We start from the raw sequence: 126,196 nt of genomic DNA on the forward strand, positions 1-126,196 counted from the left end.
TGTATGTTTATACTGTCTATATCAGATGTATTGTTGTATGTTTATACTGTCTATATCAGTCTATATGATGTATTGTTGTATGTTTATACTGTCTATATCAGATGTATTGTTGTATGTTTATTTTTATACTGTCTATATCAGATTTATTGTTGTATGTTTATACTGTCTATATCAGATGTATTGTTGTATGTTTATACTGTCTATATCAGATGTATTGTTGTATGTTTATACTGTCTATATCAGATGTATTGTTGTATGTTAATACTGTCTATGTCAGATGTATTGTTGTATGTTTATACTGTCTATATCAGATGTATTGTTGTATACCTGTCTATATCAGATGTATTGTTGTATTTTTATTCTTACCGTGTCTATATCAGATGTATTGTTGTATGTTTATACTGTATATATCAGATGTATTGTTGTATGTTTATACTGACTATATCAGATGTATTGTTGTATGTTTATACTGTCTATATCAGATGTATTGTTGTATGTTTATACTGTCTATATCAGATGTATTGTTGTATGTTTATACTGTCTATATCAGATGTATTGTTGTATGTATGTTTATACTGTCTATATCAGATGTATTGTTGTATGTTTATACTGTCTATATCAGATGTATTGTTGTATGTTTATACTGACTATATCAGATGTTTTGTTGTATGTTTATACTGTCTATATCAGATGTATTGTTGTATGTTTATACTGTCTATATCAGATGTATTGTTGTATGTTTATACTGTCTATATCAGATGTATTGTTGTATGTTTATACTGTCTATATCAGATGTATTGTTGTATGTTTATACTGTCTATATCAGATGTATTGTTGTATGTTTATACTGTCTATATCAGATGTATTGTTGTATGTTTATACTGTCTATATCAGATGTATTGTTGTATGTTTATACTGTTTATACTGTATATCAGATGTATTGTTGTATGTTTATACTGTCTATATCAGATGTATTGTTGTATGTTTATACTGTCTATTGTGTCTATATCAGATGTATTGTTGTATGTACTGTCTATATCAGATGTATTGTTGTATGTTTATACTGTCTATATCAGATGTATTGTTGTATGTTTATACTGTCTATATCAGATGTATTGTTGTATGTTTATACTTACCATGTCTATATCAGATGTATTGTTGTATGTTTATACTGTCTATATCAGATGTATTGTTGTATGTTTATACTTACAATGTCTATATCAGATGTATTGTTGTATGTTTATACTGTCTATATCAGATGTATTGTTGTATGTTTATACTGTGTATATCAGATGTATTGTTGTATGTTTATACTGTCTATATCAGATGTATTGTTGTATGTTTATACTGTCTATATCAGATGTATTGTTGTATGTTTATACTGTGTATATCAGATGTATTGTTGTATGTTTATACTATATCAGATGTATTGTTGTATGTTTATACATGTCTATATCAGATGTATTGTTGTATGTTTATACTGTCTATATCAGATGTATTGTTGTATGTTTATACTTACCATGTCTATATCAGATGTATTGTTGTATGTTTATACTGTCTATATCAGATGTATTGTTGTATGTTTATACTGTCTATATCAGATGTATTGTTGTATGTTTATACTTACCGTGTCTATATCAGATGTATTGTTTTATGTTTATACTTACCATATCTATATCAGATATATTGTTGTATGTTTATACAGTCTATATCAGATGTATTGTTGTATACAGTCTATATCAGATGTATTGTTGTATGTTGCTATTTACCATGTCTATATCAGATGTATTGTTGTATGTTAATACTGTCTATATCAGATGTATATGTTGTCTATATATGTATTGTTGTATTTACCATGTCTATATCAGATGTATTGTTGTATGTTTATACTGTCTATATCAGATGTATTGTTGTATGTTTATACTGTCTATATCAGATGTATTGTTGTATGTTTATACTGTCTATATCAGATGTATTGTTGTATGTTTATACTGTCTATATCAGATGTATTGTTGTATGTTTATACTGTCTATATCAGATGTATTGTTGTATGTCTATTCAGATGTATACTGTCTATATCAGATGTATTGTTGTATGTTTATACTGTCTATATCAGATGTATTGTTGTATGTTTATACTGTCTATATCAGATGTATTGTTGTATGTTTATACTGTCTATATCAGATGTATTGTTGTATGTTTATACTGTCTATATCAGATGTATTGTTGTATGTGTTATATCAGATGTATTGTTGTATGTTTATACTGTCTATATCAGATGTATTGTTGTATGTTTATACTTATATCAGATGTATTGTTGTATGTTTATACTGTCTATATCAGATGTATTGTTGTATGTTTATACTATATCAGATGTATTGTTGTATGTTTATATCTATATCAGATGTATTGTTGTATGTTTATATATGTCTATATCAGATGTATTGTTGTATGTTTATACTATATCCATGTCTATATCAGATGTATTGTTGTATGTTTATACTGTCTATATCAGATGTATTGTTGTATGTTAATACTGTCTATATCAGATGTATTGTTGTATGTTTATACTGTCTATGTCAGATGTATTGTTGTATGTTTATACTTACCATGTCTATATCAGATGTATTGTTGTATGTTTATACTGTCTATATCAGATGTATTGTTGTATGTTGTCTATACAGATGTATTGTTGTATTACCATGTCTATATCAGATGTATTGTTGTATGTTTATACTGTCTATATCAGATGTATTGTTGTATGTTTATACTTACCATGTCTATATCAGATGTATTGTTGTATGTTTATACTGTCTATATCAGATGTATTGTTGTATGTTTATTATATCAGATGTATTGTTGTATGTTTATACTTATGTCTATATCAGATGTATTGTTGTATGTTTATACTGTCTATATCAGATGTATTGTTGTATGTTTATACTTACCATGTCTATATCAGATGTATTGTTGTATGTTTATACTGTCTATATCAGATGTATTGTTGTATGTTTATACTTACCATGTCTATATCAGATGTATTGTTGTATGTTTATACTGTCTATATCAGATGTATTGTTGTATGTTTATACTGTGTATATCAGATGTATTGTTGTATGTTTATACTTACCATGTCTATATCAGATGTATTGTTGTATGTTTATACTGTCTATATCAGATGTATTGTTGTATGTTTATACTTACCATGTCTATATCAGATGTATTGTTGGATGTTTATACTGTCTATATCAGATGTATTGTTGTATGTTTATACTTACCATGTCTATCTGACTTCATAAAAGTCCGCTTTTTATACGTGTATTATTTGTTGAAAAATCATAACCAAACTCTCAATTTCAAAAACAACTTCTGTTTTCAGACAATCAAGAAATCGAGAACTCAACTGCCAGCTGAGAAATGACTCTAACAATCTTGAAGTAGCCTCCATAAAGAAAAAGTATCTGATTCACCCATACATTCTTGCAACAACACTTTTAGTACTACATACCATTTATTCTTTGAATGCATTAGATAGAGTAGTTTCCAAATAATACTTCATTAAAATATCACACATTCCTTTCGATGGTTGTGAAAACTGCAGTATTTTACTACATTTTTTTATTCATACAGATTTAAATAACATAAAAATGTAAACTTATTAATGACATTAATACTATAATATATATATATATAATACATGTTTGTAATTAATGTACACGTTAGTGTGCTTATGTATGTGAATGTATGTGTAGGTATGTGATGGTGGTGGTGTATATGTATGCAAGTGTAAACTGTATTTACTATAAGTGTTTGCAATTAATTTAGATGTAAATGTATACATGAACAATTACAGTATATATACATTTTTTATCTTTATCGCACTGATGTCCGTAACGTATATGATATTTTTTACCAAAAAGTATTAATAGTAAGTAAATACAATCAGTTATTTAATATTGCTTTGTGATCTAAACTCTTTTCAAGCGTGATTTTATCTTAATGACCATCATAACATTGCTTAACAATGGAGAATGTGGTCAGGAATTCACAGTGAAACTATTATCTATATGAAATATTGTGGGGCAGATCCTGTCGTATGAATTTCATTGATTTCATCAGTGAATGGCGTGTGATAATACAATGGACGTGTGTAGATGTTGGGGGTAATTTAATAACGTTTCATCAAATGTTTATTCATTAAACATTCAAGTCTCGTTTTTATCATTAAAGTCTTGTTCTTATTCATTCACTCTGCATTTAAGTTTACCTTTACCAATGGTTATTGTATAATATAAAAAGGAAACTGTTGAAGCTAAGTTCCACTTTTGTTATATGTGATGTGTTATATTATGTTAATGTTTGGAATCATTGTGCATGTTAATGTTTTAGGAAAGGATTTGTCTGTTGACAAACCCTTTTTTCGTTATGTCAATAAAATATGCTGGTGTAACTTGAAAAAGAATGTAAGAATGTGTTAGGTCTTCCCGTCATTATTGTTTAGATGATTTGAAAGTTTGTATTAGTACTTTAAATAGACCAAATTGACTGAGAAGAAATAAATATAAATTTAAAGAATTTCGACTAAACACCTAAAACAACATCGACCACCAAACATTTATCAGCAGTCACAAATAACATAATAAAAGGAAGGGAGACAACTGATACTGTTACTGCCATTTCTGATTTTGCAGGACATTTTGGTCTATGTTTAATAAAATCTTTCTTAATTATTTGAATTATTTAGACATATCCCAAACGATTATATTTGTTCGGGTGTTATTTGGAGATTTCAATATATTCATGTGTAGGAGCAAATCAAATTTCTGATGAATATAGTGGATGTGTTGGTCGTATGTGTAGCTACAATACATTTTGTAGATAAACCAGATATATAGATTAAGGCATCTTGTTTTCGAATTTAATGAATGAAGCTATAGGGTTTGTGTGAAATAATTGTATTCAAACAATACAAGTGCCAATCGATGCAAAGTATAAATTAGATAGTCTAGCATTTAAATAGTTAATTGTTAAACATCCTCAACGACTATTTCTGGGACTCGTCGGTGGTGTGTAAGGCCTAAATGAAATGTGAAATCTAGGAGGCGACTGAGTCATTCTGATGTCTTGGAATTGTAATTGCATTTTTGATACTCAACAGCATGTATATTTCATGGATTCAACATATTGGAAATATGATTATCCTTTGCTTAAATTTATTGTTTTCGGAAGAATGCAAGATTTATCTCCCCTTATCCATCTCCATTAAGATCGATTTCGCCGTTATTGCCTATTTCGCCACATTTTTCTTGATGATTTGGTCAAGAAATTAAAAACAAAAAAATATTTTTGGAACATGTTTTATTGTATGTATTTCCTGATCAATTCCCAAAGTTACATTTTTGTCTGAAAATCATCTATACTAAAATGGAAACAGTAACTATTTTATCTGATGTATTCAAAAGTAAAACCTGTGCCATTGTCTTTCTGTATGACCAAGCCACGTATCCAAGATGAAGTTTTACGTCTCACGAGAGGTTATTGGCATATATTTGACTGTCAATGTGTACACAATGCTGTGACTGTTCATGTTTAGTTTTTTTGCAGTCTCATTATTGTCTTGTAATAAATATATGCTATGTAAATGATACTCCCATTGATTTCAGTAAACGTTCATTATAATCAAACATCGCATCCGCGTACCCGAAACTTGCTGCACGACTAATAAACCACAAACCGTCCTTGCCTTGCATATTCAAAAGTTTCCAAAGAGTAGCATTCGACATGGCATAGGAATCAAACCTTTCACTTTCCCAACGCTGAAATAATTTAATGGTATCTGCAACAGATGTGTTGGAGCTTGGATTGATTAGATTGTATTCCATTTCTTCGATATGTGAATGCATTTCTTCCGCCAGGAGGGTTCGGTTGCTAGTTTCGGATTCCTGTAAACAAACGGTGTACTTGTAGTCTGGGTTTACGTTTGGTCCTTTACCCTGAATATTATCTAGGCATGAATGAGTTTTGAAGCCTTCGTAGTTATTAAACGCGAACTGCTCATGGAGACGTTCGCCGCGTGTTGTCACATTCGTCCTCAGTAGGTTGTAGGTATCAAATGATGACTGCAGTGAACCAAGTACATCAATAAGTTCATTACGAGGTTGTGTAAGAAAGGGGATGAACTCATACGGTTCTACAGCAATAAAAATATGATCGAATTTACGTTTAAAGTATCCCTTGGAACATTTCTTTTTCTTGCTAGATGCCTTCACATATTCTTTCTTGTAGTAAAGGTGATAATAACCGCCAGGGTGCCTCTCAATTTCATTAGTTTCATGGTCCAGTTTAATGTCTAAACCCATCATTTTGGCAATATCTTCAGTTATGAATTGGCTTCCCTTCTTGAAAACACTGGCTATTGGTTTACCACTTCCTAGCTTGTTTGACAGTACAGTTGCCATTCTCCGATTGATAAACATACAACCATACAAAGACGGCATTTCAGCAATGTCACCTGCACCAATTGCGGTCGCCATGACCTGAAATATTGACTTTAATGCTTCAACCTTATTGGCAACCAAGAACTGAAGGAATGTCTTTTTATAACGTTTCAAGGCTGAGTCAAGTGGACGACGCATAAGATGACCATTGTAATTGCCAAAATTTGCATAGAGTGCCTCCTTGTACTTTGTCAGAAGTACTTGATAATACTTAACGACATTCTCAGACGTTACACCGGCCGTTGGACTGACTTCTTTTGCCACCTTTAACAGGTAGTCCATGAATGACAGCTTAGCTGAAAAGAATAAATAAAAACAGTTTACTAATCCAAGAATCATTTTAGTACATGACGTGACGTAACGTTACCAATGACCATACATCTCTAACAATATCAACAAAAAAACACGACATGCAACACACACATCCCAACATTAAATATGTATTAATTATAATAGTCTGCATTATTTTGTGCTTGTTGTCCTATATGCATGGCTAATATACCCCTGACTATAAGTTAGGGAGAGTAATTTCGGTATGAAAAATTTAATTAAAACTGATTTTTCCTTTTGTAAATGTAAACCATTTCATACTCCTTTCAGTGCCTCTGTATGTGTTTGGCGCTGTATGTCACCAAGTGATACACCGAATTTAACGATAGGGGGGAGATGTATCTTCAACAAGAAGTTACAGAAAGGCTTTCGGTGTCAACTGAAATGAACTCAATTGAGCATGTATGGATGGAACTTACTCAGAAAAAATCCATGCATTGGTTTCAAAGATTAATATGAATAAGCACCTTTAATACAAATTAAAGTAAGGTCAAAAGAATCAAGGTATAATTCTAACTGCTTCGTATAGCTGTTTCGTCAATTGAGTATTATTGGGAAAGAAATGTCACAATCTTGATGGGATGTGCACTATGTCCATTAAATAATCTGGTAAATTTCAATTTGATAATAATTTCATAAATTAATCGGGTAATTTTAGAAGAACGTCATTTAAAAATCAGTAATGTATCGATCATTCATTGTTAGATACGATCAGCAAAGATCTATTTTCCGACAGCGTGAATGCGCCAACGTCGTTAACAGGTCGCTTTATCGATACCAATTCTCAATGCGATATGAATATCAATCAGTTGTATGATGTTCATAGTTTTCAACGGGACAGCAGACAAATGTAGTCACAAATGACCACCAGGTAATATCCGGTCTTGTGATCCTGTTATCAAATTGTCCATTTATGACTTCTGCTCTGGGATTATTGCTTTGTTTCTAAGGGCATTCATCACCAGGTCCTTCAGTTACCGACACCAACTGATATTATCATAATCAAAATACAATTATTACATATTGTTTGTTGTTTATTTTCCGCATTTATCTCCCCGTCAATAACACGTGTCATCATAAGGCTGGTCTTCTTGTAGTAGTTGGTAACAAACCCACTGATAACATGCGGTAGGTCCGTCGCGTTCCACACAGAACAAGTGAGGTCAAATGTGATGCCCAGTAAGTGATCTCTGCTACATGTAAATCTTCAGCTTTCTCGATCATCGTACCAGACACCTAGGACTTACACCTGAGGTCACAAAGTGCAAGTCGTCTCTACCCCCTTCTCCCGCTATAGATACGTATAGCAATGTAAAGGTCAGCGTATATCTACATATCGAGGGGTAAAGGTTTCCTAAATGAATTTCATGCACATCTTTCGGTGGTCTTAGGGTGATATGTCATACACTATATACTCGGGGCTTTAACTTTGAGACCATGTTAACCTGGCTCTATATCGATAATAGTTCAGACAGACAGACAAACGGACATACATACATACATACATACATACATACATACATACATACATACAGACTGACAGACAGAGGAATTTACTGACTTGTTTTGGAAACCCAGATCGAAGGGTTTTTCACTGGTGTGAGCTCCGTAGATTCAAATCGTTTATTTAATTTTGCTAAAATCCCTTCTTCGTCGTCGAAGACAAAAGTTTCTCCCAGTAGGAAGGTGTGTCCATTGAAATAGACAGAGAAACTTTCTCCCCCTAATCTGTGGCTTGATTCATATACATTGACGTCTGTGAAACCCGCATCCTTGAAGATAATTGAAAGATGAAAAAAACATGTCAAATCATACAAAAGATTTCGTCATGTCATTAGAATTTGATTTCAAAGTTGGTGAAACTAGTACAAAATTTGGACAAACAGATTTGCACAGAGATTATTCAAACGTACAAGACTTCCAACACGTGTTACCATACAGTAAGGTAACAAGTCAACGCTTAGTGCATGTGTATATATAATGCTTACTGTCGCGCAAGATACACACCTTAATATAGCATTTTTAGTACACGTTTAGAAAAAAGATATAGCCATATAATGAATTAAACTGTATCATACAACTGTTTTGTCCTTCAAGGACTTGTTAGATATGCCAAAGACAGAACATCTTATATCTGCAATGTAAGTGGCGACTGTGGATGTATATGTTGTCGGGATCAGTTTTAAATCCAGGTAAGAAGGTGCTGATATTCTAAATTATCCAAAGTTAAGTATTTCAACAATGGTCTATGGACTGCGTTTGTTTTTGACAAAATTGCCTAAGAAACATTTAAGGGACATTTATTTTACGTTATTTAGGATCTAATAGTTTCAATAATATGATAAGCAATTTTACCCACAAAATCAAATAAATAAATAAACTACAGCACCAACCGACACATCGTCTATACAAGACGACATGAACATACACAAGGGATATGTGGATTAGATAAACAAAATTATACACATGTCCAACGGCAACGGATTTCTGTTCTCTGAATTGGAGTCACACTTTTGCTTTCAACCTAGAGTGATTTGTCTCTGGAGATTACCTTTAAATGTATGCTGATATCCCTAAATTAAATGCCAAATTTTCTTACAAGGTAAAGCAAGTATAATACTTTTATTCACAGTGTTGATCATATATTGGTCAAAAAATGTTTTGTTCTGACAAAGATAAATAAAATTAGGCCTATGGCCACTACATTGAAATAAAAAGACACGATGAAACGAGTGATCATCTATTAGCAACTTACGAGTCTTAAAAACATAGGGAGGAAAGAATATTTATTCGTTCATAGAATTGCCCGTGGTCTTACAAATATCAAAGTGCAGCAAATTTAAACAAAAAATGATCAGCAGACAGTAAGATGAATTAGCAAGAATGTTTCATAAATTACGAAAAAGAAGACTTGCCAGCGGTTGCGGATTTTCGTATTTTTAGCCGGTTTTTCTCTGGAATGTTTATGTTACAAGTTTAAAACATAACAAATTAAAGATGGTGTCAATGCATTGATGATTAATTGATATGAGGATATGTTCTTTATGTTGATAATGTTGGTATACTGCCCTAAACCTTATTCCGGTTACTGATATTGTTTCCCTGTACAGATGTTTCTATATTTTTTCCACATGAGTTACTATTACATTAAGCAGTATAAGTTAATTATGTTGTGTTATTTCAATATTTTCATTATTTCAAATAGCAATATGGTCAAAAAAATCAACATGAGGTCCATAAGGCCTGTATCGCTCATCTTGATATTAACGCCCAGCAAAGGTATGCATGCTTATATGTTGTATATCTCAAGTATTTCCAAAGTACAGCTCCTTCAATTAGCCTCTTTGGTAAGGCAAGACAAGTGGTTAAATTATTATATCATATCTATCTTTCTCTTTTGATGCCCACTAAGAGTTTCAAAGGTATCACCCAAAACTGAAGTGCAAAGGGTTGGGGACCACACCTATGGGATAGTCATTACATCAGGAATGTGTTAATCTCCTTTTGCCCAGATATGCTATATATGATTATGAGGTTGATATCTCACCTCTTCCAAAGTTACAACACCTTATTGTACCGCTTCCTGTTTTCCCTAAGGGGCCAAGACCCACTGTTCATGCAACACTCTCCTTCACCCAAACATGCTTATGACCAAATTTGGACAAAATTCAAGCATTTCTGGAAGAGCAGTAGGATTTTAAAGAATATGCTTAATTCCTAATATTGGGCCCCTCCCCGCCCGCTCCAAGGGGACGATATACACCGTGTTTACAAAATTATTCCCTTCACTCAAGCATCCTTCAGGCAATATTTGGACAAAAGTCGGGCATTCCTTTGGAGTAGGATTTTGATGGAATTTTTCCCCTTTCGGGCCCTGCACGTAGGTCTCACATCATTAATAAAAAAAATGACCGCTTTCCCCAAGGATGCTTATAACCAAATTTGGTCAAAATCACCCATCAGGCGTCCATGACTAGGAGTGATTTGAATAAACAATTGAAAGACGGACAGATGGACTAGGGATGCCGTGCCATGGCATTAAAACACACACAAGAGTGAATACAGGTTTAGAATATTCTGTTGTCAAACACTGAATCAAACTGTATCATACAACTAGGATTCGTCGGTAATAGCAACAATGAAAAAAGACAAAAAACAAAAACAAAAAGAAACCAAATACAAAAAAAACAAAAAAAGAGGTGCTCTGACCTCATAATGCATGGAATCCCATTATTCTTGATACAATGTATATACTGTAGTATATACTGTATAATTTGTTGCGTTTTGAGTCCGCAAAATATAGTTCTATTTGTATATTAATATACTTTGTATCACTAGCTGTTCGTGTAATGAAGAGCAGAAGATATTTGTCTATATACTCACGGTAAGAAGAAGGGCTAAATGGATACCCTGTGCTGTTCCACCAACAACAGCGATCCGTGAGTTCTTCTCGGGTGCCCTACTGCTCAAATCAGGATACGCCCACTCTAGATAAGGCGCTGTAACGATAATTATCGCAGTGTTTTAATGATCACATGAGATTCATAATGAGCAAACCTATATCTTGCATTGAAATGTTGACATCATGCTTGAACATTATATTTCTATGGTAACCGGCGTGACACTAGACGGCAATATTGTCGTCCAGTATGGTAGACGTCATTTTATATGCATGTTCATTTTATTGTAGTCGTGTCATAATTGCTTCCGGTCATATTCATATTCTACACTGATACCTTGGAGTTTATATGCGAAAGAACCGCTTCCTTCATAGATGAATAATAATAAGATTATTTCTTCTGTTGTCACATAGCAGCATAATGAAGTAGGGTACAGCAGATGATCTTTATTCCTGATGAATCAATCATTGTTCTTTGTTAGTTATTATTGGTGAACGGAAATATAGGGCGTCGCTAGGTGTAAAGGAAGTCGCAGATCGTCTCTTGTAAGTCTCACTGACCTTGTATATTCCCGTAGATCAACAGAGACTAAACAAATAATTTATGATGAAGCATTGTGAAAAGGTGTATTGGCAATATTGATCGTGTTTTTTCGAAATAACCGAAACTTTGTTATTCACGAAAAAAGAAGGGGGGGGGGAGGAATAAAAAGAGGAAAAAGAAATCAATTCTATCTGTTATCTCTTAATTCTTAGAAGTAACTAAATGTATTATACGCTGTTTAAGAAAGGAAATGTATATAGATAATATCACTATTAATACAATAAGTGAAACATCCCTTCATTTTTTCATGTCATGAATAGATAAGACCGTTTTGCATATGGAATTATTTCTATTCTAACTTTGTGTGGTTACGTTTTTTTTTTCATCTTCCATAGACGAAGGAAATCGTTTGAAATAAACATGATGTAGTTAATATTTTCCTTAATTTATTTTTTCTCTTATAGTACTTACATTTGTTATCAAAGAGTTTGCGTCATCATGTATAGTAACTTATACCTCTTGAATCTTTGATATACATTGCACTTGTAACTAATATAAATTACCTTACATTCAGCCTCCTGGAATGTAAGGGAGGTAATATTTGATTACCATTGGCTGTGTCTTGAGTTATTCCTAATTATTTCATAATGAGACCTTAACATCCGACCAAAAACAGGAGTGAGCAGACATGTCAACACATTTTGTCATCCAATCGATAAATGACTGGAAGATATGGATCAATAAGACGACATTTGAAAAATATCCATGGGTTTCCAGAAGGTCCATCCAAAAACACAGCCGTTCCCAGCTGATATATATAATATACATACCTTCTGTGGTGGTAGTGGTTGTAGGTGTTGTAGTTGTAGGTAGAGTAGTGGTAGTTGTTGGTGGGTCAGTAGTTGTTTCTTCCGTCGTTGTTTCGGGGCTGTTGGTCGTGGTGGCAGCTAAGACCAATACCATCTGGAGTTAAAAAGTCTTATCAATACATGTTTGACGTTCACAAAAAAAAAAACCAAGAGAAATCTGAAGTCAAATCGAATTTTAAAAATGGATATACCAGCCATTCTAACGAACACCAAACATATTCAACTTCATATCGTTCAGGAAATTATAATGTTAGTTAGGACGATCATTAAGGTGACCACTAAACTGCCCCATAATCTTCATCAACCTGCATCACTAAACGGTCTGTTTTTACACCTATCTGACAGCTGTCGACATTTTTTCAAGTAAAATCGCAATGAAAGGAGCAAGTCAGGAAATTCGACTCAACTGCGACGTGTTAACACCATAGATAAGTGAAGACGACATGTAATTATTGTACTATTTCTATCTCAACGTTCTTAAAGTATTCTAATAGCTTTTAAATGAATCTATTAAGATCAGATGTGTCACTTAAATACTGACAAGATATTTCAATTGCATGAGCACTGATTTCATGAATGGGTCGAAAAATTCATTTTCATTAGCAAATTCTACTTCAGATAAAACATATGAATGCATAGCAACATGTTTGGGTTTTTCATGAACTGTTTTATTTCTAAATGAAAACTTGTGAAGCCAATTGCTAAATAATAATGTGTTTTTGATGTATCACTGGTATCGTATCGAAATATACGATATGGCTTATATCAAAGAAATATTAATAAAAATGTTGATTTATTCATATTTTCTAAATATTGCTAACGTACCAGTGTTCATCCAATATAGCTTTATCTTTTATCTTCGATTGATAGAAATAATATGGAAAGTATAGTTTTTAACTCGGATTTAAATGAAAATCATTATGTGACGTTAAATGTTATAAACGATACTTACACATTGTAAAATACACAGGGCAGGAAAACAACCTCCTACTGGGGAAGTCATGATGGAAAGTGACAATTGCCTTGGCGTTTACCTGTAGTTAATTAATCTTGGTCAGTCTTGCAAACAAAACATATACCTCTGCTTGACGCATGTCTATAACGAATATCTCATTAAAGATGTCAGGTATCGTGCGAGCAACATGAATTATAACAGCAAGATTGGTTAGATTGATAATTATAAAAAAATATCGCTTAGAATAAACCCATTACAATTAGGAAAGATATTTGCCTGTTTAAATCAATATAGTATTGTTTCGTCCTTAAACTGCAGAAAATCAATGTTTAAGATTAAACTTCCACTGAACGAAAGTGTATAACTTTCATATTTATACATTTTGAAGTTGACAGACCTTTATAGTTCTCTGTGAAATCTGCCTTAATTACCTGCTGCCAAATGTATTGTCAGCTTATTATATGGATTTTTAAATATCTTTTTTTTCATAACGACTCTTTGAAAACTGACGATGTATGTAGTTAGGAACAAAATGATATATGGATATAGGTCAGTGTTTATACCCAAAAAATAACTGTTCAGTTTCAAATCGTTTCTCTTAAATTCGTTGGTGTTTCTAAAAAGTAAAGCATACCGTCCTGAAAATAGTTAATGAGGTATCTGTTTTACATAAAATAATTAGTTTTCTTGAATTGCTAATAATACGCAAAACCATGAATTTCTTGTTTATGGACATGGTATATTAATTACTATGATAATTTTTGTAATAAGGGTTATAAACGTAGAAGCCGAACATACTGTGTTCTGTAGATTTGATTCATTAGATGCACATTTTATTTAACCCTTCTAATAAAATTAAAATAATATTTGAATTTTCTCTAGCGATATACTTTTCGCTTATTTGGAAATGTCAAATATTTTTGATGTCAAGTAAAGGGAAGGTATTACGTTAAGCATATCATATAGATTACGACCAAGACGACGGTATCAACATGTAAACAAACATTATTTTTTCTTCAATCCTTCACAAAATATAAAATACAATATGGGAAATTGGAGAGAAATACTCAATATTACACACCCCTCGAAGTAAATAATGTTGACGAAACTAGGACTTTGGTGATTCCTGTTTCACCCTTTATAAAAACATAGTTAGTATCAAAAGAATATCAGGTTCGAACAATGAGAGTAAGGGCAGCGACAATGAAATCACCATACATAGCAACTACATTTAAATATGTCGAATGTTATATTGAACGACCAAAAAACCTTGATCTTGTAGAAGGATATCATGATGACAATGATGACTATAGAATTTCACCAGTCATTTAGCAAATAAAACAGCCCTTATCTCAATACGTCCATACAACGAAATCAATCAGGACATCTTCCCATCAAGACATGTTGAATTATAACTTCAGTGCATTTTTGTAGATATCAACATGCCTTTCACAACCAAACATTAGTATTTATATACATATATATATATATTTGCGTTGTTTTCATTTGGCAATGTAACATAACTTAACTTGGATTGTCCAAGATATACTAAGTGTATGTCGTCAGTGAAGCAGAAGACGGTTGCCATTCCATAACACTTGTGTTTTTTTTTTTTTTTTTTTTTTTCTTCAGGTGATTCCGTGTGAATTTATATTTCGTTCTTATCTTGCTTTAGATTACCGAATTCGAGTTTGAATTGAGATTCGGTTGTGACGTCAGTATTTTAACTAATGTTCTATCAGAAAAGTTTGTTGCCATGTCTTCACGTCCAAAAGACAAATACACTGTAATTTGTATCTGTTTTTACTTTCTTATGTCGGTTTTAGGAAAATAAAAATGTTGTTTCGGACATTTTTGTTGAGATTTATTTTGGATGATTTTGGTGATAACTTAACCGTTAATTTTCTGGATAGCAACAGCGCTGCATCCTATGATGTTTATGATGTTTACATGTCACAGTTGATTCGATATTCATGGGCCTGTTCTCATTATCACGGTTGTCGTATGAGAAGTCGTCAACTGACGGAAAAACTTATAACACAGGGCTTCCAATGATGCAGGTTGATGGGAATTATAGGGAATTTTACGGTTGCCATAGTGATCTCAATAAGGAATATTGTATATCTTTGTGCGATACGAAGCTGGGCGTGTTTGATGCTCGCTAGTTTGCTTGTTGGTTCCGTTGTTGTAAACCTTGTTCTCATTTGAGGACGTGACATTCCTGACTTGGATTCAACAAGGTTTACGAGGCGGTTGTTGTCCTGCAAAGTCCCTGATTTCAGTGTAATGTTTTATTTTGTTTATATTTTGCCCTTTTTAATTGTTTTCTGTACGCAATGCAACACTTAAAACTTACGTCCTTTCAGGAATTACCTCCCCCTAGGCCTTTTGTTAAAAAAGACAGACGTGAATGTAGTTCCAGCTTGTCACACTTTTGACATATCTGATAGGCGTTGTCCTGGAGTGGCCTCATCATCTAGCATGGACACCGTCCTCAATTGACCCTGGCTATTTCTACGCTGAACAAACAAACAAACATTTACAAAACATGATACTTCCCTGTGGTTCGGTTACAGTGATTAGTCCACACTTCCAAAATGACGTCATTTTATAGCGCGAAATAGGACAACATTTTGAGGAATATGATAAATCTACAAAGTTTATGGCAAATATAAAGTTATTAGTAGATGTTAATACTGTCGTTCACCCACGTAGATCATTATATTAGCATAAGCGTGAGTGGCATTTCATGTTAGGGATGTGTATATATACATACCGAAATGACCACCTGTAACACACAGTTCCTAAAGTACCGACAACTATCGGTTTGTGACGTCATGGATATTACCCAATACTGAGACATTAGTCGTCAATTATACTATGAATTATAATATTTGACACGTAATGACGCGTGGATGCGTATTAAATATATATTTACATTTTAATGGCATGAAATGCGTCAATGTAAAAGATACTTCATGGTAAAATCAGTCATCATCAATATTTAACATTGGAATATAGACACTCATTTTACAAAATGCCCAACTACGTGTAAAACTGTATGACGAAATTTTTTTTTAAATAACAGCTGTCGTAGTTTAACCCATTCCCCTGTATGTTTGAAATTCTCGAACAAAATAAGGACAGATGTTGCTATAATATCAGGCTTCATTAAATGTCTGTTTTATAAATTGTCTTTAATGTCTTTAGTTGACTATTAATTATCTCGACGGGCGCTGTCTTGACACGTGTCCTTTAAATGTCCTTGTAGTGTCACCTAATTGTATCTACAATCTGCTGACGAGCTTGGTTGTAACTACGCTTTGGTTTGTGTGGTTACGACGTGAGGGCTTTATTATATATAAGTGACAGCTATTGTTTGGTTCCATTTGATTAATTCATCACAATATTCTAGAATTTTCATTTAAGAGTCACTTTATGTATAGTTCACAAAAATACATTTACATTAAAAAGGCAAACGTGTTCTTTCTTCTTTTTCTAGGAAACCTTTTAGCGTGTGGCTGATAAACGTATCTGCGTAGTTTTGTTAATATAGAATATGAAATTACACTCTGATATAATTAGTTACGTTGATATAACGAGAATCGAATAACACCACAGTAACGTTCTTATCGCGTTTACGATGGTAATGGGATACAGACTATTGTGAATTACGGCGATATGAAGCAGCAGGATAAAGAAATATCCTATGTTACGCTACATCCAGAATATCTAAACATCCCATTTTATTTACTATTCAGTCCGTAAATCGTTTGTTATTGGGTATGATAACTACGGTGCGCTAGGTTAGGCACATGTAGCTGTTAGGCGATACTGAAAAATATGGTTCAAAAAGGTTGCAAGATGTCCTGTCTACAGTTACCAATAATATTTGTCTAAATAGATTAAGGCTTTGCAGATGTATGTATAACAAACTTAATCTGCGAAAGTAATATAAACAGGTTTGAACTGGGACGGGGATTGTTACAAACCTCTGTCGTAAATCATATTAGTTCAAATAATATATAAAGCTGTGTGAATTTCAACCAATCAGACTTAAAGAAATGGCGGTCTTTTTGTTGACCCATAAACCAGACGTTTTAGCAGTAGCAGGCTTAATTGAGTCTTTCAGAAAACAAATTGAGTGCAGGAGGAATAGGGGGATATTATTAACACATGCACTACATGAAATCATAATGGCGTGTCAAAATAGATATTATCTTCTTAAAACAATAAACAAAACAAAAAATGAAACTACACGAATAGAACAGGACATGAAATGGGCAACCGTCCGTTTTGCAATTCTTTATTAATTTTGAGCTAATTGCTCATTAGTATACATACATTTACATTAAATACACATCAAACATGTAAGATATTCACAAGATACAGTATATAACAGGGCGTATATCATACCGAACGTATAGGGTTGTACCAACATATAGGTGTGGAACAACGTTAGTGTGGTACAGTATTAATATCATAAGTTTATTAGCCTTCTGAATTTGTTATCACTTTAAACTCTCTGAACTTGTAGGTATGTTTCTGGAGTAAAGGTGCGTTCATGTTTATATATATAAATGCCGTGATCTGATACTTAAAATATAATAGCGTTAAACATCAATGAAACCTGACACATAGATCTAGGATTGCTGCAGCATTTAAATTACTTGACCGTCTAATCTATTTCTGTCATTTTCCACTGTAAAACAAGATAGATCTCCTGGCTATTTTTCTCCGTTGTAATTTAGATTTCTAACTAGACTGATGCTATAAGCCTTGTTCATTTCTAACGGCATAGAAGTGGACCAAATCAATTTTTGAACGTCAATAGAAATAAGTCTATAAATAACTATTTGTTCATACTTTCAAATGTACCTCCAGATGTATTAGTAAATCCTGTCTTTAAATAACAAGACATTTATTGACTACGTCCATCGTATATATAAAAAAAGAACTGGAAATCAAAGACACGGCAGACTCTTCTACATCAGCTGTTTATCTCTACCTTTTCCTGCAACAAAACCGATATGAACAACTTTCCATCAAGTTTTATGATAAACGTGACGATTTCAGGTTCCATACCGTGAATTTTCCATTTCTGGATAGAAAGTATTTCTGCATCTCCAACCTATGGTATTTACACGTCACAGTTGATATTTAATTTATTTAGTTGATATATATTTAAAGCCTTGTTCCCATAATCACGATGTTTGTGCAAGATGTCAACTGACACAACTGACAACAATCACAAGGGTTCAAAAGATGCAGGTTGATGAAAATTAAGGGAAAGTTTTATGGTCGCCATAGTGATCTCACTCAGAGATTTACTCTTTCTTTGTGTGACATGAAGCTGGATATATATGATGCTCATTAATAGCCAATTGATTCTGTTCTCATTTGCTAACGTGACATTACTTATTTGGATTGACCAAGGTTTACATGCGGGTGTCGTCGATGAAGCAGAATACGCTTACTCTTCCGTAATGTCTGGTCTTATTTCCTTTGTACTTTTTTTCATGATTCTCCGTGTAAATCTTTCTTTTGTTCATAATTTGCCGTAGTTTAACGGAATTTGGATTTTAATTATGATTATGTTGCCATGTTGGTATTTTACAATACATAATCTTCTATAATAATGTTTTTGTCTACCTGGTCCATATTGCATAATGCATACGTTATTTGGATATTGGAATCTATAATAATGCACATGCATATATTCAGGATAAATTAGACAGAAGTTATCATTTTGTCATTGATATATATCCGCTTGTATGTTTAATTAAAGAATGATGTTATCTGTGTTGATATTCTATACCTAAACTGCATCTTCATACAATTAATCTTATTTGAATTATTTTGTAATTTTTAACAGACCTACATTAGTGAAATAGTTATTACTTTATTAAAAATCAATATATTTTGATCGCAATATAGAGGTTCAACAACAGAAACATACCAACCTGTAAACATAATTTAAATTAACATCAAATGAAATATGAACAAAATGAAGATTAACATAGATATTCCAGAAATAAGTACAAGGAAAATAAGGTGTTCTGGAAGCGTTAGCGTCCTCTGCTTCATCGCCGACAACCACAATGCAAATCGAGGACAACCCAAGCAAGTCAGATTCTTAAATCTAAAATGAAAACAACAGCATGCTAAATAACGAGTATCAAACACGTGCGACTGCATATTATAAAACGAAACAGAATATTCCTCAAGCAATTCATTATGAAGACCGTTAAATTTTCCCGGAATTTTCATCAGTCTGCATCTCTCGAAACTTTTGAGTGTTTTGGGGTTGTTAGTCAGCTGCCGACATTATGCACGAAATGAATAGTGAATAGGCTTTAGATTATGGGTACGTAAACACCATAGATTTGGGATCAAAGGATCGAAGTTAATTATATCAAGTTTTATATATAAAAACTGCATAACGATCCACTACATCATAGAAATAATTATATACATTTGCTTTAATCCCTGTCTGTTTTTCTTTGTGTGATTTTTCTTATGAAATTTAACAAACGGGTGTAAATATGCATACATATAAATGATATCTTAACATTCAATGACAATTCGCCCCGACAGTAAAGCTATAGAGCTATCTGCCCGATACCTTTACTAACGATCACTCTAACTGCTGTGTAAACCATTCATACAGCTTACAAAATGCGTTTTTTTTTTAAATAAGAATTGGTGACTTTTTAAGTGAAAATGAAATATGACAATAAAATTGTCAGCTAAAGCTCAAATGTGTCCACAACAATATTTGGATGATTTGTTTATCTAGGCCGCATTCAAAACCGAAATGACTTATTTGTGGGGTTAAAGAGGTTAGGGTAACTGTAAAGAACACAACGACCTGCGTGACTGGTTAAAAAATGAAGCATCTGTAAAGTTTGTAGGTCCTATGATCTGATTAGTTTAAGGTCTTAAGTAGATGATGTTTAAATGATTTCATCTCTTTGACCCTCGTATATACTGTATCTGTGATACCAGTAGCATGGTTTAATTCTATCGTTGTCACCGTCTAAGTCCCAGTGTGGTTAAAAAGATTCTACCAGAGTTATCTATCTTAGATCACTCACAACTTAAACATAAAAAACCCTATCTGTATTAATATATAAACGTAATGTTAACTGTGATAAGATGGACAATACAATAATGAATGTTCTACGGATTTGCTTCCTCAGATCTGACATAAAACGGTAAAGAGTCATCTCCTCAACCGACTCAAGTTACTTAAGGTTCAGAAGGTTATTAAAATTGAAATAACAGGTGTTATATATAAAACATAATGTAAAAACATAATGGTATGTATGTAAGACTAGAGAGAGGTCAATGCATGTGAACTATAAGGTACTCTCCTCCATCCTTGTCCTACGGCAATGCGGATTATATTGTACTTTGTAGACTAATGTGTAGGGAAATTTGACCTTTAGTCCATGAACCCTGTGATATAAAACAAAAAACTTATGTAAAACACATTAGACTTACGTTATCTGGAACACTCTGTTGGCCTGGGCGTGTTAAAGGTTAAAAATATATTGTTTTAAAGATATAATAAAACACAATACCGAAGTTTAAACTAGATCATAATTCAAATTTTGAAATATCAAAGTATGAACAATGACAAAAATTTTAAATAAAGAACTTTTTGTTGTGATTTCCCAAACTTCAACAATCTATCTACTGAGTACTGGGATAAATCAGGATCAAGTAATGTTGATTGACTGTGATAGCATTTACTGGCATTTGTACTAGGAGTAACACAACTACAGAGAATTGATACCTAAAAGTATCAGTTAACCTAGAGTGGTAATGATTAGCAAGGTCAAACGTAATAGATACAATTACGTTTGGTCGTTATGTCGATAAAAAAGATGAAAGGAATGAAATATTTCCCCAGAGTGTTCAACTCAGCGCAGGTCTTATGTGATTTTTCACTTTTATAGGGCGTGCTCTTATATAAAATGAAACACTTCTTGCTTTATCATTTTTTACCAAAGACAGAAAAAGGAGACAATTACGCTTTCTGCTAAAATACCACATTTTACTCTTATATTTTTCCAACTTAAGCCTTTTTTGCCTTGTTCTACATTTCGAGTAACTGCGCATCAAACTCCAAAACAAGCCGGCAGTACATCTACGCCAATACTGAAAGTAAGCCTGTTGTTACTTAAACAAGCATGTGTTAGTTTACCATTTGGGAAAATAAGTAGCGTTAATTTCTAGTTTTAGGATAAAAGCACAACCTATACATAAAGACGAAAATATATTAGCTTACTATTGAAGAAATGAGACATGTCTTATTTTCTAGTTTTCAAGGTATAAGCATAACCTATACCTAAAAACGAAAAATTCTATATATGTTAAATTTTTACTCCTTTCCTCCAAACAATTATCATTGTTTACCAGGCATATATATATATATATCTGGTATTTTTAACTTACTAACACTAAAATCTTAAATTGATATACAGAAGGTATGATATTACATTTCATAATTAAACAATGTTTTCATCTCGTCCAGACGTCCGCTAATAATCAGCTGTTGATTTCTTGATAATTTTCTTCAATAATAACTGAAATATTTGAATTACACAAAAACAATAATAATAGCAACAATTCTTTTTCAAAATGCAGGTCTGAAATTTCCTTCTTGCGTTCTTGAATCTACATATTGAATTGCAAAAACTCCTATGACTGTTAATGAAGGCTGTTTTCGGTTTTAAATATTAGATGTTCTATAGAAACATTAAAACTATACATTATAAGAGATCACATCTGCCTGACAAAATACGTGACATCCTGTTGCCATGAATAGATGTTCACTCCGTAATATAATACACAAGGTTACACATTTACAGATGTACATTAACCTTTTCAAAATATGGGTGAGCATGATTTCAGAAACGTTGCCATAAATCATCGCATACTCATACATATTTGAACAGGACTAAACATGATGATATTTAGCTTCTAATAACTTCCTGATTTCAAAGTTTAAAACGTTATTGATGTGTTTTATTGCAATTGGTATCATTTAAGAATTTGTACATGTACTGAACAGCCAAATAATCCGAAGAACAGCAGAATACTTGGATAGCGAAGACTTCGAAAAAAGTATTTCATTTAAGAGTTTAACACAAACGAAATGCAAACTCTATATCGTGAATATCTTCCAGAATCTCAAAACCGAAATAGCATGGCTACAAGTAATCTATCTAAATCGGCTTCATGCCAAAAATATGAAAACTATATATATTAATAATATACGTGTGTACAAGTGTATGGAACACTTAACAGGTCGTTAAAAATGAGATCAAAATAATATACAATTGCATGAGTAAACATTTTAATATTCAATTAGAAAAAAAATAAACTTGACGAAAGTATACAAAGGATTGTGAATTCTATTGTCAATTGTTATACTTTCCGTCTACACTTTGATCAACCCTATTTTTGGTATACATGGTCGTTCAAAAGAAATACAATTTTACTATATCTACGAAAAGAACCGTATATTGACTAGTTAGTTAAATATGACAACTTTTCTTCGGGGTCAGAAAATTTAAATGACGATAGATGTTGGAAGATATCGATATAATATTATGAAATATAATATTCTGCATTATAATGTTTCGAAATATAACACTCTAAAATATGATATATTATCGCCAAGGTTAATTGTTTACAATGCTTAGAAAGTCTAAAATCGCCTCTATGTCTAACGAATTCCTGATCGCGATGAACTCCTTCACGAAAAAAAGTAAGCTAACGTTCATAGTATATCCAATATATGTTGACACGCACGTGTAAACAACATTATAGAACCAAAATCCAAAATATTTTTTTTCTATCTTTCTTTTTACTATTACACCGAGTAATTAACGTAACGTCGTTATTTCATTGTGTGTAATGACGGTAGATATCAGGTAGACATGATGATTTCTAAGTCTACAGTTGCACATCTCTATCCTCGTGCGTTTTGCCAATCATGTCAAGTGTTTGAGTGCTAATGCTGTTTCCGTTCGTGAAGGTCTGTGTGGCACTGGTTGACCTGCTGAAGGCGCTACTAAAGGAACCGGAAGGCCGTAATCGGTGAGTCAGCTCCATACATGTATCTGTGAAAAATGTGAGAAGTACTGTTTAGAAATTTAAATGTTGAAGCACTGTTTAGATATTTAGATATAAAAGTACTGTTAGAAAATTAAAATGTGTAGGTACTGTTTAGAAAATTAAATGAACTAATATAACAATTTAATTTCCAGTTTCGTGTACTTTGCCAAGGTGGGCATTAAGTCATACCGTTTTTGTAACAAAGAATCTGGAAGGAACGACAACCGACAATATTTCTATTGCAAATGGCAAATTTAGGCAGAGCAACACAACAATATTCTACAATGTTCAATATTTACAATGTCAGGAAAAACAAGTATGGATATAACAACATTTTACATGGAAAAGTTGATGAAAGCAATTTATTAATCTGTTAATATTGTATGGCTACAGACTATCAATGTTGATGTTTGTCATCTACCATAACGGAATATCTAATCACTGAACATCATTTTGTCTGCTTTGTTGTTATATGAAGCAGTAGTCGACAGTAGTACAATTCTACGTATCTCAGTGAACTGCTACTAAATCATATGCAAAACTGACAATTTAAATAAACGACAAGAAGAAGAAAAAAGATTCAAGTCTAAATAAAGTTCAAATAATTACAAAATCTACTTATTGCACGTTCTGAGTTCCTTGAGTGTTCGCAGCGCCCTTGCTACCAAAGGTCACCCTGTCGACCAAACTCATCTAATAGAAAACAGCTTAATCAATGAGACATGTCAAATTTGTGTCTAATCCAAAGTTAATTCAACAGAAATATGAACTGGTAAAATATAGAATCTTTGTAAAGTGTAAAATAAGTTTATAAACTCAGTGTTGAATCTCGATTTCTACAATTCTCATGGACTCATTCCATTAAATACTAGCTTGGTTGTTATGGCGATGCTGCAAGATAGAAATACGCTAAATTGCATAGTTAAAAATGTCTGCATACTCTTTGCGGTCACAACAAAACCGACTTATACGAAAGTTGTCTAAAATTTGACGATTTAGATCCTCCAATACAAAAAGGAAATCAGCGGTAGAGATGGAGCTCGAAGAGGCGTAATACATCTAGATATATGTTACTTTAATAGGAAATAGATTTCTTTATTTCTTAAATTCCATTTGTGTGGTTGCGAATGCGTTTGTAAGACATATCTGTGGTAATAATGTTTGGAGATCCCGGAATTTCTCTCTGGGGCTTCCTCTGTAAATATCCCGAGGTATATAGAACCTACATACCATTGAGCAATGACAGAAGTATTGAATAGTGTCACTAGGCCAGAGTATAACATGATATTGGTTGTGTTGGTGATCGATGAATTGTTTTCTATATATTCTAGAATACATAAGCTCCCAGAGAGTGAGCAATACAATCGCCATTTCATCGTCCATTATAGCTCCCCTCCACGACCTATTCTGTCTGATAATTGACAAACAGAGGGACGTTCGTCCGTTTGAAATCCATCATGATGCCGGGCAGATATCACGAATGTCGTTACTGGTCAGTTATGGTCACTAACTGACCATCACGTGATCATCTTACAGACATTGAAGAATTGCTTATCTTGCCAGTGGACTCCGATATATTGATGTATGATTATCTCTAACGTTTTTGAAGTAAGGACTTTGTAAATACATCTAAATAGTGGCACGGTTCAAGATAATATATGTACGTGACGTTGTTCAAAAATTAAGAAACATATGAAAATCATGGCACTCAATGAAGTACCTGTTTTTTTTCGATGTAGACCTAACATCTAAACAGAGCATTGTTCAAAGATCACACCATTCTCTAACACTTACATATGAAATAGGGGAAAATGGATGCGTAAAAACAAAATTGAAAACCTTTGCTTCAGACCTTTAATAATTGTTTTAAGAGAAGCCATGATAGTTATATGACAACGTAATATATCTCATTAATGTAATGAATACGCTACCGTTGATTTCAGTGACCAATGTCAGCGTTCGTTCTCAGCTCGAAACATTCAAATTATATGTTTGATGTAGGTTAAGTACATAATGTATCTAGATCTGCCGTGCACCTTCTACTTTCCAGTTTTTCAAAAGGAATTCTATATAAATAAAAAGGTAAAAGATAACAAAGGTTAGGACTTTCTTAAATTTTCTACCATGATTTTAAAGGATTTAATTCTTGGGCACTTACAATTGCATGCAACAAGCGATAAAATGCTATATAATTAGAATGTTGTTTGTATTGAACCTTCCGTTCACTAACCAACATAAGCTGTTTATAAAGACCTCAGCAAGCCTCATTCTCTCATCCCAATTCCATCATTAAGATTTGACAACCCTTATCTAAACCTAACACAACTTGTCTATCAATCTTGAATTTTATTGAACTTTCGCCTAATACTATTTCTGTTCGCTTGAATACTGTTCTCGCATAAGATAAATCTCGACTGGTTTGATGTGATATGGAAGCGAGGGCTGAGTGTGTGGTGACGGATCGCTTTCTATAATCATTACCGATCCCAGACAGCAATGTATAGGTACCCTTTTAAACTCAGACAGACTGAACAATATGTATAGGTTCTCTTGGCCTATCGTTTGACCTTTATGACAAACATCGCATTCATATAACACATTACAGTGATACGTTCAAAAGCACAACACCTTTCTTTTTGAAAATTTGGAAAACTCTAGATACATTGGAGCCCCGTAATTTAACTATTTATAAACTGCAATTAAGCTGGTTCGTCCTTCTAGGACTCGTCAGTGATATTAATGGCCCAAATGTTGAAACCTAGGTTCGATTGAGGAGAATCGGAATCAGAGAAATCAAATGTCAAACATTAGACGGATATTTGTACGAAAATAAATCTACATATAAGAAGGCCCAGTACACCTGGATATTCTGAACCGATTCATTATTCATTTATATCAAAATCTGACTGGCAGGTTTGGCAAAAACTCAGAGATTAAATGCACCGGGAGGTTCTAACACCTGCATTTCAACCTAAACCGAATCGGTCTGTATTTAGTAGTTATAGTCTGTTCCTGTTTTACCTGGATGATACTCTCATACATATATAGATAAATCCACATATAGGCTCTTTTCTTCAATCTGAATAGCCTGGGTCCACTGACTATATAATCGTTAATCAATATTAAAATGCTATACAAATTTATGATATACCCTCAAAGTTGATTGAGAAGTTATAAAAAGTAAACACACTTTAGAACTTGAATAATTATCATTAATTGATACTGTAAATTAAATATTACAAAAACCAGAGACGCGCATAATCTCGATGTATGCAGGTACAATCTCAAACAGTACAGGTAAATAATCTGCCTGTATATCGGTAGTATATCTGTACACCTGTATATAGGTACTTTAATAGAACAGTACAGGTAAATAATCTACCTTTATATAGGTAGTATATCAGAACAGTACAGGTGAATAATCTACCTGTATATAGGTAGTATATCAATACAGTACAGGTAAATAATCTACCTGTATATAGGTAGTATATCAGAACAGTACAGGTAAATAATCTACCTGTAGCTAGGTACTATATCAGAACAGTACAAGTAAATAATCTACCTGTATGTAGGTACTATATCCGAACAGTACAGGTAAATAATATACATGTATACAGGTAGTATAGCAGAACAGTACAGGTAAATAATCTACCTTACGTTCGTAAGCAAAAATATGTAGAATTTCAGTTTTTTATTTTATGCATTGACTACTAAATGACATTTTCTGTAAATTTATGTTAAGCTTACACTTTCAGCAAATTCAGATTTCTATATTAGCTTCATGAATATTTAAGAGGCAGACATACATTCAAAGTTGGAAATTTACTTCTTCATTGTTTCATTTGTTCTAATCTATCTGTTAATGATGAGGTATTCTAACCTGCATCAGTTTTAAGAAAAATGTTTTGTTCGGTGCAGTTGATTTCTAAATGTATAGATTTATTCGTCATGTCAGATTTTTCTACTTCAAAACCCCCCAAAACTCAGCACATCTTTTAATCAAATACGCTGAATAATTTCCTTAAATCATGTCAACAGCCACTGCAATCTTGGTCAAATAACAAACCTCATTCAGGCGACTGTCTCTTTCACTGAAAGGAAAATGTGAGGGCCACTTTCCAAACAAGATAACTGAAGAGAATCCTTATTGGAACGGATGTCGTCTCGAGAAGACTGTTTCGGGAGATTGCATAGAAATTACATAATTACTTGAGAATTCCTTTGTCTGAGATTTACACCGTGGTCCAAGAATCTGTCCATTGATACCGTTTGAATCAGACGTGGGATTAGCTTACATCTATCAGCGAACTGTTGTGGCAGATGGACACGGCACCATCGCATTCATTTGAGAGCTTTAAACCAAAATATGAGTTTAGAATCAGTTATATGAAGGAACACTACTGTAGTGATACAGACGTCCTATCGGAAATAATATTTATTTATATATTTTTGTAATAAGCCATGGAAACCATTTATCACATTAAAAATATTTAGTCCTTCTTCAATTTCATGGGCTATATTTAGTCTAATTTAAATTGAATGGTGTTGTTTACAATTGTTGAGTTGGGCCTTGGCAAACTTTACATTTGAGGCTATTTATTTCCAAATCCAACATTGTCATCAACATTATGATGTACACTGGCATATTGTATGACATGGCAGCGTTTATATTGGAGAAATTGGAGCTTTATTTATTCTGTTGTGTGTGTATTTCTGGAATTGCTATCTCTTTTGAGTAAGTAAAGACTATAACACACACAGCAATGTGAAAACATTTCTATAACGAGCTCTGGGTAAGACGTTTTAGAATGTGTGATTTAAACAGCAGGATTCACAAAACGATCAACCAAGAAAAAACATAGATAATTATTTAAAACGTAAATCGACTTTACTTTAGTTTTTGACATATTATGCAGCTACGTAAAATCGATGATAATGCAATACCACTGGAAGTGAAATATCGACGGATTTTTTTTATCATTTATCTTTTTAGTATAATGGCAGTGTATTGAACTGTATGCTTTACTGTCCTTGGGCGTTGACAGTTCTAATGCGGACGAAATCGATTCGAAATGGTGGGTATGTCGTACATCTATTTGTAAGGATTAGATTATATTTAAAAAATAACACCAGTAAGAAATAGTTATCTGAACGACAAATAATTGTTTTGTAAATAGTGTTACGGTGTCAGTGAAATGTACAACATAGGCATAAGAGTACCTTAAGGTATCGAACAGAAACGGTACACAATATATAACAATTTATAGTGCACTATTCTTTGACAACGTTCATGTACACTTGTGTCGTAATAAGTTTAAAACCTGCCTACAAAATGCAGTCTGTGAGCACATATGAATAATTCATTTTGGTAATGAATATGATAAGAATTTTCTTATCCTTGGGATCGAAATTGTATTATCATATTTTTTGATCGGGGACTAGTTCCCATTTCAATCTTTGGTATTACCCAACTTGATTAAACCCATTCGAATCTACATTATCCCTGTGACGAATCCAATAATACACATCTTCTCGTTACGTAGTACACGCCCACCCACTGTGAAATGCACTGCTTCTGATTGCGTAGTACATGCCAAACCAATGTGTAATACACACCTTCTGATTGCGTAGTACACGCCCAATCATTGTGCAATACACACCTTCTGATTGCGTAGTACACGCCAAACCATTATGCAATACAAACCTTCTGATTGCGTAGCTGACTCTATCCGACATGTTGAGTAGTAGTTGTTTTGTATCTGTACAGGCATTACAGGTTTGGACGCCATGATAGACTGTCGGACATTCTGGTCCGGATGAAGTATGATGATTGATAGTTTGGAGGTAAACATACACACAAGCCCTACAGTGGCACTGAGACTAATGGAGAAACACATGGTGGCAATACGGATTTGGATATTGTCCGCTGTGCTGAAATAAATTGGCACAAAAGCCAACCAAATGATACAAGTCGTGTACATAGTAAGCCCTATGTACTTGGATTCATTGAAAGCCTCGGGAATATTTCTTGTCCAAATTGCATAAAATGTACAAACAATTATAAGAAATATAGGATACGTGAATCCAATCATATACCAGGATTCAACGGCGTCAAGACACACCAGTTGGTGGTCTTCCCTATTGGCATAGAAAGGTACTGCCTTTGGCGGTCGTAATAAGATCCACACAATCCCAACAGCGTTCTGAAATGCCACAAAAGCACCACATATAACAAGCTGTGATTTCGGACTGATAAACTTTGGCCTTTTACAAGTTCGTTTTCCCGCCCGAAATATCCTGGATATTCGGTTTGTTTTTGTTAGGATAGCAGAATAAACTATTGAAAAACACAAACCGATACCGTATTTTTGAGCTCCACAAGTTATCGAATTAGGTTTTGATACAAGAATGAACGTCATGCCGTAGCAAAGAAATATGCCTATCAATAAAACAAAACTCAGCTCCCGTCCGGACGCTTTCACAATCGGCGAATCGTTGAAGCGTAGAAACACCAACATGACGAATCCAGTTGCCATGATCCCGAGGGTTGAAAAGGTCATAGCTGTTATTGCAATTGGGTTGGAATAATTAAGATACGACATCGGGATTGTAGAACAGCGTTTTCGATCATAACTAGGAATGGTTCCCATTGGACAAGCGGCGCAATTGAACTTGTTCGGTAGGTAGCGATGACCGTCACATTTTACACATGACCAACAACAGGTGTCGCCATCTATTATCTTATACGCTTCGTCGAACGCGCAATCCTTACTACATACAGATTCCGGATGTTCCGGTTCCTCATCCATTCGGAACACCAAATCATCTACCTGTAACAAGTACATGTTAACGGTAAGAAATCGTGACGAAATAAAATATTATTAGGATCTGACATAAAACTCTGAATGTTCATTTTTAAAAAATACCTCCCATATATAATATATAAATTGTTTCCTAACTTGTTTCAGGTTAAAAGAACACTTGCTGGTTAATTTTCATCCGCTTCGCCTCTGTTAGACAGTTATTCCTATCAATAATCACATAAAATCAAATGATTACACAAATAATCTGTTTAATGATGATGATTGTATCCGGTTCAACTTTTGAGAAATTATCTATATCACACCGTTTGTACAAGATCATATTAAACCATTTATTTTTATGACAAGTGATCTCATTTTTAAATGTCCATTCCTCACACGTTGCTTTCGAGTAAAACCTTTCCCCGATTTACCAGATATAACCTTTTTGAAGTACCCCTAGTGTAAGGAAACATTTCAATCTGCCACAAAATAGTTGTATTTCAATCTGGGATACTAAATGGAAACTATTGTCCGAAAATAAAACGCGTACAGATATAAAGATAATTTGGAGGAGACACACACATGTTCTTGACTTTATATACCACCTTTTTCAATATATCTATTATAATCTTGACTGGATGTCCTAAGTTTGGACAAAACTACTATATCTATTAATATTTTCACTAGATGTTCTATTTGTGGATAAATCTACTATATTTATCAATATTTGCACTAGATGTTCTATTTGTGGATAAACCTAATTTATCTTTTATAATTTTGATTGGAAGTTATAATAATCTTGACCAGGTATCCCCTTGTGGATAAAGTTATTATATGTCTAATATTGTGCTTTAAATGTTTATTCCATGTTTGTTTAACAAGTCATTCCTGTAATATCCGGTCTGTTTTAAGTTTGTAATACTACATGTCTGATGCTTCAATCCTACAACAATTTCGGACGATATCGTCTGTCATTTACTTGTATGGGTTAGGTTCCGAGTCAGCAGAATTATGTGGAACATATTTTTCCTGTTTATTGACGCCCGGACTGTACATGAATGCGACCTCATCCTTTAAACTGTGGTGATCACGAAATACCAGCTAGATCTATATCATGACAATACGCTATTGATTGATTTGTCTAGAAACGATCGCCATTTATTTTGGTCAGCTTTCAAACCCTAATCCATCACTTCTTATATCTAAGTTTTCTTTTAAAATACATCTATTTTATCACTTTAAGATAAAATTTCGTTTATACTGACAAATAACATATACACTGTAAATGTTTATCTTATTACTCAGTAAAACTAGAAGATATATCTGTCTTGTTCTACTAGAAAGACGACATAAATGTGTTGTCAAAGGACTTGCAATTGATATTAAAGATATCAAATACAACTAATTCTGAACGAGTGATTAATCGATATTTATATAAAATAAATCAATACATTTTTAAAACATTTTAAAAACAGATTTAAAACAGATTGTACTCTCTAAAACCAGACTAAACCCTTTTCATTTCTTCTACCATCTTCGCGTTTTAATGATTAATATCAACTTCAAACCCTAAGGAAGTGGACAAATCCAAACTTCTACTTACTCCTATCAAGCTTCCATTTTTAAAGAATCCAACTGTGTCCCAAGAGTATTCGCCATTGGATTTCTGCCGGAAATTCAAAATTCTGTACCGAGCTGGTCCGTCTCCATTAGCCAAGAAAGAGAACTCTTGTCCTGACAATCCTATAAAACAAACGAAACGTTACCGATTTGAAAATCTTTGGTGTGGGGTCCCTCTGATAAAGAACAGCTGAAATATTCTAAACGAACATATTCCATATAAAATACATGATCATTTACACTATCAAATATTTAAACAACAATTCCACTGCAATACATTTCTCTATCTGTCATGGTTAATGTTAATAAATACATTGTATATCCCTGCTTTATTATACATATTGAATATTGGATACAAGGTCCATACTGAGAATTTAAAGGTATTTTATATTTATGCAGAAGCATTGTCAGCACCAGTGAAATGGTTACACACGGAATACAGACCTGTAAAACTAACATTGAGGAGGAATCTTTTGAGTATTTCTCCTTCGACAGGGTCCATGTTCGGACATAGTCCAGGCTTTCCCTCACACAGTACCTGATGCATATCCTGAAGTGGTAGATTGTTATATAATGTATATATACAATAAAAAAACAGTCTCAACCAAAATTTTATAGAATAATGTATATCAATATTGCAATTCCAGACAAAATGCCCCTCGTTTATATACAGCAAACCTCAATATAAAGTGTTCGTTGGTTCATAACAGCTGAATCTTGATTTAATTGTGTAGATAAACAGTTCAACCCTAGTCCACGTAATAAGTAATTTGTTTGGTGAATGGCGGTCTATAGAACTTTATTTTTATTTATTAGCGGATTTTACGTCCACTATTACGACCTTTCGGTCTTTCAGCGGACGAACCGTCTTTAGAACGGTGGGTCGTCAGATTTATAGAGTCAAAGGTGAAGACGATACCTACAATTGATAACATATTCCTATAATGTTCTTTTACTTAAGGAGGTATCGTTTCCGCACGTGACTCCAAGAACATGACTGATGACATTATTAGATTCTTTGGTTGTTAGAAATCTCGAAACGATGAATATAATAATGATTACGGCGGCCATACGGCAGAGTTTAACGTCATATTGTCCTCTGTAGAATACAAACTGACTGTGTGACGTCAGTTATACAATAGAATGGGTAGATCATATTTCCGGACAGAATAAGTGTACATGTAATGGAATACTAATATACGGTTGCTCGTTCACGTATTTCTGGTTGTTGGAAATATAACGTTTCAATGCTGTTGGTTTTTTAGAAGGGCATATGTATATGAAAAATGCACGCGGTACATGACACATATGTATCAATGAAGTCTTGTATTCAAATAAACTGTTCAGTAGCTATTAACTTAACATTGATTTGATATACAATTTCTTTTATAAGAGTGAAAGAGATCTGTTGTCTCTACTTGTATACATCTTATAGCAATAATTATTATCTAATGACGACTGAGAAACAGAACATTTACCTTAAAGGCGTGGGCAAACGCTAACACTGAATCACTGACAAACTGTAACTGTGCCTCCATATCGAATTCCTCCTCTGACATCACTTCCTGTCCCGTGCACGGGTTCCCGGCGAATTCTTCGTTATAAGGGGTCCAACTGCTCTTTGGATATTTACACCGGAACTGTTGTTCCCAATATTCTATAAACCATGGATTCCTGGCATTTGTTTCCGGTTTAAGGTTTAAAAAGTAATCTTTGAATCCAATTACTTCATACGCCAATGGCTGAACTGTGACAGCTCCCTCTACCTAAATGGAGGTATGGTATATATGTATATTTTTTCTTTACTTTGTTTTTAAGGTGGGGTGTGTAGAGGATGCAAGAACATTATGGTTAGCACTTTAAAATATATGCAATCTTGCAAAGTTCGAAGAAGGTAGTCTACAACTTTACCTCTGCCTCTTTGTCTAAATACGCGAGGCCACGCCCTCCCCAACCATCACTTCCAATCCAGGAGAACATCCCTGTGGCGTTCCGACGTCTCACAGCCTCCATTAACTCCCCTACTTCTTGGTCCGATCCAAATATTATCACACCTGAAGTTTATAAAGAGACATTAGGGTATATAGTCCGTTTTGTTTTTATGAAACATAAAAAGCAATTATGAGAAAAAGATCAAACAAATATGAAAATGGTGAAATCATGATGGAAATATCAACATAACTGATCGAGGAAGAAAAGACAACTGTATATCAGCAAAAAACGGCTGGTGCGTCTTAAAGGAATCGTGCGACTTTAGATGTGATGAGTATTGAACGAAATTGTTTAGACGTTTAAAAGTATACCCTTACTGATAATGATGTATTGATTATGATATGGCATTCTGTGTTCAAGTATTCGAGGGTACAAATATTTTCGACTTTAATTCATTACAGGCAACAAGTAACTGGCTTAACGTGAATAATTCTCACCTCTAGCGTTAGACTTCTGCTTCAGCCTATCGACGATTGTATCATATGACGCCTGCCCGGCTACGCCCGAATCCTTCAGGAGCTTCTCTGTTGTCGCTATACATATAGCAGATAGCTTCAATAACTTTTCCAACTCGTTAAAACCCTATACAAATTATAAATTTTGTTAATAAGGTTATTTCAAACGTTTGCAAATAATAAATGTTACTTGTTGAAAACTTATTTTCATATATTCATTATAGAAACATTTCAGTATGACAAAGCTGAAAATAAGGACGTTTTTGCACTTAGACCGATGGTAGAATAACACCAGTAACAAATATAACTATGTCGCATCAGTTTGATTTCTTTTTTCCTAGTGTAAAGACATGCTAATTTAAACCACCTTTGTAAGGAATCTCACAGTACATATTAGTAAGTTATAAACTTTGATAACACGCTTGATTCCTCACCACAGATGTAAATGCCCGACATGCGCTCACTGTTGTATCAGAACATTAAACCTCATGGTCGTCTAAGTACATTTTTACCTCATTCCCTATATGTGTGGAAAATTACAATGGCACCTTCATCGATATTTCCATCTCAATTACATTATATATTGATAAATTGTTGATTGAAATGCTTTAGAAGTACAGATGATTATAGTTTAACCCATTTAAATATATTTTATAGAAAGTAATTCATATGCATTGGACATATTTTTTTAACATTACAGGCCTCCCTACATTACAATTCATACAAACTTACAATGAATAAAACGCCCGGTTTAAAATAATGATGTAAACGGTCACAGAGAGAAGGAAACATAGCAAGGGAGGATGAGAAAGATAGCAAGGGAAGATGGGAAAGATAGCAAGTGAAGGTGGGAAAGATAGCAAGGGAAGATAGCACAGATAGCAAGGGAAGGTGGGAAAGATAGTAAGGGAAGATTGGAAAGATAGCAAGGTAAGATGGGAATGATAGCAAGGGAAGATGGGAAACATAGCAAGGGAAGATGGGATAGATAGCAAGGTAAGATGGGAAAGATAGCAAGGGAAGATGGGATAGATAGCAAGGGAAGATGGGAAACATAGCAAGGGAAGATGGGAAAGATAGCAAGGGAAGATGGGAAAGATAGCAAGGGAAGATGGGAAAGATAGCAAGGGAAGGTGGAAAGATAGCAAGGGAAGATGGGAAAGATAGCAAGGGAAGATGGGATAGATAGCAAGGGAAGATGGGAAAGATAGCAAGGGAAGATGGGAAAGATAGCAAGGGAAGATGGGAAACATAGCAAGGGAAGATGGGAAAGACAGCAAGGCAAAATGGAAAAGATAGCAAGGGAAGATGGGATAGATAGAAAGGGAAGATGGGAAAGATAGCAAGGGAAGGTGGAAAGATAGCAAGGGAAAATGGGATAGATAGCAAGGGAAGATGGGATAGATAGCAAGGCAAGATGGGAAAGATAGCAAGGGAAGATGGGATAGAAGGAGGTTGGGAAACATAGCAAGGGAAGATGGGATAGATAGCAAGGTAAGATGGAAAAGACAGCAAGGTAAGATGGGAAAGATAGCAAGGGAAGTTGACAAAGATAGCAAGGGAAGGTGGGAAAGATAGCAAAGGAAAATGGGAAACATAGCAAGGGAAGATGGGAAAGATAGCAAGGGAAGATGGGATAGATAGCAAGGGAGGATGGGAAAGATAGCAAGGGAAGATGGGAAAGATAGCAAGGGAAGTGGGAAAGATAGCAAGGGAAGATGGGAAGATAGCAAGGGAAGATGGGAAAGATAGCAAGGAAGATGGGAAAGATAGCAAGGGAAAAGACAGCAAGGTAAGATGGGAAAGATAGCAAGGGAAGTTGGCAAAGATAGCAAGGGAAGGTGGGAAACATAGCAAAGGAAAATGGGAAACATAGCAAGGGAAGATGGGAAAGATAGCAAGGGAAGATGGGAAAGATAGCAAGGGAGGATGGGAAAGATAGCAAGGGAAGATGGGAAAGATAGCAAGGGAAGATGGGAAGATAGCAAGGGAAGATGGAAAGATAGCAAGGAAAATGGGAAAGATAGCAAGGGAAGATGGGAAAGATAGCAAGGGAAGATGGGAAAGATAGCAAGGGAAGGTGGGAAAGATAAAGGGAAGGTGGGAAAGATAGCAAGGGAAAGATAGCAAGGGAAAGGGAAGGTGGGAAAGATAGCAAGGGAAGATGGGAAAGATAGCAAGGGAAAGATAGCAAGATAGCAAGGAAGATGGGAAAGATAGCAAGGGAAAGATAGCAAGGGAAGATGGGAAAGATAGCAAGGAAAGATAGCAAGGATGGGAAAAAGATAGCAAGGGAAGATGGGAAAGATAGCAAGGGAAGATGGGAAAGATAGCAAGGGAAGATGGGAAAGATAGCAAAGAAAGATGGGAAAGATAGCAAGGGAAGATGGGAAAGACATAGCAAGGGAAGATGGGAAAGATAGCAAGGGAAGATGGGAAAGATAGCAAGGGAAGATGGGAAAGATAGCAAGGGAAGATGGGAAACATAGCAAGGCACGGATGGGAAAGATAGCAAGGGAAGATGGGAAAGATAGCAAGGGAAGATGGGAAAGATAGCAAGGGAAGATGGGAAAGATAGCAAGGGAAGGAAAGATAGCAAGGGAAGATGGGAAAGATAGCAAGGGAAGAAAAGATAGCAAGGGAAATGGGAAAGATAGCAAGGGAAGATGGGAAAGATAGCAAGGGAAGTTGGGATAGATAGAAAGGGAAGATGGGAAAGATAGCAAGGGAAGGTGGGAAAGATAGCAAGGGAAGATGGGAAAGATAGCAAGGGAAGATGGGATAGATAGAAAGGGAAGATGGGAAAGATAGCAAGGGAAGATGGGAAAGATAGCAAGGGAAGGGAAGCAAGGGAAGATGGGATAGCAAGGGAAGGTGGGGGCAAGGGAAGATGGGAAACATAGCAAGGGAAGATGGGATAGATAGCAAGGTAAGATGGAAAAGACAGCAAGGTAAGATGGGAAAGATAGCAAGGGAAGGTGGCAAAGATAGCAAGGGAAGATTGGAAAGATAGCAAGGTAAGATGGGAAAGATAGCAAGGGAAGATGGGAAACATAGCAAGGGGAAGGTGGGGAAGATAGCAAGGGAAGGTGGGAAACATAGCAAGGGAAGGTAGGAAACATAGCAAGGGAAGGTGGGAAACATAGCAAGGGAGGATGGAAAAGATAGCAAGTGAAGGTGGAAAGACAGCAAGGGAAGAAGGGAAAGATAGCAAAGAAAGATGGGAAAGATAGCAAGGTAAGATTGGAAAGATAGCAAGGGAAGGTGGGAAACATAGCAAGGGAAGATAGCACAGATAGCAAAGGAAGGTGGGAAAGATAGTAAGGGAAGATTGGAAAGATAGCAAGGTAAGATGGGAATGATAGCAAGGGAAGATGGGAAACATAGCAAGGGAAGATGGGATAGATAGCAAGGTAAGATGGAAAAGACAGCAAGGTAAGATGGGAAAGATAGCAAGTGAAGATGAGAAACATAGCAAGGTAGGATGGGATAGATAGCAAGGGAAGATGGGAAAGATAGCAAGGGAAGATGGGAAAGATAGCAAGGGAAGATGGGAAAGATAGCAAGGGAAGATGGGATAGATAGCAAGGGAGGATGGGAAACATAGCAAGGGAAGATGGGAAAGATAGCAAGGGAAGATGAGAAACATAGCAAGGTAGGATGGGATAGATAGCAAGGGAGGATGGGAAAGATAGCAAGGGAAGATGGGAAAGATAGCAAGGGAAGATGGGAAACATAGCAAGGGAAGATGGGAAAGACAGCAAGGCAAAATGGAAAAGATAGCAAGGGAAGGTGGGAAAGATAGCGAGGGAAGATAGGACAGATAGCAAGGGAAGGTGGGAAAGAAAGCACGGGAAGGTGGGAAATATAGCAAGGGAAAATGGGATAGATAGCAAGGGAAGGTGGGAAAGATAGCAAAGGAAGATGGGAAACATAGCAAGGGAAGGTGGGATAGATAGCAAGGGAGGTTGGGAAAGATAGCAAGGGAAGATGGGAAAGATAGCAAGGGAAAATGGGATAGATAGCAAGGGAAGATGGGAAAGATAGCAAGGGAAGATGGGAAACATAGCAAGGGAAGATGGGAAACATAGCAAGGGAAGATGGGAAACATAGCAAGGGAAGGTGGGAAACATAGCAAGGAAGGATTTGAGAGATAGGAAAATACCAGATTAATAGATAACCTGTCCGTTTCTAGCTGTTCTGTTTCATTGATGTAGAAAATTTTGGACCATTACGACTGTCGGTATTATGAAAATTATGAAAGTAAATGATATACTAGTAGGTAAAATGGTAATTATGATATGAAAACGGTTCATGAGAGTGGTGATGATGTCATTCAGATAATTTTTGGTTTCCTATCCTTGCTTTCTATAGACGGGACATTAGGTATATTTCCAATATTCTTCCGCACGTTATAAATATGATGTAGATATAATTTTTACTACGTGCGCACATAATATAAAAAATTTCTATTAGGACAACACGAGATTATTATTATGTGCACGCGCAAAAGACAGATAACTTTCCACAACTTTTATCGCGTGTGCACGTAAAAGTAGATAATTTATACACTATAGTTATAATGTGCACGTGTAGGGGGAAAATCTGACTACTTTTATTATAGAAAAAATATCATAAACCCTCTGTATCTCCGTACATTAGTAACAATAAATAGATAATGTTTATTCATGATGTTCCTTACCGAATCACTTGCACTAAGTCAACTAGAATTATCGCTTTAATACACATGTTATCTAGAGGCACAAGAATCTCCTGGATATCAACGTCGCGAAAGGGCGATATTGTTAATTGTCTAAGTCAATGATGGAGGTACTTCACGTGTTTAGCGGGCCCGGAATTAATCTCTAAGACAAATTAATCTCCAAGGAAACATGGTCACGAGCACGCGTGAAAAGACAAACAGTCAGAGACCTGTCCGAGGTCAACATGACCTATACCAAACTGACAAAAATAACACTGAATAGATGTCAAAACTTATTTTGTGATCGCGAGAATCAATATCCATCGTTTATACCGGATACGTTTCCTTCACGGCGATTGTCAATCACATCATGAATGGCCGGAACGGACAGTAACACCAGACTCGGATTTCTGGAACAATACCACTGTTTACGTTATACGTAGTGCTGGACATGACAATGGGTATTGACACAAGCAAGTGGGCTCTTGTTCATAATACGATAATCTACTTCCTGAAATCACGGTTGAATTGTTCAAATTACAAATATTCGATGTTTTTATTTTTTGTAATAAAAGTGTATGTGGTTTATTTATTTTACTTTTTTCTCGGTACTTATGATACGTTTCAAAACCATACAGTAACCTAGTACATGGTAGTATTCAAAAAATGATAAATTCTTCATGCTTCCTCGAAATCTTGAGAAAAATGTACCTCCTGCGACTAAAAACTATCTTCTTGAATCTATTATTTTAATCATCTGAAAAGGAAACAATCGTCCACCATACATACATTGCACAGATTTCTATAATAACACGATTGACGTTACAGCTCATACACAATTTATTTGCAGTCATAATTTTTCATCTGATATCACGAAAGAAAAAAATCACCAACATTTCTTGTTTTAAAAAAATCCAGGATTGTTTTATCAAATTAAAGTGACTTTCATCTCGATAGAACACGTATTTAAGTTGATTCTTGTGTGTAAGGAACGATAACTCTGAGTAGAGATATCTACGCCTAGTAAAGACATATTAAATGTTATGATATATATGTCATTTATTTTACTTCAAAATATAGAATATACATTGCTTAAAAATTGCAAAATTTGATCAAGAGGATGCACATTTACACAGATATATTTAGTGTACATATTATTTTGAACTAACTTTTACAGCTGTGCGATTTGACAAGATTCGGGATCTTCCAAGTAACAGACGATGTTTTTCTTGTTTACAGAACGGGCCGAAGGCTCCGAGAGCCTTCAACTGGAAGTCATGTAAACAAGAGATGAATTGTGCTCTTGCTTTGATTGGTTCAATTTGTATTTTCTAACAAGGGTTGATATCATGCGTTTCAAATAATTAATGTGGATGTTTGTTATATCAATTTAATTATTTATACTTTGAATATACTTCCTTTCTGTGTGACAAACTGAAAAATGATTTGCCGGTCAAGATAAATTTTATGCAATGAAATGGTAAGAGGTTCACATTTCGTGCTGAGATAAAGGCGAAACATTTGCGATTTGTTGGATTTGTAAGGCTTTCTAACTACTTTGAATTTCGCCGTAAAGCACTTGTTGTGTTCGCTGTAAACTGAAGCAGGTTCTGATTTTGTTTCTGTACTATTAAACCGAGGTCCTTTTATATGCTGCTTTTCTCCTTGTACTCTCTATACATACAATACTCAAGCTCTATGTTCAGAACTGTTTCTGACGTCACCACAATGTGTAGATCACAAGTTATTTAAATTAACTACCAAGGCCGCAACCATGAAGAGTTATTAACTTATTTGCTCGAATTTCTACATGATGGACAGATGACCTCTCGCTGTTAAATATTGACTGGCATTATTCGGAACATCAGCAAACACCTACATATGATAGAGCGGTCAAGGCCCTCTCCCACTATCGGACAACGGTTAGATTTGTTGGCAGAATATCTAATAACCATTCATGAACGGAAAACATAACTATCAGAAAAAAAGATAATGTATAGTATGGTCACATGAGCGAAGGGCACCGACTATGTATACACGGGTCCAATGACCATTGTCGTGTTTGTAAATACTAAGACAACGTCCTTTACGACAATGGTTGTAAACCAGCTCTCATCCAGCTGACAAACATGCTTTCCATCGCTAACAACTACTGTCACTATGTTTACAACCCATTCCTACGACACTACCGCGACAAAATCCTGGTCACCAGAAAGCTTTAAAAATCTTTCAAAATGTCACCATCGAGCATCACATCGTAACTCTCCGATTTTGCCCAATTGCATTGGTTGGCGAGCAACATGCCTCCTGTATGTTGTTCAGTAAGGTATCTAGAGGCTACAAGGAGACCCCGCTACAAAATGACCCTGGCTGTTAACGGGACGATAAAGCTAGAAAACAAACACGGATGACAACTACTATACTGATGTGTCCCTCACTTAATTTGGACATTTTTTATATCATTATTTTACTTGTGTTGACAGAGACTTTGTGTTACTATTCTCTTATACCCGTGAAGCTTTAAGTATCTTCAATTATAATAATATTTACATCAATCAAGCTAGCAGAAGATTTACCAATGAAGATAAAAGGTTTAATCAAACATATGACTAACTTGGTTGTCGTCCATGGTCAAGGCTGTACATTGGTCATTTTTTTAACGGTCATCGACCTATTTTGCTTCGCCAAACACACACACTATGCACGAAAATAGCCCGATTTCTAATCATGTAGGTTAAATATGCCAATCTTTTCTAATAGGTCATTTCGCTAAGGCCCACTCCAAACTAACAGACAGTATACACTTATTTAAAATTAGTTTATCGGTGAATAATGAAAACTCAGTTTCAATCAACCAATCGACCCCTCTATCTACAGAAGAGCATAAGTCATTACAAATTATTTACCATCAAGCAGAAATATTTCAGTCTTCACTGATGTTATGATAAACTCGTTTTCGGCCATATTTCGTTACGTATATTATCTTATTACATATATCGTCTTATTATGTATATCATCTTATTACATCTATCATCTTATTACATATATCATCTTATTACATCTACCATCTTATTACATCTACCATCTTATTACATATATCATCTTATTATGTATACCATCTTATTACATCTATCATCTTATTACATATATCATCTTATTACATCTACCATCTTATTACATCTATCATCTTATTACATATATCATCTTATTACATCTATCATCTTATTACATCTATCATCTTATTACATCTATCATCTTATTACATCTATCATCTTATTACATCTATCATCTTATTACATATATCATCTTATTACATCTACCATCTTATTACATCTACCATCTTATTACATATATCATCTTATTACATCTATCATCTTATTACATATATCATCTTATTACATATATCATCTTATTATGTATACCATCTTATTACATCTATCATCTTATTACATACCATCTTATTACATCTACCATCTTATTACATCTATCATCTTATTATTACATCTATCATCTACATATATCATCTTATTACATATATCATCTTATTACATCTATCATCTTATTACATATATCATCTATCATCTTATTACATATATCATCTTATTACATCTATCATCTTATTACATATATCATCTTATTACATCTATCATCTTATTATGTATACCATCTTATTACATCTATCATCTTATTACATCTACCATCTTATTACATCTACCATCTTATTACATCTATCATCTTATTACATCTATCATCTTATTACATCTATCATCTTATTACATCTATCATCTTATTACATCTATCATCTTATTACATCTATCATCTTATTACATCTATCATCTTATTACATATATCATCTTATTACATCTACCATCTTATTACATATATCATCTTATTACATATATCATCTTATTACATCTATCATCTTATTACATATATCATCTTATTACATATATCATCTTATTACATCTATCATCTTATTACATATATCATCTATCATCTTATTACATCTATCATCTTATTACTCTACCATCTTATTACATCTATCATCTTATTATGTATACCATCTTATTACATCTATCATCTTATTACATCTACCATCTTATTACATCTATCATCTTATTATGTATACCATCTTATTACATCTATCATCTTATTACATCTACCATCTTATTACATCTATCATCTTATTATGTATACCATCTTATTACATCTATCATCTTATTACATCTATCATCTTATTACATCTATCATCTTATTACATCTATCATCTTATTACATATATCATCTTATTACATCTATCATCTTATTACATCTATCATCTTATTACATCTATCATCTTATTATGTATACCATCTTATTACATATATCATCTTATTACATCTATCATCTTATTACATCTACCATCTTATTACATCTATCATCTTATTATGTATACCATCTTATTACATCTATCATCTTATTACATCTATCATCTTATTACATCTACCATCTTATTACATCTACCATCTTATTACATCTATCATCATATTATGTATATCATCTTATTACATCTATCATCTTATTACATCTACCATCTTATTACATATATCATCTTATTACATCTATCATCTTATTACATCTATCATCTTATTACATCTATCATCTTATTACATATATCATCTTATTACATCTACCATCTTATTACATCTATCATCATATTATGTATATCATCTTATTACATCTATCATCTACCATCTTATTACATCTACCATCTTATTACATCTATCATCTTATTACATATACCATCTTATTACATCTATCATCTTATTACATCTATCATCTTATTACATCTACCATCTTATTACATATACCATCTTATTACATCTATCATCTTATTACATCTACCATCTTATTACATATACCATCTTATTACATCTATCATCTTATTACATACCATCTTATTACATCTATCATCATATTATGTATATCATCTTATTACATCTATCATCTACCATCTTATTACATCTACCATCTTATTACATCTATCATCTTATTACATCTATCATCTTATTACATCTATCATCTTATTACATCTATCATCTTATTACATATATCATCTTATTACATCTATCATCTTATTACATCTATCATCTTATTACATATACCATCTTATTACATCTATCATCTTATTACATCTATCATCTTATTACATCTATCATCTTATTACATCTACCATCATATTATGCTTATTATCATACTATGTATATTATCGTATTATGAAAATTATTTTATTATGAATATCATCATATCATGTTTATTATTCTAATATGAATATAATCTTATTATGAGTATTATCTTCAAATGTATATTATCTTATTAATCTCATTTTATTATGTATGTTATCTTAGTATGTATGTTATATGTTTTATAAGGAACAAAAGATAGCCAGCAAGACTTAACGTATTTTACATACAGATTTAACCTGTATGCTTGTGAACGGGATGGTTTACTGACTAGTACTAAATGAGGCGTTAAAGATAGCATACGGAGAATGGAGGTGGGAATTCGCAGGTAATTGTCTTATTTACGAAGTTCGATTCTCCTGCTAGTGGTGGGTTGTTCTCCTCAGAACAACTTTGCTGTTATGGACGTGATCGTGGACAAGCCACTATATGTCACTTTGGATGTCCTCCCGCATCTTGTTCAGAAAGGTATTCACCATCTAATACTACCAAGCTCATTCACAGGACGTTAACTCAACAGACAAAACAAAGGGATTTGTTTTGTTCATATTCTACATTCGTGAATTGAATGGACGAAATGCCATGATGCCACAAGTAAAATAGATAAAGAAATAGGAAAAACGCAAAATAGACAAATAGACTATACGTACGCAAAACAGATACATTGGGAGAACGTGTGCTTAATGTGTAAATAAGGTTTATGTCTACTAGAAGATAAATAGTTAATACGCATACTTCATAGAGAGATAGGGAATACGTATGTTATATCGAGAATATGTATGTTATATAGACAGATAGGGAATACGTATGTTATATCGGGAACATGTATGTTATATAGACAGATAGGGAATACGTTTGTTGAATTAACACCAAATTACTAACCTGTATACCATAACTTGATTCCTCGTACACGACAGACACGTATGTCCACTTGAACATCTTCACCAGTTCGACCATGGCCTGGGCCTGGTTTACATCAGAAGGGATAGTCCTCATGAAGTAGGGGTAGCGATCACGTACACTGAGAACAGGGCTGGTCGAAAAGAAGCTCACCTGAAACAACCCATCAGTCAGAACATGTGTCAACTCGTATATGTTGTAAGCAATCAGATTTCATCGTTTACTGGTTTTTCTAATTCGTTCCAAATACTATGCATGATAGCACGTTTACATATTAAACATTTATTTAAAAATCGAACACAATGACAACAAAAAATATGTCCCTGTGCATGCTGTCTGTTTCCCTCTAAATAAGTAGCAGTTGGGTTTTTTCTCTCTCTCTCTTTTAACTATACAAAAAAACCATATATTTGGACTCAAATATGACATCAAGATATTCTCAAAACGAGTTTTACTGTTAGTTTTATTTTATATTATTTACAATACACTGTATTTATCACTCTTTCAAACCACGATTAATACATGTGTCTGACATCATACTACATTTTGTAAGACATTTGCATTTGTTTTTCAATCCGCATAAAACACAATGTCTGTCCCCATAGGTACATGCTTTCTACAGGCCCGCACAGCCTTGATTAAAAAGGTTTTCGTTCTGTTCCCCACGACTGCTAGACACGACCTCTGACTACAAATACAGTGAAACCTTTATTCTAATCATGTCAAGCCACCATTTCTGCTCCGATACCAAGGCGACTTGACATAGGAAACCCCACCTTTCCCATAGGAATCAGTACACTGCATAGGCCTCATTCTCCGGAGTGATTCAAGCTTTTTCGCGACCAGATTTTAATTCCAGTGATACCAACTTCATCATTTAATTGCAATTCCAGTTATTGGCAAGAAATGATTTAATCTTTATCTTATTTTTCATAACCGCAGATCTATTCGTTGTCTAGGGATATAAAATATGTACACCTTTTCAGTACCTGTTTACCAGCTGTATTAATGCAACATAGGAACGATGAATTAAATTCCTCTCCATTGATTAAATAAAAAGGAAATGTAGAAGGGGACTGACGAAATGCTGCAGGTTTTCCATGGCTGACATTTTACAAGTAATTGGGTCGTCAATACCCTCCCAATGTGCAAATACGTCTTAGATTTTGATAATTTTCTTGTATTCAGTTTTTGAGTAAATTGCCTTGCCATGGTGTAATATAATCTATTTTCTGTCATCTGGTGGCCCACAATCAATCGATTACTTCGAAACTGTAAGAAATAAATGACTTCGCCTCAAGCAGCCATGAACTTCATCCTTCGAGTCTTTGACATAAAAGTATTGAATTCCTTGCAAAATATTTCGAAATGTTCTACGGATCAATTGTTTAGAGATTTTTTTTTATATTCGGGCATCGAAATCAATCCTTTTTTTTTGTATCTTATTGAAACGATGGATTGTATTTGAAATAGAAATTTTTGCATCACAATGCTTTCGGAAGACTTGAAGAGAAACTACATTAAGGAAAAGATTACACAAATTCGACAACTGATCACTTTTAATTCTTCATATTGTATCCTACAACCACACTCTCTGAAATGGTTAAAACGCTTAGAGAATATTCGTATTCCTTAACCAATTTTGTGAAATAACATTTATATGATAAAAATCGGCCAATCTTCACAAATGCAGATGAAGTGGTAGTTATGTTGATGAATTACAATGTTTGACCTTTAAACAGCCACATATTGGCTCTGCGGCTTAAAAATCTGATTCGTTAAAACAATGTGGTTTGTTTTGATTTTTAAATCACCAGGCGCCTGTCAAAGGCATGTAATGTTTTTCACTGGCAGATCAATATAGCTTCTTTTTAAAAATTTTGAAATATCGGTGTTATTTAATTTTTTTTTTTTTTTTTTTGTGATAGCCACGACATAATGACAATGCTCAGACCCGATTAGAACTTGTTTTGTATGACAATGTACACCTCGGCATCCGGGGTTCGATTTGTTTTTTTTTAATATAGGCCGTATTTTGGCTTGGGACAGACGACAGAAGTGCTTCACCAGAGGCTCGCCTCTTTGGTCATTCTTCACCCTCGCCTAAATACAACTGATATTTTAAGACACTGACCATGTATTTTATTTATCCTGCAAAATTGATTGAAAATCAGACAATCAAAACTTCAGCAGTTTTGTTGTTTAATCTTTGTTTACATGTTGTTGACAATACGCTGACTTTTGATTGATGATGTACGAGAAAAAATAATTGCTCCGCATAGAAACATAGTTTCAAACTTCATTCGACATTTTATGAATATTCGTAAATAAACTGATTCATTACAACATATAAAATCACTTACTTCAACAATTATGCATATCATTAAACGTAATTTTGAAGTAAATTCAGAAAGCAATTCTGTCGAATTACCGCACGTGCTGAAATGCAGCCGTTTTCCGTCATTGCTGAATAGACAACAATATATGTGGGAGGTGTATTCCGACAATGACAGTGCCAGTTGCAGGATATATATAATAGACCACTGCCATTCAGGAAAACCGAAAACCAACGTAATAAAGATATTTTTTCTGTAATCACAAACATATGATAATTATAGATACATTCCTAAAACTGTACGGACAACGAGCATAGAATGCAAATAAATATAAACTTTATTTATTTTACAATCATTACAAAACTTATTTTTTATTTATCTAACGAGTTTTAGGTCGACTAATACGTCTTTTCAGCTGACGAGATAAGATGGATAAATGAGTAGAGATGAAATAGCATGACGCGATGGGTTTCAGATAGTCATCCGACTTTTACTAAATACTGAAACAGGTGTACTGTACGAGAGGAACACTTCCGTGGTTCGGAAGGTGATCCCTTGTCGGAAACCAGGGCGTCTGGATGAAAGTCGAGGGTGTTACATTGAAAGGCGAGGGTGTTACATTGAAAGGCGAGGATGTTACGTTGAAAGGCGAGGATGTTACATTGAAAGACGAGGATGTTACATTGAAAGGAGAGGGTGTTACATTGAAAGGAGAGGGTGTTACATTGAAAGGCGAGGGTGCTACATTGAAACGCGAGGTTGTTACATTGAAAGGCGAGGGTGTTACATTGAAAGGCGAGGGAGTTACATTGAATGGCGAGGGTGTTACACCTGCGCCATCCGGCCACTCCTAGATTGTACTTGGGGTAATAGTAACAGCTACGACTAAGCAGGTAAAAAATAGACGGGAATGGAGGGGGAAACTCTTGGTTGTTTTATCGGTGGCAGGGCTACTGACTAAACAAACAAATGTTCCTAGTGTCTTGTGACCTGAGGACAGATAAAGTAAAGGTATTCGTCTCGGGATCCAGCACTAATAAGTTTACCTAATAACATATAACAATAAATAACTGGCTTTTAAAAAATTTAATCTGAACAGTTTTAATGTCCATATCACAGTTGTAAACATTACTGTGAAGTATGATTAATGATTTATGGTTTTTATCGTGTACAGACATTTATAAAAATCACGCTTAACCACAAGTCATATTGTCAATGTCACTTAAATGAAAAATGGCATTTCTAACCACATTTTTGACATTTGAAAAATCACCGACAAAACCATGTAAAGGCTCGTTAGCAATATCTCACTCCGTCAGGCACACTGCGGTGATCTCATGTGTCATAGTCGGTATATATTACGGATCAGACCGGAGCGAAATTATACGTTAACGAAATGGTTGGTATATGTTTAAGACCTGATGGGACGAATTTGACATATCAATGACGTAGGCAGTGCCAATGATTTTTAGTCAATCTCAATATCAAAACCAGCCTCAATCCTAATGGATGAATGTCACACAGGAAATTTTCGATCAGCTTAAATTAGTATTTTGGAAATTAGTAGCGTTGTTTGATGACTCCAAGGACCCGGATATATTTTCTTCTTAACCTGTTACAGTCAATCTGTAGTTAGAGACGGAGACTTCCCAGGGTACCTCGATGTGACAACTCTGTACATCAAGCGAGGGATCAACGAATGTTATTTAAGACATTATAGTCGTCTAGGACTATATAAACACGACATGACTTCCATTTATCCTTCCCAATGTCATTACTGTCGGTTACACCAAAGTGGTGTCTGTTATAATTTGATGCAAGTCTTCTGTCAACTCGTTGACCGATGTGAACTGGATAATTCGCGGTTTATTCCGCGTGCACTTCTATAATCTATACATCGATAAACTCATTTATAGATTCATTTAATTCTACATATTGATATTAAAATTCTACAAGAAGAATCTCTTTAATGCTTTTTTATTCCTTCATTCTTCAAATTGAAGCTGTCCTATCAGGTGACATGTTTTAAAATTTCAATATGCCAGATGTATATTTATTTCGTTCAGTGTACATGTGTAATTCTTTTCTAGGACGCCACAAAGGGTGTCAATGTTTGTCTGGACAAAACAATGTTATACTGTAAATAAAGATTTCTATGTCTATTACTTAAATACAGCAGTGAACTGGATGTATATTATCGTGTTAATGATACTGTCACAATGTGACGTCATAATTATAACACATATGCATATTTCGTCATAGATTTAATTTGTATTTACCTAAACATAATTTGCTTGAATGTAATGGATTGTAAAGAAGATTATACCAATAGCTGATTGTTTTAGGGAGATAACGTTTTGTTTTTGTTACAGCAGGCCATCAACAAATAGTGAACAATAACACTAAAACAAAATCCTCTTTATTTATAGAACTCATGCATCTCATTTAGCCAATGAAACAGTGTTCCATACAAACATAGTCATTATCTGTATTTAAATTTCGTAAATCAATGCACCCGAATGGACTTTATATCTGAAACTAATGGCAGACTTTTGTACGAAAGGAAACTGGAAGTATTCGGCTAAATGAAAACTAACTTTTTACCAGATTTCTATATTTATCGTATAAGAAATTATATGCAGTTCCTACCTTGGCGATACTAGAAATACTTATAAATTTCAGTTGATAACTACCGAAGACCTGAAACAGAGCCTAAGATTTAACCTGTACAACGATGTTATCTGAGACATTTTTCATGCGTTTTTCTTTATATAATCAATGTAGATACTTTAACGTTATAACGTTAAATACTACGTTGTGTCAAAAGTCATTAATTCAATTGCGGGATTCATTTTAAAAGAAAAACAAGAGCCACATGTGTCATCTGATATATAAGAATATCAAGCATGTTAAACAAAGTGACAGAACTAATAGTTAATAAATATGTAACATAATGTTCTCATATTTCTTCTGGATAAATAAAATGTTCAGGATTTTTTTTAAATGTGAAATACAAAGTATAAAACTGAAGGGAGCTAACTCGTTATTGAAGACGAAACATGGCGTACAAAGTTTGTAAACAGGCATCCATTACTAATCCAGGAGCTTCAACAATCATTGAACGCGCGTGAGAATGAGAGCCACGATGGCTATCCAGTGGCTTTTGTAAGAAAATTCAATATACAGAACAAACTAATTTGATTGCCGACATTTCCATCCATAGTTAGGGCATGTCCAAACTCCATTATTGTAGATTTTCGTGTTAGTTTGCCAGTCTCGTACACAGAAAATACAGACACCGAATTGTCAATGACACGTGGTTGACCGTGCTTCAGGATGATTGCAAAAACAAGGTACACATTTGGAAGTTCAATAAAACAATACGCGTGCAAGGGTTGTGTACTAGCTCAGCACGGATCATTGCAGATGGGGCGAATAATCCGATGTCTGATTGGAACAGGTTAAATTGGACGAATGATCCGATGTCTGATATGATCACTAAAGATGGGACGAATGATCCGATGTCTGATATGATCAATAAAGATGGGACGAATGATCCGATGTCTGATATGATCACTAAAGATGGGACGAATGATCCGATGTCTGATATGATCACTAAAGATGGGACGAATGATCCGATGTCTGATATGATCACTAAAGATGGGACGAATGATCCGATGTCTGATATGACCACTAAAGATGGGACGAATGATCCGATGTCTGATATGATTACCAAAGATGGGACGAATGATCCGATGTCTGATATGATTACCAAAGATGGGACGAATGATCCGATGTCTGATATGACCACTAAAGATGGGACGAATGATCCGATGTCTGATATGTCTAAAGATGGGACGAATGATCCGATGTCTGATATGACATAAAGATGGGACGAATGATCCGATGTCTGATATGATCAATAAAGATGGGACGAAATGATGTCTGATATGAACAGGTTAAATGGGACGAAATAATATGAACTAAAGATGGGACAAATGATGTCTATAGGAACAGGTTAAATGAAATAATTATGATCAAAGATGTATAATATGATCACCAAAGATTTGACGAATGATCCTATGCCTGAAATTATCAACAAAGATGGGACAAATGATTCTATGTCTGAAATAATTAACAAATATGGGACAAATGATTCTATGTCTGATATATGTATGACGGCTCGAACCAAGACCTTTTACAATTTTTTCAATCCAATACAATGAATGAATAGTTATAATAATACCAAGCACTTCCACCACCCTAAATGGAGTCGATCCAAGGCTTTAACGAACGGCTTGTAGGAGGGATCTACTTTATCTAACGCTTAACGGATCAAATGCATTTTTATTTCGAGACTCGGTTAAAATGGCGTAGTAGGAAATTATATGAGAGGTTTTGTCCATCAACTTACAAGGGAATTATGCATATTCTAGATTTATACAGGCAGATAATCAAATGGTACATACGAGCATTTCATAGTGGAGCAGAGCTGCATCTTTAACAATGGATTCGTTAGCCGAGATTATGAATGGAAATTTACATCTGTGTTTTATAGTTACTTTGTTTTCAACGCCGTTACCCATGGTTAGTGTGCATTTGAAAGCGCTCACTTAAATGTTGTGTAAATGAGTGATAGGTGTTCATATCACTTAACATTGTATAACCTCGTGAGAGTGACTGTTGAAACTATCTTTGGGCGTTGTCAATGACACTCAAGTGGTGCCACCTACTGCTCACGACACAATATGGTTGAAGTAGCCCCTGTTCCAAACGAATGTTTTGTATTTATATATACGAATGATATGGCTGATAGTAATAAAAATGTGCTCACAAAGTGTTGATCACTTATGAATGTGAGAAGGTCTGTTGTGTGACATATACATTAGACATACCAATAAAATAATTTTATAACGAAAACAACAAATATACAATGTATATCAATATTTATGTCAAACCTTTCAAAGACATAACATCTATGGAATCACACAATGGTCTTATACAAAGTTTTACAAGTAATTTGATCCTTGCTATGGAATGGACACTTGGTAAGATAACCTGAAATGGAACTTATTTCATCGGCTTTGAGAAGAACTTGAAGTGATAATTATGTTAGTACACAATTCATTACACTTGTATGTCTCGTCATTCGGTATTTTTCACTATCGCTGGGGTGTAACAATTGTAGAAGCGAGGTATTATAGAATTCAGATATTACATATTTTTCTAGGTCGATCGGTTGAGCGTCAGACTGGTAAGCCAGGGGACATAGGTTCGAATCCTAGCAAAGGAACTGAAATCAATAATGTCCCCTGTTATATTTGTAACAGTTGACTTCATTCTAATGTTATGTGCGTTTTTCATCTGGGTAAAAATTCTGGAATAATGACAGAGGTCATTATATATTTCAATGCCTCCACTACGATTTGAACCTGTAACCGTTGTCTCACTAGTCTGACGCTCAGTCGATCTAGCTAAAGAGAAGTTCTAACTAGCCGAGTGGATTATTGCGGTGAATATTTTACCAGGGTTACATGAACATAAACGTTGCGGAGTAAAAACATGATAAAAAGCAGATAAAAGGTTTACACTGTAAATGTCCTTCATTGTATTTATACACAAAAAAATCACAAAGTCTGGAATATTTTTCATTTTTCTTCCCAGCACAATGTGGCATTAAAAGTTACTTCTACATTCTCTACTAAACTTATCTAATGTTATGCTAGTGTTACACTGTTGTTAAACACCAATGTTACACTCATGTTTCACACTAATGTTGCACTCATGTTACACACTAATTAAACGTTATCATTTGGTTTTCTGTACATGTATAAAATGCAGTCAAACATTCATTCATTTATACCAATGAAAAGGAAAGACTAAAAGGGCGAAGGGAGATATAGAAGATAATAATTCAAATTTGGTGACAACCTAATCTGATCAGCTTAAAGCCCTCGAAAAAAACTATATTCCTTCCCCGCTTGGTCGAAAATCTGTTCCTTTTGTAACTCAACATTAATTAATTAATTACAAGCCTCATTTAACTCCAAGGTTTGATTGATTTAGCCGTCAATAAAACGTAGTCTTTGTGAACAAAACGTTTGAGAATACAAGCGTCCTAGATCTCAGTTGCTGATGTAGGTGAAAGGAAATAAAAAGAATTGACAGGGTTGCTTCAGTGCCTTCTCCTCCTTTTTCAATATGTGATTTATATAGCTGCCAAAATTGAGCTCCTTCATCCAAGTAAATGATAAGAAAGAAAAAATTTGAGTGGCCAAACCAATTCATTTTCCACGCTTCTAGTGATATACTAGCCAGAGCGGACAGCGTCTCTGGTGGGAAGGCTTTATATAGGATGTCAGGATAACGGGCCTTTCAATATCTGGTAGGGGATGTCGATTTTACGAGATCAATACAAGCTTGTTATAACGCCTCAATATCTAGAGAGATAACCCTAAAGTTTTACTATAGTCCAACACTAGGGAATGTTATCTTTCAATCATTTGATTCACTTTTTTGTCCTAAATAAATTATTTGTGTCTGTTTATTGGGTTACTGGTTTCATTGACTACTGCTGATGAATACGCAATGTTTTCATGAACTAAACAGAATGAAATGCGGCAAAATAGTAAAGATATCGATTGGTGCGAGTATTTGGAAAACAAATATGATGTGAAGAAAACCGTAGTGGAAGTTGTATTAAGTAAAACAAATCCCATCATGTAAACATAATTGTAATCAGAACTCATATAAAACTAGAGCTAAATACGAACAAAAGGAATATTTACACAGCGAATCCTGAAAATGTACAAGGAGAATAAGGCCAGGTGTTCCGGAAGAGTAAAAGTCCTCTGCTTCATCGACGACACCCGCCATGTAAGCGCGATTATAGTGAGTAATATTATGGTTTTGAAATGAGAACATTGTATAAAACATTGAAACCAACGGGTAAACATCAAACAAATCCGGCTTCAGCACAAAGAAACAGAATATTTATCAATGAAATATTTATGACAACTGTAAAACGTCCCCGTAATTTTCATCGGTCTGCACGGTTTATCATACAGCTTGATGGAAAGTTGTCCATGTTGGTTTCGTTGTAGGAAATGATGGAGGTGAGCGGCAGAGGCAGTAGATTGTCCTAAGTTTCCAATTCTGGTGGGGAATATACGATGGATGAGGTCAATAAAGCTATTGTTATTTAAGGACAAGACGCCATCAAAAATCTGAAAGTGAAACTGAAGGACTTCGCAGTCTTTTTGACTTGTTTTGAAAAGCTCTTCGATGAATTCAGCCTCATATGAAAACAAAAACAAGTTAATTTCAATAGGAATGCCAATAGACTTTCGGAAGATCTTACCACCAAACCCGACGATGTTGGCAACCAGAAACTCCATCATTTTTATGATTTTGTCCGGCGTAGATTTTGTCTTTGATTTGGACGTTCCTTTCATGAATTACACTTCGGTATAAGTCGGAATCATACATTTGTACCACGCATAACAACAGAACGAAGGCGTTTATACTAGGATAAAACGAGAACGAAAGAAATATTTCTTTGGGGAGCCATGAAATAGTACAAGATAATAAAGTAAGTGTATGTAGAATTGTTTCGGGAGGATAATCCAATTTCCATTCGTTTTCGCTGAAGATGGCATTGCTTTGATAATCCTTAAAATCTCGGAAACACATTAGACGCTGTCTATAACAACTTAGTATATAGGTAAATACAATTGTGCCGCATTTTATTCTATTGTCACACATCCGTATTGAGACGATGTGTCTTGCGCGCTCTGATCATGCACCCATCTGCATACAGTCCAGTACAGACATTGACAGGAGTCTACCTGTTTTCGTTTAGATTATTTGAGGAAGAATACATCTTAAAATTAACAAATAGACCATGTATTTAATAACATTCAAGAAACAAACTGTAGGACAACATTTAGTATACTCACAAAATTTTATCAAAATCTTACCTGTGGAATTTTGAAGAGTTTGAGGAGAGTCGCCACCTGAATAGATGTCACACTAGAGGGCGCTCCTAGTACTCCGGGGATGACCTTTAGATGTAGCCCAAGGTCAGAATGGTTGGTACATTTGTTTTCATATCCCCCTATATTAGCTATGGACCCTGAAACGAACAGACATAATCGTGAAACAAGTCACAAAGTCCCGCGGGAATGTACGAGATTTGGGACGGAAATTATTTCATTAATAGCCATCGAGGCAAAAAGGATACCAATGTTACCATTGACAACCAGTGTAGCACACTCAAATCATTGGGGAGGAGTATGGAATGTGTATCGAGAATAACTTTTATACCAATATGGCAGAATTTTATCCAGCTAATTAGCGGAATCGATAAATAATTATTATGTCTTTGCAGAAATCTGAGCTCGGAGCCTCACATGAATACCGTTGGTTGTACTGACCATGGACTGGATACAACCACATTAGGTTTTATCAATAAATTGATACATAAACTTTCATTTTAATTTTAAAGCCTACCCTCGTCTTCCATTTCTAATCATATCAGATATGATTGGAGAATTCTTAACTAGTTACCCAGCTGACATTATACTTTAGATGTTGCGATTGTCTTGGCAGGTAATATACAATATAAAGGTATCTGATTTCTTTATTTCCCCTAGTTTCTAATGACGATAACTCCGGATATTCCTTTCAGACTGAGTTTGGTAATTATAACGCAGCTGTTTTACACATCATCACTAAGCATATGACAGTGATGTGATATATTATTTCATTCCTTTCAAACTTAGTAGAAAGTTGGGAACTAATTTATTTCTTTTGTGTTAATTGCATATATCAGGCATTTAGCGATTTATGGTGTTGTGTTCAATACTGAATCATTTTTTCATTTATGTTATATATATATATATATATATGTATTTATGTTTATTTATTATTTGTTGTTGGAAAATAACGATGAAGAAACACCATGGTATTTTCATTAACTTTGACCAAAAAGGTTTTTACTGTTTCATGATGTTCATGTGTATGTGAATGTGATCTGGGAAAGTGACTGTATATCATGTTCTTGTGTGTCTGAATGAGTGATCAATACAGTCATTGTGAGGATACAATTATAATAACATTGATGTTTTTACGTTTTATGTTCGAAAGGTACAGCAAACACTGGCTGGCGATGCTTAAAACAAGCGCGAAACAAACCCCGCACAAAGCTAAAGAAATACCACATTTTTGGTACAAAGAAAACTCTGCCTGCATGGGCTGTATTCCTGAGTACACGGATTCCGCTTGCATATCTATCACATCATTATTTCGATGGGTCACCTGCACAGTACAACTTTCGGGTACACGTACTTGTATAATTGTACAGGGCGATTTACTGACGGATAATTGTGATTTCGATGTCAATATAACTAACTCTTCTATTCACAATGGAATAAAACACATCGGGAATTGTGGCCAATGTATTACGCTGTTTTTCATAGCTTTATAACTCAACTCAGTTAAATCATCTCACTATAACACATAGGCTCCAGGTGATATGAATCCTTTCTAAGAGAGTATCAAATACATGTAAAATCGACGTGTAATTAAGTATATAATCTGTATATAACATTTCCCTTGGACCCAAGTCACGTGATCACTTTGTGAGGATTTTCCAATTTCCAATGGAAATAAAGACTTGCAGAATTTTGTAACAGTTTTGGTAAGGGTTTCAATAGATAATATTCGTTTATTAACATTGATAAAATGCGGATATGACGTCTGAAATGAAGAAATATTTTCACATTTACAAATATTTTTCAGTCAATATAGTAAAAATAACACAGGACTTGTAAAATAATTCCATTAGGAAGAATTGGTTGTACTTAATTCTAAACCTTATTACAGCAAGTGTTAAATTGTACATTGCCGTTATAATGAGAATATTAAATGTGCCCTCATAATCATTACCAAAGGTTATACAGATCTCGTGAGTCCAAAGTTTCTACATATATCTGATAATTTGTTAAATTATACACTTGAAATTTTTTCTAGCATATCTCAATATCACATCGTCCCCCGATAACGAGGCTGGGAACTTCACACCTAATACCACATGAGGGCAATCTTGACAGCAGGAATGAGGTCAAATAACTCCAATCAACATCAGAGGTTACCAAGAGTCCGTAAGTTGGCGGTTTATGGATATACATTGGAGTAATAGAGATTGTTAATTTGGTATGCCTAAGTGTCGACTCGAGCTTGAAGTAAGATTATTGAATTATCTGGTCAGTACGAGCTTTCAAGAGGAAACGGTTCACAGTTGCCTTGACTATACATTGGTTATTTCAGCCATAGCTAAATCACACCTCTTCTGGTCAGGATTCCATACAAAACTAATATTTGGTCCAAATGGCGGAAACCTGTGTCCGGTTTTAATGTTCTGTGGCATTGCTTTATGTAAATGTACCAAACAATAGTATATTTTGGATTAAGGATACCCTGTCCCACTATTTACAAAATCAAAGTAAGCTTTGGTGGCCATGAAAAGCTTAATATGATTGGTTCTTAACGTTTGGCCACGCTTTACTTTCATTAGGCAATTGCCCGTGCTCATTTCTAATCACATGGCTTCAGTCGTATTTCGATTAATCTATACTACAGGATAAAGCCGTTATTCCAAAAATGGGGAGTATTGTTTGTGTATGAATGAAGATAGCAATGGGAAGGAAAAAGCGCGCACGTGTGTGTGAAGGGAGCGCGCGCGAGAGAGAGAAAGAGAGAGAGAGAAGGGCGGGGGAATCAAAAGGCGAAATCAAAATCTTTTTTATGCATATTCCAGTTAGACAGGTAGCCATTGGTAACAAAAGTACACAAAAATACCTATTGTTTACATGAGTGGAAGGGGAAGCGTTTGTATACGTGTGGTATAGAGATAGTTTGTTTATTCATACTGACAACTAATATACTGAGTATGTTATTTAAAAACTAGATCATGCTAAACACTTCCATGGATTGTCAAATGTACATATTTTAGATTTTGTCTTTAGGAAAAATGCACAAACTATTTAAAATATATCACATATTGTTTACAAAAGCTTGAAAAGAGCATTTACAGTGTATATAGAGAGCGTGATCACAAAATACATTCTAACTTTTTCTTCTCATGATAAAATTAGATAGCTATTTACAATGAGGATTTCATTGCCAGAAAAGTAATGTGCATGTTAAACAATACGTTATGGCCAAAACACTATCGAATGATATTCCATACACAGATAACACGGGACAGCAGGCACTCTTTCTTCTTTAACATCTCAAATACATCACACGAAATCTTCAGTCATATTTTGTCTATCAAAATATTTAAATGGACCGTATGCAATCAACATACGTAAGCCGAAGGCAGACTTTATGGTATTGCCGACATCTGTGATTCGTTATTGGCCATTTTAAGTAAAAACAATTAAAGAACACCAATACGTGCAATGCTATATAAGGAACTGTCCATATATAGGGACATATTCGTAGTCTTTATATAGTATATTATACGCTATATTTATAGATACAACAGTCCAAGTACAGACTGGATATAGAACAGATAACGAGTCCGGAAAGGTTGGTTAGCCACGGACGGCCATATAACCACGTTTTCTGAGCGCTTGAATTCGTTTTGTCATTAAATGCAAACGTTTTTATTCCGCGTCTTGGGTTTCCGGTGCTGTTTATCAGCAGGTATTGCATGTATTCATGTTCGATGAAGTCTTCATCACGTAGGTGTTCCCTGTGTGGATTAAAACGCCCTAATCAACAGGAGCTCATGTTCTGTACGTTGTTTTATATGAGCAATATCAATGTATTAATGTGTTTACAAAATACTGTAACTATATCCACTCTTATAATTGTTTTGTATGTTTATGTGACAAGCTGGAGGATGCATCAATACCACTGTATATCGCACAATAAGATACATAAGACATCGTGTTACAATACAATAACCGTCTGACTCACTGCGAAATGATATTGAGAAATATGCATAACGTAACACAACTGACACCTTTATGTATCCAAAAGTTATCAGATATACAGATAAAAAATGTTGTCATATCCAGGTGTCCATAAGTTGTGAGAGAATGGGGTTGCTGATTAGAAAATAGTTTAATACTTCATGAAACAATACTTTTCATTGGATATGTTTTACGTTATCACCCAATAACATCTAATCAATTTATCAAAATAAACCAATTTTAAGTTATTCTTTACATTGTGTTTCATAAGTTGTAGGCCGGTATGTCAAGCTTAGGCCAAGACGTCTCAGAATGGAGAATGTATGTAACATGATGTGTCCATGGGGCAAGTTATCCCATTGCTCCCCAGTGTTACAGAGAGCCTAACAGTAGGTGCGTCGGGTTAACAACACACGAAGACACCACTACTATATAATCAGTAATCAGTAATTATAAATTTCATAGACTTACAAGAACCAGAAAAGTCTTTTTTAAGAATCTATTTCTTGTATATCCAGAAGATGTATATATCTTTCTCGTTCTGCTAAAAGCCCACCATTTAATTGTCTTATTAGTAGACACGGTGGTGCCCTGTTTTCATTAGTTTTGTATGACGTTCGGATGGAGTATGACGCATATTCGTCAATAATGTAGGATTATTTTCTTTAATATCTATATTACCGGCACTATTTTCCTGTAGACACTTTATCAATATTTGGAATTATTTCCAATTTCAACATTCACGCAATGTCCAACACACGTGCTCTGGAAATTACATAAAATGACCAATGACGGGAATATATATTGATTAAAAGACATTTTATAGTAGATGATAGATTCGTGATTTTCCAGACGCAAGATTTTCTACAAAAGACAGAGTTTGTTTTCGTCGGAGTGTTTTTATCGTTCGGCGTGCTACATATTAGAGAAAGCAATATCTGATTTCTTGCTTTACTCGCTTAAAACATTCATATAATGCCAATGCTTTAAACATACCTTAAAATCTCGATGCATACCTCTGGACCCTGGTGTCGTGTGTTTTCATTTTTATACAATCGATCTTCTGTATAGTTTATTCAAAGCATGACCCTGACGATATTGTTTTTTAAAAAAAATTGTTTTTGTTTTGTTTTTTTGTTTTGTTTTTTTTTTTTGAATCTGTATACATTGAAATATTAAGTCTCCATATCTGTATACAACGTAACCTAGAGTTAACAACGATTTCATTCACCACTTTGATATAAATAATATAACCAGATGGTGCGTGTATCTGGGTTACAGTTATATATTGCAAACACTAAAGAGTTGGAATCCGTTCTTCAGAAGGCTTACAGAACATATCAATCTCCACTGGATACGTGCACCTCTCATACAGTAGAAGCACCATCAAGTTGGAATCTGTTCTACAGAAGGCTTAGAGAACATATCAACCTCCACTGGATACATGCACTCACCTCGCATATCTGAGGAAATCTCCTGAACTTACCATAGCTGTCAGTCGGACCTTAAAAATTCAATACCATGACTTCTCAAAAAAATATCATTTAATCCTGTTGCAGAGTTCTTGGGAATCAATGATTATTTGTCAACGATCATTCACAGCACTAGAGGCCTAATTACGTATCAATTAAATCAAAAATCAATGTTAAACAACAAGACAATACAAACATAGCAACATAATCTAAACCCAAACTCAATAACACTAATAATTAAAAGGTGCGGTGCATCATTGTTGAATGTTGACGTTTATTGCAGGATGAAATAGATGTTGTGACGTTTTGTTCTCTACAAAATGCCTTTACTATCTAGATACAAGTATATTCTGATTCAGATGACAGATATATGGTTTCCGTAATCATTTACTGTAGCTAGAAACAATTTGATACGAATTTTTTGTAACTAATTTTTGTATAAGATGTATAACCTTTCGAGTTGCACAAGTTGTTTTATCAATACTCATAGCATCAGCAACGGTGATGTCAATTAAGGGGAAAATCCGCTAATCTTGCAGACATCCGTATCTAATGCTGACATCTTAGGAAAGAGCTTTACCACAAATTACGTAACAGGCCTGACAGATGCCACATCTTGTTTCAGATCTCGTCCTGTTCTATATGTTACACAGAGCAGAATTAAAGTCAGACTTTGCAGTTAATTGGTTCGTCAATGTCTTCTATACAAGACTTTGTCCACATGATCTCCAGCTCACCTGGTCTAATTACAAATGACAGCTGGCCATGATCTCTAGAGAGTCATGTTATGAATCAATTAAATTAGATAATCGGTAAAGATATTATTTTATATTATTTTTAGTTTATTGTTACGGGGACATTTTCAATAATTTAAATCATATACATAATGTATGTTTGTCGGGTATGATCTTCCGTTCAACGGTATTTGCACGTATCTAAATAAGTCCTAAATCGAGTATGAACGGAGCCTGCTTTCCCATTGTATATATATTTCACCCTACACATTTTCCCTCTTTGTGAATCTCATGATATTGCCTCACAAAACAAAAGTGATAGGTTTATAATATGCCAAATGGAGACATACGACTAGAGCTCACTGTGGATGTTAAGAGTTGATTTTTTTGTCATAGGACGCGAGCTAGAAAAATCATCTGAATGATAAAACAGTGATTGTGAGGCGTACTTACCCAATATACAAATGATTCATTGAAATTTTAATATTTGAAATTAATTGATGAGCACATGAAACGAAACTTTATTAGAAAATTAATGAATATATTAGCAAAGATACCAATGTTATGTACAGTCGGACCTACTTAATTTTACTGAAAAACCAGTTAATTTGAAATAAAAGGAATAATCCCCATCAAAATGTCTTGTCTTATTATTTTCACCTCGTTTAATTTGAAATCTGCTAATTTGAAATCCTGCATTATTTGAAAGGTAAATACTGGCCCTAGACAGTACTAATGAACTGTTTTCACATCGCTTAATCTGAAGACCTAACCGGCGCCTTGAGCATGACATAGAAAAGAAATCAATTTTGAGTATTAATCATTGAACTGTGTTTGTTATTTGAACAAATGTTTTGGTTAGTTTAACTTTGTATGTAGAAGAGAGTGACATGTGTTTTACAATAGCTTTGTTTAGCAAGAAACGTAAACAACTGATAAATGATGAGAAATATGAACTTATTCAAGCTGTTGATTGAAAAGAAAATTCTAAAAATGAAAGTTATCTTAGTGAGATCCTTTACACTACAAGATTTATAGCAAAAAAAAATGAAAAGTGCACAGACCTTTTGTTTTTGTACGATACTAAAATGCCTCCTGGGACCCCTAAGTACATAAAATTGCTATTCATCTTAAGAAAAACAAACAACATACCTGGAAACAGTCGTTACTGTTATGGTTTAAGCTACATATACACTTCTAGCTGGTTTGGATTGGACGTGGTAGATTTTGTTTTATCTTAACTTCACACGCATGGAACAAAATTTAAGCTAATAATATTTCTGGCCTCGTTTAAGCCATAATTTTATCATCACAATATCGTTCACTAACATCAACAGGCATTGGGCACAATTTGTGTCGACCGAGGGCTGGTCATGACTTTCGGTGACCTAACATGATGTCAGGCATTTGCAATGCTTTATATGCATTTTAACTTCATACTTGAGTGTGATGCACCCGGCATGTTGTCCAAAGTATATTAATTCGCCAGAAAGCCAGAGTACCTTAATTGATATAGGCCTTGGAAACATATATGTCGTCTACATTATATCGTAATGGTTTTATTTTTGGATAATGCCTATTAGGTTTGTGTGATGTGAGCCATACTGAGACATAGACTGAGATATAACACAATATAAGACGACCTTGGGTTTAGTATCGAAATCCTTTATTAATACACCACGTTACCTTACCCCAGGAAAACATTTATCGATCGTAATGACTTACATCACAGACATGACTGAGTTAAGGATGTCAACATAGCGCCCAAGCGCGAAATGGCATCACAGTAAAAATTGAAATTTGTAATTATAAGCTGTACAGTACACCAGATGTTCTGTCATAATATAACGTTTGTTACAGGTACATTGCCATTCAAATAAAAAGTAGATCTAACTGTTTCGTGGTGCAGATGATACTTGTACTGTGTTCGCCTTTCTTAATGTCGTGGATAGTTGTTGTATTAAGACCACTTCGTCGCCACCTCCATCCATGCCATCAAAGCTGATTAATACCAGTCAATAACTCATACTTGTCTATAGATATATTAAACAATGGGTACCGTAAAGGACATCACGATGAAAACATTAATTCTGTTGTTGATTGTACGTGTTTTATACACTTCAAGTAACGATTCTATGCTGTATTGATATTCGCGATCGATTGCCAATGTCCAGTTTGACCACTTTTGTAAGTTTAACGCTGATAACGTCACGTTATAGCTTTGAAAAATGTTAGACAGAGCATCCAGCAATGCTGTTCGAGTATAGGAAAATTTTGAACAGACAAATAAATAATGGTATACATCTTCATTACCAACACCACACTGACATTTAGGTGAGACACAAATACTTACGCAGAATAAATCCCTTTTAAGACCACTACACTTTTATCTCATTCATTTGAAAACAACAGACGTATAGAATACCAAAGAAAAGATAATTTGGTAAAACACGTGGTACCGTTGATATTTTGATATTGAATGCAGAAGTTGGAGAGGCACTTTTCACAGAATCATCGAGACTATCCCATAAATTAATTAAAGAAGGGATAAATATTTTGAGGAATATCCAATCTACTGCGTGGTTATTATCGGGATTACGAAAATCACCATGAACAACATTTCTTCCAAAAGGAAGCAAATTATAAAGGAACCGAACCAGTTTCAAAGTAAAGTGCCTCACTAGAAGCAACAGAAGATAGGCCAGTCACAACTCTGGCTGCTTCTAAATGTACCCTCTCTTTTATACAATACAATACAAATTTGTTTATTAAAGTGTCATATATCACAATTACATCATATGTAAAGTACACAATATAAAACCATAGTGAGACCGTTGGGATCAATCATATTAAACTAAACCAGGTAAATCCAATATCATGAATTAAAACTTACTTATCACAGATCGTAATCCAGAGAACAGGTGATTGGGACAGCCCCTACCTAACAAGCTCTCTGGATTATATACGAAATATATAAATTATAATATATATTGTAATACTAAAATAGGTCTCATCCATACTGTAGCTACATGTTATATATGAAATAATAAAACAATACACATGGCAAAAAAAAAAGTTTCTGATTTACCCAACGAATCAATTAAAGCATATATTCTAAAAATGTAATCATACGTGATATTCAGCCAGAAATGGCTTACAAGACACTGTTAAAAACATTGATTACTCACTTAAAGTGCTACGTCTCCGGAACATATTGTATAAATTATTAGCAAGTGGAATTTGTAATTCCCTGCAGGACATTATAAAATCAATTTTTTCTAAATCGTTAAGGCTTAAAAAATCATTTCTTATTTCGATTCCTGCTCTAAATAAGGATGATCTAATATCATTATATACATTACATTCAATTAAAAAGTGTATCTCATCCTCTATCGAATTATTTACATTTGTACATATTTTGCAAACACGGTTCTCCAATGGAATCTCAGGTTAGGTAAATCTGCCGGTTTCGACTGCAAGAGGTAGAGAACCACATCTTAAATTAAAAATTACCTTCCGTTTACTTTTTTGTGTCACGAGTTTGACATAAGAATCTGGCGCTAACTCAGATTTAAAGGTTCTGTATTTTCTCAACTTGTTACCGTTTACACTATTACTATCATTCCACAAGCTGTTGTACCATTCCTCTGTATCTATAGTAATTAACTGTTCTTTAATATTTCTTATCTTGTTTCTAATAGAAAATGTCGAGTTTACAATTTCACTTAATTTTTTCTCTTCTATGACTGTAATAACTCTAGAATCCCAGGATTTTTTCAACCTTACAGACCATAGGTGTACTTTTTTCATAAGACGGCTATCGTTACAACACTTTATTCTTAAAAACAGGCGTACCGTTTCTAAAACCTGATTAACATTACAAGAATGCCATCCCATATCACCTCGGAGGGCTAAGTTACTTGATCGACGGGAGGCGCCTAAAAAGTATCTACACGCTTTGTGGAGTACAGTGGACACCTCACGGTATTTATTTATACCCCATATTCCACAGCCATAAAAAAGAACCGGTTGAACTAAAGTTTGATATAACTTGTTAAACACATCATATGTCATTTCACCGGCATGAGAATATTTTACATACAACGATGTTAGTGCTCTGCTATTTTACAGTGAAATGCAAATCCATGTGCTCCTCAAACCATAGCCCCAAGTACTTGTACTTAGTATTTAAGGCGATAACTATATTACCACATGAAAACGTGTGATCAGTAACAGGCATGGAATTATTTCTAAAGTGTACTACATTAGTTTTATCTTGATTTATTTCGATTTTCCACTTTTTACACCACATATTTAATACATTCAACATCTTTTTCATTGACTTTTCGTCGGGTCCAATGAGAGCAATATCATCAGCATAGAGAAGAATGGAGATGACACATGATTCTATATCTACTCCACATTTTAAATCATTAATGTCTTTAGCTAAGTCATTTATGTACATGGAAAAAAGTGTCGGTGATGCGTTACAGCCTTGTTTTAAACCTTGCTTCATAGTTACAGGTTGAGTAAGAACACGGTTTATTCTAATTCTACATTCATAATTAAAATATAAAGATTTAATAGCATCCAAGAAATATCCATTTAAACCATAATGTTCTAGCTTAGCCCACAAAAGATCTCTGTTTACACAATCAAATGCTTTCTTCATGTCAACAAAACATACAAAAGTAGATTTTTTCTGGATTTTTCGGTTATTTATGATAGAGTACAATAAATACTGGTGATCTAAACAACTTCTATTCTTTCTAAAACCGTTTTGTTCATCTACAAGTAATTCATTCGTTTCTAACCATTTTGACAACCGAATATTTAAAACATCGGCGTAAATTTTACATGGGATAGATATAAGTGCGATTCCTCTGTAGCTTTGAGGATTCAATGGATCCTTTCCTGCTTTTAAAATGGGGTTAATAATACTCTGTGTCCATTTGTCTGGTACTATGCCATTATTAAAACAATGAACAATAATTGTATATAAAAGATCAACACAAACTGGGTTTCTGAGGACATTGCTCTGAATATTGTCGATACCGGCCGCTTTATTTAACTTAGCGCGATAAACAGAATCTTCAACTTCTTTATAGATAGTCTATGGTACCTTTCAAGTAAGGTGGCGCAGTAGGTCTTCTACATGAGATCTTAGGTAGCATCGGCCTTTCGAGCATGATCTAGCGTCAAATTATGATCGACTTTGTGATAGAATGTTTCATTTGATAACTGACGATTGACCAATTCTAACTTTCCTTTAAACATGTCACCTAAAATCAGAACGGAAATTGAAGAATGGTGAAAGTAGAAGAAAATAATTCAGGTTTTCATTCAAACACGTCATCGAGTTAAAATCAAATTGGAAACTGGTGAATAATGAAGGTAATCGAAGAGTTGAAGAGTTCTCATCGGTCCGGATATGACGTCATTTATCGAAAGAAATTAAATAAATAAGTGATTTAATACGGGAAAAATCAAATGATTTGAGTCATTCACGTCATTTGTTTCAAAAAAAGTTAGGAAGTGTTGGATAAATCTGTATTGTATGATGAGTTGTTAATTTAGAGTGAATCGAGAGTGAACTATCTAACCTTCCGCTCTACTTCACGCTGTCTTCATCAATGGCTGTATATATGTTATGTTGGTCGTTTGAATATGCCCTTTACTAAAAAGATTTGTACTCGGCTTTCCTAAAATGTCACATTAATCAATACTTGGGAAACCTCGCCCACGGGTTTTATATCAGCCGCCGTAAACCTGTATTTACATGATTTTAATACATTAAGGTCCTCGGAGGTTTGGACTCATTATGGTATTAAATGTGTCGCGAAGATTGCCATCTATATGGCCAACAGACCAAATTTGCTAAATATTGGCAGTCAACGTTTCGAAACAGAAAATAAATACTCTTTATTTGTAATAGATGAGGATATTTAGATGTGAAAATAGAAAGACGTACTCCTGTTATTCAATCGTTTTGCTGTTATTGTTTACAGACAAACTCACAATGCAGAATTTTGAGATATGCAAATATGTTTGTCATAATGATTTCGCTGGGAAATACTCCTATTTCTTATGCAGTATGAAGTATGGGGTATTATTTACGGAATCGTATGGTACCGTTGTCTCGTATTTTTGAGGAGTATCCGTTTAAATCTTTCTTTTGTGCATATTTTGTCCTAGTTTTAATGAAGCTTACATTACGATTCTATCGCTAATTTATATTTTCTTTGTTATTATTCTTTTACCTTGTACTCATTTAGGGAACATGGCATTACTTACAGGTATTGACCGAGATTTGACTTGACGGGTGCTGTCGATGAAACAAAAAACCAAAGCTGCTCAACCACTACTTTTTCACATCTTATGTGTTTTTGTTGTTGTAAATTTAACGATTCTTACATACACTTCTCGACACATGTGTATTCCAGTATCATATACATTGCGATTTGGGTAATATCATCTTATAACTTATTAATACCTGAAATTTCTATTGTTTAAAACATATCATTGAAAACAACTTTGTTTATAACGTTGATTGATTGGCTGGAAGAGCTGCACTGAACTCATAAAGTCGAAATGTATGCCGTGTCAACGGCAACAATATCGAAAACTTCTTAATCCAAACTGAAGATCGGTAAAATGGAAACAAATTATTGATAATAGGCAAAATTACACAGAGCGTTCTTAAAATGTACAAAAACAATGTCTTGTCACTGCTACAAAAACGTCTTTGTGTCTTAGTTGTAAAACAGATACAGAATGTCATTTTGTCTTAGTTGTATAACAGATACAGAAATGTCATTTTGTCTTAGTTTCGGAACAGCGACAGAAATGTTGTTTTGTCTTAGCTGTAAAACAGGTACAGAAATGTTGTGACGTAGTGGTCAAACAGTTGCTGAAATGCCGTTGTATCTTAGTGGTGAAACAGGCACAGAAATGCCGTGGTGACTTTTTAATTTAGTGACTGTGAAGTGGAATTGGATGCCGTTGGTCACGAGTGGAGGATGAAATCAAACAATACTTCCATAGTCATTCGCTTTTCTATTTTATGATCTTAAGTAAAAAAAAAACACTTTGAGAAAACATACTATGCGAAAAACGTTATAACATTATGGACAACTTCACAAAGATCTCGTTACAATATATAAGAATGTATTCAAGCCACCAATAATTTGAATATTTCGATTAATTTCAATATTGCACAACACTTAAACCCCTTACCGTTACCGAGATATTACTAGCAAGACTATGAGTATTGATAGGCATGGAATAACACTTTCTCTTTTTAGTTTTTTTATATAAGCGATATTTTCACTACCATTTCGAAAATAACTTGCATCCACTGTTAGGTAAATTTCTGTTTATTTGATAAAGATGAATCTCGGTTGGATCCTTGTAAAATGACGTGGAATTGTCTTGACTATAATTATAGCGTAACAGCAGCCATTCTATGTTGGAAGTCGGTTAGAACAGATTTTACTAGCGCTGTAAATGGTATCTGAAGATTTGTCCCTTGTCGTCACCCAGTAGGATTCATCAAATCAATAATAAAACTTGCACTTGCTTTGATCGAAATCAGAAGATGACATTCACAGGAATAACATGACATACTTGTCTGTTTCCATACTTAGTGTAAGAGGAAATCTCAATTAATGGCCGCCCTTAAAAATAATTCACATCGGATTTTGTTTAAATTTCGCAATCACTTGACTTCAGGCAATTCTTCTGATCTGTCTCGCTGTATAAAATTGCAATTTGTCAGAAACCAAGCAAATCATCGTATACGCCGATGATAATTAATAGCTAAATACCGTCACTATGGTCAAGTAATTATCTTTATAGGAGCAGACACCTCTCTATCTTCTCAGCCAGCGATGGCTGTCTAATAAATGGATTGCTAATACGTGCCAAACAATGAATTCCTAGCTTGAAAGTGCGCCGTATTTAGTTCGGGTATTTTAAAACTCTGGTGTGTTCGATGAAACGCATTCATTTAAAAAGTCATATCACATCCGGTAGCATTTGTTTAAATGAATGGCTTTTAGTTTGTCCTGAATCAGAAAAATGTCATTTCCGTTCATGACTCCAGCTAGAGTTAATAATTACGATAGCACGGTGGCTTTTAACCCTAGTACGGATACAGTGTATTTCCTATACAGACACGCCATGTCTAATTTGTGGGTTAAAAATCACATCTGACACTTTTGTTCGGAATGTTTCCGGGATGAACTATCTTTAGACTAAAAGTACATACATCATTTTAAACCATGTCATATAGGTCACACTGTTATCCATTCTACCTACGATAACAGAATCAAAGTGACTCAATTTATTTTATCCTTTTTGAACAGTGGACAAAAAATCATGTCAACCATCTTTTTACAGGACATCATCTTCCTTTTCCGGTTAAAGTATTTTTAGAAGATTAAGGCCATATATTTAATTTAGAAAAACAATAAAGAAAAAAAACGTGTAAATGATTTTGAGAGACATCCCTCCAACCCATCAATGGAATGGTGAAACATCTCTTTAACTTTCCTTTGTTTCAGATCTCAAATTCCTTTCAGTAGACCTGTATATTATGGTGGCTGATTCGGGACATCGTAATATCGCTTCTTTTAATGGGAAGCGATATTACGATATCACGATACCACGATTCGATAGCACGATGCGATATCGTAGTATCGCATCATTCTATCGTAATATCGCAATTTCGCTTTCCATTAAACGAATGTCCCGAATCAGCCACCATAGTATATACCATTTTTGGGTTGGCAGTGAACGGTAAGTGCCGTGATACTACATTCAATGCTGATATAAATGACAAGGCGTTGGAGCCAAACATCATACAATGAGATATATGGTACATCAATGGCGCAGTTCTTTCTCGTGTTACGGTCTTATGTCGTCGATAACAGTCTAAACTAAATGATTCATTATCGACAGTGTGATCCATCAAATGGAACAGCCATTTTGACGACCAACTGTTGTCGTTTCCATACCGATATTGATGAAGTTGTTATAATCACTTATGTGTCATTTATCACACTACTTTCTGGTCGGGTTTTATGACGCGATGTAGATATGATGTATAAACAACAAAGTGACATCATTAATGAACTGCCTGTGAAATGTAAGCTTTATATTCTCGTCACTTTAGATTTCTCATACTTACAGTGACCTTATCCATTTCTTAAGGCGACGTTTCAGTTCATTTCGAACATAATATACACACGCAGTATTTTTCGAATCACCTAACAGATTTTGGAAGCTGTTGAATTATTGCACCTCCCAATCGATATGTTCCATTTTTATCATCACTACGAGTCATACAAGGGGGAAAAAAGCTGTATGATGTATCATCACTACGAGTCCTACAGGGAAGAGAAACAGCTGTATGATGCATCATCACTACGAGTCCTACAGGGAAGAGAAACAGCTGTATGATGTATCATCACTACGAGTCCTACAGGGAAGAGAAACAGCTGTATGATGTATCATCACTACGAGTCATACAGGGAAGAGAAACAGCTGTATGATGTATCATCACTACGAATCCTACAGGCAAGAGAAACAGCTGTATGATGTATCATCACTACGAGTCCTACAGGGAAGAGAAACAGCTGTATGATGTATCATTACTACGAGTCATACAGGGAAGAGAAACAGCTGTAAGATGTAGCATCACTACGAGTCCTACAGGGAAGAGAAACGGCCGTATGATGTAGCATCACTACGAGTCCTACAGGGAAGAGAAACAGCCGTATGATGTATCATCACTACGAGTCCTACAGGGAAGAGAAACAGCTGTATGATGTATCATTACTACGAGTCATACAGGGAAGAGAAACAGCTGTAAGATGTAGCATCACTACGAGTCCTACAGGGAAGAGAAACGGCCGTATGATGTAGCATCACTACGAGTCCTACAGGGAAGAGAAACAGGTGTATGATGTATCATCACTACGAGTCCTACAGGGAAGAGAAACAGCTGTATGATGTATCATCACTACGAGTCCTACAGGCAAGAGAAACAGTTGTATGATGTATCATCACTACGAGTCATACAGGGAAGAGAAACAGCTGTAAGATGTATCATCACTACGAGTCCTACAGGGAAGAGAAACAGCTGTATGATGTATCATCACTACGAGTCCTACAGGCAAGAGAAACAGTTGTATGATGTATCATCACTACGAGTCATACAGGGAAGAGAAACAGCTGTAAGATGTATCATCACTACGAGTCCTACAGGGAAGAGAAACAGCTGTATGATGTATCATCACTACGAGTCCTACAGGGAAGAGAAACAGCTGTATGATGTATCATCACTACGAGTCCTACAGGGAAGAGAAACAGCTGTATCATGTATCATCACTACGAGTCCTACAGGGAAGAGAAACAGCTGTATGATGTATCATTACTACGAGTCCTACAGGGAAGAGAAACAGCTGTATGATGTATCATCACTACGAGTCCTACAGGGAAGAGAAACAGCTGTATGATGTATCATCACTACGAGTCCTACAGGGAAGAGAAACAGCTGTATGATGTATCATCACTACGAGTCATACAGGGAAGAGAAACAGTTGTATGATGCTGTTTTTATTCATTATTTAGCAATCATGTACCTAAATCTTTTTTTTATTTTGAACGGCGTTTTTCACGTGTATCTTGTTTACAATCATTTGTATGCGGTTTTGAGCACTTGCTGTAATACCACCTAGAACCTAGGATTCGAACCCGATACCTCTGACTTACTAGCCTGAGCCTCAACCGACGAGCTCTAGTCCAGCGGTATATTGCGGCTAGTATTTTACCATGGTAACATACTCCCCCTCACGGAAATAACTTGTCCTCAAGTTTCCAGGGTAATAGCAATGCTGGTGGGGGCATGACTAAGTATTATTCCCAATTTCCCAGTGAGCGCCAATGTAACAGTGTTGAAATGAAAACATATTCACAAAACTTTATTCATGAATGTTTATTCCAAATGATTGGTCCATATAATAACCCCTATATATAGTACAGAAGTTCTGGATTCCCTACCAATTACATTTTCTGGACAAATTCCCTGTCTTCTACGTTTTATTCTATATCAATCATTTAATCCTTTGTCTAAAATATATTGCTTCCTTTCGAAACCCCGATGTTTTCCTGTGAATCTTAATCTATTGACAAAGAGCTAGTCCCTACAAGAAAAGCATGCATGCTATTACCTCCAGCTGGAATCCAACCAATTAAAACCATACATGCCATGTCGGGTCTACTGGGCATGTCTCTTGTCCAGGTACTAGAACAAGTCTATGAAACACAGTTCACTGATATACAGTTTTACCTAACCTGAAAATGATTCTATTTACTTAGCACACGCATAGTCCTCACCAAAACACAATATGTAAATATTTAACTCATTAAATGTACATTATTAGATAATAACATTAATCTGACGGATGTCAGTAATATAAAACACACGTATCTGATATAGTAAGGACATGTCCTTATAATAATCAAATTAATGAACTAAAATGATTAACATACTTTCTTACATGTGCCACCAGAGCATGAACGTTAAAGGGTCTTTGTGTTCTCCATATCCTAAATGGTTTTTTTTCGTCTTGTCTTTTCGGACACTATTCCACAATTGGCTGAGTATACGCCGAAGTGGAAAAGTTAGTGACATCTCAAATTCAATATTTTCGAGTATAAAATAAAATCGTGAAAATTATTTTAAATGAAACCAATAGAGAAAATGAACGATGTTCGTCACAAATATGAATACATCGTTGACATAAAATTGTAAAGTAGGAATTAAAAAACAAAACAGAAACATACACCCACGCACACACATAACTAGCTTGTTGTGTCATGTCAAACGACTATGCCACAGATATGGTAAAACACGTAATAACACTATTGTGACGTCATTATCCGTTACGTCTTGATGATGTCACATGAATGTCTTGGTAGTGAAAATATACCGACCTCGTCAAAATAAGTATGCCTTATAAGGAAAACATTTTTTTCAGAAATTCATGTAAACTGATGAACAGAATCTTACACTCGTGTCAATGTAATATGGAATAACTTGTTGTATAATTTGACATGTTACTCGCCTTAAGGATCGTGAAATCAAATTATTAAATTTGTCATATACCACCACGGCTCATGTAAAATCCCTGCATACAGTATTTCACTACAAAGTGAACCTTTATACACTGTACTTAACACAAACGGCAAACACGCACATACAGTTTGAAAGACTTAATAAACGTCATATTTCACTAAATAAAATATACCAGCATGTGAAGTCATTGATTGCAAACATCATGAAATACAGAAACACGCTATTCGTCTTGAGAAGCAATCATGATTCAATGTGTTTTCATCAACTTTTAAGTGACGCTTTAAGACTTGGTGTTTTGGTGGGGCGTCGTTGCTAAACTGCATTCCAAAGATTTTAATCATCGTCCAGTGAGCGACAGTCTCGCGCCAGATATTGAGAATGTTCGTTGTCTCGGAAATTCTATTCAATCAGTTGTTTTTTATCGCGTGATGTCAGATATTTAATTAAGGCGATAGGTCCACAAAGCCTGGTCTAAATTTTTTTTTCAAAAAGGTATCCAAGTTTTTGTACAGTAGAGATGTCTGCGGGGCGTCACGAAATGTACGTTAGTTTTGTTTGGAAGGGAGGGCAGTATTCTTAGTTTTACCGAAATGGCATCTCAATTATTACTACTGTGAAATAGTAACCAAAGACACGATCAAAGAGACTGAATGTGAAATCGTTAGTATACAATTCCAGCTATGTATGTGATTATTTTTTTTATTTAATTTTAATCACACGTCATTTGACAGGAAATATTACACGTATGCTTTCATCTACCATACTTTTATAAAATATAATACAATGTTGTTTTCACAAATTTTACCAACTTTCTGTTAGTAAAACTCCTTTGAGGAGCACCGGCCGCATGTTTCCTTTAAGTTAAGTTAACTCTTTCTGAATAAATACAAATGTAATCTTATTTGAACTACATTTGACATGAAAACAAGTGGTACCAAATCTACAAAATTCATGTGTAAAAATTCATACAGGAGTTTTGCTTTTAACTGAATGTGAGCAAAATTAAATTATTGAATCTCGAACTTCATTCACAAAAAGAAACGTAGACATCTTCTTTTCAAGGTCTATGATTAATATACGACATTAAAACTGATATTCTTTGCTGAATACATGACAAGCTAGATAGATATACGTCTGCGGAAAGCTTTACAACAGACATCGATGTTAATTCCAGAAGTGCTCTAGTCCCGACACGAATGGGGCTGCATTAACAATGTAACTGGCAAACGTAAGTGCATTTGGAATAAAACATTTATGGCGCTATATGGTGCATCTATATTTGTTAGAGATATATATCATACGAAACGAAATGTTAGCATAAAAATGAAAGTGAATTGGAAAATTAATGTGATACACTACACTGTCTAACATGATTTAATATAAATTTGGTTTGGTTGACATGTCTTCTGCGGTAATAACTTCGTCGGAAATCTATCATTATCTTTCCAGAGCATACAATATTGTAAACCTTATTTTATTGAACATTTCGAAATGAAAAAAGTTTGTACCAAAATAAAGCAAATCTTGTTAGAAATAAATGTGTTCCTTTACCAATTTTGAAAGTAGTAAAAACGGCAAAACATGGAATAAGCCTTGGAGGTCTATGTCAGAATGTACTTTAGGAGTTTGGTTTGTGTTGTGATGTGTAAATCTGTTCTCTTGTAGACCGTTAAGGCCGAATGTCAATACCACTGAGACTTGTACATGGCGTGTTTGATCAAACGTATTATGATGCCGTGGTTTTTTGCTAATACAAAGGGATAATTGGAAAAAAACCAGACTATTTTCAGTCTTCGATCTAATCCTCCCTTCCACCTCTTCCATCTATAAAAAGAATGAGCGAGATGGAGAATTCGGCTACATCTTAAGTGAAGTTTCAAGCCAACTTTTACTGGGAGGATGCCATAGATTGTCTTATCGGGGGAATAGTGTTATGTTTGACAGGAAGATTCACCTGGAATACCGTCAAAATGTGCGTAAAACTTTAAAACTCTTTCCACCTTTGCGTTTCCAAACCACTTGCTAAACGTAGTCATTTCCAATCACATGAACACTGCTTTAGAGCTCTATTTGTAACAAAGTATTAATTAGCACTTTCTATTCATTTGAGATGCGAAGCGCTTATATCATAACAGCTGAAGCTGGTACAGATTATTCCATTTTCTTCCAGTATTTGTATGATGTAAGCTAGTGATGACGGCACACATGCTGAAATTATCACGTGTATAAGTACAGACTGAGTGGAAGGAATTTACTGATACGATACACTTTCAAATGTATATAAGTATACCATACATCTTGACAAACCAATCGATATACGGGAATGTTATATATTTTTAGAGGATGTATTCCAGTGTGATGGAACTACAAATCATCAGGCAATGCTCACTCCCCTCCTCCTCCCCCTTTTCAATATATAATAATACTGTCTAAGCATCACAAACTATACATTTGGACACGCCTTGCGTTTTACCGTACAAGTAAAACTTTTCGTTTCTTTTCAGAGTGATGCAAAAAAATATTATTTATCAATCAAAAATTAAGAATTGCCATTTTCGACTTCACAAAAGAACCAATTTTAAAGATAAAAAATTTTGAAGGTGGACAAAAACTTTGAATTAAAAACTCTCTTTCATCAAAGGCGCGAGGAAAAAAAGATAAATTTCAGGATACAAGTGTCTCACATTTCCACCTGAGTAGGGGATGAAGTTAGTTTTTATTGGAAACTTACAGGTTTCTGCAAAGCAATGAATGCAATGAACATTTTAGATGTCCATCGAAAGTACGATGTAGTTAAAACGATCTTATTTCGTTAACATTTTTTTTAAAAACTAAGTCTGCACAATATAAAGCAACTAAAGTAAATAATATTGCTATCATATAGGAAAGGCGTGAGGATTGTACTTGTTGCCCAGTTGCATGATAAAAGAAGCGACTGAACCGGAAATCCAAATATTTGCTGTCTTTATAAAGATCTCTCTTCTTTGTCCTCTTTTACACTGCCTCACACTTTTCCTTAGTTGAACTTTTGTTTCTGTAAGGTAGAAAGTCTGTTGGATAGAATGGCTGTTGGGTAGAAGGACTGTGTGTTAGAAAAGTTGTAGGGTAGAAAATATGTGTGGTAGAAAGGCTGTGGGGTAGAAAGTCTGTTTGGAAGAAAGGCTGTGGGACAGAAAGGCTGTGGGGGTAGAAAGGCTTTTAAGTAGTAAGGCTGATTGGTAGAAAGGCTGTGTGATAGAAAGGCTGTTTGGTAGAAAGGCTGTGTGGTAGAAAGGCTGTTTAGTAGAAAAACTGTGGGGCAGAAAGGCTGTGGGGGTAGAAAGGCTTTGGGGGTAGAAAGGCTTTTAAGTAGAAAGGCTGGTTGGTAGAAAGGCTGTGGGGCAGAAAGGCTGTGGGGGTAGAAAGGCATTTAAGTAGAAAGACTGTTTGGTAGAAAGACTATGGTGTAGAAATGTTGTAGAGTAGGAAGGCTGTGTTGTAGAAAGGCTGTTAGGTAGAAAGGCTGTTGGATAGAAAGGCTGTTGTTTTTTGTCCTGACAAAGACATGCCATAATCTATAAGAATTGTAGTAATTACGTCATCCCTGCTTAGCGCTCAGCTTAGAAGTAGTATAGAAAATAATAAAAAAATATTTTTTCAGTTTGGAGTCCTTTGTACGATCGTATTAGAGATCGACCTTAATTCTTAAGATTGTAAAGCCGTGTATATTAAACTTAACATGTACTTCAGCCTTTTACTTATTTGCTATATTTTAAATTTTCATCCATGTCTTTGCAGCAGAAAAAGGTAAAATGCACGTTTCATATCAGACCATCGGTTAAAGTTTAGACATGTCTAACATCATGAGTTGTCATAAGTCTTCGAATCACTCACATCAATGACCAAAATCAGCCTAAGATATTTCTTAAATATAATTACCTGAAATCGGAACATCTATTTTTAGACATTTTTCTAGTTTTTTCTCCGTGTTAATCTTTCTTTTGTTCATGTGCTGTCCTAGTTTTATGGAATATGAGTTTATATTATGATAATGTGCCATGTTGGTATTTACCAGATTTTTTTTTCTCTATCGAAAGGTTCTATGACATTTCAGTGACGGAATTAGCAGTATTCAATATGGTAGTGCTATAACATGTTGCCCGGCACCGTGTGTTTTTAACTCTTATATATCGTTTCAAGAGTCAATATAATTCAAACTAATTAAATCGTAATTGTTCATTATTTCCATAATTGAGAGGTCATTATGTGCACAAGACGTCCATGTTTAGCACTTGCTATGTATACCACGAGATTTGGTAGTTTACTCAACCGTTAAAACAATGATCCAAGCTGAAGGCTACCGGCTTCTATTTTCTTCAATGGAATCAGAAACCCATTTTCTTGGCCATGCCAGTCAATTATCTTCATTATCCCAAATGAAAAGACTTGGACATTGTCAATATCGAAGGACTGTCTGTGCTAGAATTTCTTTCCTAAAGCCCTGTTATCTTGTAATATCTAACACTTAACTTAAGACTATACATGTATATCCATCTGCTTGTATTACCACTTATGCGGAGAATCTGCCTTTGTATCAGTTTCATAATGATATTTTGAGACAGACATTCTAAACAGAATAGCATTTGGTAGTTATCGAATCTTAATATTGGAAGATGACCAGGCACACAGGGTGTAGCCATTGCCTGCGAGCCGTCACCATTGCGTTGGAATGAAGTAGTGATTGACACCCAGAGAGTGATCGGGGCCACAAGTAATAGAAAAAATGTGGCATCAGTCCGCAATACATTCCCACAGAGAAACAAGGTGAAACCTGAAAACAAACTGTAAATAATCAAGTGTAAATACGGTTAGCAAACATGTTTGTGTGGTTCCCAACGATCACATGAATCCGTTATTATCACCACAAATGATCGAGCCCCACGAACTAGATTATTGTCTACATAGGAATGTACAATATCTTTGTAACTCAGCATAACCTCTCCCCGACTCCACAAATGCTGTTAGAGGATTAGTTTAAAAACCTATTTCTCAGCAAACGAAGTTTTAGATCGATTCAATCCTGATGTCCATGTTGAGTGTATATGAAACCGTTATTAATGTAGAAAAGAAACCAGGAATGAGGCTGGCTGAATCGTGTACATTTTAAATTGAAATGTTCCACAAAGAAGCTAATCAGAAAATACTTGAGATGGGACAATGATAAAACCTAGATATAGGCTGTCCTTATTTTGAACAGTCAATAGAATGACGGCTATGACGATGTCTCACTGTCAAAGCTCCTACTTGGTTAGCAGTCAACACTCAGAAAACCTTTGACACTAATATTGATTAAGATATGTTTTCAACACAATATTACTGATTTTTCGAAGCAAACAGTATTTACAGAACAGTATTGTTTTCTTTTTTCCTGATATTGAAGTTTTACTACGATTAACATATAAAAGTGAGATTTTTCATTTATAAACAAGGGAGGTTAAGTAGAGATTTGCAGGATAAAAATCGATTCTAAAGCAAGGGTTCAATATGGTACTGTTAAATAAACTGCGCTTCCTGAGATACCATTCAAAATCACTCCGGATAGAGCTTTCACGAAGGAACGTGAGCAAGCACGAATCAATCATAAAAAATTCGTAATGTTACTAATAACCATAGATTTTACAATGCTTTGTAATGCCGTTTTGTTTAGTGAGTGAATTGTTTCAATTAGCTAAGACAATCATTAACAATAAATGTATTTCCTTTGAAAAGCTGTTTTAATGGTTCTGACATGTTTACAAACAATTACTCATCATCATAAGTTCTCATGCCTTATAAATCCGATATCTTCATCTAATTTGCTTTTGACGACTTTTTTCTCTCTGTAATTACATGAAGAAAAATGGCTAGATACTAAGAAATAAAATTTACTTCCTGTTATTATCAAGACGGCTAATGTGTAGCAGATCGGACCTCACCGAAATTAAAAAGCTTAAGTAGCTTGTGTCTATTCCATGTCTAATCTTATCCGGACGTAATAACTATAGAGAATGACCGCATTTAACATTAATACTAGACAACATAAATGGCTGTAAAGTTGACCAGTTTCACGGGGTGCCAATGAGGTGACCACTTGATGTCGACTGTAAAGTTGGAAATGTACAGTAGTGAAATTGAGCATAAGAGAAAATCGTCGCAGATGGAGAGACAATATTTCAGTCCATTTACAGTAAATAAGGAAGCGAAAGACGTGCACGAGCCGAGAAAGCTGAGATATAAATTTTCAAATGGATGGGATTGAATGTTATTAAACTGTGCTTACAATTGTAGAGCCTTTATCTTTGAACTCATATCATTTGTTATACCTTAAAGATAATCTTAAATTGACATGGCCAAAAAATACAATTTTATACAAAATACATGTATATCCAAACACGAAGTTTTAATTTTCAATTTTGTGCTTGCTAATATGAATGAAATCCGACTGATATAACTTGTCTAGATCACATAACGTCAATTCTGAACTGCGGTTATTACCGTCATGAGCTGCACAATGATATGCGATAGAATTTCCTAATAGGAAAAGATATGATCAATGAACTTGATATCAAATATAAATGTATGAGCGTGTAATAAAGAGAAAAGATACTAAATACCAGGAGCTCGTTTCTGCACAGGCCACCCCTATCATCGGAAGACATTGAACTATAAAAGAAAAGTTAATATACCAACCGTGACTAAGAAATGACTTTAAATGCAGAACAGAGGAAACAGAATATTCCCAGGTAATGAAAGCGTAATTAAGATGAAGTGTTAAGTATGTGAAGGGTGTAATTACAGTTGTAATGATGCTCATTACTAGATAGATAGCCTTTTTCCTAACAGCTTTTAGTTCGAGGTCAGTTCTATGCCGGACACGATGACCAATAACTGACGGTGCTGATGGAAACTGGCCGATAATCAGCTAATTTAGGACAAAAGTCCCTAATGACGCGTCCTGTAATTTCCATGGAGTACAAGTTCTACCGGTGTGTCATTTCCTTAATGGAAAAAAATATTACGGTCAGATTGTTATTTCTATTTCCAGATATTCCACATTTCATAACACGGAACAGATTTCGTTTAGAAGAAATGGAAATGAAAATAAACAAAGATATTTTTGTTACACGCCATTTACAATACAGAACATCAGACACGCTTTAATGCTCCTAATTACTGGTCACAGCTGATCGTAAGAGGTCTTTTCAGTTAACATTGGTCCAAACATTTACGCATTTCAGAAAATACACACGTACTTCATTTTCTGTTGAAATTATCAGATATAAGAACATGTTGAAATTTGCTGAATGACGGTGCTAGTGTACCACCCGATCTACATTCGAATTTTTACATTTCTCTAAGTCACCTAAACATTTAGTCCCTTAGTATCACTGGCGAGTCCTAGAGGGACGACGCAACTGTATCTACTATTTCGCTCAACGTCACTAGATTTATATCAAATAATGCTATTCACTTGTGTGGCTTTTCTACAATTTTAAACACTCTAGCTCGGTATTAAGATATCTTCAAATGTTTTCTTCCGTCATCTTACACGAGTCACGTACCATGGAGTCACACAATACCCATGTCATTTATGCTTTAATTTACATTCATATTCCTTCTATCTACCTCACCACACCCTTTAAAAATCCTCTACACAATACACATTTAACCGTTTAACTCTTTTTATTTAATGCTTAAAAAATTCGCTTTGTATTTGAAAGAATATACAAGATCGTGTTTGCACGATATCAATATAAAGTTGCTTGGTAGAATGTTTTGCGATAATGTCCAGGCAATGAAATTTCAGTATGATGGCACTAAAAAAATGTCCGTCAGTCGGTTCATCATAAATGGGAAAGTGCTATTACTAGAGTACACGGAATAAATCAATATTGATTATATACACTCTTCTATGCATCACAATGACTGTTATTTCCGCTCGTGATGTTTATATATTGATAATAGTGCACATTTCTCGGCTAGTGTACGGTTAACCTAACCGATTCTCCTTTAGGTTTTTAACGTTTTTGAGTATGTCGTTGTGTACAAACGTTCTGTGGAGAAGTCGGCACAAACAAGGGTTCATGGTCTCTCATTTGTCTCCATCATTTCATTTTGCAGACAACTTGATCTTCTTTGAATGTCAAACAGACATCGACCAGACATCCTGGTCCACTTCATCGGAGACCGATTTTCAGACAAAAATAATGGCTAACAACCGTTTTTTCAACCAAAGAACAAAACATGTTGTCTGGTTTGAGGCGGAATGCAATATGCCTGACAATTCAAACTGTGGACAAAACACAAGTATCGGTAAAACCAACGGATTCCCTACTTGTCGACTAGACATAACTTTATTCTATCTAAATTAGTCTTATTAAGTATAGGACTAATTTTAAATAAGAACTTAAAGCAATCTATTATAAAAGGCATTACGTTACCCAGGATACAGGGTCCATTGTATCTGCGTGGTTAGATTTAGGTTGTATTTCCTTTCTTATAGGCATACATGATCTAATTATTATCTGTAAGGGTTTTGAAAACTAGGATGTTGATGAGGACAATTATCAGGATCGTAATAAGTATGTAAATGAACTTAGATATTACCGATGTTTGTTATTATGTGTGATTGTTTGTGCCCCTGCTCTCATTTTGAGTACGCGCTATTCGTTTGATTTATCTAAAAGAATTAAGCAGGTGTTTCGTCGACTGAGAAAATGATAGTAAATCTCCTTGGATACCTGGTCGTGTTTATCTGAAGTATTATCATATATTTTTTTGTGTTCATCTTTTATTTCTTTGTATTTTACGATCGTTTATTCGATTTTAGCTTCAAGTAACGGTTTCGTCTACTCGGCGATTGTAATTAGTAAATGACGAAATTGAATTATGAAGTAAAGTAAGCAAAGCAAAGAAAAAAGAAAACACGTAAACTAACTAGACTAAAAAACAGGATTCAGCATTATCAAACAGAAAATGTACTTAAAGAATAAAACAGGAACATTGTGGTTCATTGTAGTTTCTGTAAGGTGCTGTATTCTCCGACGAAAAGTTGATTGCATGGTCTTTGATTAATAAAAAGTACCACGAATTGATCCAAAAACATTTTTGAAACTGATTTAAAGTCAGGCTCCTGGCAGGTACACGTTACAAGGAGCGTCTTAGCAAAAACACGTTCAATAAGTTATCATGATGTCAATAAAATCAACAGCGCGAAAATGAAATTACGTTTCAAAGAGGTTTTTGTCACATTTCCGAAAATGTACTTGTAAATGGTGAAGGCGATTGGTATTTTCATGACATTTTCGAACCCATTCAGGAAAAGACCAGGTGTGAAATTTACAATTGGTGTCTGCTGAACATATGATCATGACTTCATGTAGAAAAATTCTGTGTGCGCTTATTATGTAGGCCTTTATTCGTGTCAGAAAAAAACCGCCAGCAGCCATGATCCAGAGAAAACAATTTCCGTGTACAGGCGACTACATCCTTATAACAAAAGAAATTGCCTCATTTCCAAGAATTTTAATTTTGCTAGAATTCGTGAGAGAGGAACGAAGTATCAACTTCTCTTACGAGTGAAATTTCCACACATATCAGATAGATGTAATGTGTCCATGTGTACTAGAAAATTAGTGATTAGTTCTACATACAGAGGCCTGCAGACTCCTTAGAGATTCAGATAAGGAAAGTGACTTACCATGCAGGATCTGAACTAAAACAATTGCTGACCAACTAACCATTTCTTTCGAAAATCGAGTGAAAACTCATTTGAACTGAACGAGTTTGCGTTCCTGAGTAGAACTATTAAAACGGATAAATATTTCAATGATAAAGTTTGAAATCATTCAAAGTACATTTATCTCCTTTTTGTATCCAGTCAAAACGGTCAATAGTAATTCAAAACGGACATATTTTGTATTTGAGACACCGTGCCCATAGACTCTTGACGGCAGAAACATTCAAATGGGTCAAGACCTACGTTGACCTCTAGGTCAAATGGGTAAGCAACCTACATGACCTTAACGTATCACATAATTGTGTATTATGTCACTAAAGCCATCTTCTTCAAACATGTCAAGGACATTGGGGTCATTAAAAATTGCGATTCAGATCGTCTGTTAAATTTTCTGTTGAATATGACAAGTTTACTGCTGTATCTTAATTCAAAATAAGAATGTTAGAACATTGGCAAAACACTTCTCTATTGGAACAAAGGTTATCCTTGTTATACATCATGATGTAAACGACAGGCGAGGTACTCTCATGATGAAATGGTTCCTGTGATTAGGAAAGAGTTATTACATTTTTGTAGTATTCTTAACTAAACGTGTAGTCTTGGAGCGATGTTTGAACAAATATACCAATGCTTACCTCGTATGAAATCGACAGCCTGTTCCAGGCCGTATATATCTCTGTCGCAGTCGTCTTTCGCCAGGACACCAAGTCGAATACCCGGGATAAGGTTGTCATTGTTTACTTTGTCGATTGTAAACAACATAGTTTCAAGGGCCTGTATTCCACCCTGAGGCATGATGGGACCACATATCTTATCCTCGCTTCTTTCATGGACCATATGAAGGGCTCCAAGCACTATCTGACCAGTTTCACTCACAGACAAATCTCGCCGAGGCCATGTGTAGTTACCGTATTTTCCCACGATCTGAATCTGTTTCTCGTTTGCGATTGTACAGAACACAGCAAGGGAGTTTAACAGCATCACTACAGCAGTACAGCACATGGCAACTAGCCTGTAAAAACGGGAGTCCGATGCCATCATGACTAATCCTTTGTCCTGATTGTGGACGTGTAGCTTGGATTGATTTCCTCAAAGTTCCAACATAACAAATGCCGCCAATAAAAGAATTCCTTGAAGGATATATTCTTCACTTTAAAACAATAACCGAATAGAAAGGTTTGACTTTATGACACCACGAGACAATAAGCGATGTCAGTAATACTGGACGAGATTTATTATCTTAAGGTTTTTAAACTTACATAATACTTGATTACTTTCAAACTTCACATGGAAGCAGGATTTGAATTCAGAACATTCAAAGCAATACCAGTAGAAAGTAAACGAGAATTTATGGATTTCCAAACATAACGGTAATAAAAGTATTGCCTACAAAAAAAGGATTTCACACGCCTTTAAAATGCATTCGCCAAGGTCAGTAAGATATTAAATTATTTACTGATTATATTAGATCCACAATATTACTACCGTAGTAGAAGTTATAATAGTAAAATTTACAAAAAAATAAAAATAAAAACCTTAATGATGAACAAATTTAAAAGAAACGAAATTGTGTGTATTTCATAAATAATCGATGATATTGCAAGGAAATTTTAAATGCAGGACAGATACCACATTGTTCATGTAACACTGCAGATTTATCTTAAAGAACGATCCTGATAGCATGAGTGTAAATGTCCCTGATAACGCTGGGTAGAATGATACAGCAAGAAATATGAAATTCCGGTAAAGATGAAACAAATGGAATGTGTCGCTGTTATATCTGCTGTGTTATTTGGCTGATGAAGAAAATCTTATTTTTCTGAAAAAGGAAGAGAAATAAGATACATAGTATTACAAAATTCGAAACCATTCAGATAATTCAGATCATCTTTTTTCAAACAACCATTAACATTTTAATTTCATTTCTCTCTCAAGTTAATGTTGGCACATTGTTTTTTACTGTCTTATTAGTGTCCTTGCAATAACCTTCATGTCCACATTCGTAAAACAGTAACACTACCTGGGCCACTAGTACAGAGTGATCACATGGAATTGTTTTTCTGGTTCATGGGTCAAAGATTATGACATCTTTTTTAAATACTATCAATCACGCTTTGGTGTCCATAGAATTAATAACTTCTGCATTTATAGGTCATTTATATGTCCATATTTTGTTGTAGACATGTTGTTTGTGTAGATGGGTCCCATGAAATCGTTTTTATGTCATCAAGTCAACAGTTATGTGAGGTTTTTTTTTAATTTTTTTGTCAAGCGAAATAACAGTACCTTTACTTTCAGAGACTACATTCTCTATAATAAATTTGCATAATTACATTGATGTAGATCTGCAGAAATGAAAAATGCTGTCAGCCAAAATTGTATCTATAACAAATAAAAGTACAGCATTCGGTTGCTTAAGAGGACTTTCGGCGGAACAATAGAAATTTGTCCACGGACAAATTTCAACTTAACTGTGTGTTATTTAAAGCGCCTTGAGGGAGAAATCTAGAAATATATTAGAACAAATTCAAATCGTTTCTAGTGTCTGTGATCGATGTTACTAAACACAGGAATTTCTCATCATGGGTTTATCGTTATACTAATATATCAAGTACATTAATCAACAGACAATGTATGATGTGACGATATAATTATTATTGTATTTTGAGATATGATTTGGAGTCTTCCTTGTTTAGTAATATGTGATAAAAGAATCTATATTTAAAATAACAAACAGTTTCATTTTATCTAGATCTACACATTATTTGGACTCCATACCTGTCATGAGCCTTGTCACAGAAGATGGTTTTTCGATTTAGTCAGAAATAGTTAATAGAGATCATATATTTTTGTATTGTCGATAACCCCTTTTTCCAGTTTCAGATATTTTTAATTTATAGTGCAATTCATTACTGTTCGTTTTGAGACAAGTTAATGAATATATATACTTACAAATCATCATTTCAAACCACAACGGTTGACATAATTTCGAAAAATAACATTTCGTTGACATCACTACAACGGTTTGAAATATCCTTTTTCGCAACACTCATACCGTTATATAGTAAAAACAACAAAAACATTTGATTATTATACTAGTTTTTACCTTGGTCTTAAATGTATTTACTGCAATTCTAAAATTGGATTCCAGATTAGGGATAGAACATTGGAAAATCTTTTATCTTTGTGTTCCTTTTCCCAAATATTACTTTTCATGACATTTGTTTTCGAGAATGAATATAGCCAAACAAAGGCCCTTTAAGTAAAATATTTCATGACATTTGTTTCCGAGAATGAATATAGCAAAATAAAGGCCCTTTAAGTAAGTATATCAGTTCGTCGGAATATGAATTCCTCGATTAGGACTACCAACGACATTAACGAAAAATAATTATCCCACGAAAATTGATGGGTTTACAGTAATAACATTTGTAGCGATGAGTTTGGAGCATAAATAGAAAGTTAGAAATATAGATATAACGGCATGAAAAAGAAACATAAATATTGAAATACATCATGTAGCCATCAGTCTTTATCAAAGGCGACAGTAAAAACACAATGAATTAATGCCTCATAGGTCTTTACAAAGATATCGTTTAATTATATCATCAAGTCCTTTATGTTTCACTTCTGCTCTATCATTAAGTTCGGAATATTTTACACCTACTGAATATAAAACTTATCATAAATGACTTTTACTTAAGCTTCATCGCATGATCTAGACCTATAAAAACACCTTTATCATTCATCTACTGACTTTTTTCTATTTTTTTGGAATTTTTGTTTAGTTCTAAACGCAAGGTGTTAGTGATATAGGTCATAAATAGATCAAAATGTCTTATTAAGGGAGCTTGCTGTTCCCAGGCACTGAACGCAGAAAAAAATGTTCAAATGATATAGCATAGCACTTCGTAATGCTACGATCTGGTACTTTATCTTCTGAAATAAATACGATGACTTACCTTTAGCAAACGAGCAAGTACGTTTTTTCTTCGTAAGATGAAATACTCCGATAGCCATGGTCAGATTTGATACAACACTGTCCGTTTTTTGTATTTTAAATTACATGCCGGCAAGTCTAAAAAGTCAATCCATAACGACGCGGTAGCGTAAAGGAATATCTCCGGAGATAAAGACATTTACAGTATTAATAACCTGATCATTACAACTGTCGCCGTTTTATCAAGAATAGATGTGAGTCAAACTATCCAATTTCATTCACTTACATGTTCATATTTACACACTTTTATTTTCTGTAAAGACGATTACATGGCAACCGAGCCAACTCGCGACTACATAGTGATGAGCTTTTCTGGTTTTGTGAGTGAAGAGTTCTACGGCAGGTCATGTGATCCAATATTCACGCCTCGATGCAGTATGGCCTGTAGCGCACACGACCGTCCTCATTTCTATTCTTGGAGAAAAGATTTTCGCAAATTTGATTTATTCCGCGTGATATATTTTCTAGTATGATGGTACAGCTTGAGACATTTTCTCTAACAAATCTACGGCTAAGGCAGATTTTAGCGTTTCAGTTCCCTAAATGATTCTGCTAGGTTTAATAACAAGCGGCATATGCAGAATTTCACCGACATTCGGTAATAAATCAATTCATTTGTAAATTAAAAGGTATCCGGTGTTTACGAAAATATATCGAAGTTACATGCACTTTGTGTAAGATAACTGGTTGGATTTAGTTAAAACAAAACGGCAGGAAGACAATATTACGTTGATTGGGAACATATGGGATCTGATATTTGTATTATACAAAACGTTTTAAGGTTTGAATGCAGAATGGAAGGTCACTAGAAGATCAATGGCTCTGTAAGTCATGCTGATATAACTAGTATTACTTACAGGAAAGAATAAAAATATTAAATGGGATAGTGATAACTATGTGTTGTTCGTTTGTCATTTATATAATAGTAATCGTCATTGTCTTACTTAAAAGGTCTCAACAAATAGTGTACCCTTTCAAGGATTATTTATATGTCAACATACTGGTACATCACAAACTGTACTCGGTCACAAGACATCACCATCACTCCGTTTACATACATTTTGTGGTAATATTAAATTCTATTTCCATGACGTTAAACACAAAATATGTAACAAAATATTTGATGCAGTTGTAAATAATGCTTCCTCTCTAATTCTAACTTCTATAAATCTACAATATAAATAATTAGCTATGTCAGGGTGATCAGGCACCATACACATTATGAAAATTGATGTACATTGCATTGCCAATGATAAATTACATAGATTGAGACTCTTTTGTATACAAAGTATATAAGAGATGTAAAAGGAGATTCTATGATTATTTCCTCGTTTACAAAATTAATAAAGTAATATCTGAATATAGCAGAAATAACCTGTATTTGTTGTCAAGGATTTTTTGGGGCGGGAAAACCACTTTTCGTTCGTACTTGGGATTCATATATTCCTGATCATTCTTAATGATGTCTTACAATTTACATTCCAGAGAGATTCAAACCATTCAACTATATTAATCTCTAAGATATTAAGATATCCTACCCAATTCCGTTCGTGTGGCTTTAACGACAAAATGATATTATTGCATGCACGTAAGTTTCGATATTCAGGAAGGACAGAGAGTACTAACGAATAAATGATTTACCAATATCACTCTACCAGTGTGAAAGTATACAGGGATCAAGGGAGACATCAATAACACGTGAGGCGATTGATTCGGTACAACAACACTGTCTTCTGTCAGACTGCCGACAACGGAAATGTCTACACCGATAATTCACAGGATAAAGCTAAACATCTCGATTGGATAAGTCTATTGTAGCGTAATTCATATACGTAATTGGAATGTGAGGACTTTTAATCTTTTGAAGTGACAGATAACAAGATTACCTCAGCATGCAGCAAATGTTTACCATATGTTTTTCTCGTTACAGATAGTAAACAATCTGTCTGTCTGACCCCCTTCCGTCTGTCTGTCTGTCTGTTTGTGTCTGTCATTCTGACTGTCTGTCTGTCCGTCGAGGTTATATTAAAATGGTCTATATAAATCAATCTGAATGACACATCCTGATATTCACACTTAAGGAACCAATTCATACAGCTTATCGACAGTATACAGTTTCAGCAGATAATTAAAAGATGAGTGACGTATTGAATGACTAACCTTGTTGGAATCACACATCTCATATAATTTAACCTCATGCTCAGAATATAATAGAAATTCAGTAATACATACCATATAAAGTAAGGATACAGTCACTATGCGTTCACAAGGATCAAAAGGATCGCCATAGGGAGGACGGTGGGTGCGTCTTTGCCTTAAACAGAGTTCTTTAAACGTCACTATGTCCAGATTTGACAACATCTTTATATATGAAAACTTCGATTTTGTCTGATAATTCCTTATCTACCCTTGATCAGGAACCACGTACTATAAAAGTAATTTACAAGGACAAGAAAGGTTTATTTTGTCATTTGCGGGTGATTAGGCCATCGCGAAATGCTAATTTACTTATTAACTTTCCAGTTTCTATTGAAGTATTAAAGTTCTAATAGATGGGTGTTTTATTTTTTCTCAAGAAAAGATCATTTATGGGAATTTTAGCAAAGGACGTGAAGGATTTGGTGATATGGAGATCTCTGACTTTTAGCGATGTTAGCATAATTATTCATTAAATTACACTCGAAAACCTTCCTCAAAAAGAGGCTGCATGGTTGTTACCATTGGTTTTCTGTGTATAGGTTTTACATTTCACACGAATACAAATAGAGAATGTGTTCAATACTTGGAGGGAATCACATAATAAGATTTCCAACATTCCACTTCATTCTCCACTCCACAGTTCCCTAGATTGAGGATGGAATGCCCTATTGCCACCGCTGCTTTGTCTTTCATTTTTTTGTTTTTATTGAAAAAAGGAAAATTAGATTACATGTGATCTTTCACGATACCAGCTTAATTATTCACTTGTGTAAAATATGAACCATCGTTAAAATATATGTCACATGTCATCTAGCTTTGTTTTGATTTAGTTTGTGTGGCAATACCTGTTTTATTGTAAAAGAAATATGCAACTAAACCGGTCGATCATCCACTGTTTCGTAAGAAGATATATTGTATCTAAATATAAATTTCGTTTAACACTTCGTTGAACACTGACTGTTTAGAGCTATCATTAGTGACTTATTTTCCAATGAAGAATCTGGCATAATGAAAGTGTAGTGTTCAGTAGTGTATTTCAAAATCCGTGAACAGATTTCACAGGTGTGAAATGTCTGGGTTTTTTTAGTAATTGGTTATTGGCTTCATCGTTAAAATTCCGCTTGTTAAAACAATGACGATCCGAAATGTTTTATGACCTACCAAATTATATATGTATGTCATCTGCAGCCTTTGTCAAGTAGGTTTCTATGAAGCGAAAAACAACCTTAAACAATGTTTAAGAGTGGATACAGATTTAGGTTTATATACAGCAGAGTCAAATATTGAATGAAAATGCATTATACAACAATTTTGTCCTTCTAACACTCGTAAGTGATACAATATTAAGAGACTACATTTCAAAGCCTAGGAGGCGACTAAGGCAAATCCAAAGTGATCGGAAGACACAAGGGGATTGTCCCTGGTGGTAAACTTCAAGTGTAAATTCTATTAGCATAAATACTAAGTGTAAAGAGACATAAAGGGTTTCATTTTCTCGGACATTGACATTTCATATTCTACCACTAATGTGTATGGAATTACTAACCTAACGGTACAACAGTGGTAAGTTCCCTGCTCTCGGCTCCAAAGGTTCTTGGATCGAATGCTGATGTCGGCGTTTCCCCCGTTTTTTTTTTTTTTTTTTTTGTTTACCATGTGACCTTAACTGTAACATTTGACGTATATTTGAACATCTTTAACATTGGCCATAACTATTGCATAATAAGAGGTAAGGCTTTCATATTTGGCTTGTGGTTTCCTTGTGACATGTCCTTTCCGGTATTTTTCACCATGGCCGTAAGATTTTGTTGCGAGTCCTAAGTGAGAACAAGTTTAACAACAATGAAACCATCATGCATACTGACAGGCATCAAAATGCCAAACTTTCGTCACGCAGCGAAATAAGATGTTTCCTTATCATTATGACAAATATAACAAACATATCCACCATCAGTTAACCTGTATTACTCATCTGCTGTGAGTTTTTTTCCAGCTCTTTGTAATATAAGCCATAAGGAACCCCACATATGAAAGACATATATCATGATGCTTCTGACCAAATCGATATCATACTTCCATATCAGCCAAATGCTCGCCTGTGTTATTTATTAAAAACAAAGAAAACCTGTATTACTAACAGCTGATGTATTGGACAGAAGATATATGGAAACGAATTTATCATTTAGAGTTGATAACGAAATCAAATCTGCACAAACACATAGCTATTAAATGTGATTTAACTGTGGCGAAATAGATTGATATTCTATGTCAATGTGTCATACACAATTTATTTTATTTCCTTCAATTTTATATTTGAATATATTGATGATGTCTTGACTGTATTTTTGTCGTCGTAGACAAGACGGAGTTCATCTTACTTGAATCACATACCGCAACCAACAAGATGTTTGACAAGTGTTATTCCAATCATTTTTGTTTAATTTCCATTTCTAGATAGTAACACTTCTACTTATTCGATCTTAGGCATTTATATGTGGCGATTGATTCGATATCCAATGACGTGTTCCATATATCTCGATGTCCGTTATAGATGTCGACAACAAACAAATATCCTTACATTTCCCGGTTTAATACTAAAATTGGTATTCCCTTTTACATTGTAGAAGTTCTTCGTTCAAATCTCTCTCTTGTTTATGATTTACTGTCATTTCATCGATTCTGAGGTTAATTAATCAGGAAGTTAACATGCCTCTATTCCCTTGTTTCTATACTACTTTGACTATAAATGAAATGAGGATTAACATGTTTCTTAAGTACTGAAGTAATCCTAGTGCCTCGAGAACTCACGCAGGTTACAAGATAGGAGTTTAAACATCAAGTTCCTTCAATTATCGTCAGACCCACCGGACCGACTCCGCGCGCGCAGGAATCGAGTCTGTATTTACCAGCACGCAATCTATCTACCACGTCATTAAAATAATGAGTATACACAGCCTGTCATGCAGTTGAAATCGCTACCCCAGCATGATTAATTTACTGGCAGAAAAATTAAACTATAACAATGGAACAGAGAGGTTTATTCTACATTTAAACCAAACAACGGTCTAATACAGATTGTTAGCATTGTATATGTAGACATAAGATAGGGTCCTAGAGTGACTTAATAACCCAGCCTAGCCCAGTGTCCAGTCAACAAAACCTTATTGATGTTGAAAAATGAATCAAATACATATGACAACGTCATCTCTATCCATATATCCAAACCCAATGCAGAACAGTATCCATCCATCATCCCCTCCCCAATCGGGGAAATTTTGTATTTTTCATTTTTTTTTTTTTTTTTTTTTTTATTTTTTATTTTTTCTTCTATTGATTTGTATGATAGTTTGGTTTAAACTTTTTGAAAAAGTAGAATCTGTTTCGGTTATGGTAAAGTTCGCTAGCGTATACTACTGATTTGTAACACAAATTGAACCAACGTCTTTACCAAAGAGAGGTTACCATAAATTACAAATTGTCTATTCCATTAACCTCTACCTTCGTTTCTGAGCACTTGATGACCATTTTTCCGATGCTAACGTGACCAGTTTATGATATCAACCTGTTCTGTAACAGATGCCTAAGGACTGCTTGGGTGCTTTGAATTAATTAACCTATCCAGGGCTTCGACAACTCCGATATATCCTGAGGACGGTTTCGTTATATGGTGGTTCTAAGTAGATTGAAAGCCTCTTGTGTATGTACCTAAATGTCAGACTGTTTTTACAGCATTTGTCACTGGTTACCACTGGATAGAGGGCCAATGTTGCTGATTTCGTGAACCCATGATATTTACTGTCATATTACCCATACGGTGACCTCTGCCTTAGTAAGTGTTTTACAATAATATATAATAACGCATCAAATGTCATGTAGAATATTCTACAACATTTATACTGGCATTCAATGTCATGTTTGTTAGACCCGGTTTCTCTATGGCATTTCATTTAAATGATATTTCAAAGATCTGTTTCGGATGTCAGCGACCAACCTTACAAAAACCTCGGAAACCGTGTCATGATATTCACCAAATTTACAAAACAAACGATAACCCAGGTGGGTAGTTTATATCTAATAAACATCAAGAAAATACTAACATGGCAACATAATCATAACTCATACTCAATTCCATAAAAAGAGAGCAAAAAATTAACAAAAGAAATATTCATACAGAAACACATGGAAAAGTGCACGGAGAATAAGACTAGGTGTAATGGAGTATTAAATGTCACTTGCCTCATCGACGTCCAAAAAACTTGATCCTTTTTATGATTTTGTCCTCTGTATACCATACTTCTTTGATTACTTGCATTTCCACTTCCCTTTGTCTCAATGTATCTAGTTAACTTTGATTGATTTCTCAATAAAAATGATGGGTCATGCTTGTCCCTTCAGGATGATATGATCAATCAACACAAAGCTAATCCTTTTTACACAAATGAAGGAGAGCTAGCAAACAGCTGGTACTCATGATTTTAAAATAATTATAACGAGGTCTAACCGCAATTATATTTTCGTCTTGGTTGTGGTTAGTCAGAAATTCAGTGACAGTACATGATTCAGCATTCAGGCAATGTTTTACATAAGTTGCAATATCGCGATAGATATAAATTAAACATTGCCAGAAAGATTGACTATTTAAATACTAAGTTCCATCTTTTTTAAAGCCAGAAGATGTTACAAATTAAGTATTATCACTCATTTCCTCTCAACAACTTCAGTTTGCACTTTTTACACTCAACCACGGGGACTTCATTCCTAACAAAATATTAGCAATCCAAAAAATGTATTTCAATATTGACTTCGTGATTTCGGCCTGTGGTCAGTCAATTTCTCAACAGATTTCTGTCAATAAAGCTTCGCGATATAATTACAAAATATCTGCCAATATTAATTTTAACTTTGGCCTTGACCTTTAACCTGATAACACTGACCTCTGGCCTGACGACGTTTATTTTAAACTTCATTATGTCAAGTACATATTAACTATAACACTTGTACAATTTCTTGTGTATGTGACATTGATCTTTTATTGTAAAAATGCATTTGAGAGCTAGCACTTCTTGTAAATTAAGAAGCAATTGAGAAAGTCTGAATGCAATCAGTGAACTTGATATTTGAACTCAGAACCTAAAAATTAACTGCTGTCCCGTGCTAAGGTTTTTAACCAAGTTTGAAATAATAGAAAAATTGAATTTTCATATATGAAATCTTCCATCCATGAACAGTTTATCACCTTCAAAATTTCAGTCAATTTGACCCACCCACCCATCAGCCCCTGGGGGTCAGCCGAGGTCAATTTTTACCTGTCATCGAATTATCCACTTATGCTAATAATTCAGCCAAGTTTGAACTATAGCTGAATAATTTTCCTATATACTATAGTAACTTTTACCCCCCCCCCCTCTAAGGGGTTATGAGTCCCTGGGGTTACGAAATTTTAACAGTTGGTAAAGCACTGTTTAACACGTCCATCCATGAAGAATATTTGGTTCTACTTTATCTGCGAATTGAGGATAGTTTTGAAATGGAAAATTCACATTCTGAAAATTGAAATCCTCACGTTTATCACACAGCTAGATAGAAAGCTTTCCATGCTGGTGTCGTTGAAGTAGAAGTTCGAGATGAGCTGCTGATGTAGAAGAATCTGTTGTAGCATTTACGAATTCCAGGACATGAAGTCTGCAGCTCTAGGAGATCTCTTTTGATTGTACAAACGGCACACAAGTAAATAGCACCTTTTCATAATTTAGAGTGGAATACAGTAAAGCCAAACAATGCATTTAACTGCATCATAACCTTTTTCGTCCTTCTAGGACCCGTCATTGATACTAAGGGGCCTAAATTTTGAAACCTAGGAGGCGAATGAGGAAAATTCTAAGAGATCAAAAGAAAAGTCAAAATCTAGACGGGGTGGTGAAGAAGCCCAGCCCCATAATTGATCTAGATCAAATAAGCATGGATTGTAGATCGATTCAGTATGTTTTCTGCCATAGATATACAGGGTTATTTTTCACACAGGTTTCCATGGAGTTGCTCAATGGGTTAGAGCGCTGACCTACGTTATATCAAGATCAAGGTGCGTGGTTCGACGCTTCCCTGGAGGTGGTTTGTGTTTCTTAGGTACCTGAGGGACATACAGGTCACTGCTGCCGTGGTTGTGTCCTTAGGCAAGACACTTCATCCTAAGGGCTCTGGACGAGCATGCGACGGGTCTCGCGTATGTTATTCAGTGAGTTTACCACCAACTTCTTCTAGAAAACCATGGCTTAAAATGACCCTGGCTGTTCACTTGTCTATAAACCTAGTAAACAAAGGTTTCCAAAAAGCACTGAAGAGAAGACGAGTCTCGATATGCTATGGGCAAATGTTAGACCTAGACAGTTTGCGATAATAAGAAACAAAGTATGCAGTTATTGCCGAAAACAACATTAGTTTCATCAATCCTATAAAGTGCAATGCGTACATCCGCCAATTTGATTCACCATGTTATTTCAGTATTTAGTGGGACTCCCGGGATAAGATATATAGATGTAATTGCATATCTTACGAGACGACTAAGTGTTACCTCTACCGAATTCCGTTCACGCCATGCTGATTCAAGCACATTTAGGGTACTTTGGAAAACTCAAAATATAGTACCCACTGTATATCATATAAATGCCGACTCAGGGTGAGTTCCCTTGAGAAATGGATCTTTTCCCTGTGTCGTCCACTAAGTAAACATCTGGAAGACAAAATCCAATATGCTGTTCACATTGTATCTGTATTTTCGGTCTATTTCTTTGTTGTCGGTAGACGAGCTTTTTCATATGTCTCTTAGTGTTTCAAAGGCGCCAAAAGGCAATCGATCAAAAATACTATATTTACATGATATTGAGCATCATTTCATTGTTTGTTTAAAGTTTGTGTGTTTTAATATAGAAACGTTTTATCACTACGTCGTCAACAGTCTTTAACCCCTTAATGACGATAAGGGTATGTCTTCATATAACATTTTATTTTAGATATCTACATGATGATCCATTGACTATACTGCAGTCCTGTTCAAATTGCCCACATCTTAAAATCATGATATCATGGATTATATAGTTATAGCTTAAGATAGAAAGCCGTGTTCCACAACCTCTTGGGCCGCAGTTCAATAAATTATATTCTTCAATATTTTCTACTATATGAGGAGTACTTTTCTACTTCCGGTATATAACGTCATCTTTCATATTCATTGTATACTTGAACGATCGTACCAATGATTTGATTTGATTCACCATCACAAACAATTCTACATGTCAGATATTGTTCCCTGAAACAAAAGTAGGTGTGAAGTGGCGTTTCACAGTCCATTGCATTGAATTAGTGCCTTTAGAGAAAGTGCATTGTTGTCATGCACTACATAGTTGATGTCATTAGCCTAACATGTCTGTGTAAAGCCGTCTAGTCCCAGTGGTTCAAAGGCTGGTTATAGTCTGTGAAAAAATTCTAACATGGATTAAACAAAATAGACAGCAACTTTAATCATTTCACAACGGCAGATTTGTTGAAACAAATCATATTGATATACTTTATGTGTTTAAATCAACTTTAACTATCGTGACTTTTCAGTGTCAGCAATTTGAATTTTTCATCAACTACTGGGTAACTCTCACTAACCATTAAGCAACCTGAATCTGTCTTCCGCACCGGCGCCGTTATGATCGTGAGAGGCTGTCCCAGGATACCGTCTGAAGCCCAGCTTATCAATTTGAGATTTGTCAAAACCCAGAAAAATGTCAAAAGACTTCTAAACCGATTCCCCTACTATGATAGATGAAATGATAGATCGTCTGATACCGATTGTGTGAGGTGTTTCGCGGTAAACATCTAAATCTTGAAGGTGTCTGTTTGATCTATTCAGCTCGTTACAGATAAGAAATGTTGCTCTAGAAATTTAGCGTGCATTACATTTCTTACATATACCGACTAGTATGACTTTGTTCTCGCCTGAAATCGTGATATTACATACTTGGAATGACCAAGATTTACATGTGCGAGTGTCGTCTATGAAGAAAAAGACGCTTAGTCTTCCATAACATATGGTCTTATTCTTTTGTTACTTACGTTTGCTTGTATTTTGCCCTAGTTTCATTGAATTTGAGTTTGGATTATGATAATGTTGACTTGTTGGTATTTTCATCTAGTTTTATCGGAATTTCTTCATTTCTGTTTGCTTTGTTGAGTTTTTCCCATGGATTCGCGTCATGATGATCACATGTTTCCGATCTAAACACATTTTATTGTATAGAAACAAAAGGATTGGGCACACTACAACAAACTATCTTCCACACATCAAATCCTGCAGTTTCTTTCCTTTTTTTCAAATATTCCACCCGGCCACCGTTTAATGTTTATATATCTAGATATTTCTCTTGCTGAATTTCTAATCCCTTTTAGAGAAACCGTTGCTTTTGTTTTCAAAAAGCATGATAGATCATTAGTAAGCATAAGGAGAGAACCAGTGTAAATATGGTCCTTACACCAGAGCAGTTTCCGTAGGTTTCTATGCAACAAAATTCTGTTAGTAAAAGGAAAATGAAATGTGACGTGACAAACACACACACACGAATAGTGTAGCTTAAATAATTAGATTGTCTAGGTCGCTATGTCTGATGTGTTTAAGAACAGACACGTGAATATATACTCAATTACATATCAACAATAAATAGATATGCCGAGTTTGTATTTTTCGTGGGATTGCAGAATTTCAAGAGCCGAAGCTATATTTGCAATTCTCTCCTTTTTCGTTATTTTTTCATCATTCTTTATGCATCCCAATATATAGACAAATAAACATCAATTATGCACCAAATGACTTCATTTATCAAAGAAATCAAATCTATTATTGTTCGCCTTTAGCCGATGCATCCAATTTATTCCTTTCGCTGTTAAAGTGCACGTGAACTCGGTTATATTAGGAAACAGAGTACATATATATCGAACATCGCAATAATACTGTGTCATTCGTATGCAATTATTTGCTGGCTCTGGCCACGCACTTCTCAGGACACAGGGGTACGTATATCTACTGTAATTATCAAACACTTGGGGATATATAACAGTAAACAGCGACACCAAAAACTGTGTATACAACACCACGGGGACTTAGGTCGCTAAAGAAATTATTGACAAGTAATGACAAACCAGGCAATGACCCTAAAGTACGCATCACAATTAAGTTACGAATATATCCTTGTTCTTATCCTCAGTACGAATAAAGTGTGGATGAAAATGGTATATTATACCAAAAGGTTGCAAACTTCAAATTAATTCAATATCATTTGTATAGAATCAATATTTAGGATAGGCACTGCTGTTTCGATATGACGCTGATACCAAGAGGCTTTTATTGAGAGGTGACGCAAGCGAAACGAGATCTTACAACATCCAAATTGCAATTCATCATTCACAACGTTGATATCAGTTAGAAGAAATTTCTAGAATTTCAAAAAATTATCATTGTGTATGTACTACATCATGTTCTAGAACCTTTGTTACGAACTTCATGCTGTTGTAACTATTACAGACCCCTGTGTCAGGATCATCGACCTTACAAGTAATTACAGGGAAAATCACTCACCAAATCCACAGACCACTGACACAAACTGTTGAATAATTCAATGATCAAGGGTTCCATCAGCATAAATTTACATTCTTATGGTACATTCTTGTTTCCGAAACGTTTAAAGCGATCTCAAGACGTTTGTGCTCAAAAGAAACACAAACTGTAAATGAGAGTAAACACGCTGCTACTGATTTAAACATTACAAAGCACCGTGATAAGACTCAGGGACCAGGTATAAAATAAATATGCAGCTGAATGACATACCACAAGATATAAGTTTATGTAAGTATTTCTGGAATTTAAAAAGCATACTATTCTAGGCCCTTGGATTGCAATGGGTACTCAAATGTATACGGCAACATCTACATTTATCTTGCAATTTTATTGACATCCAATACATCATCGACATCACGCCTTATGAACAATTAACATTCCCCCTTTAGATAAAAAGAAAGAAACGAATGACGATATATAAGGATTATCGATCCTATTTCGAGAAAAAACCAATACAATAGCCACTGTTAGACAAAATAAAACGCCTGCTGGTCCATCTCTTTAATTTAAGGTAAAAACCATAACATCTTCTCCTTTAGAGTATATGTATATATATATATATATGATAAACTTATGTATATGATCATACCCCGATATTTGTATATGAAAAATATTTCCATACAGTATAACTTTTAAGTAACGCCCGTGAATATCTCTGTCATCGTATTTACATCCGACGTATCTTATTGTTTTATGTTTCCATTTTTTCATCCACAATATCGTTATCCTTAAGCCATACAAACCACGCCAGGAGCTAGTAAAGTACAAACATTATCTGTACCGCTCTAGCACAAGCATAATGGACATTGGACATCCGCCCACTCAACACTTCAATCACATGTGTGGTCAGTATATACTGATATTAATCATGGTCATCCTATATTATCCTCCCAGACCAGATGACTTGAGACAGTCAGGGTTAATAATGTGTTTTGATTAATCATAGACACCAATAGACATGACAAAATAATCCAAGTCGATGAAGTAAATTAATATACAGCAAAAACATGTCGAGACAGTTGTAGAAACCTCTCCAAATGGAAACAGTAGTTTCTGTTGAAATAATTGTGGTTTTTCCCTACCGCGTGAATGTACATTTCTTTGGTAGATAGATAACACAAGATCTTGTATTCAATCAAACCGGCTATGGGTAGATGGTTCATGTCCTATATAAATCGACTATGGGTAGATGGTTCATGTCCTATATAAACCGACTATGGGTAGATGGTTCATGTCCTATATAAACCGACTATGGGTAGATGGTTCATGTCCTATATAAACCGACTATGGGTAGATGGTTCATGTCCTATAGAAACCGACTATATGTAGATGGTTCATGTCCTATATAAACCGACTATGGGTAGATGGTTCATGTCCTTTAGAAACCGACTATGGGTAGATGGTTCATGTCCTATATAAACCGACTATGGGTAGATGGTTCATGTCCTATATAAACCGACTATGGGTAGATGGTTCATGTCCTATATAAACCGACTATGGGTAGATGGTTCATGTCCTATATAAACCGACTATGGGTAGATGGTTCATGTCCTATATAAACTGACTATAGGTAGATGGTTCATGTCCTATATAAACCGACTATGGGTAGATGGTTCATGTCCTATAAAAACCGACTATGGGTAGATGGTTCATGTCCTATATATACCGACTATGGGTAGATGGTTCATGTCCTATATAAACCGGCTATGGGTAAATGGTTCATGTCCTATATAAACCGACTATGGTATTCGTTGACTTTGAGACAGCTGTCCACAACGCAATCATGCACGTCTACAGAAAACCGATATCAAGGGCTAGTTCATTTCCTACTACACCCAATGCGTCATGGAGAAAGGCACTGATGACTGGACTACAGCTTCCATACCTATATACGAAGACATCAGGAGATGGTTCATGTCCTATGCAGCAGTCCTACCTCTGGTACCTGAGCAGCAAGTTGAGGATGTCTGGTTTCACGCACTACAGGACATTGAGTACGCCGACCTACCAGCTGACGTGACACCATTCACGGACTATGTTGTTGACCAATGGGTGGATGGAGACCTACCAGTTTGGAACCACTACGACAACGATGGACCACGTACCACCAACCACCTAGAAGCCTGGCACGGGAAGCTGAAGAAGATTGTGCAACACGCCCATCCAAACATCTTCGAGATCATCCAGACATTCAAAGACATTCAGGCTACCAACGAAATTGCAAGACTCCTAACGACGCGAATATGGAACCAGACGGCCCCGACCCAAGAGGTACAGAAACATTGACACCCGCCTTGCCCTGCTGAAACAGAGACTGGAGATCAACACCACAGACATCATTGCGTACGCTGATGCAGCATCTGAGCTTCTTCACTTGGGTTGAAATGTCTTGCCTAGACTTGCTCTGAGCAAAACGAATGACTTTGTACGTTGTGTCATTGTTGCAGATATTTATGTCAGTGCTATATATTCATCATTGAATTAGTGTTATCACTTATCAGTCTTTAGTGTCTCGTATATGCCGTTAGTGCTGTAACATCAATCAGTTTCTAAACAAAATAGTGTGACATATAAGTGCAGTGTATTTATTAGTATTCATAGTCATGTTGCATATATTTGTCATTTCCTGGTGCTGTATATTTATAAGTTTTTGTAGTAGTGCTGCATATATTTATCATTTCCTAGTGCTGTATATATGTCTTTAGTTATGTGCTGATATGTTGTACATTGATCTTTCTTTAGATCAAAATATTGTACCTTATAGATTTGATTTGAATTTAAAGTTAATTGTAATATTATGATAGAATATATTCATACATGTTGAACTTGATATTTTAGTTGAAGTTACATGTTATTTAAAGGTAATTGTGCTATTATGATAGAATATATTCATAAATATTGGCATCTTTGTGTTCTTTCTTTATATTAAATGTATTTTAAATTTAATCAATTGTAATATTATCATAAGAAAAGTTAATAAATATTGAACTTCATATTGATATCTTAGTTTTCTTTCTGCAAGTTATCACAGGTTAATACAGGTAACACAGGTAGATCCACAGGTAAAATATCTCAGGTAAATATAATACATGTATGATATAGACTATAATTACCCTCCCTTTGATGTTTCTACCTATTGTTCTAGACATGTATGCGTTCAGGGAACACACCGCCAAGGTAGTGTTTGCACATTGTTTTGGCGTAGAAAATCCATGGCAAGTCGCGCTACGTGACATCTGGCATTGTCTTGTTGAAAAATTAAGTTATACTGGCGGACAAAAGAGACCGCGACAGGTTGCAGGACAGTGTCTATGTACCGCTGAGCGGTCAAATTGCCTTCAATGACTACTATAGGGGTTTTGCGACCACCGCAAATACTGCTCCATACCATTACGCTACCACCACCAAATCTGTCACGTTCCAACATGCAGTTGTCGGTGTATCGTTCACCACAACGTCTGAAAACACGTCGACATCCATCAGAGCGATAAAACGTAAATCTGGACTCGTCAGAGAAGAGTACACGGGGCCATCTTTGCATAGGAAACACATTTGGACGGTGTTGTCACAACCACTGAAGTCTGACGTCACGTCGTCGACGGTTAAGTGGCATTCCCCTGCAACGCGTTGAGGTTTTATACCGTATGATCGCAAACGCCTCATCACAGTATCACGGCTTATTCTCGGATGATCTGTCCCTGGTGTCTCGTTTGCGGTTTTCTGTGCAGTTGGAAGCGGTTGCGCAGATGCTGCAACCTCGTGAAATGGTCCTGGTGTGGTGTCGCAACCTTCGGTTGGCCAGTTCAAGGGAGGTCAGCAGTTGTACCAGTAGTTCTAAGGCAGGGATATAGTCCACTAATAGTGCTTTTATGGACATTCAGTACCCTTGCCACAGCATTTTGGGTGTTTACACCCAATAGTAACTGCACTGCTCTGTTACGTTCATCATTGGTTAGCCGAGGCATCTTGTTTGTGCAACAAAAATATTAATCAACAGTGGATAATTCTTACCAAATACCTGAAAGATAACAAACAGGTCTGATACTCACGAAGTGCTGCCACGTGTACGCGTGCACGTGCAAATCGGGGTAAATGGTCGTGTGACCGAGTTCAGTCAACCGTGAATCGATAGGAAATGTGTGTGGTATCATTTTAGTCAAAAAGGCTAGCAACAGTTTATTCATATCTTTAAAATGTTGACATTTCATATAGGTTGCGTTTCTTTTGCGTGTCAGTATATTATTACGAGTCCATCTGTTTACAAACTTGTCCAACTATTATCTGTGAATAACGTTAAAGAGTTGTCAAATTTAGGAAAAAATTTATATCTAGCCACTAAGAGGCGTAATTGATTAGTTAGTTATTTATAATTTTGTGTATTCGTAATGTGTTCAGCGTTTATAGTTTGCACTCGTATGCTTTAGACACTCTCCTATAACATATGTACCTGTATATGAATAGCTTGTACCTTTTAGTCGTAAGACTTTTGGTGAAAATAAAGAACTTGTTGGCGACACTCTTGCCTTGCTGCTTTGGCGACCTGGGTTCGATACCCCTTGATGAAGTGAAAAAATCTGGGATCATCTCCTCGACTACGTAGGTTCTCCACGGTACACCGGTCTCCTCGGATTGTAAGACTTCATTCGGGTCAACAGTAAATTGACAGCTTTATCGCAATTACTGTAAATATAAAAATTCTAGAAAGCTGTCAGTCTTTACTATAATACTGTAGCTGACTTACCACAATCACTTTTCTATATGTGAATGTTTTAACATATATATTTCAAATATATTTGTTTCCTTCTCTATTTTTTGTCCACCATTTCTTAACAGTAACTACCTTTTCTGTGTTGATTGGCCATTACGAATTCAGTCTTGATCGTTCGTCACGGTCCAACGTGTTCAACAACAAACCAAAATCGAATAAATGATTATTATTTTTCATTCTGACGAGACTTAACAAAACATTCAAATTATGCTTTAAATAACATACTCGGGTCTGTTATGTGTTTTGCACGACATAATTTAAAATGAAATAGCAGGACTGGGTACTAGTATTAAACATGTTCCAAGGGACATAACTCGTTCTTTTTTTGTCTTAATTTTTTAATCCAACGAGAGAATGGTTATTGACGTAGATAAAGTAAATCGAGTACTCATGCTACCCCGATATTATCAATCAACTATATAATTATAACAATCCTCTGGCTACGTCATCAAGTCGTTTAATCCAGGTGCTGAATATTGAAAAGTTGGAATATTAATCCAACAAGCTGTGTGATGTAAATGACATATTCCAGCCCAGTGAAATATAACCCCTCTTAATGAATGTTATGAATGTTATTGTAATGGCATTGCACACTTCATGTACAATAATAAATCGAATCAAATTAAAGAAATAAATCAAATACAGATAGCACCTGCAAAATTAATATGTTGGCCACCAGAGAATAAAACAAACACAAAAAAAAATTTAAAAAAAATTACAAAACTTTCACATAGAACGCTTATAACAATCGGTTAATCAATGAGAAATCAATGGCGGACGACAAAATCAGCACAGATATATTTCCGTTTGGAATTTCACGCCATGTATTTTTTATTGATTTACAAAATTCATTTGAAATTAAAATCCGAAGATTGCTTCTATGATTTATCAGGTCAATAAGTGCATTCCGACGGCACTCATTTGTAATGTCGTATCCTTCCACAGAGTTTCTTACTCTCCACCTTACACTTGTTTCTCAAGTAGAGGACATGAAAGAAGTGACTAGCGTCAAGATTAATTAATCCTTCTTCCCTGTATCCAAGCTTTATATCTGTGAGGATATTGAAAAGTACAACAGGGTTTTAACGAAGTATTGCGTAGACTTATTGTGTCCTGGTTACGGAATCACAAGATTATCACTATAACTGGAGTCAAAGACAGTGTATCAGATCAAAGTGCTGGGGTCTGTTTTCTTGTTGGGTTCATTACCTCCTTAACAACCAGAGTCATTTTGACGTTCTGCTTTCAGTAGCTGGTGGCTACATCACTGAACAATATACGAGAGGCCCGCCGCATGCCATCCAAAGGAATTAGGTAAAGCTTCTTGTCTAAGGACACAACAACTTCAGCACTGACTGGTCTGTTTCTTATCTCCCATAGAAATACAATTCGCCACGGCTAGAGAGCGTCAAACATAGCACCACGAATCTATAAATATGTTAAATGGCTAGTCATATGAATCTCTTGTTACGCTAGTTTTGGTGGATTATATACAAGACTTTAAAAGTGATAATGCTCCAAGAACATTCAGTGTGTGACGCATAAAAAGGACTTCATACTTTGCATACTCGGATTTATCCTACAGGTAAAAATCGCTTTCATCCTAAATCCGTCTCAAATTTTCTTAATTACAGGTATGAAAAGTCGTGGCGTCAATGAATAATTTTTATTTTAATCATGTAACAAGGTTGTATCTCACAAATGACCCTGATTGACAGGTTTCCAATCATGACGGTCATTTCTATTTTAATCGCGACATGGCACTTAGGTCTGTCCGAAATAATTAAAGATAATTGGTAATCTGAAAGTTTAGTGATTACTAGATATAAATCAACTTCCAATTGCTATTCTCTCAAAACTATAATAATAAATCGAGATACCACCGTGTTGCTCTAATAGGATGATATTGGAAACGTCACCGCACTCAGACCTCTGGCCGTTCTTCTTTCTATTGAAAACATTGCCTAGTATTGGATCCTCATTCTACATTGTAACAATTTGTTCCAGAGTGAACTCCCCTTGACTACGAACATTACATCCCAGTTACTTTTGATGGCCTGGCAACCACTATCTTCCCAGAAAGCTGTCGAAAAAATGTTTGACGTTGGCTTGTTTAAAAAATGCTTAAGTTAATTTCCATGAGAGTTCTGGAGCTACTTCGAGGGCTCGCTGAACAAAAGAAAACTCGATGCGGAAAAGTAGGATTGATAGGGGAAAAGGGGACGGTTGGGAAACCGCAGACATAATTTGTGAAAATGAGTTATTTCCAGCTATGATTAGTGTGTTCAGATGCCAGTATCGGCGACATATTGTTATTTTTTATTTAACTTACATTTTAAAATATACCATTTAAAAAATCATTAAACACGAACAAAAGTTTCATACAGCATTTTTTCATAGCAGTATATCCTTAAAGGAAAAGGATTATTACTAAAGTGAATTTGACATAATCTACTAACTTGGTCCACATTTTCTACCATGAAAACGCATGCTGATAGATCATTTTTGGGTCTATCAATACTACAAACTTAATCCGTTTTCTAAGTATTCATACCGCAGTATTATTCTAGGAATATATAAGAAGATTTATATGTTGTGGATTTTGTGTGGAAGAGGTTCAAATAAAAAAATAAAGCACGTCACTACAACATCATTATAATTATCCGCCATTAAACCCGGATGGCGTTTACCTACTGCCGACATCGTAACGATAACTGTGTGTGGTTTTGATATGCATATAGCTAGAAATGTTTATGGTAATCTCAAAGTTAAGTCATTGACAAGTATTCAGAATAAAATAACGTAAATTGCCATTGCTTTGACAGATACTGATAGATTTACACAATAATAATAATAATATACATGGCATACATTTGCAAGAGGTCTATGTAAAATAACTGTAATATTTTTAATATTTCAATATTTTGTATAATGTCTATGTAAAATAACAGTAATACTTTTAATATTTCAGTATGTTGTAGAATGTTTTTAGTCTGGTATAGAGGACTTGCATATAAGTCCTAAACTTATCTTAAATGATACAAAACAAATAGCACATATTGAGTACAAATTTCCATGTTATACCGCCTATATTGACGTTTTTAAAGGGTGCATTAGACACTATTGTCAATTAATAATGTAACCCTGGTAAAATACTAGCCGCAATATACCACTCGGCTAGAGAGAACTTCTCTTTAGCTCGATTTGTTGAGCGTCAGACTAGTAAGCCATGGGTCTATATGCAAACGACTTGCATGACATTTAAACTGTGCGATTTGACTGTTTATCTATCTTAATTTGTCTACCTGTGATTCGTGAGCTCATTGTCATATTTTGTTGTGTTTTATCTACCTGCACTAAATGAGAGCTACTCTTTCATTTCGGAAAACGATTTGTCTACTACCTTTTTCGACTGCGAACGAGACAACACGCGAGGTGTTCGGAATGTGGTAATACCCATGATCCCTTGCTTTACCGCGAAAGTTTCATAACACTGACATGTGGACCGAGATGTAAACATCGAAACCACGGGTAAAACAATACGATGTAAGTATACACGGTGTGTACCTGTACACACTTCCATTGTAAAAATGTAAGATAGGATAAATCTATCAACTATGTGAAGTCGGCTGGTTCAGAGTTAAACCACAGACACCTGTATCAGGAACGTAAACAACACGGTTAAAACCCAGCCCACTTTTCATCTGTATACTAAAACATCGGTATGATCCACAGTCAACTAGATTTTCCTTGTGTTGTATACGTTCCAGATACAGGTGCCTGAGATTTTACTCAATCAGTCTCATTTGTCAATGTCTCATTCTAATACACCCTTTTCAGACGTTGAACTGGCCGCCATGTATATATATCTATACTCGCATATACATTAGGCCTATATAGTAATTATGCCTATATTACTCGATTTTTTTAACGTTTCCAAATTGATACTTTCTTGAAACAATCTCGTCGTTGTGGGTATTGTAGCCAATTTTTCTCGAGTAAGCCCCCTCTCTTGAGAATTTTATCTGCCTTCTTGCATTTAACTGTTGAACTGAATAATTTACTGATGTACAGAGCATTACAAGTATTTGACACCTGATGGATGGTTGTTTACATAGTGACTTTGTCTTTTCCTCCAGCACAAGAATAGACATGGCTTCCAAAAGGAGACTCAGATCTCAGAAGGAAAAGATTGCCGATGGAAACCAAAACATATGTCAGCCAGAAACATACGTCCGACGGCTCTCAAAACGAATGAAAAAATCACAAACTGAAAGTGACCCAGAAAAGAATATCCTAACAGAAACTGGTCTTGACCAGATGGAAAACACACTTTCAAGTTCAGATAAGAATATTGATGATGAGGATACATGCACATTAAAGAGACAGTTAAATGAAAAAGGGAAACATCCATGGTTTGATTTCAAACCTAGACAACATCCTCTGCAGATTCCAGTGTTTACACCAGTCGCAAGCAGGAGCCAGAACATTGTCCATTGTCTTCAACAATACACCTGGGGAAATAGGTGCAACTCAGCATTGGCTCATGTGTGTATCTTCATGCTGTTACCCATGTGTATATATGTCTTTGTCACAAATGAAGTTTTAGGCAATATATTGTTGACCTTAACATGACATTTCAAATAAAAACTGTTTCTATACACATAGATATAGATGGCACGTACAAATTGGTCTTGATTCATACGTCGTGAGAATGAATACAAAATATAGCTAGAATTGTATAACTGTAGCAGATAGTAGTTATATACACTCATCTTCATCAAGATTAATCTATACTTCATCTCTCCAAATGGATTAATTTAGGTCCTGTGTTGTACTAGTCATATGATTATCATGGCTGAACACGATTACATTCAATGTGTAATGTTTCAGTTTTGTACTTTGCAATCATATACATCTTTTAAAGTGTTTATATTTTGTTTTTACAGAGCTTATCAAGGCCAGTGGTTAGTCAAATTTCGGACATGCAGCTGTGTCGGACAGCCAGCCCTTTTGACAGACGTGTAACTGCCATAGATTGGCACCCTAGTAAACCACATGTTGCAGCCGTGGGATCGAAAGGGGGAGACATAATGCTTTGGGACACTCAACAAATAAATAATGAGAAATTTGTTCAAGGGGTAAAAATTCATACATCTATTGCTCTTTGCCTCAAGTTTTACATTCAGTAAAATTCAATTTATCATTGACAGAAACAGAATCTTATATTTTCATAATACAAATCTCATTCTGTGTACTTGAACACCGGTAGCGTATTTTCCTTTTAATATTTTGTTAACTTTGACAATTTGCTGTGATATTTAAGTAGGTTTTTGAGAATATGAAGAAGTTTTCATTTGATATATTTTTATGGTTTCAATTGCAACAAAACTTGAGTAGAAATCAAGATAAATGTAATGTGTCGATCTATATATGTATTAGACTAATATTTATACTGTTTATCTAGTGGGTCTGCTCTATGCAGTATAGTGTAGTATGTTTGGAACACCCTTATGTTGTTGCCAATTTTGACTTTGATTACATAACATTATCAATACCATTGAGTTTTTGATTCCTATGAATTCGTTTTGACAATTTGATTTCAAGGTAGTTGTCTCATTCACATGTGTTTTGACCCTTCAAACTTATGATTTGACTTTCAAAATTGTCGAATGTCAATTAGGCAACTGAATGCTGGGGTTGTCTGAAATAACATTTCAGGAAGCAGATTTTATTTTGTTGACTAAATATTAATTGTATCTTAGTTTGATCCAAGCTTTTTAGATTAGCTGTGATGGAAAAGTATTACAATTTGTGATGAAAGTTTACAAATGTCAATTTATTAAAGATTGGACCAGGAGGAATAATCAACGCATTAAAATTCTGGCCTTATGACTATGATAAAGTGGTAACAGCTGCTGTAGATGGGCGTGTCACGGTGCATGACTTTGAAGGTCGCCAGTCAAAGGTGATAGCAGATACTTTGGATGCTCATAGGTAAGTAGCAATACATCAGAAAAAATGTCAGTGTTTTAGAACTCGTCATTTGAAGACAGACATTCAGGGTCAGACCAGAAGACAAAATCATTGTCTGTATTGCTCTAAATGGGAGGAAATTTGTTGATAAAACCCTTTGTATTACAACTTTCATACTTCAAAAAATCAGTTTTATATGGATAATGAGACATGCTGAATTTTCTGTGTTACAGTAACTGGTACTGCAGTGTTGACATCCATAGAGAGAGGAAGTTAGTTGTAGCAGGCGACAATTTGGGCAAGGTTCAAATGTTGTCTAACGAAGGACAAAAGGTGAGTCATATCAGTGTATAAAATGTGATGATTGTTAATCCATCCCTACATCTAAAATGTGTATGATTTCCCCCATTAAATGCTGTTGATATTTCACTCAAAGGGTACCAACACTTGTGAAGAAAATACTGTTACTTTGCCATTTATTTGTAATCCTAATAATGTTATTCAACAGAAGGCCATTAAATAGTTGCATGGTAAAGACTACCTTGTAAAATGGAAACTTCAGTTCTGTATTTATCAAACAGTAAGCCCAGGTAGAAGACTTAATACAGTACAATGGATGGGTTTAGTGATACAGCTGTTGGCAGATACATGTATACTTGTACACACTCTACAGCGGAAATGAATATTATATGTATCAAATCTTGACAGGTGTTTGAATTCAGACTTCACAAAAGTAAGGTGACCAATATAGAAATATCACCAAGGGAGGAATGGCTCTTATGTACTGCCTCTACTGACCAAACAGTCATGTTCTGGGATATTCGTATGATGGCCAACAGGAAAAGTGTTCTGCACATGCTCAAGCATGATCGACCTGTTAACTCTGGTTTGTATATTCCGTAACCATAGTAACATGCTTAAAACAGAGTTTAAAGTTGACAGAGTGAATCATTCTTGGTCTTTTTTTTTACTATTTTAGTCCAAAAACTTATTAATATTTAATTGGTTTTAGATGAGAGGTGAATTTATGTAAATTTGTCCTTACTCTGTTTATGTTGAACTGTTGTAAATTAGTTGTTTAGCATTCATTAGCAATCTTGCCTTTGTTAAATGCACCGTACATCTTCTTACAGCCCATTTCAGTAGGACAGATGGCTGCAGACTATTGACCACAGACCAACACAACCAAGTACGAGTGTACCGTGCTCCAGCCTGGATACTGGAGAGAACTATCCTTCACCCACACCGATTCTTCCAACATATCACCCCAATTAAGGTATATTGCCTGTAGTTTACTCAGTACTTTTAGATTTTTTGTGACTGTTTTTAGGTAGTAATTGTGACATATTGTTATGGGTATTTCATAAAACATAAGATATAACTTCTGGGTTCTCTTCAATTTGTTTAAAAAGCTCTAAATTAATACAAGATTTCTATACCAAAAGTGTAAGCTTGAGAACGAAATAATGAAACATCTTTTCCATTTGTAATTGAGTGTTTTGAAGATTTTCACTTTATCTTTTATTTGGAAAGACATGAAAGGATAGAAACTTATTACAGTTTGAATGATGCAAGTCTTATTTTAAGTATCTCCTACAATACTACATTGCCTGCAATGTCTACAGTGCCCATCCCTCTCGCCATAACTTATTTCAGTTTACTAAAGTAGATCTACCTTGCTGGTATTACTAAGAGAGACCATGGCCACCATATTACTGTTTAATCTGTACTAGAAGATAAGGTTTTTCTACCTCTTTACTGGGAATGTTTCCCCAAAATTTCCAGGTCTTTGTGATACCATTACACTCGGTAGAAAATATGCTTAAAAAATGTGATCCTCCAACATAACAAAACTATCATCTTCGACTTGGAAAAGTGAATTTAATGTTGTAATTTTAGAACAATTAATATGAAGTTGCTATCCACTACCATAATTATTTCACACTTTAATATTAAAATTTGCTCAGGCAACATGGCACCCTTTGCAAGATCTGGCAGTGATAGGACGATATCCGGACCCAAATTTTCCTGGGTACCACTCTGGAGAGCTGAGGACCATTGATGTGGTCGATGCTAACACTGGAAACACTGTGTCAAGTCTACACAACCCCAGTGCACCAGGAATTGTCTGTGTGAGTATATTACAACACTTAACAACCCAACATTACTGAGGTATAATTGAAAATCATAAATTTTTGTCAGATTTTTATCTTGGAACTCCTAATTCATTTGTCTATATGATAATAAACTGTTAAGATGGTATCTAATTGATTTCATACTTCCCTTTTCACTTGCATTCAAAGGGGTACTAAATGATATAGTTTTTAAAAGCATTTAATAGTAAAATTACTGACTTAGGCAGAGAGCCCCTGTGTCCATATCAAATGATAATTTCAAAAATATAAATAAATATATTATTTCAATTACTTGTAAATCATTATCAGTTAGTGTTTATCCAGCAGTATCGAACAGTCCTTGCATTTACACTTTGTGTGGGTAGATTATTCCACATATAAAACAATCAAAATTTTTAAAAGTTCTGCCTCAGTTCTGTGTTACAGCAACGTTTGTAAAGTTTTAAATTGTGACCATGTGTCCTTTTGTTCTATAAAATGTCAACAGATCAGAAGTCACTTAGCCATCAAAAGTGTTATTGATTATTTGAGTTTGAAGGGTTAGGGTTATTGTTGTAGGACTGCTCTCAGTTAGTTGAGAGTGAAGGGTTCCTTATTGAATCAGGGTTGGTCACTGATGATCTAGCAGGGTGAAGATCATTGAAAATCTTGTGAATTTTTTCTGGTTTGAGAATCAATTTTGCCAGAATGTTTAGGGCTCTCTTATCTGACGATTCTACAGTCTTTATACCTAATTTGTCATGTTTTTATTTTTGTAGGTAAATAAATTCAACAATGATGGAAATTTATTGGCCTCAGGAATGGGTAAGGTTAAAATGACTTCATAATGTTGATCAATTTATAAAATTTGTAATTCAGTATCCATAATCAGCATTATATATTAGTAGAAAACATTTAGTGACACAATTGTTGTAATGTTAAAAACAGATATACGATCTGAACCTTTGATGGGTTTTTACATAATCATTCATAGAAGTTTCAGTATTTAAAGACAATGATGACAATACAACAAAGACGAGAAGTTCTAGGATAATAATCTTACTTGGTAGTGTGTTTAATACTAACCACCTATGGCACTGACAGGTTTGCATGTTCTACTGTGGATGAAGAAGGAAGATGTATCTAATGTACAGGAAGGTTTGATGACATCGCTCAAAGGTCTTGGTCACCAGGGGTCAAATTCAACAAGGGACAACGGTTCATCACGGCAGAGAAGAAACAAAACGGATGAGAAAAAACTGAAAACTTTACAAGGATCAAAAACTAACACAAAAGATGTGAAACTGAAATTGAAAAGCAAGAAAGATAAATTATGAAATTTTCAGAAATTGAAGTTTTATTTTGATATTACAAACTTTGAACGGTAGATTTTTAAGATATTTTTTTATTTCAAAGATCATTTAATCTACATTTAGTGATGCATATTATTAACAGAAAATAAGCTTAACATTTTACATCCTTGATGACAGGAGAGATGAATGGAAATGTCATTTAGAAAAGATAAGAATATGAAGATTCAAGAATATCTTTTTTGATGTGCAAAGTAAATGTTTAATCATTTCAAAAACATGCATTTTTCATAAAAATTCCTCTTCCAGAAAAAATGATTAATAGAAAATAAAGATAAAAAAGGTTTCTGTGTCATTATTTTTGCTGATGTATTGGTTCATCCCATCCACTTGTGTTTTCTTTTCCTGCTTCTTTATAGATTTCCCCAACACCTTTATTATGTCTGCTTCCCATCCACACAAATCCTCCTATAGCATATCCATACACTGTTATTTGTAATGATTTCGAGACAAAGAATGCCTTGACGATATACATTTGTTGGTTTTACCAGTTGGACCAAGTTAGCTTATTTATACAAATAAACTGCTCTTATTTTTCTTTCTGATGATCTTCAATCAAGCTTTTCAATCTATAACATTTACCTTACATATACTCTTATAAGGGCTTCACATGGGAGATACAGAATCCTTTTAGTAATCAGGTTCCTGCCCCTGTTTTTAGGTTCTTGGGATGACCTGTTGCGAATCCCCTTCAGTTCAGCTTTGTGCATTGTAAACTTATAACAATTTCGACTTCTAGAAAACTCCTGAACCAATTTCAATGAAATTATACAAAAAAAATTTCCATGACTTAAGGCACACCAAATGTAAATTATATGGTCCCCAACACCCAGTGGCATAAGGGGCAGGGCAAAAAGGATCAAAATGGATTGAAACTTCAAAAATCTTCTTCTCCAACCCTAGGTATGGTAGAATCAAATACTCTCCATAGATGAAAAGCCCTTCAGAGGCTTGACCAAAACAGTAAGTTTAATGACTCCAGGGTCTCGCATTTACCCCTAGGTAATGGGTAAATTTGATTATAATTTATTTAAGAAAATTACATTTTTAGCATAATTTGTTCATTTTCTACAGGAAATGGATCAAACCTGCTTAGAATGATGAGTATAAGATGACAGTTTGATGAGATGCACACATTGATCTTGGCTGACTTCCAGGGGCTAATGGATGTGGCCAAATCAGGTTAAACAGACTGAAATTTTGAAGATGTTATACTATTTATGGATGGAAGATTTTGTACAGGAATATTCAATCTCTGTGTGTAATTTCTCTTAATTCAAACTTGGTTAGAAGCCTTAGCACAGAACAGCAGTTGATGTATACACAATTTATATTTACAATATGTGTACATTGTAGTAAAGGTTATCTTTTTTTACAAAGTCATTGCTATGACATGTTACAAGAAACATTGTAAATCTGGTGACTGTTAAGACCATTTGGTCTCTCTCTGCACAGATTTTCATGTTATTTTGGCCAATTGCATTCAGTCTTTACTCATTGATTTTTCAAAGGAAGGTCATGCTTTGAGTGATTCTCAAGTCCTGGGATTACAGATCAAGTTCACATACAATATTAAAGAAAATCAGTCTCTTCTAGATATCTTTGATTCGTTCGAACTGCATTCAGACTTTCTCTGTTGCTTCATCATTTACAAGAAGTGCTAGCTCTCAAATGCATTTCATTATTGAAAGGTCATTGTCACCTATACAGCAAATTATGTCAATCTGAATGTTACTGGTTAATATTTACTTCATACAATGAAGCTTAATTGACTAAAATAAGATGAGAAGTCATCAGATCAAACATCAGTGTTATCAGGTCAAAGGTCAAGTTCAAATTTGAGACATTGTATTGCAGATATTTTGCTGTGACACCATGAAGGTCTATTGAGAGAAATCTGTTGTGAAGTTGTCTGACCACAGACTTGAGTCACCAGGTCTAATTTGAAATACAGGTATTTTGCTGGCTGGTATTTTAAGTCATAATGAAGGAATGAAGTCCTTGTAGTTGACAGTAAAAAGTGCAAAAAATTGTGATTGTGAAGTTGTTTGGAGAAAATGAGCGAGAATACTTGATATGCAACATCTTCTGGCTTTGAAACACATACAAGTTAGTATTAAAATGATCAATTTTTCTGGAGATGTTTAATTTATATCTATTGTGATATTGCAACTTATGTAAAACATTGCCTGAATGGTGAATCATATACTGTCACTGAATTTCTGACTTACCACAACCAAGACGAAAATATAATTGCGGTTTGACCTCGTTATAATTATTTTGAAATCATGAGTACCAGCTGTTTGCTAGCTCTCCTTCATTTGTGTAAAAAGGATTAGCAATGTGTTGATTGATCATATCATCCTGAAGGAACAAGCGTGTGACCCATCATTTTTATTAAGAAATCAATCAAGGTTAACTGGAAACATTGAGACAAAGGGAAGTGGAAATGCAAGAAATCAAAGAAGTATGGTATACAGAGGACAAAATCATAAAAAGGATCAAATGTTTGGTTAGTTTTCATAAGAGGATGAACGTATTCAAGAGCTTTTCAAAACAAGTCACAAAGACATGCCAAAGTCCTTCAATTTACCATTCTGATATAATGAAGATGTATTGACTTTACATGAAAATTACAAGTTTTATTGACAACATCGAACTTAAATACCCAACATGCATGATTGGAAATCAAGGCCACGTCAGACTTTTCTACATCACCAACATATATTGATCTTCTCCTAAAGAAACCAATATGGAGTCTTCCATCAAGCTGTATGATAAGCACGATGATTTTTTTGCATTCCCCGCTTAGGGTGTTAACATGTCACAGTTAATTTGATAATTAAGGGCCTGTTCCCAATATCATAACATGGTCACAATTACTACAAAATGTGATAATTAACTACTTGTGTTAAATTCCTGTAATTGATTATGTTACATGTAGTTGATTACAATAAATTAATTTTCAGTTACAAAATCTGAGAAAAACTCACTGTGACACATTTCCGGTAGTCACGGGAATCACACCGTGTGTGCAAGCTCCAAATAATTTGTCTCTTATCGACAGAAACACAGCAACGTTTTCACAGCAAAATGGTTCAGAGGTTAGTAATGGTTAGTGGTATCAAGTGATTTACTCATATCGTCGATAAATGTGCAATTCTATGCGTTTTTCAAAGATTTAGATAATACAATGGGCTACACTCAATTGTATTCACATTGATGTATAAATAGACTCTATGTTCACCTGTGTGGCATTGGCCGTACCTGTGAATGCGCACTCGCTACAGACGTGCCCAGGGCAAGTACGCGGCCTATAGTTTTGACTTGTTTATCTTTTTGTGAATATTTTGATAATGCAGTTCCAATAAGGATGGAATATGATGGGGATGTGGGTGATATCGAACGCTCAGATACAAATACACTCACAGAACTATTACCGGTCAGTCAAGTGTACATGCAGCCGTCATCTTGGCAAAATGGTCAAATCTACTTTCACGATGACCATACTGAATTCGAGGAAAGCTATGTAGATGGTGACTCTTTAGTGATTTGTAATCAGGTACATGATGACAACGTATGCTATAGTGGGGAGTCGTCTACAACGGACAAAAACAAACGTACCATAGAGATATATATGGAGCAGTTTGAAAAGGAAAAAGATTGCCCGAAAACGCTGTTAGTCGACGAGATACGACGGTTGACAAGTGATAACGTTGCGGATATTGAATTGCTGCGTGACTCATTGTTTGAAAAAGCTTGTTCTCGCGACGATTTCCCTTACAAAGAAGGTTATTTGAGGAAAAGAAACTAGGACACCAAACGCTCCGAAAATGCAAGCCAAATTAGCACGTGACTGTTTTATACTCATACGCGCTTGCGAAGGCGAATTTGTGGATGAGCTATCAGAAGTTGTCCCAACGAGGGTTAGGAGGACCCAGTTATCTTCTAATAACTCTAAAAACATTGGCGCTCGTGAAATAGCGGATTTCAGTGTTCTTCAGGAATCTGTCGCAATCCTGAAACGCGATTTGTACTTTCTTAAAAGTGATCACAAGAAGGAAATTATACATCTGAACTCGAGAATTGACGATTTACTAAAGGAAAAGGAAAGTGCAAAAAACAGGGCGACAAAGTACAGAGAAGATGTAAAGAGAATTCAAACAGAATTAGAAGAATGTAAAACGGCCTGTACTACTTACCAGCAATCCATAGCAAAGCTGCAAGAAGATGTAGCGAAAGCGAATGCAAACTGCACCGATAATCTTGCTGAAATAAATTCGTTTAGAGCTGAGAACAGCAAGACTCTAAAAGAAGTGTCGTCTTCAATCAAAACTCTTGAAGAAGATATACGTAAAAGCAAAACACATCGAGACAAAATAGAAAAACAGCTACTGAAAGTGAAGACAGATTTCAAAGACGCACAGGAATCTACAGCAGACATGAAAACATAGTAAAAAGATATGATGAACAACTTAACGATGTCGCTAGTGTCAAAAGTGCGTTGAAATTGGTGTCAGAGCGTGTGACAAATTACATGAAGTGTCATGAATCCGACCTAGATGAGACAAAAGACTCAATCAAGTCATGTGCAACGTCAGTTGTTAGTCTCAAGAAACAAATCGACAAAGTACGTAAAGAAGTACAGAGAGATATCAATCCTGTCAGAGCCAACATCAACTCGAGTACAATAGAAGCGATACCGGCTATCGTGACATCCAACAGATTTGAGGTCCTGTGTTCAGAAAACCAGGAAGATATCACAAAAGGTGTAGCAGCCAAGACTGCATCAGGCCCGGGCAATTCTCAGGATTCCAATCAGTCCATTAAGGTGGCTGATAGGCAACGCACGTCTGTTAATGGTTCTACGCAAACTCTTCACACTAGGCGAAACAACAATGTAGAAAGGCGTCTCGAGATTGATGCAGAGTCGCAACAGTCTATCAGGGTCCACTTTCCTTCTTCAGTTTGCAATCCAGTGGCAAATCGATTTGTAGGATTCAGTCAAAAGCCAAGAAGGAGAATCAAACGTTTCTATGTACATGGTATTAACCGCCACATATCTTCTGAAAACGCTATGCGAAGTTATCTCGAAGAGGCAAACGTACGTGTAACATGGATTAGATACTTTGAGAAACGTTGGAAAAATACCGCTTCGGCACAACTCAATATCGTGGCGGAAGATGAGATTATCAGTAACAAGTCCTTCTGGCCTGAAGAAATTTACATGAGGGAGTGGCAGCCGCGTGATTTTTTTTTGAGTGAACACAGGCATGGCTGACTATGTGAACGCACTGTGTTGGAACATTGAGGGTATCATGGCTGGAATACCTTACCTAGTGAACTGTCTCAAGAAATTCAACATTAATATTTGTGGTATATCTGAACACTGGTTACATAAATTTATTACGTCTTTTTTCAACACATTTAAATCCATCGGGTATAGTGTTATAGCTAAACCCGTTTTTGAAAGAGATCCGTTCAAATACAAATGTAACATTAGAGGAGGTGTTGCTCTGTTGTACAAAGAACTATTTTTCAGAGTACAAGAAATAGAGGTAGATAGTCCAAGAATAGTTGGGGCAGAGATTACTCTTTCCGACGATTTGATTTTGTATTGTTTTGTTGTATATATGCCTGCCGCGTCTAGAACAATAGAAATGTTTACAGAACATGTTGAACTTCTGGAATGCCTATACTCAGTTTATTCTGAGAAGGGGCAGGTTATGTTTATGGGCGATATGAATGTCAAGATTAAAGGTCCTCGGTGTAGCTTTGTTGAAAATGATAGGTCTAAGATTTTTCAGGAGTTTTTAAGCCGGTGTAATTTGATATCCATCAATGTACAAAATACGTGTAGAGGTCCATTTAGTTCGTTTTTTCCCCAAACGGGTAAATCAACACTTATTGACCATATTATCATTGAAGCAAGCTCCCTTGATTTAGTACAGAGTGCGTCAATTTTAGATGAAAGTGAACTTAATTTGTCGGAACATGTTCCTGTAATCAGTTCAATTCGAATACCAGTAGATGCTTCCTTAAATAATCATGTAAAACAAACACGGTTTAGTTGGAAAAGAGCTGTAGCTGAGAACTATAAATTAGCTTTAAGTCGGAATTTAGCTCGTATTAAGATTGTAGGAGCTGAGAATATTGAGTATAAGAATGTGAGTCTAAGTGAGAATGTGATTGAGAAATATTATTGTGATATTGTGAGTGCAATATATAATTCGTCCATAGAATCTGTACCTGTGTCGAAATACAAACCCTACTTAAAACCATACTGGAATGATCAGTTATCACAGTTTCATAGTAATATGAAAAGTAGCAGACAAAAAAGGATTGTTGAAGGTAGACCTAGAGATTGTTCGAACAGTTTTAAAGAATATAAATGGATGGAGAAAGAATTCAGGAGAAACCTTAGACAAGCTTTCGATAAATACATGTCTGATCAATTAAAAGAAATTGAGCGAGCAAATGACATAGATCAGAAACTTTTTTGGCATTTAATCAGAAATATAACGACAAAACAAAGACGTTGCCAAATTGAATTTAGATGTGACAGAAAAACTTTCAGAGACCCGGAAATTATTGTAGATAAATGGGCTTCTCATTTTGAGAGAATTTTTAAAGATGATTCTAATAGTATATTTGATGAAAACTTTAGGATCCATATATCAAGTAAAGTGAAAGAAATAGAAAGAAAAGATTTGAAAGATGAGAGATTCTTAAAAGATCCAATGACGCAAGCTGAAATCGAAATAATCTGCAAGAATCTAAAATCAAATAAGGCAGGAAGTATTCAATGCAGTAGTTGAGAGTCAATATATACCATATGGATGGAAAAAGGGGACTATTATCACAATGTACAAAGGTCATCCTAAACCTAAGGATGATCCTAATAGTTATAGGGGGTTAACTCTTCTACCAGTCATCTTTAAAGTGTTCGAAATGATTTTAGCGAATAGATTGGAACCAGTTCTTTCTTCTGTTTCCTTTCCAAATAAACAACAATCAGCTTACCAAAAAGGGCTCTGTAGTTTGTTAACCTCATTTAACCTGCAGAAATGTATTCATTATAATGCAGAAAGGGAAGAAAACGTTTTTGTAGCCTTTTTAGACAGTAACAAAGCTTTTGACACTGTCTAGCATGACGGTTTACTTTATAAGTTACATCAATTGGGAATAACTGCTAAGTCATGGCACATTTTGAAAGCAATATACACAGACATAAGAAGTAGTGTCTTATTTAATGGTTTAAGATCAAGATAGATAAAGATGGGAAGGGGGATCTTACAGGGGAGCGCATTATCTGCAAAAATGTATCTCGTCGTCATTAATGATTTACTAGATTATGTTGAAAAACGTGGAATGGGTGCTATTATTGCCGATTTAAGAATTAATATACCAACACAGGCAGATGATATTTGTCTAGTCAGTACAAAACGTAAAAATATACAACACATGTTAGGCGTGTGTGAAGATTATAGTAAAAAGTGGCGCTTTATGTTTTCTGCAGTGAAAAGTAATATTATGTGTTTTTCTAGAAGAAAGCAGAAAGGGTCAAGTATACAACTGTATCTGTATGAGCATCCTCTTCCAGTAGTAGAAAATATAACGCATGTTGCTGTCATGTTAAACAATAATTTCAACAGTACAGAACGTACAATACGTGCATGCAACAGATTAAAGAGTGGTGTGATGAGCCTCATTAAGTGTGGTGCTCATCCTTGTGCATTAAACCCCATAACAGTAAGTAAAATAATCAAAACAAGAATTTATCCAACAGCCCTATATGGCTGTGAATTATGGTGTCTTGCAAAAGCAGAAGTTTTAATGTTGGAAAGAACTCAACGTTTTATTCTCAAATTGATTCAGGGGTTCCATATGAGGACTCGAACGGATATGTGTAGCAGCTTGCTTGGTTGGCTTAGCTTAGAATCATATATAGATATTAGGAAGCTGACATTTTTTGGAAGATTTTGTAATTTAGGGAAAGAGAGTGTGTCTTGTACTGTATGTTTTGCTCGCCTTTTTATGGCGGATGTAAGCACTAATATGCATGAAAGTAATTTGAATGATCGCGGATTCATGAATGATGTTGCTCGAGTTTTGAGAAAATATGATCTGTATGAAATGGTAAAAGAATGTTTAGCACGCGGATCATTCCCTTCAAAAGGTAAATGGAAGAACAAAGTAAAATGTACAGTTCATTCATACGAAGAAAACTCGTGGAAAGAAAGAATGGATGATGACCGCGAGTTCTATAGATTTAAATTAATTCATAATAAACTAGCTCCCCACATATTGTGGAAGCTGTTAATTAAGTTTCCACAGAATAAGGAATCCATAGGTAGTATTATGAAACTTATTGTGTCCATCAGAAATGTAAACACAGTTGAATTATGTCACAGATGTGGCCAAACGTATGAAGATGTGTATACTCATATAGTCTTACAGTGCAATTTTACTGAAGAAATTCGAGATCAATTATGGTGTCAAATGATCAATATCAGTGATCATGAGTTTAGCGTATATTTACATGATCACTCAGATTTTGACCTATTCCATATCTTGATTGGTGGAGAAGTAATGTATTAATTGAATTTAAAAGAAATATCACAGTTTTACCTTAAATCAGTCCATTATGTTTCAAAAATGCTTAAAGCATATTATGGCTAAAATGCATATGATACAAATTACATCTAAAGAATTATCATTAAGTACAATATATATATATATATATGAGTAATGTAATTATGATACATCTTGTATGTTACTTTGGTATTTTGTAACTATTTAATCATTATTATACTTATGTTATAATGATCACTGTATTGCAAAAATGATCTACCTCAATGTTCCGATGTGATTTTGTAACGACTTAATTACTATAATTATCCTAATGTTATAATATCTTGGTAATAATTTTGATTTGCATGCCAATTCAACGTTCTCTTTCACTAAATTAATGTTGTTCTTTTTGTGAAATCTTCTTAAAGGAGGAAATAAAGAGAATGATAATAAAATTCGGAGCATTTTATTGATTCTCAAAATTAATGACAATATTCAGACCTAGTCAATGGCATTGCTAAGTGTTGATTATAACACAATGACCTGATATTAACATGATTCAATTACACCTTTGATGCATGACATTTGACATTATCATAGCTTACATCCACCATGCCTGAACATATTTCGTAATGTACTTTGTTAACCACATTTAAATGAATTGCAATGCTTCATTTATATTTTGTTTTGACAGATCATTAAGATTGAAAGACTGCATGAATTTCAAAATGCTCCCACCATCCCGGTATCTTACACAAATGATCCAAATAGATGTGAATTTTTCGTTGTGAAGGTCTCAAACTGCAAACAGCTGATTTAACTAATTTTACAAGCACAAATAGGATTGTTTTTAAAAGTTCATGGTTATATCTGTTATGGTCTACCTGGTTCACCTTTTCTGACATGTATGTGCCAGGGACACCCAGGTAAACATTTACCTGTTACAGGCAGGTACATCCTAATTAAAACAGGCGTGATTATTTTCAGAGTTATCAACTGAATATATCAGAGAGTATTTGAATTGTAATTACAGTTACACAGAAAATTTTCACCAACAAATTATGATTACAAGTAATTTAAATAATTTTCAATTACTAATAATTCTCAGAGACTTAAGAATTTGAAATGATTACGGTTATAATTACCTCATTCCTAATCAGCTGACGGACAAACTCAACTCCAGGTAATGGAAAGATCTACGGTCGTCATAATGATTACATTTATATACATTCTACCCGGTATTCCTTTGTCCGGTATGAAGGTGGGTGTGTTCGATGCTTGTTAGGCCTAGTTTGCCTATCGGTACCATTGTTGTATACCTTGTTCTCATTTGACATTGCTGACTTAAATTGACCAAGATTAAAACGGAGAGTGTCGTCGATGAAGCAGAAGACGCTTACTCTTCCGGAACACAGTCATATTTTCATTTACTTTTCAGGAGCCTTCATATAAATCTTTCTGTTATTCGTATTTTGTCAAAGTTTTATTGAATTTGAGTTCGGATTGTTACTTTTTGTGCTCACATTGTGGTATCTTATTGTAATTTCTATTTAAATAGTTTCCTCTCCTTGTCGGTTGCTGTCGGTATTTTAAGTCTTTTGGTAACACTGTACGCCATTCTGCGCATGCCTCGAAAGCATATGGCAGGAGATTTAAACCAAATCTTGAACTAGGTGAATTCTAGTAAGTATTTCAAAGAATCTGAGGAGGAGAAAATCGTCCAAAGAAATCTTAAAGCAACCATTTTTGACTGTGAGTTGGCTCGTTTCGTTAATTCATAACAGAAATGTTGAAGATGGAACATGTTTCAGCGAAGCATACATCACTGACAGCAACACGTGATTTGAGGAGGAAGCTGGTTGTGTGGTTGAACGTCCAAAAATGTCATTTAGTTGAAATAAAGGACATGCTAGACAAAAACATTCTTTCCAGCGTTTCAGACAGGAGGTGTAAATGCCATCGAAAACTTCACCCAACCTGTTTGTCGATCTTTCTTGGTGTTGTTAAATTTTCTGCGTGGTATTATAACTAGCCGATTATATTTTACATGCAAATGCCATTACTTGAACGCAATGAAATTTGAATGAGACATTTCATTTAACTTGTTATAGAAAAAGAAAAAAAGGTATGCTAACCTTTCAAGAACAGTCGTTAATTTTGACACCTTACTGCCCGCCGCAGGATCGGTAGTCGTCTGCTCCGAGTCGGATTTGACCATGGTAGCCCGATAAATTTCATTGATACACAGGGAAAGATGGTGTCGGTCATTAATATGCAGAGAAAGATGGTGTCAGTAATTTATGCTTGGAGAAAAATTTTGTTGGTCATAAATACACAGAAAGATGGTGTCAATCATTTACACATTGAGAAAGGTGTTGTCGGTCATTAATACACAGAGAGAGATGGTTGAGTCACTAATACTGAATGATATCAATACTGAGAGAAATAATTTGTATCAATATTGTTACAGGCACAGGCCCCTGTGCTCGGTATGAACCAATATTTGTACTGGATTCTAACAAATTAATGTTGGTTGGATGCATATTTCTAGTATTTGGATATTGGGTCACACATCTCGCTCACACTGTGCTGAAATTTACCTCAGAATTGCCGTCTTTCAAATATCACTTAAGGATAGTTTTTCATTCTTCTAACAAGCCTTTGACATCAAAGTGGCCAGAGATAAGCGGGACATGTTAGATTGTTCATGATTATGATTCTGTTGACATGTTGGGATTGTCTTTGTTCTTGTATAGATCACATTTAAATACGTGACAACATAAACCCATTTTAAACAGTTTGTTTCAAACATGAGTTAGCTTCAAGCAAGGTCAATACATGACACCCAGAAACTTTATCTGCATTACTCAAGAGATATAGGGTCGTGGTATACATATTCTAAACAGCATACTGGAGTAAGTGTCTAATTATTCTGTAAAATAATTGTGAATTTAAGATTTTTAGCTACAAACGAGACCAGCTAACAATGTTATGATTTTACATAACACGAGTTACTAGTTAATGATGAAGGAACACTTTTGTTTGCAGATATATACATATACCTCTTTACAATTCCTAGTAACAAAAATACCAGCTGTTTTTTCAGTACATTTATAGTTCTTTGTTCACTCCTCTCCCCTGGCTCTTATTATTGGAATTTTGAACATTTGTCTAAGAAATGGTAACATTTATATTTAGCTGCCAAATCCAACATGGCCACCTGCTGGCCATTTTGTTTTTTGGTTTCTGATCAGTCCCAAAATCAAATGGGTACAACCAGGGAACCAATATATGAAATTTGAGAAAGGCCCATGCAATTCTTCTCAAGAAATAGTGAAAAAAGGTTCATGTCAAAATCCAAGATGGCGGTCTGTCATTTTATTTTTCTGCTCAGTCCCAAAATCAAATGGGTACAGTCATGGCCAAGAGAAATCAACAAATAAATTTGGAAAAGATCTATCCAGTGTTTTTCAAGAAATAGCAGTAACGGACTTCATTGTCGAAATCCAAGATGGCCGCCTGTTTACTATTCAGTTTTTCTGATCAGTCCCGGAATCAAGTAGGCTCAACCAGGGACCAAGGCCCTTCTACACATGACATTTGAGACAGATCATCCATTACTTCTTAAGAAATAGTGATGGCAAGAGTTGATTACAAACAGAACATGGATATATGGCTACTTGAATGGCTCACCAGCTG

At 34.9% G+C, this 126,196-nt stretch overlaps 3 protein-coding genes across 3 annotated transcripts; 1 reads left to right on the forward strand and 2 right to left on the reverse strand.

Moving 5' to 3' along the window:
• Positions 1-5,633: 5,633 nt before the first annotated feature.
• Positions 5,634-13,642, reverse strand: LOC132548702 (uncharacterized). The gene is made up of 5 exons (XM_060212581.1): positions 13,592-13,642; positions 12,601-12,733; positions 11,211-11,326; positions 8,389-8,599; positions 5,634-6,793 (listed from the first exon to the last, which is right to left on the reverse strand). The coding sequence occupies exons 1-5, from the start codon at positions 13,640-13,642 to the stop codon at positions 5,634-5,636; spliced, it is 1,671 nt and encodes a 556-aa protein (XP_060068564.1).
• A 9,921-nt stretch (positions 13,643-23,563) lies between these two features.
• On the reverse strand, positions 23,564-84,882 carry LOC132548703 (metabotropic glutamate receptor 6-like). Its single transcript, XM_060212582.1, has 11 exons — positions 84,480-84,882; positions 55,735-55,889; positions 45,402-45,572; positions 34,578-34,722; positions 34,060-34,202; positions 33,627-33,914; positions 32,593-32,698; positions 32,122-32,271; positions 30,707-30,735; positions 29,430-30,555; positions 23,564-23,730 (listed from the first exon to the last, which is right to left on the reverse strand). The coding sequence occupies exons 1-11, from the start codon at positions 84,880-84,882 to the stop codon at positions 23,564-23,566; spliced, it is 2,883 nt and encodes a 960-aa protein (XP_060068565.1).
• Positions 84,883-108,615: 23,733 nt separating this feature from the next.
• On the forward strand, positions 108,616-113,890 carry LOC132548713 (DNA damage-binding protein 2-like). The gene is made up of 9 exons (XM_060212592.1): positions 108,616-109,011; positions 109,413-109,604; positions 110,312-110,460; positions 110,673-110,772; positions 111,148-111,325; positions 111,573-111,715; positions 112,407-112,571; positions 113,333-113,378; positions 113,658-113,890. The coding sequence occupies exons 1-9, from the start codon at positions 108,616-108,618 to the stop codon at positions 113,888-113,890; spliced, it is 1,602 nt and encodes a 533-aa protein (XP_060068575.1).
• Positions 113,891-126,196: the final 12,306 nt, after the last annotated feature.

The sequence above is a fragment of the Ylistrum balloti genome, unplaced genomic scaffold (assembly GCF_031769215.1).
Source record: "Ylistrum balloti isolate Yb309-2 unplaced genomic scaffold, AGI_CSIRO_Ybal_v1 Utg370024, whole genome shotgun sequence".
Taxonomy (NCBI): Eukaryota; Metazoa; Mollusca; class Bivalvia; order Pectinida; family Pectinidae; genus Ylistrum; species Ylistrum balloti.

Excerpts from the sequence above, each read along its gene's own strand:
- LOC132548702 (XM_060212581.1), bottom strand. The coding sequence starts at position 13,642 with ATGACTTCCCCAGTAGGAGGTTGTTTTCCTGCCCTGTGTATTTTACAA. Across the intron at positions 11,327-12,600 it reads AACCACTACCACCACAGAAG|CGCCTTATCTAGAGTGGGCG; the intron begins GTATGTATATTA and ends TTATCGTTACAG. Across the intron at positions 8,600-11,210 it reads ATTTAGCCCTTCTTCTTACC|GATGCGGGTTTCACAGACGT; the intron begins GTGAGTATATAG and ends ATTATCTTCAAG.
- LOC132548703 (XM_060212582.1), bottom strand. The coding sequence starts at position 84,882 with ATGGCATCGGACTCCCGTTTTTACAGGCTAGTTGCCATGTGCTGTACT. Across the intron at positions 45,573-55,734 it reads AACTCTTCAAAATTCCACAG|GTGAGCTTCTTTTCGACCAG; the intron begins GTAAGATTTTGA and ends GGGTTGTTTCAG. Across the intron at positions 23,731-29,429 it reads GTCAGCTACGCAATCAGAAG|ATACATGTATGGAGCTGACT; the intron begins GTTTGTATTGCA and ends CATTTTTCACAG.
- LOC132548713 (XM_060212592.1), top strand. The coding sequence starts at position 108,616 with ATGGCTTCCAAAAGGAGACTCAGATCTCAGAAGGAAAAGATTGCCGAT. Across the intron at positions 109,012-109,412 it reads GCAACTCAGCATTGGCTCAT|AGCTTATCAAGGCCAGTGGT; the intron begins GTGTGTATCTTC and ends TTGTTTTTACAG. Across the intron at positions 109,605-110,311 it reads ATGAGAAATTTGTTCAAGGG|ATTGGACCAGGAGGAATAAT; the intron begins GTAAAAATTCAT and ends AATTTATTAAAG.